This window comes from Sorex araneus, chromosome X (genome assembly GCF_027595985.1).
Source record: "Sorex araneus isolate mSorAra2 chromosome X, mSorAra2.pri, whole genome shotgun sequence".
Classification (NCBI taxonomy): Eukaryota; Metazoa; Chordata; class Mammalia; order Eulipotyphla; family Soricidae; genus Sorex; species Sorex araneus.
In genome coordinates this window covers 333172370-333315640 of record NC_073313.1, presented here as the reverse complement: position 1 = coordinate 333315640, position 143271 = coordinate 333172370, and the positions used below count along the sequence as shown (strand labels likewise).

Sequence of the window (143271 nt, the reverse complement as noted above, 5' to 3'; positions counted from 1 at the left end):
GACTCTCGCACCTTTATCTTGCAACTTTATTTCAAAACCAACTTTCCAAAAAGTTTCGTGTGCCTCCAGGTTTTCAGCGTAAATGTGCGTACTCAGGCGCACTCGCAAAAGCTAGCGGACCCGACCGGTTCCCCGGCTGGCGAATCCCAGACCCCGCCTTGAACGCTGTAACCGGCACGTGGGTGCTGGGGCCCGGGGCGTGGGGATGCTAACAGCGCCGCTCCCGGACGTGGCTCCCGGGGCGGCCGCAGAGGCCGAGCGCGGCCGAGGTCCCGCGCGAGCAGGAGCGCCCGCGCCCCGCCCCCGGCCCGTGCGCCGCAGGTGCGCGCCGTGAAAGGCCGCGCCGCCCGCGCCGCCCGCGTCGCCCGCGCCCCGCACCGCCATGGACGAGCCGGAGCCCGCCTTCCTGGGCGCCCCGAAGGCCGAGGTACTGGAGGACGTGCTGCGGGAGCAGTTCGGGCCGCTGCCGCAGCTGGCCGCCATCTGCCGCCTCAAGCGGCTGGCGTCGGGCGGCTACTCGTCCACCGAGGACCTCCAGTTGGTGCTGGAGCGGCGGCGCGTGGCCAACGCCAAGGAGCGCGAGCGGGTGAGCGCCTGCCCCGCGCCGGCCCAGGCGAGCTCGGCTCACACCCCCCAGGTTGGGCTCAGCCGCCGGGGACCCGGAGCCCTGGCCGCCCGACAGCCCCCCGACGGCCTCTCCCCGTCTGCCCCCCCACAGCCCCGACACCAGGCCTGGGGGCTCGGAGCGCGCAGTCATCGCCCACCCTGGGGGCCCCGGGACGCGCAGTCACCTGCCTCCCACCCTGGGGACCCGGGGCGCGCAGTCCTCGCCCACCTTAGGGGCCCCGGGACCCGCAGTTATCGCGCACCCTGGGGCCCCGGGGCGCGCAGTCACCTCCCACCCTGGGGGCCTGGGGCGCGCAGTTCTCGCCCATCCTGGGGCCCCCGGGCGCGCAGTCACCTCCCACCCTGGGGGCCTGGGGCGCGCAGTCCTCGCCCACCCTGGGGCCCCAGGGCGCCATTGTGTCCCAGGTTTGGAGAGTGGCCGCAGCATCGTGACTCTTCGACTGGGCTCTGCCACCGCCTGCGCCCCTGAATTCACGCCGGGGCGCCGTGGGTTGTCTTCAGGTCTCCCAGAGAATGACACCCAACAACCAACCCTTTTCCCTCCGCTCTCCGGCTGGGAGCGCTAGTGGGATGAGAGGATGGAGACGAAGGCAAGGGACTCTTTCCTATTAAAAAACCAAAAAAGCTTATTTTGGGGGCCACACCTGGCCGTGCTTTGGTTTTTCTCCTGGCTCAGCATGGTGGGTCGCTCCTGGTGGTGTCCCGGGACTAGAAGCTGTGCCAAGGCGGAACCAGGCCTTCTGCGTGCAAGGCACGCCGCGCTCTCCAGTCCGTTAGCGAACTCTACGGTCCCGCTTCTGTATGTTTTAGGGAAAGAAAAGCTCTTTGCCTTGCGGGGCCGCGGGGCCCGGGACTGCCCCTCATCCCGAAACCCGGCCGCAGTCGGGAGCCGGGACTGGTGAGCTGCTTGCCGCGCTGGAGTCTGAGCGGCACCTGCTGGTCGCTGCTGGTACTGCGGGCTAAACTGGGTTTCGGGACGGCTGCGGGCGGAGGAAGGTTTTGCCTGGACCTTCCGGACTTTTGGGGAAGGGGATGAAAAAGAAAGCGCGTTATACTAGAAGGCTTAAGGGAAAATGGGGTGTGTGGTCGCAGAAGAGAAGCCTGGTGTATGAAAGTTCTCTGTTGAGAAGATGCGGTCCTCAAACAAGGGTCTGGTTAGGTATTTTGCTTTTAATGTGGGAGGGGGAGTGGGGAAGGAAGCAGCGCTCAGGGGACCCGGGGTAACTAATGTTTTGACACAGGGCAGCTTGGCGGCCTTGAGAAGGGCTCCTGGGGGTTCAGGGATTCAAATTAGAATACTAGGGTATTTGATATTTTGTGACACCCTGGAGTGGTGTTCAGGGCTTACTCCTGGCTCTGAGCTCAAAGATCATTCTTGGGGAGTGAGGCGGTCCATCTGAGATGCTGGGGACAGGTGGGCACAGCAAAGCGGTGCAAGTTACCTGCTATACTATTTATTGCTCGGGCCCTATTTTTCTTTTTTAAGTGGACCTTCTCACCAGAAAGGAATTGGTTTTTACAGAAAATAGGTTCCACACTTATCCACTATTTAAAAACTAAAATTTATAAAATACTTTTATAAATAATTAGAAATTATTTCTAAATTATACATTTAGAAATAATTTATAGATCTCATGATACAATTTATATAGCTGGAAAATATAAAACACTTATAGCACAGAAACAACTAACATGAACTATCATTCTTGTAAAACTTTGCCCAGTGTTTTTTTCTCAGCTTGTATGTGTATGTAATTTGATAAAATGGCAGTTACTTAGTACATATCTTTTAAATTTTTTTAATGTAACTTCTAAATATATTCTTTTTTTGGGGGGGGGGGTCAGACCTAGTTTATGCACTCAGGAATTACTCCTGGCAGTGCTCAGGGAACCATGTGGAATGTTGGGACTCGAGCCTGGGTTGGCTGATGCAAGGCAAATGCCCTACCCGCTATGCTATTGCTTCAACCCTGCTAAAAATATTCTTATGCATTACCTAAAAATGGTTTTTGATACATACTTTGCCATGTAAATAACTTCTTCAGTCTCCTGTAGACTGGCTGGCATTACACTTATGTGCCAGCTAGTTGATGGTGTATAAATCTATATGCGTGTCTGGGGCCTGGAAATGTGGCTCAACAGTGGAAGGCATGTACCACATGGACGGGTTTGAGCCTAGCATCACCTAGTAATTTAGAGTGGAGGCTGTGGAGGCTGGAAATGGAATTATTGGGGTTTAAGACATAGTATAAATCCCCAAGTTGCTTTTCCTTTCCCTCACATTATTTTCAGTGTTGGGTGTGATTAACAAAGCAAAAATGTTACCAGTTTATACATTAAACAATGGTATCTAAATTTCTGGGCTGGATCGATAGCACAGTGGGTAGGGCGTATGCCTGCCTGCGGCTGCCCTGAGTTTGATTCCTCCATCCCTCTCAGAGAGCCCGCAAGCTCTGAAAATATCTCGCCTGCCCGTCAGAGCCTGGCAAGCTATCCATGGCATATTTGATATGCCAAAAACAATAACAAGTCTCACTTGGAGACATTACTGGTACCCACTCAAGCAAATCGATGAGCAATGTGATGACAGTGATACAGATCTAAATTTCCATTGTTTTGCATTCTGCTGTGATAGGACTATGTTTATCTACTGTGATGGGAGGGGTTCTCCTAAATCAAGTGGCTTTATGGTGTTGTAGAAGTCATTTTTGCAGGACCTGTGTTCCTGTGGGGTGATCATCCGGAGTTCCAAGTTTTAAAGCTGAGGGATTAGACCCCTGGTGAGTTAAAAAAAGAAAACCAACCAAACAAAACCCCCTCATTCTGCAATTCAAGTCTCGCCAACATGCTGACTCTCTGGACTCTCACACTTGATTCTGTGTCATCAACTCAGCTGGGATACAAGGTTGAAGAGTTACATACAGTGCTTTAATACAAGTGTTAGTACACTAATTCATTATCATTACCATTCTTCGAGGACTTCCTAGGTGCCAGGTCAGGAAGAGGTATTGTGTAATTATGGCCCTTAATCACCACAAGTTACAATGTGCACTTTCTCCACCTTGCAGATAAACAGGACTTCCTAAATGCTGGGGCTGGGATTTAAATCCTGATGTACTGACGCAGCTTTTGGTCATGACCCCTGCTGTGTCTGTGTTGCATTGTAGTGGGCATGCTCTCAGGGGAATGGAGGGGCCCATATGAATATGCACATCTCTTCTAGCCAGGAGTAGCACTGCGGGTGGGCCAAGACTCTTGTGTCTGCTTAGAATTGCCCTCCCAGGTCGAGAGCTGCGGAAATGAGCCTCCACCACCCCCATCTGTGGTTTGGGCGGGATATTTGTGCTAATTACATTCTCTTTGTGTCACTGTGCTTTTTTGTTTTCCAGATAAAAAATCTTAACAGAGGTTTTGCCAAACTGAAGGCACTTGTGCCTTTTCTTCCTCAAAGCAGGAAGCCTAGCAAAGTTGATATCCTTAAAGGTGCCACTGAGTACATTCAAGTTCTCAGTGAGGTTTTGGGAGGAGCCAAAGATTCTGAGGTAAAGATTTAAGAATTTAGAACAACTATATCCACCATTTGTTGAGTTGTTTCTATGTGCCAGATAATACACACACACATATATATTCTGATTTTATAGGAAAGAATACAAATATAGGATTCACAGATAAGAAAGGCCAGGGCAGTGACTAGAACCTGGATCTGCCTGACCTTTGAGTCAAATTCCTGATCACGAATATTCGGCAGGTTCTTGAGAAGCATGATTTAGTTCAGTGTCACTTTGTTTGTAGGAATGATCAGAAAAAAAACCCAAAAATATAAAATTCTAGCCGAGGCCACCTCCTGTGTGGTGTTTGCATACTGTTTGTGTCTGTGAGGAGTTTTATCATATACTCCAGCTTTCTCATATCCTAAACTTTTGCTTGTTATATCAATGGACATGTCTCAGTTGTTCCAGTTGGACTGGATGAAGATGTGATTGGCTTGTGAAGGAAGGACCTCTTGTCCATGATTTGTTTTCACCAACACGACCTTTCAACTGGAATAAGTGGGCTGGAAAATGAACGAACACAAGTATTGCTGAGTATTAGTGTTTTCATCCTTATCTCAAAGTCTGGCCATGGGAGCAGAAATAAGCTGTAGGAACTTCACCGTGGTATATATCAGTTGGCCTGTGGTAAAATTTTCTATAACATCACTTAAAGAGCCTATCATGATATTATGGTAAGAGAGGACTTACCTAGCTGTTGCTCTCCAGGAAGCCTGGCTCCTTTCTGCTGAATTCTGATTAGGAGCTTAGTAGCCAGTGCCTGCGAGGACACTTCATTAACCCAGTATGTGGTGGTGGTTTCCCAGGACACATATCAGATATTATTTCCCTGAGGGATAGCCCTGCTGGTATACTGTTCTTCTGGAATCTGGTGGCCACTCAGTGGGACCATGTTTGCCAGACGTCATTGGTATAATTAGGTGTCTAACTCAGAAGAGTCCACTAGACCGTGGAAGACACGGAAGCTGGTTTTATACCTTTACTTCCTGGAGAGGCAAACTAAAGGTCTAGTTGTCAGAGGAGGTGAGATATGAAGAGAAAAGAAGCCTTGGCTATGAACCCATAAGCTACACTCGTAGGAGGGAGGAGGCAGCAGGAGGAGAGTAGAAAAGTAAGATATGATCCTATACCAGGGAGGGAAGGATCTTGGAACCTGAGAGTGGGAAGCTGTGGGAGAAGCAGCAGAACTTTTCTGGTTGTGGGAAAGGCAATTGGGAGACGGGCTGAGAGGACTGGACATTGGAGAGTGACTGGGAAAGCGTTGTTAGAGCTGGAGTCCAAGGGGAGAGACATGGAAAGCGTCAACCTGGAACTCACATCGGAAAGAAAGACTCACTGTGGAACAAGAAAAGATGCTAGGTCCATCCTACTTTTCTAAGTAGCAACGTGATCATGTTTAGGGAAGAAGAAAAAGAAATTAGAGGTTGTTCTGGAAACATAGGGTGGAAATAATTATGTGTATCATGACATTAAAAGTGTTTCCCTTTGAGGGCTGGAGGGATATACAGGGATTAGATGCTTTCCTTGCACACAGCTGACACTAGTTGATCCCTGGCGCCACATGTGGTGCCCTGAGCACTGTCAGGAGCAAATCCTAAGAAACACCTGATGGGGCCAAAAAACAAACGAAGCAAAACAAGTTTTTTCCTCTTTGCTAGTTGAGTAAGTGATTACCGAGAGGACATGTTCTCTGGGGTCTGAATGGACTGTCCTGAGGGCCCCGTTGAGTGGTTGGTTGTGGCATGGTCAGAGTGTTTGCACATGTGCAGGAGGCTGCCCTAGCTGCCCTTGCATGTGCATGGTTTAACAGAAGTGAAGTGCTTTTTAAATACCACATTCATTCTAAATTATAGGGTCTACTCCATGCTATAATATTTTTAATATAGTTGCCAGTGTCACAAGATCTTAAGGCTATAAAAGAACAGAATACAGACTACTAATCCCTGGTTTTCTCTCCATAATAACTTGAGCATTGCCCTTTATCATTTAAATGAGAATGGTCAAAAAATTGAAATTTATTCATTTAAATTTTCAAAATCTGATGGTTATGTTATACTGTTTGACAACCATATGTGGTTTCTAGAAACAAGATCCAGATCTCCAGAGATACAGAAAAAACGCTTCTGAGTCACATACGTCCTTGACTGGAGAGCTCTCAAGAAACATCGACCAATCTGCCGGCAGTGTCATGGGCCTGAAGAATGAGGAAGGGCCCTGGGCCGACTGTGGCAGTGGTGAGTTGCTATGCACTTGTTGTCCGACTGTGATGTCTGTGGTTGAAGCGTGTCTCCTTCCACAAATTTGGTAAAATATGTCTCCATAAATAGTCAGATAAATGTCCAAGTCCACATAAGCCTGAGGCCTGTGTCATTTTCCACATGATTGAAAGAGGATTATTTGTGAAAGCACCTGGGAGGGAGATGGAGTTGCTGATGTCGGCATCTTCTGTTATGTTCCCATATGAACTGGCAAGCACCTCCAAAGGAGCAGCAAGTCCTCCAGAAGCACCCAGAAGAGACCTAAACTGACTTTTTTTTTTTTATGAGCCTAACTAATACATCAGAAGGCTTTCTGGGATTCTGAGCTCTCCAGAAAAAGAAAGTTTCTGGTTACACTAAAATTGCATTGTGGTACCATATAAAGACACATATGTTTGCTTGCTCACACTTAGATAGCATGTATACCTGTAGATAGTATCACCATACACACACACTTGTGCATGGCTTTTTGTGGTGGGTCTCAGTTAATACTCGTCAGTAATCACAGACGAGACTCCTTGCTCCATATATGGCATGGTTGAATTGGCTATTGCAACACAGGAAGGCTTATAGGAATTTGCAACCAAATGTACCTTATCAAGTTGCATAGTGTTTGTCAAGAACATTGTGGGACCCTGAAATCTGTCAAAAAGGGACAAACTGAGTAGAAAATAGAAACTTTGTTGGCAATGAAACAGATTGGAAAGGATGTTCACCAGCCTGGGCTGGAGAATAGCTTCAAAGAGGGACCATGGGGGGAGGTCTGGTTTTATGCCAGAGTAAAGTACAGCTCATACAGATTCTGGTAGTTTTTAAGGGAACCATTCATGTTTATGAGGGAGAACAATGTGCCCAAGCAATTGAGGAACATGCAGTCACATCTACAGGAAGGCAGAGACAGGCACCAGGGCTTCAGTTACATCTGTGATATGAGTGAGGGGTATAGCCATGTACCCAAAACACAGACTCAACAGGACTGAAAACATGAGATCTAGGTGGCAACCACCAAAATTCTGTAATGTGCCTGTAAAGTTGGGGGTGGTGGGGGCTGGATCGATAGTACAGTGGGTAGGGCGTTTGCCATGCACGCGGCTGACCCGGGTTTGATTCCCAGCATCCCATATGGTCTCCTGAGCACCGCCAGGAGTAATTCCTGTGCATCACTGGTGTGACCCAAAAAGTGAAAACAAACATAAAACAAGTTGGGGGGTGGTGGTTGGGGTGGAGGTAGAGTGGGGGTTGGGATGGGAGGGAATCTGGAAACACTAGTGGAGGGAAGTTGACAATGGTGGAGGGATTCATGTTAAATTATTGTATGCCTAAAATGAAACTATCAGTAACTTTGTAAATCATGGCTCTTTATAATAAAATATTTTATGTGTTAAAAAACAAAAGAAAAAAGAAAACAGTAGAGAGATGTCATCAGTTTTTTTTTTTTTTTTGTCCCCCAGTATGTTAGTGACGATCAAGGAGGCTAGGGGCAGTTCCCACTGTCTGGTACTGTTGGGCCTGGGGTTCTTATCAGTGCAAAAGTGCTCTTAAAGTTCCACTTTGACCAAACCAAAACCAGAGCTGATAGAATGAAATGAGGCAGCTTCTCCCAAAGAGATGTTGCCACACCTCCGATCTACAAACCTCAGGCCAAATTGTTTCAGCGTTTCCTAACCCAAGAGAGTCATAAATTTTTGAAGGGAAAGAAAGGGAGAAGCTGCAGAAAACTTAGACAAATCACAGTGATGGATAGTGGTGGAAGACACTTTTGAATAGCAATTGAGTGCAGACTCTGGAGACAGTGTGCTAAGGCTTAAACCTGGCTTTAATTTTTAAAAAATTTTAATTATTTTAATTAATTTTCATTCTTTGTTTTTGGGCCCCATCTGGTGATGTTCAGGGGTTACTCCTGGCTCTGTGTTCAGGAATTTCTCCTGGGGGTGGTCGGGGGACCAAATGGGATGTTGGAAGTCAACCTTGGTTCGGCTTTGTGCCTTATACACTGTACTATCTTTCTCCTGCACCTATTTAATTTTTAAGTACCATTTGCTAGCTGTGTGATCTTGATTGGCTACTGAATCTCTCACCCCTAGTTTCCCCATCTGTAGAATGGGAATAATTATACCTACCTGTATCTTGTATAGTTGAGGCTCAAATGATTTCATGTCACTGAAGTGTCTAGCACAGTACCCATCATGTCCGTGTTGAGTAACTGTCAGCACTGATTGGCTCACCACGTGCCGAGTGTTGATTGGTGAGCAGGCCACAATAAACCACAGGTGTCCTAGCTCTGTTTGTAGCACGTGTTTTAGGTTTCCTCATTTGACTCTCACCAATGTTCCTGTTTGTTTGAGCTCCTACATACTTCCTACTGACTAGCCTTGGCTTCTGTTTTTGACTTGATTACTATTTTCTGAAGAATCTGTTTTATCATAGTCAAGTTAGATTTTCATTGCCTGGTCCCCTGGAGATGCTTGGCTATCTTCCCTTGCCTGTCAACCTCTAGAAAACAGAATTCCTGTAGCTCCTCCTTGAGCTGATGACAGGGAATTACTCAGAATGAGAGAGCTGAACCCTGAGCCAGGGTACCCAAGCAAATGGCAATACTTCCACAAGTATAAATGCTTTGTTGTTGATTTTTGTTTTGAGATTTCCCCTTTCATTTTGAATTCTGTTTCCTAGAGGCTGGTGTTTCCTAGAGGCCAATGCTGGCGTTTTAGGTGATTAGTGAAATACCAAGACCAGAAAATTGATTTGGATACAATGATACAATGTATATAGTCCCATGTTGTTTGGTGAGTATAGATCCTGAAACTACCACTGCAATCAAAATACTGTTCAAGCACTGTGAAGCTCTTCTTTTCCTTGCCACCCCTATATACTGCGCCACTATTTGCTCTTCTTAACCCTGGAAACCTGTTCCTGTATCCAGCTTATCATTTTGAGAATGAATGTTAAGGAAACAGACTAGCTGATTTTACTCAATACAATGCCCTTGAGATGATCTGAGTTGTAGTAGGAATTCTTTCTTTTTATTGTTGGGTGTGAGTTTATGGTATGGATGCAATATGGTTCAGTCATTTGCTTGTTGTAGAAACTTTTGCTAATTTCTATGTTCACTTTTGTATTATAGACGCCTGGTTTTCTACTTAATTCCGTGAATTATTATATATCAGATTTTATGATTTGCCATTCAAATTGTTCTCACTAAGGCCAGCTAAAGCAACTAAGAATGAGCTCCTTTGCCACTGGCATGTGACCATTATTCTTTGACCACTTCCCTTTTGGAAAAAGATGCTCTGAGCTTGATCACCTTGTACTCCCCAATCCAGCCCTTTCCTCTGACTCCTGGTGTCCTGTTTCACGTCCCTGTGCCATCAACCGCCTACATTAGCTTTTCTCCTCATCTACTCAGGACTTTAATACTTACATTAGTTTGTTAAAACTGCTGTAATAAATATATAGCCCAAGTGCTCAAATATATATTTATGTCTCACATTTCCGAGGCTGAAGTCTAAGATCTCAGTGTTGGTAAGTTTGGTTTCCTCTGCGGCCTGTCTCCTTGGCTTACAGATGACCATGTCTCTGTGTGTACATTTCGCTGATGTCTGAGTGTATGTCCAAGCTTTCTCTTGTGTTAAAGGATACCAAGATTTGGGGTACCTATGCTTAATGGCCTCATTTTAATTCAGAATCTTTTAAGGGTATTATCTCTAAAAGCAGTTACTTTTGGAGGTACTCAGGATTAGATTTTCAACATATGTGTTTTTGAGTATGGAGGGATACCTAGTCGGCTCACAGTAACATCCATGATAAAAAAAAAAATGCCCTGCTAGGGGGATCTCTCCTTTGTTTTTGTTTTTGTTTTACTTTGCTTTTTGGGTCACACCTGGCAATGCACAGGGGTTATTCCTGGCTCTGCACTCAGGAATTACTCCTGGCAGAACTCAGGGGACTATATGGGATGCTGGGATTCGAACCCGGGTCGGCCGGGTCCAAGGCAAATGCCCTACCCGCTGTGCTATCACTCCAGCCCTCCTTTGGTTTTAAAAGCCCCTTAGCCTCCCACACCTCCATATCCCGTGTGTGGTCTCTAGGTCATCTCTCTTCCTCACATGGTCTGCCCCTCCACCTGCATCCCTCTTGCCTGATTTGGCTTTCAGCTACCCACTGCCCTTCTCACCCCGATTAAGCGTTTCCTCCTCTACCTGGGCCACTCTTTCCCAGGGACTCTCTTCTTATTTGCTGTGTCTCTGACGTTCTGTCCTGGGCTTCCTCAGGTATGCTCGTCCTGTCGGGGTCTACACTTCACTCGGGCAGGATCCCCAACCTCACTGCTCCCCAGCTAATACCATTAGGATGACATTGTTCAGGAGGGGGAAGGGGGACTTCATTTTATTTTTCAAAGTAGTAGAAGTGTGTACTACCTCACTATCTTTCAATCTAGTTTTCACTCTAATAGATCTGAAGCTGAGATTTTTATTTGCATGTGGCTCGAGCATTTATTTGTCATCAATTTTGTTAACTTATGAAAACTTCCATTTTATAATCAGGGATGGATCAATAACGGGGTCAGGGAAGCTAAGCTTAGTCTGGTCAAAAATAGAGAGAAAAAAGAGCCTCTGAGTATTTGGTGCACTTATCAAAGAGTAATGGCTTCGTCTAGGATGGCGATTCTGCATTATTTGAATGAAAATCGGAACCATGAATGATGTGAAACATCCACTTTCCACTGTGACAAAGAGAAGAAATGATGGATGGGCAGGCACCTGGCCACCCAGTCCCCAAATAGTAGATCCATGTCCCATGAAATTCAGATTCTCAAGGAGTCTTGCCTAGACCTTGGTGTCTGTCCCTTTCCACCCGAAGACAGATGCTGTGGCTTTCGCACGGCTTGTGACCTTTTCCATCTGCACACCCCCCTTTCATTCCATTTCTAAATGAACCTGCTGTAGCCTGAATAGCTCATCCCATTCATGTTATCAGCAGATTCCAATGTATTGGATTTTGCCTCTCAGGAATGTTGTTGATCTTACACAGCCTGCTCTGTGTCCTAAAAGTTTCCATCTCTGCCAGCACCAGGCTTTTACCCCTCTGACCTTTTCCGAGGGCAGGAAAAAGAATCTAGAGGGGCTGCCTCTTAAGCCTCTCTGTACATAAGCAGTTCAGGCTACGAAGCTGCCATCAGCTGCCCTGGTTGTCCAGTTCGGGGCTCAGGTTGAAGGGAGATGCCAGTTGTGCTGGGATCAGAGGGGCTCTGGAAAGGGACTGATAGACATGTGCAGGGGTTGACAGGGTCTGGAGCTGCTGCCATTATATACGCCTGAATTCTGGCACTTCATGGGACTGTTCCTCGGAAAGAAACTGTCCTTCTGAGAGAAGAAAGCCTCTGTGGATGGTGGGTTCCCACCACCCTCTGTCCACATGTGGTAATTTGTGAAATTAATCGTGGGGATATTTCTTCTAATTGCATTTTGAACTCTGAAATGAGGTAGTCTGGCTGGTAGGATGATTTACTGGCACTGGAAGAACCTGGAAACATTTTTCTTCTGCTTGCCATGCCATGTATTATTCCCCAGGTGGTGACTACATTTGACAGCAAAGCTTCTACCCCTGTAGTGTGGGTTTCTACGTTTTTTCTTTGAAGCAGGTTTGTCTGGCCCAGTGTAAATGGTCTGGGGGCATATTCTTTTTTTTTTTAATTTTTATTTTATCACCATGTGGAAAGTTACAAAGTTTTCAGGTTTATGTCCCAGTTATACAATATTCAAACACCATCCCTTCACCAGTGCCCATATTCCACCACCAAAATCCCCAATATACCCACCGCCCCCGCCCCGCACCCCAAAATGTATAACTGATGAATTTCACTTCATTTTCTCTTTACCTTGATTACGTTCCATATTGCAACACTAAACTCACTATTGTTGTTGGAGTTTTCCCCAAAGAAAGACAGCCCTAGTAAGGAAGCATTTGATAATTGGTTTTCCATTAAAAGATTGCATGTTTTCAGTTTTTAGAAAAGGTTGGCCGCGCGGCTTAGATGTGTCCCAGTCCCGCAAGCCGGAGCCGTGTTAGTTGCTGCTCAGTGTCGCCAGGGCTCCATCTGGAGAAGGTGTTGTGGCTGCACCTCCTCCGTCTGGATCCCCGGTGTTGCTGGTCCGGTTTTGGGTCCGGAGCATTTCTCCGGCCGCATTGCTCACCAGAATGCCTGGCCTCTTCTCTGTTGACTGTGGCAAGATGGCACCGAGGGTGGGTTGAGGGCGTGACTTCTGGCGGCCGGGACCACTTGGAGGTTGGGCTGGCGCCGCCCCACTCCAGTGCTGGGGGCATATTCTGATGAGTGTGGTCAGCAGAGTAGGTTTTTTTTTCTTTTTTGGGGTAACACCTGGCGATGCACAGGGGTTACTCCTGGCTCATGCACTCAGGAATTACTCCTGGCCATGCTGGGGGACCTTATGGGATGCTGGGAATTGAACCCAGGTTGGCTGCATGCAAGGCAAATGCCCTACCCGCTGTGCTATTGTTCCAGTCCCAGCAGAGTGTTTTAAACGCTTGGATTTCCTTTTTGGTGAGGTGGATGTTCTCTAGTTTGCCGAGGATAGCTGGGCTCCTCATGGAAGCACCAGGTTGGGGATTTAACTCTATAGACTTGGACTAAGGGCATTGGGGCTCAGAGGGAAGGCCTCTCCAATGGCTGCATTTGGTTCTGGAATTTTGTTTTCTAAGTGTTGGGGGCCTGGGGGCTGGGACTCTGATAACACAGATGTAGGGGGTTCTCTGGAATTTTGGGAAGGTGTGAGCCTGGAGTCTGCTGAACAGGGTCCTTCTGAACCAGGAGGGGTCCTGCCTTTGTAGTATATATACTCCAGCAGCGATGGAGGGAAGAGGGCCAGCCAACATTCATGGAAGAGTTTGGTCAAGCTGAGATGTTTGAAGAGACAAATAGTTCTGTGGAAATAAGAAAGGGAGATTACCGTTGGCATGATCCTCAGCTTTTCTACCAAGTGTGTGTGACCCCAGAACAACAACACACATCACAATGACAACAAAGGGGTAGAGGGAAAGGGAACATTCCTCTTGCTGGAACACCAGTTTCTATAGGGACAAGACACTGAACCCGTCAAGAAAGCAGTGTTACTCTATGTGTGTGCATGCATGTGTGTGTGTGAGCACTGTTTAGTGTTAGGACAAGATGTTTACCTGGTATATGCTCCTAATCCTGCTCGTGAGCTGAGCTCTGCAACTGAATTGAGTGAGGATTTCTGGTAGTATCTCTGTCCCTGTCTGTATAAGCTGCATAAGAGGGCTGACTTTTATCACATCCTTGCCACAAATGTGATCTAATAAAATGATATAACTATTCTGGGTAAACTATTGGGATCTTTAAAATTAATGTTCTTTATTACTAATGACATTAATTAAAAAAACATTTGTTTTATTCTAGCCATTTACAGTGATCTCTCTTCTCTATTTCAGCCTTTGAAAAGTGAAAAGACCAGCCAAAGGCTACATTCTAGAGGCAAATAAATACAGTCTTGAAAGTTTGGAGTCTCACAGAGGGCATGGGTCGAGGGGATTAAGGTACCTTGGTGGTGTTAAAGAAAGAGTTAAATATCCAAACCAGAGTCAACAACACTGAAATAGTGAGACCCAAACTTTAACAGCCAAACATAAAGTTCCTGTCCAGGAGGCAGGCTGGGGCGGGGGAGGGGGGGCGGGGGGGGTAGGAGAGGGCAACTGGGAATGCTGGTGGAGGGAAATTGACACTGGTGGTGGGATTGGTGATGCGATATTGTTTGTCCAAAATCCAGCTATGATTAATTTTGTAAATCATGGTGCTTTAATAAAATTCGAAAGAAATTAAAGTTAAATTTGAAAATAAAAAACCAAAGAAAAAAGAAAACTGTGATAACTCAAAGTCTAACAATTGACCTTTAACTAGTGTTGTCTGTCATTTCTTTGCCTGAATTCTTTATTCTTAATTTCATACTTTAAAGAAATAGCCTTCAGGACCTCCAGCCTTCACTTTTTTGGAAGATAAGAATGAAAAATAAAAACCTGTTTATTATAGCTCTCTGTGGTACTCTCCAAGTTCTCTCTTCTCTGCCTGAGTGGTGAACTGGAAGACCATGCTTTCTGCTGAACAGAACCATACAGATATAACCCATGATTAGAGATGTTAGCACCTATGACATCTTTGATTATCTCAGTCCTGAAGACTGAATCCATAGTAATGGTTGTCCAAGATACAATATATACACCATCAATCAGTTAATAGCAGTTCCTAATTTTGGATCCCCAGATGAAAAAGAAAACTATGCATAATTGCCTCAGTTATATAATTTTTCTATTTATTTAATAAATATTAAATACTATATGCTAGACACTGGTCTAAGGATTGAAAGTAAAAGTATAATAGTATATAAGTATAAAAGTATAAAAGTATAAGATATTTATACTTGCAATGAATGAAAGTATAAATATCTGAATTCAAGACTGGTATCTAGACAGTACATTTAAACTTATACATATATAGCACAGCAGATAGGGTGTTTGCCTTGCACGCATCTCTCCTCTCAGAGAGCGAGCCCAGTAATCTACCGAGAGTATCTTGCCCGCACGGCAGAGCCTGGCAAGCTCCCCATGGCGTATTTGATATGCCAAAAACAGTAACAAGTCTCACAATGGAGACATTACTGGTGCCTGCTCGAAAAAAATCGATGAGCAATGGGATGACAGTTTATTATGGATAACCATCACTGAATACCTATAAATTTAATAGGAGGTGTACAAGGATTTTAAAGATTTTTTATGATAAATACATGAATATAAAGACATTTATGGGTTTCAAGGTTCAGTGTTATAATAGCTGATTTATAGATTGACTGCATTATTAAAATATTAGCAAAACTTTTAGAAATTGACAAACTGATTCTAAAATTTTTACTGATGTGCAAAGGATTTAAAATAAGATAATCTTTAAAAGGTGCAAAATAGAGTAACACTACTACCAAGATTTGGAGACTCTCTAAAGCTATTACAATGAAGTCAAGCCAGAGAAATGTCTTAAGGGCTAAGCATATGCTTCAGTGTAAGAAGTTTGACCCATGACTATACCTGGTCCTTTCAACACTGCCAAGTGGGTCCCCACACACCACGCTATTGTAATGAAGTTAAACAAGAACAGAAAGGCAGATCAAAGAAATAGTTTTTTTTTTCTTTTTGGGTCAACCTGGCAATGCTCAGGGGTTACTCCTGGCTTTGCACTCAGGAATTACCCCTGGCGGTGCCCGGGGGACCATTTGGGATGCTGGGAATCGAACCTGGGTTGGCCACGTGCAAGGCAAACGCCCTACCCTCTCCAGCCCCTCAAAGAAATAGTTTTAAATAGACTCAGATAATTGGTCCCATGTTTTTTTATTTTTCAAATCTGTAAATGAAATAAAATCTGGAAAATGAAGTAATTTTTGTTTCTCCTTTTGGGGCCTCCCAAGTGCTACACGGGCTGGTGATTTCTGGTCATCTGGCTTGGATGGTTGAATACTAGGGCCTGAGTAACCTTCATTGTCCTAAGCCTGACATGAAGAGTTCCATCCTCTTCCTCTCAGTTCTCTGTCCCTGATATAGTGCCTAATATATCAGCAGTAGAAATTAATAATATATCTACATATATTTATAGCATCTGTTTTCACAGCTAGAAATTCTTTAATAGGAAGGCAATCTGAAGCTAGAAAAGTTGTAGATGTTGGTCAAGGGAATGATTGTCCAAAGCTACTTAAATGCCCATCTAAAGTCTTATGGCATCTTTGTACAACGGAGACACCAAAGGACCTTGAGCCTGAAGATAGTCTTCATCTTTTTTTTTTCTTTTTTCTTGGGCCATACCTGGCAATGATCAGAGGTTACTCCTGGCTCTGCACTCAGGAATTACACTCAGGGAATGATATGAGATACCGGGGATTGAACCCAGCTTGGCTGCGGGCAAGGGAAGCACCCTATTCACTATACTATCACTCCAGCCCCCAATCTTCATCTTTAATGGTTGTTTTCAAAGACCTAGCACTGACTGCTGGGTTCTCTTCTTTATCCACTGCATGTTAACTTGTTTTCACAACAATCCCGGGAGACAATCACAATGATCCCTTTATCTTTGTTTTCAGATGTGTAAACAGAGTCACAGAGCTTTATCACCCCAGGCTCCCAATAAGAAATACTAAAGACAGAATAGCTTTATTTTTATTTATTTATTGCTTTTTTGGGTCACACCTGGCAATGCACAAGGGTTACTGGCTCTGCACTCAGGAATCACTCCTGGCGGTGCTCAGGGGACCATATGGAATGCTGGAATTGAACCCGGGTCGGCCGCATGCAAGGCAAACACCCTACCCGCTGTGCTATCACTCCAGCCCCTCAGAATAGCTTTAATAATGAGAGACTAACAGAGACAGTGTTAAGGCGCTTGCCTTACACATGACTGACCCCAGTTTGACCCCCAGCACCATCAGGAATACATCCTAAGCATTGCCAGGTGTGTTCCAAAAGTTCCTCCCACAAAAAAAAAAAAAAAAGGAAAGAAAGAAATAGAAACAGCGCTTTATGTCTTGTAGTTCTAGAGACTAGAAAGCCCAGAATCAAGGTCTGGAGGGCTTGGTTTCTGGCTGGATGCTTATCCTGACTGGCCGATAGCTGCCCTTTCTCGTGGCCTCACAGGATGCACAGTGTGAGAGAGTGTCATGGAGTGATTGCTGGCTGCTCTTATAAGAGTTGGATATCCTATCAGATGAGAGCCTCAATCTTCATGACCCCCCCTAACTCTTAGCTACCTCCCCAAAGTCCTATCTTCAACACAGTCATATTTGGGCTTATGGCTTCAACATATGTTTGGGGGGTGGGGGCTTCTGGAGCCACAGTAGAGCAGGCAGGGCACTTTCCTTGCACACAGCCGACCCAGGTCTGATCCCCCGAACCACATACAGTCCCCCAAGCCCATCAGGAGTGATCCCTGATTGCAGAGGCAAGAATAAGCTCTGACCATCACTGGGTGTGATCCAAACCCCGACAATTTGGAGGGGGAGATGACATCGTTGTTAACATCTGTCCCCCAAGGGCTCCCCAATTCATATTCTTATCACATTCAACATACACTCATTCTGTCCCAATAGCCTCATAAAGTCTTATTTCAGCATTTCAGGATATATTTAAAGTCTGAAGTCCAAAGTCTCATCTAAATCTATATTACATATGGGTGAGACATGAGGTATGATTCATTCTGAGGCAAAATTCCTCTCCAGCTGTGAACTGGTGAACTTAGATGAGTGGTAAACTTTGCAAAGAAAATAATGAGCTATATATAGAGAGATGTCACTGTTTGAAAATAGAGCAAAGGAGACAAGTGGTGAGGGTCCTAAGCAAGCTCCAAACCTAGCAAGGTAAGTGCCATTTTGTTTTGTACTGGAGCCACACCTCGCAGTGCTCAGGGCTTACTCTGGCTCTCTGCTCAGGGATCACTCCTGGTGGGGCTCAAGGGACCATCTGGGGTGCTAGGAATCGAATCATGTCAGCCGTATGCAGACTTTCTACCTTCTGTACCATCACTCCAGCCACAGGTAAATTCCGTTGAATCTTAAGCATTCAAGCATTATTCTGCCTGGCTCAGTGTCTCATTTGCCATCTCATGGAGTGGCAGTATCACGTCAGTTTCTCCCTCTGAAACCAAGAGGACTCAGACTTGCCTCTGAGCCAGGCCCATGGCAGGAATGAAAACCTTGAGGATTTCTGAAAAGACTTTGAAATCATCCTTTCCCTAGAAGAATAGTGACTGCTTGAACCAAGTAGTTGTGGTCTGGTTCCATAGATTCAAGATGTCAGTCTTCATTCTGTTCGCTTTCTTTGTCTATTTCAAATCAGCAGTGTCTTTGCTGGTATAAGACCAGCTCTTTGCTCTATTTTCTATTCCTGTTGAGATGGCTAATTAAGCCTGTGAGTCATACCCCTGATCTATCAAACAGTTGCTTGACTGTGTCCTTCGTACTTTCTTCAGAACAAATGCCTTCTTAATTTTTGCATTATAAATAGGCAGAGAATTTTCTAGATCTCCAAGTTCTGGTTTCTTTCTATTTAACAATTCCTCAGCAATTTGCCTCTGTCAGATTTTTACTATAAGCAGTTAAGTCCCAAATTGCACCTTCAATACTTTGCTTAGAATTTTCTGCTAAATATCCAATTTTATCACTCTAAACTTCTATCTATGACAAAAAGGACTGGAACAGAAGCTGAGTTCTTTGCCATTTTAGAATGTCTATGTTTCCTGCAGTTTTCATTGATCTGTTTCTCATTTACATTTCAGACCTCACCACAAGGGCCTTACCATCCGTATTTTTGCCAACATCCTGGTATGATTTTATTTATGGATTTTATAAGATGGAAACATCCTCTTTATCCATATTCCTTCTGAATCCTCACTAAAATTGCCTTTAATGCCCATATTTCTAACAATCTCTTCATGATAATTCAGTTTTTCTAGCATTCATGTCAAAACTTTGAACTTCTGCCCATTTACTAAAAGCCACTTCTACATTTTTTTGGCATTTGTTACTAAATGCTCTTAGTACACAATCTGTATTAGCCAGAAACAGAACCAAGGTACTGTGTAAAGAGATTCATTTTAAGGAATTGGTATACATGATAACAGGGAATGCGAAGTCTCTCTATCCTCAGCAAGCTGAGTATCAGCAAAAGTGGTGAGTTTCCAGTCAAGTCTGAAGCCCGAGAATCGGGTCACTGATGGTGCAAATTCAATCCTAAAGTGGGCAGGCTTGAGACTCAGGAAGAGCTGCTGCTTTTAGCAGGTAGGTAGGTAGGGTCATTTTTGGAGGGTCGCTGTTTTCTATTCAGGTCTGCTGATGATTATATGAGAATAACTATCAGGGAAGGTAAACTTAGGCTACAAAATTAATCTTATCCAAAACTGTGGTAGTCACACCAAGAATAATATTTATCCAAATGTCTGGGAGTCCTGTGACCTTGTCAAGTTGACCCACAAAATTAATCTTCATAGAAAAAAGAATTGCATGAAGTCACAAAAATAACGGTAGATTGCTTGAACAAATATGAGATAGCTTCTGATGCTTGTAATTTTGCGTATGCTTCACCAACTGTGACTTATTTGCTGTCTCCTTCATGTATGTGTGCTAGGGACACCTACACACTTGAGAGGTCCAGTCTTTTTCCTCGCCCTATCTTTAAGGGGGATTGCTTGCTTGTCTACTGAATTTAAAAAAAAATTATTTATTTTTTAATTAGTGAGTCACAGTGAGGGTAGTTACAGATTCACACATTTTCATGCTTGTTTTTCCCTCATGCAATGTCCATCCCTCCACCAGTGTCCATTCTCCACCACCAATGAACCCAGTATACTTCCCACCCCCCAATCCCATCCCCCCACCCCACCCTGCCTCTGTGGCAGGGCATTCCAATTTGTTCTCTCTCTCTCTCCTTTTGGCTGTTGCGGTTTGCAGTAGGGGTATTGAGTGGCCATCATGTTCAGTCTCTAGTCTACTTTCAGCATGTATCTCCCTCCCCGCGCGGGATTTCCAATCACATTTTACTTGGTGTTCCCTTCTCTATCTGGGATGACTTTCCCCCAGCGTGTGAGGCCAGCCTCCAAGCTATGGAGCCAACCTCCTGGTATTATATACTACTATTCTTGGGTTAATACTATTCTTGGGTTAATAACAGAGTCTTCTACTCTGTTATTTTATATTCCACAGATGACTGCAATCTTTCTATGTCTGTCCCTCTCTTTCTGGCTCATTTTGCTTAGCATGATACTCTCCATGTTGATCCACTTATATGCAAAGTTCATGAGTTCATCTTTTCTAACAGCTGCATAGTATTTCATTGTTTAGATGTACCAAAGTTTCTTTAACCAGTCATCTGTTCTCGGGCACTTGGGTTTTTTCCAGATTCTGGCTATTGTAAACAGTGCCGCGATGAACATATAAGTGCAGATTGTCATTTCGACCATACTTTTTTGTTTCTCTGGGATACATTCCCAGAAGTGGTATTGCTAGATCAAATGGAAGCTCAATTTCTAATTTTTTGAGAAGTGTCCATATTGTTTTCCAAAGGGGCTGGACCATTCGGCATTCCCACCAGCAGTGTAGAAGGGTCCCTTTCTCCCCACATCCTCTCCAACAGCGGTTGATTTTGTTCTTTTGGATGTGTGCCATTCTCTGTGGTGTGAGGTGGTATCTCATGGTTGATTTGATCTGCATCTCCCTGATGATTAGTGATGCAGAGCATTTTTTCATGTGCCTTTTAGCCATTCATATCTCTTTCTTGGAAAAGTTTCTGTTCATTTCTTTGGCCCATTTTCTGATGGGATTGGATGTTTTCTTCTTGTACAGTTCAACCAGTCCTTTATATACCCTTGATATCAATCCTTTATCGGGTGGGTATTGGGTGAATATCCTTTCCCATTCTGTAGATTGCCTTTGTATTCTGGTTGCCTGTCTACTGAATTTTGGGCCCTCATCTTCATTAGTGACAATAGGTGGAAACAAGATAATTGAAGAATGGCTTACAATAAATAAACTTATTTATCAGCAAGAAAATGGAACTACTCACAGAGGAGCAGTTCTGTAAAATAGGAGGAGTAAGGAGTTTAGAGAGCAATTTTCATGGTCCTGGAATTAAGTTGAACTGAGAGGGTGGAAGTTCTCTCCACTTTCTCCTTTCTCCATCTCTTCAGTGACTTATAGGCTTTCCCAGTTATTGGCAGTGGTATTTGTTGGATTTGATTGAGGAATCGTATAGAGTGGGTCTCAGGGTAAGGACAAGAAAATTGTTACCGATATGAGTTGTCCACATACTATGTGGAATATACTAGAATCAGTGTGAGTTGCATTTGTAGGTTGTAGCTTTATTGGGTAGTGACTTATGGTCTTAGAAAAATAAAGTCTACATCTGTTTAAGGTAGCAACCCCAAGTCTCAGAATGGACTCTGAAAGCCTCTAAGAATAGCTCCAGAATAATAAATCCTGCTGGGCAAATAGTTGTCCCCAGTAAAAAGTCTTCATTCTGGAGCTTTCTTGTGGATTCAAAGCAGGAAGAGCTAATGTACTTAACATTTGGGTCCACTGGGGACCCCCTTGGAGGGAGTCCAAGTTCAGTATTTCTCAGTATTATTTGCAGCAGTTGAGGATGGAGGCTAATGTCAAGGTGAGAACTGGAGTCTGGGGTGTTTCCATAAACTTGTGTGGTTCTGCACTGGGCACTTTCTTTTCCCTTTAATTTTTATTTAATCACCTGTGGAAAGTTACAAAGTTTTCAGGTTTATGTCTCAGTTATACAATATTCAAACACTATCCTTCACCAGTGCCCATATTCCACCACCAAAAACCCCAGTATACCCCTCGCCCCCACCTCTACACCCCCGACTGTATAACTGATGAATTTCACTTCATTTTCTCTTTACCTTGATTATGTTCCATATTGCAACACAAAACTCACTATTGTTGTTGGAGTTTCCCCCAAAGAAAGACAGACCTACTAAGGAAGCATTTGATAATTGGTTTTCCATTAAAAGATTGCATGTTTTCAGTTTTTAGAAAAGGTTGGCCGCGCGGCTTAGATGTGTCCCAGTCCCGCAAGCCGGAGCCGTGTTAGTTGCTGCTCAGTGTTGCCAGGGCTCCATCTGGAGAAGGTGTTGATGGGCACTTGTTTTTGAGACCAAGAGTTCAAGGTGTCAGTAGAGCTGATTGCTCTGAGGCCTCTCTCCTATGCTGTAGATGGTTGTTTTATCTCTGTGTCTTCAGATGGAGTCTCTGTGCCAGTCTGGGTCCATGTTCTGACTGGAAGAATCCATCCTATCGAATAAGGTCCACCCTTATGAACAAATTTTTGAAATGTCTTAATTACTCTATTAATTTACTGCATTTATTTATCTGAAGAATTTCCCTCTAGGTAAAGCCTCATTCTAAGATACAGGGGCTTTGAAGTTCAATATGGGAATTTGAGGACTATACAATTCTGACCATTAAGGAGCACTGTTTCTTTGCAACTGGGAAATGTATCCCCAGGGTCAGAGTTGACTCCTGAGGTCATGTGATCCCTGGAATTAGACTATATCCTCAGGCCTGGACTCATGGTTCTGTCCTCTTTCCACCGCACACCTTAGACACAGGGATGACTGGAGTTTTACTCATTGGTAGAGTGATTCTTCTGGAGATCCAGACTTAGCACTTCTCACTGGTCTTGCTCTGAAATCATTGTCTTCCCTGCTTTCTTCTGTCCTCAGTTGGAATCCTCCAAAATAGAACAGGCTTCGTAGTTTATTTTGGAGGCAAGAGGAGGAAATGCCAGTCAGAGAGTGGGCAAGTGATGCAGGGGAGGAAAGCAAGCCTGCAAAAGATGCTCAGGTCGCTGTTGTGGGCAACTAGAGCTCAGTTCTACCGGGAAACTCCAGAACCTATCTTGAGTGTCCTCCCAATGCTTAGGAATGAGGACACTGGGCTGTTGGCTACTAATTCCTAGTAGTCACTGGTTGAGGGACAATCCCGTGGAGTGCCAATTCCTGTAGCACCTCTAGCATGCCTTGGGGTAGCCACCAGTGAGTATGCTTGACCTTTAAAGGTGCTAAGGCACTGTTATAGTGGCCAATTACTGGGTAACAAATTATTATAAACTTAGAAACCTGAAACAACACAGTTCCTCAAGGTTTGTATGAGACCGCAGTAGTGCCTGGGCATGATGTATTTGGGTCCTCTGCTTCAATGTGTCTTTCAGGGCCACAATCTCAGCTGGTGGTTCAATTGGAACAGGACCTACCTCCCAGTTTATGAGATGGTGCCAGAAATATGTGTCTCTAGTATGGCTATTTGTTTCATCAAAGTGTGTAAGCCAGGAAGTCTAAAGAGCAAAGCATGTAAGCTGGCTGTATGAAGACCTACATAGTGATAGTGATATTCTATATCCTTTGCTGTCTACTCTTAGTCAGAGGCAATTCCCAAGGTCTGCCAGCCCCCAAAAGGGGATTGCCCAGGATCAAGAATACCAGGCGATGGGGCTGGAGCAATAGCAGAGCGGGTAGGGTGTTTGCCTTGCAAGCGGCCGACCCGGGTTCAATTCCCAGCATCCCATATGGTCCCCTGAGCACTTCCAGGAGTAATTCCTGAGTGCAGAGCCAGGAGTAACCCCTGTGCATTGCCGGGTGTGACCCAAAAAGAAAAAAAAAAAGAATACCAGGAGGTGAGATACCATGGGGCCTGTTCTCTTCCTAAGTAATTGCTTACTAGAAACATTTTCTGTTGAGAGATTTGGCAATTAGAAATAATTTCATTGTGAATTTAGGGGCTAGCCAGATGAGTTTATCTGGCTCTGACACAGAGTCACCTATATTTTTCTAGTATGGCCTGGCACCGTGGGTTTTCTGCAGTGAGGGCACTGAGTTTCTTGTGACAACCTGTGGAGTCCACTAGTCCATTTCTGTTCTTGGATTTCAGTGTGAATTGAGAGTTGAGTGAAAACCTAACTAAAATTTAATCATCTTGGTGATTAAATTGGAAATTGAGATGTTTTATTTATTGTATGGTGCTTAAAAAACTCCTGCAGACATAGGATTGCACTATGCGATCTTGTACTCATCATGGTTAGGTGGTGTCTGAGAAAAAATGATGGATGTATCTTTCGATTCTGTGATGGCTAGAAGAGGAGAATCACTTTTATTTATTTTTGTAGAGAAAGAGTATTATCAGACTTATTAACGTTACCTGGGCTGGAGCTGGAGCAAAGTGGGTAGGGCATTTGCCTTGCACACTGGCTGATCTGGGTTCGATTCCTCTGCCCCTCTTGGAGAGCCTGGCAAGCTACTGATAGTATCCTGCCCACACAGCAGAGCCTGGCAAGCTACCCATAGCGTATTCGATATGCCAAAAACAGTAACAACAAGTTTCACAATGGAGATGTTACTGGTGCCTGCTCAAGCAAATCGATGAGCAATGGGATGACAGTGACAGTAACTAACCTTACCAGTATCTTGTACCTGTTCTGCTATCTAGTCAATTTTTTGTTCTGAGAAGCCATGTATTGGGAGGTGGTTAAGGTCCCCAAGCTCTGGAGTCATAGTGCTTGAATTTGAATTCCAGCTCTGCTCTAACCTTCTAACTCTGCAACCTGGGGAAAGTTACCTAACCTCTCTGTGCTTTTCCCTTCATCTGTAAAAAGGGACAATGATAGTACCATTCTCCTAGAGTTCTGGTGAGGATTGGAATGAATAAAAATGCATGGAAACCCCTCAGAACAGTGACAAGAGTTAATAATGTTTTGCTATTACTTGAGAAAGCTGAACAGCACACCAGGAAGAGAAACTTTTGAGTGATGGAGATGTCTTGTGGAATTTACAAAATTCCTCTATTTCTAGTCTAAACAAAAATTCTCTATTCCTATTTTGGGTTCTGTGTCGGAACAGGGCCTGCCTATCTGTGATTTCAGGGTCCTTTAGAAGTTTTCCTGACTTCCAGATCATATTAGGCACCTGAAGACCCAGCAAATTAACACATGGCCAACTAGTTCTGGCCAGGCCGGTCTGTGTCCTGGCCCTTCTTCTGTCAGGTTTAAAAGGGGAGAGACAAGAGGGCCATGGACTCATCCTAAAGTTAGAGGGGGCCTGCAGGAGAAGCTCCAAGTGGGGAGGAGGATTCTGGACGAGGGTGCTGGCAGGGTCAGGAACCGGGGTGGGTGTGGGCAGAGCAGAAAGGCAGCCTTTGCGCTGGCCCAGTGCCTGCCAGTGGCTCTCCGGGTGTTGGGGGGAAAATTTTCTCTCTTGACAGGAACAGTAGCTTTATATCGAGCGCCCTTTCTTAAATCTTAGGGAGCAGAGGAACCGTTGGGGGAGGTGCTTGTTAAAAATAGGGATTCTGGGGCTGCCTGCAGAGAGTCTGATTCACCAGCAGCACTGCAGTGTGAGCCTGTTGTTAGCACAAAAGTGCATTTTCCTGCGCTGGTGGGCTCTTGAGCATTGTATAAGAGAGTTGCATACAAAACTCGGTCGATTAAACGTTTGAGTTTATTAAAGTTGATAGGTCCGGGTCCCCGTCCCCCCCGCCCCCAGATGTCCAGGTCTCTCTTTTATCCGTGGACGATGACCAAGTCCTGTCTCTCACGTTGTCCGGTCCAGTGAACGATTTCCCGGGCCTGTCCGGTGCAGTTTCCTTGCCTCCCTGTCTTGTCCCTGCTCTGCTCTAACCCATTGAGCTTCCCCCAGTCTCCAGCCACCGCCAAGGAGGACGAGACCCCTGTGCCTTGTATTCTGCCCCTATCTGGGCCTATGTGGCCTCCCTGTACTGGGTCATGCTTGAGGGGGTACGGGGGGCGGGGTACGGGGGAAGGGGGCTCACGGCTCTATCTGAGAGAAGAGTGAGTCCAGAGAGGGCTGCTCAGGGGAAAGGGAGCAGGGTGGGAGGTGGGGCTAGGGGCTTCCTTTTATTTGCGGTCAAATCCCACCCCGTCCTCCCATTTTACATTCTGATTGGCTACTGTTCCATGGGCGGAGATTTAAAGTGACCGGGCGCTGCACACCTGAGCTCCAGCTGTATCACTGATTACTTTAATGGGATTTCTAGTGGCTATGGTGCTCCAGGCACTATTACGAACTAAGGGGTCCTGAACTGACTGGGGAGCGGTGACTAAGGGCTTTCCCGGAATTTGTAGTTTCCCTTGCAATCTTTCTCTTTGGTGTGTGGCGGGGTTAGACTGCGAGCAATGGTGCCCGGGAGCTCTAGCTCTGTGCTCAGGAGTGACCCCTGGCAGTGCTGGGGTGACCAGATGTGATGCTAGGGTTCGAACTGGGGGCTCGGGAGGGCAGGATGCGAAGTAAGCACTCCAACCCCTGGACTAGCTCGCTGGCTCCTGTAATCTCACTTTTAAGAGCATTGAGAATGGGTGTTGATTTAGGGGAGCTTTGGGGAACTGGTGGAATTATGGGTATCTAACATCCTAAACTACCACTTGGCATCCGTCCTCACGGGGGGCCTGGTGTTGACAAGCTCTGCCAAAAAAGTATCAGACACAGGTAGGGCAATGCTGTTTCATAGAGCAAGTGACCAGGTCAAGGTCATCCAGCCTGTCCACTCATTACCCACCCTTCCCTTTGAGGAGGGAGCCGGGTGAGAGGGAAACGGTGAGAGGTGGAAGTCATGAGAATAAGAAGGAGCTGGACCCAGAGCCCAGGAGAGGAACCAAAAGTTTTTCGCCTACTTGAAGCAACACCAACAATTTTTATCCTAGCTGAAGATGGAGTCAGAATTAGGATAAGGACGCCTGGGGCAGTTCGCCATTGACAGAGTCAGACCCTAGCTAACCAGACCTTAGCTTATCCAGACCTCTACTGGAGTACATCTTCTGAGACAGTTTCCAAACAAAAAAAAAATTCCAAAGGGGAAGATATAATAATAATAATGATAATAATAATAATAACAATAACAACAACAACAACAATTATTATTATTTTTAGCAGCGCCAGGGAGGTTGCGGGCTGTCAGGGAACACCCCCTTTCCTTTGCTCTTCCTCGTACCGAAATCTCCCCCAGGAGCTCGCGGCTGGCCAGGGCGGCCGTGGGCAGCTGGACTGCGGCAGCGCGGGGCGGCGGGCACTGCGGGCGGGCGGGGGCACTGCAGCACCGTGGCCCTCTGGCCGTGCGTCCGGGCAGCGGCCCCGCTCGAGGGGGCGCTGTGGGCCCCGCCGTGCGTCCTTTTGTCAACGCGCACGGCCACGAGAGCTCGCATTTCCTCGCAGTGTCGTGCGGGAAATGTATTTCCTCCTGGCGGCGGGGCGGTGAGGCGCGAGCGAGCGGGAAGGACGCCTTTTGTCGCCGCGGAGTCGCCTCCGTGGTCTCCGGCGCCGGGTGACGCAGAGACGTTGCCCGCACTGGTGGGAACTGCAGGCGGCTCTGCCCAGGGCGCCGGGGCTGCTCGGGGATGGGGAGCAAACAGCGCTCCGCAGACTAGCCGGGTGCGTGTAGGAGGCAGACCCCCAAGAGAAACAACAAGAGGACGCAACCACCCCCCCCCCAGCACCCCGCACCCCCGCAGTGGAAGAGCAGGGATGGATACGATGCCGCGCAGCAGGTACGCCTGGCGAGGGAATGGGCACCTTGGGGCGGCACGGGGTTCTGTTGATCTAGTTCATTTTCGTTGAATTGGAGCTTCTCTCCCCCGCCTCCGGCCCCGCAGCCTCCTTGCGCCTTGCGGGGAGGGGGGATTGTCTGGTCCGCAGCGGCGAGCATCTCCGAGGGAGCGCGTCTGTCTGCGAAGCAGCCCTTCCCGGGGGTGATTGATTGAAGGTTTCGGGGGGTGATGTAACATTGGCGGTGCTTGGGAAAGCGGGGCTGCCCAGCGCTGGCCTCCCCTCAGGGGGCCACCCAGGTGGGGCGTTCTCCTCAGGCCCCCCTCGCTCGCGGCCGCGGCCGCCCCTCCCCGCGCTGCGCCCCGCCGCCGCCCTCGGGGGAGCCGCCCAGGCGCACGGGCGCAGGCGGGGCTGGTGCGCTCCGGCCTCGCCGCTGCAGCTGCGCCCCTGCAGGTGCCGCGTCGCCAGCCGCCGGCTTTGGGAGCGGGAAGGGCGTGGAGCCGCGTGTGAGCTGGCCGGGTGGGTTTGGATTTTTTTTTTTAATTTTTTAAAAAAATTTTTGCACCGGCAGCGGGGCGGAGGATGGGGTGGGGAAGCCCGTGTCCCCGAGGAGGTCTTGCTGGTCTGTGCTTCTCTTTGCTTTCAGCTCCCCGCCCTTCTGCCCCCCTGCCTGGTTTCGCCTCCTGCGGGCAGGGGCCCCCATCTCGGACCAGGAGGTGTGGGTAGGCGCGGGGCTGGGTCCCGCTTGTTTGGGAATAGCTAGAAGAGCCGGATGCTTCCTCCCTACCTGGTGTGGGGGGAAGGGTGGGAGGGAGCGGGCTGCTTTAGGATTCTGGTCAGGCTCCAGCTCCAGCCTATTGTCTTGCGTTTCTCCCCTTCCTTTTCTTGAGCTACAGAGAGAACCCAGCCCACACCCTATCAAATTCTTTAAAAAATTGTGATTTATCCGTGACACATGATGATTACCCATCTGTTTCTTTACTCCCACTCTTCCCTCCTCTTGCAGTTTGTCAGCTAAGATGGACTCAAATGAGCCTTGTTAAAAAATCGGAGTCGAGTCTATTTTCTACATGGACGTTTTGTGCGTTTCTGACCCCAGAGGTTGTTCTGGCCTCCAGGTGGGACAGGTGGGAGACATTAGAGCGCAGACCCCTCTCCTCTTCTTTCACGTCTAGGTTGCCGGGGCCTAGGAGCTGTTTAACTTGGGTCGTTTAGGTTATGGGGTCTAGGAGCTGTTTTACTTGGGTCGCAGAGGTTTCCTCATTAATGGGACCTGAAATTGGTGTTTCACTTAAAGGGGAAAGGAGTTGACCTGCATGTGAAATGCAAGTTAAGTGAATGAGATCCAGAAAGACGTGAAGTTTCAGACTTGCAAGTCATGCTTCCCACTAGGGTATGCAGAGTATATGTTAGGAATTTTTTTTTTTTTTTTTTTTTTGTGGGGGAGCATATCCAAGCAGTGCTCTGCTGGGGACTACTCCCAGTTCTGTGCTGGGGGGTTGGGGGCATTGCTCCCAGCAGTGCTGGGGAATCAGGAGGTACCAGGGCATGAAACCTGAGCCTCCTGAATGTAAAACAGGCACACAGCCCCTTGAGCTTTTTCTCTGGCCCCCTATGTTAGATGTTCAAAAGGGATTTAGACCACTTACTATTTGTGCCTTATACTATAATTCCATTCACTAGAGTGATCAGACTTTTCTCACTCTGTAGTTCCTGAATATTAGAATCTTGCCCAGTGCCCCCTAATCCACCTCCCACTTCTTATTCCCCCCAGCCTCAATAAAATACAGTAAAAATGTACTTGGGGATGGGTTTTCAAGCAGAGAGCAAGTGGCCTGGGGGCTCCTCTTGGCAGTTCCCTGCCCACCAGGCTGGTGATTCAGTGTGAGGCCCGGGGATGTGGCGCTGCTCGGGCCCTGAGCTGCTGTAGACCACCGTGTTGGTGCTTAGGGGAGCTCCAGGGCCACTGCTGGCAGTGCTGGGGACACGTGATATGAGGTACCCTTGTCCTTGTACTATATTTCCCAACCCACAAACTTTATTATTAGTATGTCATTACATTTTGGGTAATCATTAAAAAGAAATAATTCTTTTACCCCAAACCAGTAACTTTTTTTTTTTTTGTGGCAAGCACCATGTTCTTTCACAGCCATCAAATTGCGGAGCCCTATTGGAAATGTGCTTGTCAGTGACAGTACATAGCACTGCCTGAGTGGCACACCGGGCTTGGTTCCTAGGTGTGGGCTGATTTGCTTTCATTATTATGTTAGTGCTGGAACTGCCAAATCTTGGCTGTTCTTCAGAATTTACTGAGGATCAGATGTGTTTGTTGCTGTTTAGAGTTCAAATATATAAAGGAAGACTTTAATAAATATATTTATCATGTTATGTAAGGAATTTAAGACAGCTTACAGGGGCACATAAAATCAAGCAAAGGAGGAGAACAGCAGACAGAAAAGGAAAAAGGACCTAATGGCAGAGGATTAAAAAGATATTAAGAATGAGACTAATACACAAACAGCAAGCACAAGACCCTCTACACTTGCTAAGAGGGGAAAACAAGTACAGCTCTAGATGTTTTGGCAGCTCAGACAGGAGGGGAGATTGAGCAGACCATGGCTCATATGCTGTATTCATTGACTCAGTCACTCAATGAATGTTCAGTAAGGGCAAGTCGGCTTCTATGCGCGCTTCTAGGAAACAAGCAGTTAAGTGAACTCGGGTTCTGCCCAGACAGCACTTACAGATAAATACAGGAAGCAGACACACGGTCAGAAGTCTTAGATAAATATACAGTTACAAGCTGCAATAAGAGCTGTGCAGGTAAAGCACAAAGTGGAACACAATAGTTCTTGATTCTAAGATTGGAAAGGAGCTTCTCTCAACCTTGGCACAAAGGTTGAGATGATGTCTTCCGTTATTTCATTGTGAGACACAAGCATGTGTTTCACATAACTTGTTTTGTTTTGCTTGGCCACACCAGGTAGTTGGGAGCTACTCCCAAATTGGTGTTCAGAGGGTTGCTCCAGCGGTGCCCAGGGAACCATGCAGAGTCAGTATGTCCTCTAGTCCTTTGGCACATCTCTCCTACCCCTAATAATTATTTTTTAAAGAGAAGTCACACTTGGGATTCTGGGGGTAGAGCCACTCACTACATAGTTGAGCCTGGTATTGGGGGCCTCAGGATGCTGACCCGGGCCTCTTATGGCCAAGACTCATCAGGACCTACCCCATGTGATGCTCAAGGTGCCATGCTGTGCTGAGAAATAGAACTTGAGAGCTATGCACCTGCTCTACTCCTTGAGCTATCTCTCTGGTTCTCACAGAACAGGTTTTCTGGTTGTGTTCCTCAGTGTGATTGGCCTCTCAGACCCCTGCGATTCTGTGGATAGTTCAAAGGATCATTGTATTGCCTTAGAGCTTTTATTTCAATGACAATGTGAAATAATAATAAAAATGTCTTCTGGAATCATCTTGATGGCAACCCCGAAGCCAGTGCTTGGCCTGTGTTTACTTCTGTAGCTTCCCGTCTGAGGCGGGCCAGCACAGATGGGGGCTAAGGGGGAGGGGAACTCAAATAGGAGCACATGGAGAGAGGAGAGTCCCCCAGGGCACAGGTTTGTCAAACGCAGAAAGAACAGCTCCTGGCAGCCACTGCTACGTTGGCAAGGAATGCAGCTCTCATGCCAACTCCACCTTTGTATGGACCAAGTCACAGCGATTTTCTGACAGCTGATGTTGTCGTGAAAATGCAGTGAGAAAGTGGCTGTTGTGGTTTCAGCAATAATGGGGTTAGATCTGCATTTAAAGCAGAGTTAGTAACCCCTAGCAAGTATTTATGTCCAAGCCAGTGAGACAGGTAATTTGGGGGGACATGGCTCACTGGACCCAGACCGTCTGGGTTCAAATCTGCTTGTGAGATTTGAGGGAAGTGACTCAACCTCTCTGTTCTGCAACTTTCTCAGCATAACGTGGGCATAAATATGTGGTATTGATTTCATAGAAATACTGCAAGACTTGGAGCAAATTGTAAAGTCAAGAAAAGTTAACTATTATTACTGTTTTGTTGTTGTTGGTGGTGGTGACATTTTTTGGCCTAAGGAGTGCTGACGGGTTTGGGGTAGGGAACCTGGGGGCGACTCCAGGCGCCCATCTCCAGTGGATCAGTGCAAGGGCCTGAGATATGGTGCTACTTGGGTCTTGTAGTACCTGGGACACCAGGCCACCCCAGTGGTGCTCAGGGCCCTCTGGTGCTGCATCTGATGGTCCCCGGGAGGCCGTGTTAAGATTAAGCTGTGGTCCGGTGTGTGCCCTGCACGATCCTGTGAGCCAGAAATTATGGCTGTTTTTTATTGGAGTGAAGATTTATTACTTATAAAGTTAGTCCAGGAGGGTTTGGTAGCTGAAGTTAATATGAAGTTTACCTATAAGTAGCAAACACTGTTTTTAAAAGTTATTGATATTATTAGGCCCTGTGAGTTATCTGCAATAGTATTGCTAAATTAAAAAATAAAAGCTAAACAGACAATGATAATACGTAGTAACTAGACTAGAGATTGTGTCTTTCTATTGTTCAATATAAAATACTTAATTTCAGCAAAACTGTATGATCTATAGCAGTCAATTGCTTTTCTTGTCATTTTAAAGTTTGATAGTTTTATTTATTTTACAGTTGTTTTGATGTTTTAGTTAAATAAAAACCATAATGTTCAGAGCTAGTTTTTAATGTATGTACATATTTGTTACATTTTGATAAAAGTGATTTAGGTCAGCCCTGAGTTTATGAGAATTTTTTTCCATCAAAGGAGCTTTCTAATACAATCTAAGCATTTTGAACTACGATAAGGCCACGCTCAAGATTCTTGGGTAGAATTTTGAACCTTCATGAAAAAGATCATTGCCTGGGGCCAGAGCGATAGCACAGCGGGTAGGGCGTTTGCCTTGCACACGGCCGACCCGGGTTCGATCCCCGGCATCCCATATGGTCCCCCAAGCACTGCCAGGAGTAATTCCTGAGTGCAAAGCCAGGAGTAACCCCTGAGCATCGCTGGGTGTGACCCAAAAAGAAAAAAAAAAAAAAAAAAAAAAAAAAAAGAAAAAGATCATTGCCACCACATTTGACTCTACATATACCTTAGATAACACAATTTGAATCTGAATCTCAAATCTTAAACTGCCTCTGTTTCCATCAAAAACACACCCAAAATCCACAAAACAACTAAATCAAACCCAAAACAACAACAACAACAACACAACAACAAAAACGAATAAAGTCACTCAGATTCAGAATACCTATGGAATAGTGAACTTCCACCAAATATTCATCTTGGTCTGTCTGCTAAGCAAAACTGTGAGTGCAAGGGTGGCTAGTGTTTGAAGGAAACGCGAAGAAAGGCTAATCTCTGTGGAAAGCAACATTTGATTACAGCCCATTATTGATCATATTATTCAAGTCTTTTTATATTTTCTTTGTGTCTAAGGATCTACCAAAGATGACAAGAAATATTTCCTACAAGAAATTGCATTTCTGTTAGCTTCCCTTGTGATATATGTATATGTATGCACAGATATATTTATGTATACATATTAAGTGCACATGGTTGTATTTGATGCTATGCATTCTTCAGTCCCTGGTTGCCTAGACTCGTGGGTTTCCTGGGATGGGAGACCTTCTGTGATAAAATCAGGATAGTTCCAGGCAACAGAAAACAGGTCTATTCTGTTTTTATTTAAATTTTATTTATTATTTTTGCTTATTGGGCCACATCTGGCAATGTTTAGGGGTTACTTTTAGCTCTGCATGCAGGAATCACTCTTAGCAGTGCTTGGGGAACAGTATGGGATGCTGGAGATCAAACTTGGGTTAGCCTTGTGCAAAGCAAATGCCCTACACGGATTCTCGAAGGTTTCTCTAGATGATAAGGAACAGATATTGCCGAACACCCATGGCAGCCCATGAGTCAACAAGGCGCTCTCCTGAGATGAAGCAGGCATGTTATCCCGGTGGAATTCTAGCATGATTTTCTGGCTTATTGCACCTGCTTGGATGATTTCTGGCATGAGTGAGTCTGTGGGTCAGTGGTGGTAGTAAGTGCATAGGTGCAATATAAATCATGGGGCTCTAGAGATGCTCCCACCTTGAGTGACTGGAACCCCCAATCTTTTTTTCTTTTTTTTTTTTTGCTTCTTGGGTCACACCCGGCAATGCACAGGGGTTACTCCTGGCTCTGCACTCAGAAATTGCCCCCTGGCTGTACTCAGGGGACCATATGGGATGCTGGGAATCGAACCTGGGTCAGCTGCATGCAAGGCAAACGCCCTACCCACTGTGCTATTTCTCCAGCCCCTGGGGCCCCCAATTTTTTTTAACAGCATTAAGTATATTTCTTTCTTTATTTAATTTTATTGAATCACTGTGAGGTAGTCACAAGCTTTCATGTTTGGGTTATAATCACACAGTGATCAGACACCCATCTCTCCACCAGTGTATATTCCCCACCACCAATATCCCAGGTATACCCCTCCTTTCCCACCCTTCCCCTGCCCCCATGACAGACATTATTCCCCATACTCTCTCTCTACTTTTAGGCATTATGGCTTGCTGCACAGTCACTGAGAGGTCCTCATGTTTGGTCCATTATCTACTTTCGGCACACATCTCCCATCCCGACTGATCCCTCCAGCCATCATTTTCTTAGTGAGCCCTTCTCTATTCCATCTGCCTTCTCCCCTCTGCTCACGAAGCAGGCTTCCAGATATGGGGAAATCCTCCTGGCCCTTGTATCTACTGCCCATGGGTGTCAGCCTCATGTGGTGTTATTCTATACTACACAAAAGAGTGCAGTCCCTCTATGTCTGTCCCTCTCTTTCTGACTCATTTCACTTGGCATGATAGTCTCCATGTCTATCCATTTATAAGCAAATTTCATGATTTCATCTCTCCTAACAGCTGCATAGTATTTCATTGTGTAGATGTACCAAAGTTTCTTTAACCAGTCATCTATTCAAGGGCATTTGGAGAACCCCCAATCTTGACAGTGCCAAGAGAGTTCCAAGTAAAGTGGAGCTTTAACATAACCAGCTTTAAGCCAGGCCATTTACAATCACCACAGTAGTTGTTACCAAAATTATACACAATTACATTAATAAGTGCCTCTTGTGTCAGCAATAAATGCCCTCAATATATTTGATCTGATATAGGACTTTAACTCATGGGTTTTCTGGGTAGGGCCTGGAGGCTAAAAATCAAATCTTGGTGCTCCATACAACATCTGGAAAGATCTTCCCTGGGCCCATCCCTGTTACCGCTGGAAAACATTTATCAAATCCTTCTAGTGGTAGCTTTTAAGCACTGTTTGAGACTCTCAACCCCATTGCCCCAGGTAGCTGATTGGGCCAGGCATGGATCTGTAAGGACTTGGAATCTCAGAGTTGATGGCTACACTGGACCATGTAAGTATAGCAATGGAGTCAGGGTGAAGAGCCAAAAAAGAACCAGATGTGAAAGAAATCATGGTGCTTCCTGCCCTTCTTTCCCTCACAGGCCATCTCACAAAAGAAGCCATTTGGCTCCTTTGAATGATTTCAGTTATAGTGGCTTCCATATGGCACAGATAGATTTTGTCCTTCTGTGGGTGATATTTCCCTTCATCCAGCCTAGTCTAGTTGGCTAGAGTTTCTGTTTGACAGAACCCTGGGTTTCGGGTCAGAACTCTGCATCATTCCATAGCTTCCTACTTCTCGTCCTTTCAAAGGAACCTGGCTTCCCTCCCTCTAGCCATTGTAATTTTGTCATTTCTTTACCTTCTGCTGAAAGCCAAGCTCCTTAACCTTCTTCAACAGCTTTACACATTCTTTCTTTACCCTCTACCCCTTAATTCAACCTCCATCTTTTGGGCAGGCCCCTTCCTCCCTGCCCCAGCTTCTAGGCCTTCATAGGCTTCTTCCTCTCCCTAATTGATATGCCCTTCTCCCAGTTTTTGTCTGGCTAAGTTGGTGTTTTTTTTTTTTTTGAAAGTCAGTAAAATAGACACATTTATAGCATGACAAATTAAGATTAAAAAAATAAACAAGATTGTAAATCATATATGGAACAAAAAGAAAAGAAAGATTTAAGGTTGTAACACTGCATCATATCCTGACATGTAAAAATCTTGATTCAACAGACAGTTTTCACAGAGAAACATGATTTTCTAATATTTACTCAAGAAATTGAATGTCACATTCCTGGACGGGAGGAAGCAGTGGTGTGGGGATGTGATTCTGCACAGATTCTGGTCTGTGAATGGCAGCTTGCCTGGGAAGCAGAAGTGAGGAGATTTGTGCCTATTTTTATATGTCTTTGCTGATTTTCTGTGGGATTTTGAAATGTATGTGCTCAGTTGCACCTCATTTATTGACAGGATCAGCAGTGCAGGGGCATTTGACTAGCATCCATACTTTCTCTTTTCTCAGAACCATTGATCAAAGTAACAAAACTTGGAAATTCCTGGGGACTCTGACTTTCATCATGTTTGCTTTCCTTACCCAGCACGGAGCCAAAGTGACAATCTCTTGGCTTTAACTTAAAAAATCTATTGTGAAAAGACATGGGAAAGTGAGGGCGGTTCAGTTCTCTCCTCCTTTTTCTTGTGTCAGATGGCAGAGCATCCATACTGATTATCTCAGCATTCCTTTATTTAGAATTTATTCCCCTTCCCTCCTAGCACCACATTTCTCTTAGATCCTTCCAACACCCTCATTTGTGTCCTAAATTAGCTACATCTGTTACCATAGTTATGCAGTATCCCACTTAACCCATTCTATGCCCATTCCTACCACACTGTGCGAAACTTCCTTTCTCCTGTTCATTCAAATGTATTTTCTTTCTTCTTTTCCTGTCCCCCATTTAAAAATTGTTTTTCTTAAAGGCAATATGCATGTCTAGTTAATCAAGTAGGACTGAAAGGCTTCAAACAGAAAGCAATGATCCTTGCCCACCCTTCACCCCTCATAGTCACAGATAAACCTCTTTTGAGCTGTTTTCTGTTCTGCGGTAGTTACCTCTGTGTCTCAGATAACGTGCGTGCACTGCTGCTGTTACAAACCTGTCATCCTGGATCGTTGTCTAGTGACTTTCGATGATAAAAGCCCAGGATATAGCTTATTTTTTCACACCCATATCTCCTTCGCCCCTTCAGATAATGCCTCTATTAGAAGCAGATTTCACTTTCCGTGGACTATCCACTGGGGCATTTGACTCTGTTCTCTATAAGAAGACTGTCACCATAAACTCCTTGCCCACTTCCTCCGTCCCTAGCTGTACCTTTCCTTTTGCACTGTCAAAGTTTATTATTCTTGCTGTTCCATAATCAGAGTTGGTTCCTGTGATTTGTCTCTAAGGTCATTCTAAAAGCTGAATGCCCTGAAAGTTGGTCATTATCTTACTGGATTGATATTGTTCATGGCACAGTAAATAACATGCAGATATCTCTTATTCTTTTGGGTGCCCTGATATCTCTGCCCTTGGACCACAAGTAGAAAGTGATCTGGGAGAAGTGCAAATGGATTTTGTTTCTCTGGGGGCACCTGCTCTATTTTGTCCCCTGTAATATATGCGTTTTCTTGAAGAACCATCAGCGATCAAAGCAGTTAATTCAGAAACAGCGGTGTAGGCATACTCTTTTGAGCTACGGCAGTAATTACAGCTAAGCCTGCCTGGGGACTACAGTGTGTGGAGGCAGGAGAGGTGGGCAGGATCTGTTGCTCCATATAAAGACCTACAATTTGTGCCCCCATGCTGAGTCTTTCCCTCCTCTCCTTCCTTTTCAGCATTATATCTGCCATCTCAGAAGCCATAACATCTTTAGGGGCCTTGCCAGGAAGGTCATCTGGCTCCTCAGCCTGAAGTCTAGGCTGGGGCTTCTTTTGCTTGCAAGCATTAGTCACTTGTACCCCATTTTTGTCATCCAAAACTTGTTGTAATCTCTTCCTCTAAATGACCAGCTTTTACTTTGACAAACTGCAGGCGTCCCTTGATATTCAAAAGCTTGTTGTAGGGCACTGGAGTGATAGTAGAGTGGGTAGGGCATTCGCCTTGCATGCGGTTGACCTGGGTTCGATCCCTGGCATCCCATATTCTCATATGGTCCCCAAGAGTGATTCTTGAGTGCTGAGCGAGGAGTAACCCCTGAGCATTACCAGATGTGGCCTAAAAATAAAAAAAGCTTGTATTATGCCTTTCACTTCACTTTTACAGAAGACCTACATTATTTTTAACTTTTTAAAAATTTTAATTTAATTTTTATAAATTTGTTCACAATAATTGATTACATTCAATATTCCAACACCAATCCCACCACTATTACACCTCCCCCCACCATATTTTGAATTATTACACCCTGATCCCCCAAGCCTGCCCCCAAAGCAGAACATAATAATTTATTTTGTATTGCTTGTTATGAATAATCCACTAAAGATGATCTAAAAAGTTTCCTAAGGTGTCTGCCACAGAGACAGGGGTGGGGTGGGGTGGGAGTGTTGGGAGGGACACTGGGAATATTGGTGGTGGAAAATGCACACTGGTGGAGGGATAGGTGTTAGATTATCATATAATTGAAATTCAATCATGAAGGTTTTTTAATTATATCTCATGGTGATTCAATACAAAAATAAAAATTTAAAAAATTCCTATGAATAAAGTGTGTGAAGATTGTTGTATCACCCTGGAACAATTAAGCCCTTGTATAGAATATGAGATGTTGTGCAGCCACATTTGCAGCGGTGCACTCCAAGAATTCTAAGCTTTTAAATAGGGTGATATAGCTAAAATTAAATTTTTAACTGGATGGTGACTTTGGGGGTCCAGAGGCATCTCTGTGGTGTGTTGCTCTCATCCTCTTTGGAGGTTTATTAGTGAGTCTCTAGATATTGGCCATTAATGAGCTTACATGACACCAGAGGCAGTTTGTGGGCATGACTGCCAGTCTACCAGAATGCTGGGAGATGGGGGAAGGTCTCCCATTCCCAACTCCATATGAGCCTGGAGATTTCAGTCATAAGTCCCGCATACCTAGGTTTTTCAGCAGATTTCCGGTGCAGAGGAACTATATTAGATCTTGATTTTGTTAACCAAAAACAATTTAAGGAGCATCTTCACTATTATGACAAAGATGAAAGTCAGGATTAGCATTGAGTATTAGTTTTGCAGCAGTACCTTATGCTCAGTCTAATGGAATCTCCTTAGAGAGAGAAATATGGAATCAGAGAGATAGTACAATGGGTAGGGCATTTGCCTTGGCTGCTGCTGATCCTGGTTCATTCAACGACACCACATATAACCTCTAAGTTTGGCCAGGATGACCTCTGAGCACAGAAGAGAGTATGGCCTGAATACTGCCTGGTGTGGCCCAAAAGCAGAGAGAGAAAGAGAGAGATAGGAGAGAGAAGAGAGAGGAGAGAGTAAGGGAGGGAGGGAGAGAGGAGAGAGGAGGGAGAGAGGAGAGAGGAGGGAGAGGTAGAAGCCAAGGATGTTAATTTTCAGTCAAGTTGTGCATAGTAGTAATAAACAATCGGCCTAGAGCCATAATTTAAATTCCAACTCTGGTAAGGTTTTTGTTGTGAAAATGCCTTCAGATCGCCACAGTACCTGACCAGCTCCATTTCCGTCTAGACTATTGGGGAAAATGGAAACATTTTTCTAAGAGGTTTGATTGTGACTTTACATGTGATTCTGACAAGCTCAGTAGTTTCTCTTCAAAGACTCCAGAAAAGTGGAATTGACAAGTTAGAAAGAAGAGTTCGGCTAATAGTCTGAAAGAGGTTAGGATAAAAATAATTAATAGACTATGAAAACCCCTAGGTTTCCATAGGAAGTGAATCAGAGTTACTGCCCAAGTTCCACGGGAGATCATTGTTCAGAGTTGCCAGTGCTTGATTTAGCCCTGAGTAAAGAGCAAACAGAGAAGAGAAGAACTCACCGTGAATCCTGGCGTGGGTTGGGGGTGGGAGCTGGGGATGAGCTGAATGTTTTTACCTACATGAGAAGGAGGCATTTGTGAGTGACCAAGCTCTTTGTTAAGATAGTAAATCTGAAGTTACAAAACACAATAAATTTTAGTTTCTTCTATATTGCTTTGGTTTAATCTTTTTTAATTTTTTTGCAGGGGGGTGCGTTGGGTGTCTTAGCAATGAACATTGACCCAGAAAACTGCTAGGGAAATCTTAACCCTCTCAAAGGTATAGAGTGTAAAACTATGGATAAAATGATAAAATGTTTAGAAATTGTCTCATTGTTTTGATGGGGTAAGACACACCAGAATTTGTTCATTATTGAAGTTAGGTGCTATTTATTTTCTAAATTGGTATTTTAGAGTGAAAGGAGGTGTTAATAATTACATTAGGCAAGAGGCATAAACTAGACTCCCAGGCAAATGGCAGTCTATTCTGAAGCTAGTTGGGTACTTGTGATTTATTAAGTATGCTCCCTAATTTTCTATATTTTCAAATATTTTCATGATTTAAAATGTCTGACTATTTTGTACTGTTTGATGTTTTACCAAAATGAGAGCTTTTCATCTTAACCATGATGTTAAACATTCAGTCAACTTCAAAAACAAAATGAAAATAGCTAGAGAATATTGTTAAAGGACAAAGCGATTATGCTGATTTATAATAATGGGACCAAAAAAGATCCATTGATTTGGCAACTGGGACGCTCAGAAAGCAATGCTTAATTAAATCCACAGTGCGTAATGCAGATCTATAGCTTTGTTTATGCAAGGGAGCCTTATTTTTATGGTTGGATGCAGCCCCAGAAAGAGCAGCCTGCTGGGAAGAGAGAAGCAGGATCCGAGAGTGGGTTTCTATTTGCAGTGCAAGTCTACATGCTGATCTGTAGCTATTTTAGTGTCGCTCTTGTTTGAGATTCTCATTACCTTTTACCTGTTAAAGTTAGTCAGATTCTGAACAAACGGTCTCTAGTCCCACCTGTAATTCCCTTTGCACTATTTGTGGTGTTTTTGCTGTGCACTTTAATGTAATGTAAGTGACACTCGTGGACAGCCATGGGTGGGTGGGCTCAGTCTTTTAAGGTGTTGGTCCTTTTGATTCTGCCAATCACGGGATGCAAAATGCATGTACATTTGGAGTGAGGTCCTTTATGCCCTGTTCTGGAAGAAGCTGATATGGATGACTTCTCAGGTTCCCATGGCACCTTGAAACGAGCCTGGAATGACCAGGTAAGGTGCTCATCTTTCTGTGCGTTCTCAAAAGGTTGCTTCGAGAGGAACAGAAACCAGTTTGTTAAAAATGACTTGTCCCTAACATTGCATATGGTCCTAAGTGCTGCCAGGAGTAATCCTTGAGTACCTCTGGGTGTGGCCTCAAGCCAAACCAAAACAACAATAAAAGTATTTGTTCTATCTTCACAACATCATACGAGTGGATAAAGGGATTGTGGTATATAGACATAATAGAATATGATTCAGTTATGAGAAAAGATGAAATTTTGTAATTTCCTGCAACTTAGATGCAATTGGAGGGTTTCATGCTAAGTGAAGTGAGCCAGAAAGTAAAAGCTAGGGCAGGAGAGATAATTCAGGGGTAAGGCACCTGCCTTGCACATGGCTGACCCTGCTTCTGTCACCCTGCTTCGATCCTCAGTGCCACACGAGATCCCCAGCACTGCTATGAGTGATCCCTGAGCACCCTGAATGTGATCCCAAAACAAAACAAAAAGAAAGAATAAAGAAAAAAGAAAAGATAAATACCAGGTGATCTCCTTCATGTGAAATATAAAGGAGCAAAGAAAGGATGAGCTAATCCCCAGTGCAAACAAGCCCTGAGACATGATCAGTAGAACTGGGAACAGAAGAGACTGAGGGAGGAGGAGGGAGGAGGAACCATGGGTTAATGGTGGAGAGATCCTGCTGACACATTGGTGGAGAGATGGTGCAGTAGCTCTGAAACTAAAACATCAGCCTCAATAATATTGTAAACTATGGTAGCACTGTAGCACTGTCGTCCTGTTGTTCATCAGTTTGCTCGAGTGGGCACCAGTAATGTCTCCATTGTAAGAGATTGTTGTCATTATGTTGTCTCAATGACAAAATCCATTGTTGTCACTGATTTTGGCATATTGAATTCGCCATAGGTAGCTTGCCAGGCTCTGCCGTGCAGGCGGGATACTCTCGGTAGCTTGCCAGACTCTCCGAGAGGGAATAGAGGAACCGAACCCGGGTCAGCTGCATGCAAGGCAAACGCCTTACCTGCTGTGCTATTACTCCAGTCCATAAACTATTGCACCTCAATTAAATTTTTTTAAAAAAGAAATTTAAAGGAAAAAATAAAGGTTTGTTCTGATAGTATTTGTGTGGCCAGTGTTATGTACTGTTCTGTCCCAGATGTCAAACAGAAGGTCGTTTTAAATTTCATTTGCTTGTTTCAAAAAACTTACTAACATAGTGCCTTTCATGCCGGCCCAGGTTTGATTCCAGGCACCATGTATACGGTCCCTCGAGTACCACCAGGAGTGACCCCTGAGCACAGAACCAGGAGTAAGCTCTGAGTACCATTGGGTGTGATTTAAAAACATAAGCCAAAAACCCACCCTGAAAGACCCCCACAAAATGAAAGCAAACAAAACAAAAAAGTCAAAAGCAAAACCCAATTTACTAATATAAATCATATGATAAAATTTGCTTTTCTTAGAGATATGATTTAACGGATTTTGACAAATCTGTACAGTCCTCACCACCATCATTAGGAGAGCAAAAAGTTATTTTATGCCCCTTTGTACTGAATCTCTTTCCTCCACTCAGTGTTCCAGGCAAGCACCCTTCTGTCTCTGGTTTTGTCTGTCCCAGAATGTCCTATAAATGGGGTCAATACAGGGAAGGCTTTGTGTCTGACTTCTTACAATTTGCTTAACATTCTTGAGGTTCATGTTGTGACAAACTCTAATACTTTATTTCTTTGATTGCTGAGTAATACTCTTTCAGATGACTGCACTGCGATTTGTTTAGCCATCCAGTCACTAAAGGACCTTTGGGTTGTTTCCAGTTTTTGACAATTATGAGTAAAGTCATTACATATACTAGCATACCAGCTTTTGTGTAAATAAAACATTTCAGTTGTCTTGGATAAATACCTAGGAGTAGAACTGCAGTGCGGTATGGCCTTTCCTTTATAAGAAACTGCCAAGCTTTCCAAAATGATGATGCCGTTTTGCATTCCCACCAGCAATATATGAGCGGTTTTGCTTGCTCTGTGCTTGACCCTGCTAATTTCTTCTGCTAATGTTAGCTACCATAATGGGTGTAGGATAGTCGCTCATTGTGGTTTTCATGCCCCCTAATCCTCTGTGGGTTGAGCCCCTGTTCATGTGCCTGGATGTTGGTGTCTTTTCTTTGGTTGTTTCTTGCCATTCTAAGGCCAATGGGGGAGGGATGATGTTTTCCTAGTTTCAAAGGGGGAGCAGACACATACCAGGGGCCACTAGTGTGGGGGTGGTGTGGGGAGGGAGTTACCTAAGTGGAAAGTGATGTTAGGGTGGTGAACCCAAAAGCTGGGGTATCAGAGACTTCTTTCCTGCATGGGCTGCTTCTGGAGTTTTTCTCTGGAGGGTCTTTTTGTTTGTATTTATGAGGAGCTTCTCCATGTCCTTGGGCAGAGAAAAGGGAGGAAATAAGAAGACAACTGTAACACTGATTCTATTTTCAAATTTTTCACACCCCAAGTTCTGGTCTTTATATCTTTAATTCAGTAAATATGATTTTAAATAGATTGATTAGGCCTAGAGATCCAACTCTCCTGTTAATTTTTTCTGGGTGGAGGTGGGGGAGGTGTTACAATCACATGTATGCTTAAATTCATTTGACATAGGGGAGTCCAGCGGGAGAGCACCTGCACCTAAAACTGTGACTTTCTTTGTTTCTTTTTTTTTGTTTTTTGCTTTTTGGGTCACACCTGGTGATGATCAGGGGTTACTCCTGGCTCTGCACTCAGGAATTACTCCTGGCGGTGCTCAGGGGACCATATGGGGTCCTGGGAATCGAACCTGGGTGGGCTGCATGCAAGCAAATACCCTATCCGCTGTGCTATCACTCCAGCACCAAACTGTGACTTTCTGAAGTGGAAACAGAGGTGGCTGTGGGGTCCGAGGGGCCAAATGACCCTGCATGGAGGCCTGAAGTGTGTGGGAGCGGGGAGAGATAGGAACTCGGGGGAGAGTCAGGCCTTAGATTTTCATATTTGGGAAATCACAGAAATGGGCTTTCTGTAGTTGAATTTGGGAATGTTACCAAGAATTTGTTCAATGAGATTGGTTTCTGAGCAGGAAGGAAGGAAACCAAGGCATTTTCCACTTTGGGCTTGTTCAGATTTCAATTTGAAGGCAATTAGTAGATATGGTGATGTTTACTAAAGTACTAGTCTTGAAAGAGATCGTCTAACAGTCTTCATCCCTGTAGAAAGAGGAAGGAAAAACATCTCCTGAGGTATACTGTGTTTTCGTGCCGTTAATTCATGCATCATCTCTCAGTAATACATCTAATGGAGGGGACAGAAGGCTGGGTCATTACGTTCAACAATCTTGCTGTGCTTGGCATGGCTCCCTCGTCTAACTGTATTCTGCTCAGAGTGACCTTTAGTATAATAAACTGCTTACAGGAATAATGAGAATTGATGGGGAAGATGGTCTTATAATTCATGGCTCATGCATTAGAACAAGACTTTATTTTTTTTTTGAGAAATGGAGCATCTTCTGGGAAATCATTGGGTTTCTTAAATGCAGGGTCAAAAAAACCCTACAAAAAAAAAATAACCAAATCTCAAAATGGCTATCTCACAGTAATTCCATAAAAAAAAAAAACACTTGGAAAAAAGAACTCCTCAAAATGGCACCTTGTCTACTTGGCAGTCCTGAGGTGTCTATTTTCCCTCTCCCTAAAATGATGGATACTCCTTTCCGTAGTTCTTTTTTCATCCCTACCCCCACCTGTATTGTTGATTGTCTCTGAACATGGAGCTGGGAGACTGCTTCTAGGTTCTGGGTCCCATTCCCTCTTCCTTTCTCACTCAAACACATCATTCCAGCAACCCATTTCTTTTTTTTTTAATAAGAATTTTTTTTTATTGAATCACCATGTGGAAAATTACAATGCTTTCAGACTTAAGTCTTAGTCATACAATGATGAAACAACCACCCCTTCACCAGTGCCCATATCCCACCACCAAAAAAAAAAAACACAGTACACCTCCCATCCCGCCCACCCCTGCACCCCCCACCCCGCCTTGTAACTGATAAATTTCACTTTACTTTCTATTTACTTTGGTTACATTCAATATTTCAACACAAACCTCACTATTATTGTGAGAAGCACCCCACTAGAGTCAGACCTGTTGTGAAGAGAAATGAGGTTTTGGATTTCTGTACTTTAACAACTAAGTCCAGGGAGATTTCTTCCGGATATTGGATCATTGCAAGCTTGTAAACCCCATCTGTGGTTGTCATAATATGGCGGTCCCCATGCCCATCATTCCCGGGAAGGGACAGGCGAGGGAGAGAAATACCTTTCCCCTCCTGGGCGGGCATGGGGTTGTGGCTTAGTTCTCAGGCTGGAGACATTCTGCAAGTAGCGGCCCATGTCGAAAGTGGTTTAACTGGGTCTGGATTCACGCTCGTGCAGCTGTGGAGGGGCCGCACATGCGTGCGGCCCCCAGGATCACATCTCGGCAGCAGCAGGAGTCCATTTTTTTTTTTTTTGCTTTTTGGGTCACACCCAGCGATGCTCAGGGGTTATTCCTGGCTTTGCACTCAGGAATTACTCCTGGCGGTGCTTGGGGGACCATATGGGATGCCGGGGATCGAACCCAGGTTGGCCGAGTGCAAGGCAAACGCCCTACCCGCTGTACTATCGCTCCGGCCCCAGCAGGAGTCCATTTCTTTCTTATACTATCATTCATTCATATCTCTTTCTTTCTCTGTCCTTCTCTCTCTCTCTCTCTCTCTCTCTCTCTCTCTCTCTCTCTCTCTCTCCACACACACACACACACACACACACACACACACACACAAATGCCCTTAGGTACTAATACCTACTATCTCAACATCTCAGCCACTCTGTCTTTTCAACAAAACCTCTTCCAGAACTTGCTTTGCTCATTGTCTCACTTTCTTTTCCCTCCATGGTCTACACTTGGGCTTCTGTTCTCTCTGCATCAATGACTACTCTTGCCAAAGTCATTAATGAACTTCTTATTGCCAAATCTAATGCCTTCTTCTCTGTCCTTATCTCACTGATCTGTAAGAAGCATTCAGTAGATCACTTTTTGAACATGTTATTGTTCTGGGGTCCCTTCACTCACCTGGTTTTTCTTCTATCTTCCTGGATGTTCTGCCTCTTCTGTGGGGTTCTCTTTAGCTCCTAGATCTCTAAGTATGGGGAAACCCCATGGCTCCACCTTGGGCTACCTAGTTTTCTCCACATAATTTCCCTGGGGAATTCACCCGTATCTTAGGATTCCATTTATGTTTCTGAGTCCAAAGTCTCTATCTCCCTAGAGCTCTAGCTTAGTGCTTCTCAAACTCTAGAGCACACAATTTATTTCCTGGGAATCTGGTCAAAATGCAGATTCTGGGGCCACTCTGCGGCAGGTAGAGTGATTACCTTACACATAGCCAACTGCTTTAATTCTGGCACCACATATGTCCCATAAATACTTCCAGGAGTCATCTCTGAGTAGAGCCAGAAATAAGCTATGAGCACCACTGGGTGTACCCCTTTCCCCCAAAATGATAATTCTGATTAATAGGCCAAAGATGCTGCATTTCTAACAAGCTCCCAGATGATGCTAATGCAGCTGGCCTTGAGATCTGGCCCTAGTGGTGCTGTGTGGTGATGCAACATACTTCCTCGACATTTTCACAGGGACGTCCCACAGGTGTCTCATACCACACTAACCCTGTTGGGTTCCTTTGTTTCTTTCCTCAAACTCATTTTTATTTTCTTTTTTTATGAATCACCATGTGGTACAGTTACAGATTTATAAACTTTTGTGATTACGTTTCAGTCATACAGTGATCAAGTACCCATGCCTCCACCAGTGCTCATTCTCCACCACCAATGATCCCAGTATTCCTCCCCCAACCCTCCAATCCCCAGCCTCTGTGGCAGACACATTCCCTTTCTCTCTCTCTCTCTCCCTCCCTCTCTCTCTCTCTCCTTTTGGGTGTTATGGTTTGCAATACAGGTATTAAGTGGCCATCATGTTTGCTCTATGTCTACTTTCAGCACACATCTCCCATCCTGAGCGAGCCCTCCAAGCATCCTTTACTTGGTGGTCCCTTCTCTATCTGAGCTGCCTTTTCCCCCAGCATGTGAGGCTGGCTTCCAAGCCATGGGGCAATCTTCCTGGTCCTTATCTCTACTATCCTTGAGTGTCAAACTCATTTTTCACTGTATTACACCTTCCTCTTAGTTGCTTAAGACAAAGATCTTTGAATTGTCCTTGGTTTATCTTTTTTCTTCCTTTCCCCCCAATTGATCAAGTTCTAGTGGTTCAGTCCTCCCAAACAAGTTGCAACTCTCCACTTAGCTCTATAATCATTGTAGTAGCTGACATTTACCAATGTAGTAGCTGACATTTAACACTGTCCTACATGTTAGGCAGTGTTAATTATTTATGTAAATGGGATGTTTGTGCTTTTCCCCGTCCCAAATCCATATGTTGAAACCAGATTTCCATTGTGATATTTTTAGGAGGAACTTTTGAGAGGGGATTAGACCTTGACTACCTTATGATTACCGTTATAAATGAGACCTCAGAAAACGCCCTTCTCTCCTTCATGTGAGGATACAAGGACCCAGGAAGCAGGTTCTCACCAGACATTGTTAGCATCATATTCTTGGACTTCTCAACCTCTAGGACTGTGAGAACTTGCCATTGCTATTGAGTCGCCTACTCTGTGACATTTTGTTCTATCAGTCTGAGCCAAGACAGTCCTATATATTTGTATCTGTATGTACTGAAAAATCTCATTACCATGACAGGTATTTAAGATAGATGGTATTAACAATTTAATTTTTTGGATGAGAGAAGTGAATGTACCAAATACAATAAATCTCTGTGGACTGAATAAATGAACAAACCTTATAACTAAGTAACTCTAGTTCAGGAAACATTACCTTATTTTTAGGTTTCCATGTCCTCGCTAAGCACAAATTACATTGCAGATGTCTAAAGTGTGTGCCTGTTAGAGGATTTGTATTCCCTTTGGTTTCCTCAAACCATTTGTGCCAAGGGCTATATGAATTTCAAACATTGCCAATGTACATGACTGATAATTGTTATATTAAGATACACTTTTGGGAAGACATTGTATTTTCTGTGACCTTGCAAAATAGCGAGGATTGTTTTAGTTCTCATGACATCACTGAGCTTTCTGTAGCCTATGGGATGTGTTGGGAAAGTAAAATTCAGATTTCAAGGTGTTTTTTTCGGAAGCCTTTTTGCATTGTTCAGTTTTGAGAGTAATGGGCTTTGTGTTGGCCGTCATGCTAACAAAGGAAGTATGATGAGAAGTAGTTGGAGTTCAAGAAGAAGCAAGCGCTTCAGTAGACTGAAAGTCACTCATTTGAAGAGAGTCACTTGAAGAAGGGACATGTGTTGTTTAGATTGGCATTGAGCTTTTATTTTGAAAGGAAATCTCTTGTAAACTTGTTCATAAGGCATCTTCTGTAATCTGAGTAATATACTTAATTTTGTAGGCAACTTGTGCTCTTAAGAGTAGGAAAGGGAGACACATGTTCATTATTGTTCTGGTCATTTCTGTTACAGCCTTCTTTAAAGAATTAGTCCTTCTTTGAGAACTTTTAAGATGCAAAGGCAAAAACTACAATAAACACGACATTATGCATTCCTTTTTCTAGTTCAGCTCAAAGAAATGCCTTAGGAAGTAAGACTCTTACATATAAATGAATTCAAAAGAGTTCAAAAGGAGCCTTTAAGAATTAGCAAGGGTCTGTCTGTCTTCATGTTTCTAAGTACCATGTGTCAGATGTCATGTTCATGGAACTCTACCTCTGGCTTTCAGAACAGGAGGGCCTTAGAGTTCACACAGACCACTTCCTGATGAGACCAGTGCATCCTGGAGGACTGAAAGTACTGACCCAGGAGAGACTCTGTGAGAGGCAAATCCAGGGTTCCTGAGATGTTGCTCTTCAGAGTATTTTTTTCTAAGCATTTTATTCCTTTTATTTTTCTCCCATTTTTTTTGTCGTACCCAGTGGTGCCCTGGAGCTATTTCTAGCTCTGGACTCAGTGGTTAGTCCTGGTGATACTTGGAAGGTCCATTGGTGGGGATTGATCCAGGGTCAGCCACGTGCAAAGCTTACTTCTTGCATTATCTCACTGGCCCTCTTCATCGTTTTTTAATGCCAGAGTTTTCACAATACTATTTGATTTAAAGGAAAAGAAACAAGAAAAATGCCAGTTTCATATAAGAGTTCAAAATATGGTGGAGGAGACAAGATGAGTATAAGGCAAATCCAGGCTCCATGTTGATTGATCCTTAATTTTCATTCCTGGACCCAGAAAAAAAATTAAAAATTTACACTTTGTCACAAGTATATTCATTTCCTAGAACTGCTGTAAGAAATTGACAGCATTTCACTGCAAATGGAAAAGCTTAAAAGAACAAAAATGCATTCTTTTATAATTCTAGGCTAATCATATGAAGCCAAGGTGCCACCAGCACCCTGCTCCCTCTAATGATTCAGTAAATACTGTTCCTTGCCTCTTCTTGCCTTCTGGTGTTGCCAGAAATCTTTGGCTTGAAGTTACATCACTACAATCTCTGCTTCCAACATCACACACCCTCTCCCTTGTGTCTTTCTGTCCTCCATCCAAATCTCCCTCTCCCAGCACGGCCTCCTGCTGTTGCCTTTAGTGCCCATCCAAGTCCATCCTAACTTCCTGCAAGTCCTTAAGGTCAGTGAACAGGTTTCAGTGGGACAGGACTTTTGAAACCTTCTTTGAACCCAGCCTGCAGAGTTAAAATGCTTTTATGTTTTATCTTTTGTTAAGAATTTTATACTTGTATTCCCTAAAAAAGTCATGCTTGTTTCCTTAGTCAGAGAGAGAGAGAGAGAGAGAGAGAGAGAGAGAGAGAGAGAGAGAGAGAGAGAGAGAGAGAGAGAATGAGAGAGGGAGAGAACGGGAAGAAGAGGGAAGAGAGAAAAGAGAGAATGGGGAGGGAGACAGAGGAGAAAAAGGAAGAGAAAAGAGGAAGGGACAGAGGGAGAATGAGAGAAAAAGAGAGAAGATGAGAGATGCAAAGGAAGAGAGAGGAAGAGGGAGGGAGAGAAAGAAAGAGAGAGGGAGAGAAGACAGAGACATGTTATCTGGTAGAGCACTTCTGAGGCTAGAAATGTATTCCTCAAAAAATGTAACATGAAATAAAAATTTCCTTGGCCAAGAAAAATTTGGGAGTTTTATTTTTTTAACCTTCCTCTTGAAGCATCATTTGACCTAAGATATGAAAGGTTGATAAAGGTCTGATAATGAGTGTTTATCCTACCAATAATAGAGCTTACTAGTTGGGGGATTTTAAAAAATATTTGCGTTAGCATGCAGTACTGATCATGGATTGCTTCCAATTTCATGCAACAGAACCCCAGCAATAGCTCAGTTCAGTAGGGGTTAAGTTTCCTCACCTAGAAAGCTCAGAGGCTGATGAGTGGGTCTGGCATGATGGGTCAGCCTGGCACAAAACATGCTAGACTCTTCTGTCTCTGCTCTGCCACACTTAGCATGTGGGGTTCTTTCTCTTGAGTGTTGTCAATGGAGGTACTCCAGTTTTTGTCTCACAACTACCTTTTGGACAGAGGGACACGTGAGTTGTGAGGGAAACAGAATGGCATTTCCATCAGGAGATGAGATGTTCCCAGGATTTCCTGTCAGATTCTGCTTGCCCATAATTGACCTGGACTGTATCAAATGGGGGAATCAAGCTTTGAGAAATGCAGTGGATTGTTTTGTTATTGGCCACCAAGTACCTTGGTTAGTGTTGAGGTTCTGTTAAGAAAAAAGGAATGGGGGTGACATTGCCTCCGTGTGCTGCAGTACCTCATCCTCATGCATATCATCAGCCGGGTTCTCTCTTTGACTGAAGGGGACTTTCTTGTCCCTCGTAGGAGAATATACCCTAGAGAATTCCACGATTTTAGCATCGGTGCCCAAGTTTAATTCTGCCAAACATTTTAGCTCAGTTCAACACAAGTGGTTTAAGAGTGTCCATACTTGCTATGGCTCCATGCTACACTAAGTGCTATTTAAATGATTTAATGACTTGATGTGTGCACTCCTAAGCTAATTTCATTTTCTTTAATGTGCTCTAATGGAATTTGGAGCGTCCCTTTCTACAATTGCAAATCCATTAAATATATAGCTGCCATGTTTCAAGTAGTGCACTTGGAATGTATTGTTGCTGCCTTTTCTGGGGCAATGAAAAGAAAGACGCTTCTACCTCTGAGACATTGGGTACTGCCTTGTGGCTCCAGAAGCCTTCCCACTGGTAGAGTCTTCAATGACCACTGAGGTGGCCACACAGTCTGATTACTGGGGGAAGCAAATTACAGCCTCTGTTCTCAGTCGGACCTGCAATGAGGAACCAATTGTAAGAAAAGGAGCTCTAAGACCTTTACCTCTCCTTTTGGTCATTTTTTTTCTATTTGGGTCACACCCAGTGATGCTCAGGGGTTACTCCTGGCTTTGCACTCAGGAATTACTCCTGGCAGTTCTTGGGGGACCATATGGGATGCCGGGGATTGAATCCAGGTCAGCCACATGCAAGGCAAATGCCCTATCGCTGTGCTATTGCTCCGCCCCCACCTTTTGGTCATTCTTCTTTTACTTTGTGTGGTCAGAGAGAACACCCGAGTTAGAGGAAAGACCAGTTAGTGTAACACAACCTCAGGTAGACTGACAGATGTCATGGGGATAGAGCTACAGAGACATAAATCAGCTTCTCCAGAAGTTTATCTCTGCTTCAATACGTTATGTTCCAAATATTACCTCTGGAGATGAGTGGGGAGGAGGAAAGGACCCATGTGATAAGGCAATCTGGTCATCAAACATGAAAACAGGCATGTTTTTCCCAAGGGAAGCCCTAGTGGCCCAGGGGAAAGCTGCTGTGGGAGTTGTGTCATTATCCATTCTCTGCTGTAAATACGAGCTGCTTCCTTTGTTCAGGGGGGCGATAATCAATCTGGCATGTCAAGAGAGTCCATTTTTCCCACCAGCAAAAACATGTCAAGTTTCTTTTTAATGATCACAATTTTGTGTCATTATATGCTTCTGAAAATGGAGAGGCCACACTAGCCTCAGAACCAAAGGCAGCAGCTTAAAGGAGCAAAGGCTCTTGTGCCATTTTGGTACTAACCTCCTGTAAAAAAGAAAAATTGAATTTCAAATTGTAACCTCCCGGAGTTTAAAGGAAAACATTTGTTTACCACTGAGTGATGTTTCAGAAAGGTCAGCCTGAAACTGTAAATTGGTTTTCTAGTCACTGACCCATAAAGTAACACTGCTTTGGGGACGCAAAAGGGTGCTGTAGCAGAAAACAAGATGAGTTTCTCAGGGCTCAGAGAAATTACCTGAAATGATGGGAAGCGAGTAGCATGATGGGAGAGCAGATGGCATGATGGGAGAGCACGTGGCGTGATGAGAGGACGCTGCCATAGAGCTTTGGCTTGCAACCTCGAAGCCCAGCTTCCTTGTTTGAATCTACTCCTGGATTCTTCATTCCTGAAGTATAGGAACCATTTGTAAATTTTTGCTGCCTTCCAGCATTTAGCCCAGTAACTCTTTCAGTCTTTAAACGCTGTGAGATTCTGGAAAAAAACCCTGAATGTTGAAAGTAGGTAAAGGGATATACATGATTACCTTTCAGTATCTATACTGCAAACCATAATAATGCCCAAAAGGGGGCGGAGGGAGGGAGGGAAGAAGGGATGGAGAGAGAGAGAGAGACAGAGACAGAGAGAAAAGAAGAGAGAGAGAGAAAGAGAAAGAGAGAGAAGTCCCTGCCACTGAAGTGGGCAGGGGGGCATGAGGGAAACTGGGGTGGGGACATTGGTGGTGGGAAATGTACACTGGTGAAGGGATGGGTGTTGGAACATTGTATAGCAGAAACCCAATCGTGAACAGCCTTGTAACTGTGTATCTCACTGTGATTCAAAAGCAGCTGTGAGAAAACTGAAGACAGCAGGAAAGCAATGATGCTCTAGTAAAAGCATTTTTCTCATAAAAACATTTGACTCAGAAGCTAGTCTGCAGGTTGTCCTTTGAAGGAAGTCCAGGCAGGAAATGGTTGTTTTCTTGCAGGTGAATACAGCTTAAACCTGGAAGGCTGTACCCAGAGGGAAATCCCTGAGACCAGCAAGACTTACCGAGTACCCTGCAACCATACGACTGGTACACGTAAAGAATTAACCCCAGGTGTTCTGATATTTAGGCTATTCGATTCCTTCCCATCTTACCTCACCGGAGGGAGTTGGCAGTCAGACTACCTGAGTTAGTTGACTGTATGTCCGTATTCCTAGCAATATGACTTTGAGCACATTTCTTCATTTCTTTGGCTCAGTTTTCTCATATTGGCAGTAACTACTTCACTAAGATAATTTTGGCCATTAAAGAAATAATTGATTGCATAGGATTGGTGTCTGAATCCATGAATTGTCCCCTAAGTCTTAGCAATTTTCAGCTTCGCTGATACCAATGCTTTTTCTATCTGCATCTCCCTTAAGGCCTCAGCACGAGAAGAAAGTAGGGTAGGGGCTGAAGTTGAAGACAACCTTCAGAAAGACTGAACCAGTACAAATGATTCCTTTACCTACTCTTAGCGCTGGAAGGGCCTGAAGAGAGGTCTATGAATACATTGGGGAGAGCAAAGTTCACAAAAGGTTTCCCATTGTGCTGAGCCTTTGGAACCCAGAACGCTCTCACTTGATTTCATCCCTTCTTGAAAGATTCCTTTGGTACAAAAGCTATTTTTAATTTATTGGGTGCTATTTTATAAGTGATAATCACAGCTGCAGTCTTACTTATTCATTATTACTATTAAGTTCTGCCAAGGAGATGTTTATTATTTACAACTCCGCTTCCCCCATTTATATAACCTGTGTGATTTAGAAATAAACTTATTTTATAGTGAATTTGGATTAAAGTAGCCCATGTTTTGGCAAAAATCTACTCGGAGAGGTCTTTATACAATGGACATGGTTAATTTGCTTCTCTGCTGACTACAGGGGCAGGACTCAATTTATCTCATCTCTGCAAGTCTTTTATTGTCCTTGGAAACTCACCTCACATATGTCCCTGAGTGCATGCAACTGATTAATCATAAAAATAATGGCATCCCTTGGAGTAATTGGACATTATATAAAAAGCATCTGCTGTGCGTTCTCCAGAGGGAGGGGCAGGCAGTTTCCAGTTAGCTCAGACAGCTGCTCTCCCTGGGGCGACACATTCTAAGGCTGGGGATGGGATTTGAGCCCCAGCCCATGGCCTTTTCTTGCTTTGTGCTGGGATGTTAGAAATTCTGTGCTGGCCGCAGGGATGTGGTCTGTGTCTCCTTTGTGTCTACGTGCCATTTTCCTACTCTTCAGGCCCCCTTCTCCACGTGTACAGTTTTCTGCCTTCTCTGCCTCTGTGCTTGGTAACGCTGTAAGGAAAAGAGACGGGGGAGTAAGAAACAAAAGAGGTGTGGGAATAAGGAGCAAAACCAAACTCACAAGCTTATAGCAAGGAGGAGGTGGGCACAAGTTCATGCTTTACCTGGGAATCTTAGGTTTAGTTCCATGAACTAATCCAAAGCTCTAAAGATGAGAACCAACCAGAGCCATCTCGTTTAATTTTTGTCTCCTATACATCCCACAAACCATGTGTTTTTATCTTTATACTCCCTGCACTGAGTTAAACCCTGTCCACAGCCCTCCAGGCTGGAAGCTTACAATGATTTCTAACTGGTCTCTGCACCCATTCACCCTACCCACTGTTCTTTTACTGACACTGCAGTCAGTGTCAATTTTTGATATGCAGATTGGATCTTGCTATCCTCCTGCTTACAACCCATTAATGCTTCCTATTCTTCTTCTTTTTTTTTTTTTTGCTTTTTGTGTCACACCTAAAAAGGAGTTCTATCTGGCTCTGCACTCAGGAATTACTCCTGGCGGTGCTTGGGGACCATATGAGATGCTGGGAATCGAACCCGGGTTGGCCTTGTGCAAGGCAAAAGTCCTCCCCGCTGTGCTATTGCTCTGATCCTTCCTATTATTTTTACAAAAAAGAAAAAACTCCTTTCTATCTGATGTCCCAGCACTCTCTCCCTTGCTCTCCTGATTCCTCAGCTTCAATCACCCTGAACTTCTTTCTGCTCCTTCGACCTCTCTGGTGCTTTTTTGGGTTCTGTTCCTTTGCCTGAACTTCCCTTTCACAGATCTTCCTTTTGGAGGGTGGGGGGGTCATACCCAGCTGTGCTCAGGGCTTATTCCTGGCTCTGCTCTCAGGGATCATTCCTGGTGGAATCATGGGATCATATAGGGTAGTAGGAATTGAATCCAGGTTGGCCACATGCAAGGCAAGTGCCCTACTCGCTGTACTATCTCTCCAGCCTCACTGATCATTCTTGTCTAGATCTTTCTTGTTATTTACAGCTCAACCTAAATATCACCTCTTCAGATTCATATGTGCGTGCACATGTGCACATACATGCACACACGAGATAAATTGAGTCCTCATGTATATGAGATAAATTGAGTCCTGCCCCTATAGTCAGTAGTTACAGAAGCAAATTAACCATGTACATTGTATAAATGTTTTCTGAAATGTTCTGAGATTCAAAAGCAGGTATAATTTTGCACAGCTATCCCTAAATAGTTCAGAGTATGTCTGAAAAACATTCTTCTCACATGTAACAAAAAAGCAGTAACCAAAAGCAACTCACATTAGCATAACTTTATTATTGAATCTACAGATTTTATTAAAGTTTAGCCAGTTCTGCAATTATCCCTTTTGACAAAATTAAACAATGTTCTCTAATCTAGTATTCTACTGGGATCCTTCAGTCTGAAACAGTTCCCTGATCTCCTTCCTCTCTCGACACCTTGATAGTTTTGAAGGATGCAGGCAGTTTCTTTGCTGCACATTGTGCAATTTGGACGTGTCTGCTGTGTTCTCCAGATTGGGCTCAGGTTGTGGATGGTGGGTGGGGGCACCAGAGGCCATGCTGCTGCCCCCAGTCTCCTATCTGTGATGCGCATTGCCTTGCCTTGACTTGGGTAGTATCTGACAGTCTTGTGGAAAAGGATTATTTAATCTCTTCTAATTGTGGAGCGATAGCACAGCGGGTAGGGTGTTTGCCTTGCACACGGCCGACCCGGGTTCGATTCCTCCGTCCCTCTCGAAGAGCCCAGCAAGCTACCGAGAGTATCCCACCCACACGGCAGAGCCTGGCAAGCTACCCATGCCTATTGGATATGCCAAAAACAGTAACAACAAGTCTCACAATGGAGACGTTACTGGTGCCCGCTTGAGCAAAGATGAACAACGGGAGGACAGTGCTACAATTGCTAAGTATCTTGAAGGGATGGGCTCTGAGACTTGTATAAATTCTCTTTGTCTTTTTAGTTTTGCCCAGGAATTTTGGCATTACAGTAATCCTTTTGAAATTTTTGCTTGAAATAAGTGTTATCATGGTGGTCACCAAACGGCAAATACATCCCTCTCTTTGTTTTTAGATTTTAGTAAAATTTACTGTTTTTCATCCAACCCCATCAAAAAATGGGGCGAAGAAATGAACAGAAACTTTACCAAGGAAGAAATACGAATGGCCAAAAGGCACATGAAAAAGTGCTCTGCATCACTAATCATCAGAGAGATGCAGATCAAAACAACCATGAGATACCACCTCACACCACAGAGACTAGCACACATCCAAAAGAACAAAAGCAACCGCTGTTGGAGAGGATGTGGGGAGAAAGGGACTCTTCTTCACTGCTGGTGGGAATGCCGACTGGTTCAGCCCTTCTGGAAAACAATTTGGACGATTCTCAAAAAATTAGATATTGAATTCCCATTTGACCCAGCAATACCACTGCTGGGAATATATCCCAGAGAGGCAAAAAAGTACAATAGAAACAACATCTGCACATGTATGTTCATCGCAGCACTGTTTACAATAGCCAGAATCTGGAAAAAACCCGAATGCCCCAGAACGGATGACTGGTTGAGGAAACTTTGGTACATCTATACAATGGAATACTATGCAGCTGTTAGAAAAAAGGAAGTCAAGAATTTTGTAGTTAAGTGGATGGGCATGAAAAGTTTCATGCTGAGTGTAATGAGTCAGAAAGAGAGAGACAGACATAGAAAGACTGCACTCATCTATGGTATATAGAATATCAGAGTGGGAGACTAATACCCAAGAACTGTAGAAATAAGTACCAGGAGGTTGACCCCATGGCTTCGAGGCTGGCCTCACGTTCCGGGGAAAGGGCAACTCAGAGAAGCGATCACCAACTACATTGTAGTCGAAGGCCATGTGGGGGAAGGGAGTTGCGGGCTGAATGAGGGCTAGAGACTGAGCACAGCGGCCACTCAACACCTTTATTGCAAACCACAACAGCTAATTAGAGAGAGAGAACAGAAGGGAATGCCCTGCCACAGTGGCAGGGTGGGGTGGGGGGGAGATGGGATTGGGGAGGGTGGGAGGGACGCTGGGTTTACGGGTGGTGGAGAATGGGCACTGGTGAAGGGATGGGTTCCCGAACTTTGTATGAGGGAAGTATAAGCACAAAAGTGTATAAATCTGTAACTGTACCCTCACGGTGATTCTCTAATTAAAAATAAATAAATTATAAAAAAAAATTTGCTGTTTTTATCACCTCCCCGATTAAGTGTCATCTTAAAATTTTTTAAGTTTTTATCATTTTATTACAGAAATTTAAATTATAATCATAGAAAATTATGACACATATTTTCATCATTATATTTTGAATGTATTAATAACTCACTATATATCTCAGGGTTATTGAACCTCATAATTTCTACTTATCTTTTTAATTTTTATTTCTTTCTTTCTTTTCTTTTTTTTTATTAGTGAATCACCGTGAGGTACAGTTACAAACTTATGAACTTTCATGTTTGCATTTTGTTTACATCCCTTCACCAGTGCCCATTCTCCTCCACCAATGTTCCCAGTATTCATCTTAAACATTTTTAAGTTTTGTGGTTGTCCTCTCTGAATTCTTTTCATGACTTATGAGTTTGTGGGTTTTTTTTCCTTCTTAATTATTATTATTTTTTTAGGCTTCAGATGTTTATTAAATGCTGTAAAGTAACTCAAGGCTGATTTCATTTTTCCCGAGTTTGAGAAATTATATTATTTGAGAGAAAAGTTTTCTATGGTCAGGAAAGGATACACATATGGTCAGGAAAAGATACATATACACATGTATATGTATATACATATATACATGTATATGTCTCTATACCAGAGATGAAAAGTCTATTACCAGTGATTAAAAGTATTCTCCTAAATATCATCAGGTTAGTGATATATTTTCTAGTTTTCCTGAGTGCGGGAAAAAGCTGATTTTGTGTCCTAAAAAGCATTAATACCTGTTCAGTAGGTAAGTCTGTGAGAAAAGGCTCCTTACCTTTTCACTGCTATATCTTTCCTGGTGCACTGGACACTGATGCATAGGAGGCGCTCAGCAATATTTGGCTAATGAGTGAATGACTGAAGGACCAAATGACTGAATCTGACCAACTCAGTACCATTTGGCTCCCATATGTCACCCTCACTGGCCTCTTTAGGCTCCTCAACTCCCCTGTGGCTGCTCTCATCTTCCTTCCATGCTTCATGCTCACCACTCTGGTCCCGCCCAGGGCCCTGCTACAGGCTCGTGCCTGGCCTGGAATAGCTTCTCCATGCTTGCTACATTCCTGACTCCTCTTCTTCCCTACAGTGCCAGCTCAAACATCACTTATTTGGGGAGGTTGTCTCTGATTTGCTTTCCGGGTAGCCAGCTTCTTCCACTGGAGGGATCCCTGGCTGTGTTTGTTCTTACCGGCAGCTGTCATGGGGGCAGGCACCACCATTTCTGGGCTTACTGGTCAGCTCCTGTCTCCCAAACCAACTGTAACTGCCTCGTGCCTGCCTCCTGCACCCACACTAACTTCCATGTTTGCTGGGATGCTGCCGGGTCTTGCTCATGTTCTACCTCCTACAGAGTGTTTGATGAATGCTTTTTTTCTGAGTTGAATCACTGGCACTGTCTAACAACAGTGTTGATTTATTTTTTGCAAGCGTTCACTTTGGATGGAGTTGATTGAGTAAGAAACTCAGCCAATTTAAATCTTCAGCGCTTGGTAGAACATTTTCAGTGTGCCTTTAATAGTATAGAAGGTTCAACAATGCCATCAGCATTTTCTTTAGTCTTTCTTCTGTCAGATATTTATCCATAGTTTAAAAATAGTCAACTGTGGGCTGGAGCGATAGCACAGCGGGTAGGGCGTTTGCCTTGCATGCGGCTGACCTGAGTTCAATCCTCAACATCCCATATGGCCCCCTGAGCTCTGCCAGGGGTAATTCCTGAGTGCAGAGCCAGAAATGACCCCTGTGTATCGCCGGGTGTGACCCAAAAAGAAAAAAAAAAAAAGATAGTCAGATGTGTTTCATTTGGATTGTTAAGTCCAAATGCTTGTAGTTTAATACTAAACTATTTATAAGCAGGTAATATTATGGTCTGAAGTTAATATTATGGAATAAACCCATATCAATATGATCCCAAATTAAGTACATTTGGTTTATTAAAAATAACAAGATATGCAAACTAAGATATTCTGGCTATATTTCATAGGCATTTTGTTAAATTTCTTACTAGACAAATAAACAGAATAATTTCTTGCTTCATTTGAAAGGGGCTGGAGCAATAGTACAGCGGGTAGGGCGTTTGCCTTGTACTCGGCCGACCCGGGTTCGATTCCCAGCATCCCTTATGGTCCTCTGAGCACTGCCAGGGGTGATTCTTGAGTGCAGAGCCAGGAGTAACCCCTGTGCATTGCCAGGTGTGACCCAAAAAGAAAAAAAAAGGAATATTTTTGCCACCACTTTGCCTTGAAATTGCCAATAAACTTAGTAACAAAAAGTGAATTTTGAGACTTTACTTGCCTGAAAATTACAAGTAATTCTGGAGAGGGAATATTTAAAGTTGGTGTCTTAACTGGCTTGGAAAATTAAAACCCTGACTTGAAAGACATTACCAGCTTTCTAACAGCATCAGTTCATCATTGTCATGCGTAGCGATGACTTTCTATTTGTTTGGTTTTGGTATTGGAGCCACACCTGACAGTGCTCAGGGCTTACTTCTGGCTCTGTGCTCAAGGTTCAGTCCTGGTGGGGCTTAGGGGTCCACAATGGGTGGGTCAGAAATCAGACCTGGGTAATCCATGTTCAAGGCAAGAGCACTACCTGCTGCTCTATCTTTCCATCTCCCATATTTTTATTTTTAAAACTATGAACTGACTCCATTTATTTACTTAGGGTCTTGGGGGCCACACCCAGGGATATTCAGGGGACCAAATGTGGTGCTGGGGGTTGAACCCAGATCAGCTACGTGCAAGGTCAATGCCTTACCCACTGTACCATCTCTCTGGCCCCATGACTTTAATAAACTATAACCTTCACCTCTGGGAGGCTTCTGCTCCTGCTTTCTTTCTTCTTCTTTTGTCTTTTTTGGGTTATTGTTGTAGGGGCACATTCAAGGCCTCTTGGGTGCTTATGTGGGAGCTACTCCCAGCGGTGCTGGTGCAGTGGGGACACATGGACTGGAGTGGGGGGGTCAAATCCAGGCTCTCACACATACAAGGCATATACTCTACTACTTGAGCCACTTGAGGCCCATCTCCTGTTTTTTAAAACCAGACTTTTAAAGAGTAGCACTGTCGCCCCCTTGTTCATCGATTTGCTCGAGCGGGCACCAGTAATGTCTCCATTGTGAGACTTGTTGTTACTGTTTTTGGCCTATCGAATACACCATGGGTAGCTTGCCAGGCTCTGTCGTGCGGGTGGGATACTCTCGGTAGCTTGCTGGACTCTCTGAGAGGGATGGAGGAATCGAACCTGGGTCGTCGGCCGCGTGCAAAGCAAATGTCCTACCTGCTGTGCTATTGCTCCAGTCCTTTAAAGAGTAAACCTGAAAAATGTTTCAGAATTCTTCAAACTTATTTGAGATTTTGCAAATTTATGAGAAGAAAGAATTTCTTATGAGAAAGTAAACTTATTGAAGAGAGCAAACTTAGAAGAAGAAAGCATTTTCTTTTCTTGAGAATGCAGATGTTCTCCCAAATAAATCACCTCAATGATGGGGCTGGAGAGATAGGACAGTGGATAGGGCACTTGCCTTGCATGTGGCTCACCTGGGTCCAGTCCCTGGCATGCCATATGGTTCCCTGAGCCAACCAGGAGTGATCCCTGACTGCAGAGCCAGGAGTACTCAGCATTGCCGGGTGTGGCCCAAAAAACAAACTAAATTACCTCGGTGGTTATATACAAAGAAGCAGCATCAAGAGAATCACAAAGTACTGTGTCTTAGTCAATGAAATGCTGAATATTTCCTGCAGAGCAAAAGTGGTTTATACTCACCTTTAACTCATGATAACAGTTCCATAGAAATGGAGTAAGAGTTGACAAACTCTGTATGAGCGTATATTTTTATGTACATTCAATGCATGTATTATACAATGCAGAGACACATTATAATAAAGGGCAATAATACAAAACATATTCTGTTCTTTGTGGGAATTAAGATATTCAAGGATAATTTTCACAGTTGTCACTTCTGGCCTGACGATCTTCTTTGGGACCCAACCCATACCACTTCACTGTGATGATTTTGACCCGCTTAGCTAGTTCATGAAAGACACAGCCCTCAGATCTCAGTGGACTGTGCTGTCTGACAGCAGAGCTGCTATTTTTGAAGCAGCTTCTCATCTAACACATACACAGCAAGCTCCATACCTAAGGTCGTTTCGTTTTGTTTTTGGACCACACCTGATGGTGCTTGGGGCTGATTCCTGTCTCTGCACTCATGGAATACTCCTGGCTGACTCAGGGGACCATGTGGAGGTAGTGGGGATTGAACTCAGGTTAGCCATATGCAAGGCAAACATCTACTATGCTGTTATTCTGGTCCTCATAGCACAAGATTTAAAAAGTTTTCCCAGAGTGTGCACATTGTTCCCCCATGGGCAGTGCTCAGTGTTCATTGCCAGGCTTAATATTGCCTAACTATGGAAAAGTAAGATGTTTGTCTATACTCAAGTGTAGACCAGAACCTCATTAAATTTAAAAAAAATGTCTAGTGTAGCCAAGGACCTAATTTAATTTTATAAAAATGTATTTGTATATTTGGACCACACCTGGCAGTACATACGGACTACTGCTATTCATGGGTTTATGCTCAAAATTGACCCCTGGAGGTACTTGGTGGACCACATTTGGTGCTGGGTATTCAAACCAAGGTTTCAGCTGACATGGCTGCATGCAAGGCAAGTTCCCTACCTCCTGTACTATCTCTCTGATCCTAAGAACTCATTAAGATTTTTTTCAGTTACTTTTAAATGTTGGGAGGTCTCCCAAGCAATCCTCAGGGCTCTAGGGGCACCCCCAGTGCTACTCACCCATCAGAGCAGGATGGTGGCCCTGCAGTGTAGCTCTGCTCTGGCCAGCAGTGGCGGGACCAGCAGGCCCACTTTTGTTGGTGCTTGGGGTAGAATCTCATTCTTAGACTCATTATTACTCTTCAAGCATTTTATGCCAAGGGGCCTAGAAATACTTTGTCAAGATTTCTCCACACCCACACAAAAAAGCAGACCAGAGACTTGAGTCATTTGGTTGAAAGGTGAGCTTCAAAGACAGATACGGGCTACTCTATTTTCTTGTCTTTGAGTGTTCATGGGCTTCTTTTGCTCACTGTTCTTTAGCCATCAGGAGTTGAAGGGTTAGTAGGTCTCATCAGCCAGTTCAGTCTGACTCAATTTTTATTTTCTCTTTAAGGGTAATCAGCTCACTCTGCTGGAAAGAAACAATGGGCATAAATACTAAGTGAGATGTTTAGGGAAGGACCCTCAAACGTGGTTTTCCCTGTCAAGATCTGGCTTTGAGCGGGTAAGCGGGAGCTGCTCCTGGGGTTTCTGTGGTCCCAGCGCCATGTTCCTGGGAGCAGATGATGACCCTCTGGTCATCAGCTCAGACACAGAACTTTCTTCCTCAAGGATATGTTTCTGGAGCTTTCTCAAATCTGCAGAAGCCAAAGAAGTCACATAAAACCATTCGATTAGGACTTGGTAGTATCAGATTAATTTAAACTAGAAGTGAAAAAGGCATGGCTTATTATTGTCCTTCAAATAGCTAAATGGATGTAATCAGATGCTTGTAAAACCCCTGATGCATTTATCTGGGACACCCAAATTTCTCAGAACACAGCCCAACATCTGCAGCATTTTATTTATTGCTGATTAGAGAGATGTCAAAATTGATCGATTGATTCACTGGCAAGTAAACATCTGGGTGAAGAGTGTGATGGAGGCCTGGGACTGGGATCCTGAGTCCAGAGTAGTTAGTCTGGCCTGAAATGTTGGGGGGTGAGCAGGGAGTGGGAGAGGGGAGGGAGGGAGAAGGGTGAGAGAATGAGAATGCCAAAGGGGGTAATAAACATTGATTTCCTAATTAGGGCTGTACATGATGGTTACTAATCGGTTTAAAGTCAAGCTATTTATGGTTTGGGGAGCACACTTGATGCTGCTCAGGGCTTACTCCTGGATCTGCGCTCAGGGATCATAGGGTGCTGGGGATCAATTCAGGTCAGCTGGATGAAGGTAAGCATCTTACCCATTGTATTATCTTCCTGGCCCCTAGAAAGATATTTCAAAAAGCAATTTTAGGGTAAGAGAAATAGTCCAGGGATTACTTGTCTTGCATATAGCTTTCCTAGGTGTGATCCCCAGCTGTGTATAGGGTCTCCCAAGCAGCCACAGAACTGACCCCTGAGTATAGTGTCAGGAGTCAGTCCTGGCACCATGGGGTGTGCCCACCCCACCCCCAAGGCTTTTACATAGCATTTTTAGGTTTATAGCAAAACTTGGAGGAAGGTAGAGATTTCCCACTTAACCTCTGCCCCTCACATACCCAGTCAACCTCTTACCTCTATTGTTAACATCTTTCCTCAGTACTGGAGATTGGCTGCAGTTGATGAACCTGCAGCGACATAATTATCCCCTAGAGTTGCTTGTACACATTAGGGTTCACATTTTCTAGTTTAGGTTTTAAGCAAGTGGGGGAGGGCCTTGAGCTGAAGCAGAGTGGGATTGAGATTGCCACCCCCCACAAGGGGTGCAACATACCATTGTCCCACATCTTTGGGCCACAGTGTGAGGTCCCTGCCACTTCTCTGATGGTGGTGGTGCCTGTGAGCTTCTCCTAGTGTGACGCAGTCATTCAAATCCCAGGCTGCTCCTTTGCTCCCAGTTGTAGGATAACATTGGTATGTCCTTTCTCCCTTGCTGTAGGGAGCTTAGGTTCATTGGGTTATACCATTCACAGTGCTCCAGAGGCACTCCCATTCCTTTGTGTTTATCTTTAATATCTTCTCTGTGCTCTGCTTTCCCTAAAATCACCCAAATCAGACCCTGTAACTTATAAAGTCAAATTCTTCAGAGATCTCTGGTTTTGTATTTGTAAACGAAATAGTGCTTTTCTCTTTTCCTTATGTCCTTTGCATAATTTACCTTAGAGCAATGTCCTTTTTGTATAGACACAGGAAGACAGTTCATGCTATGCTTTTGTAACTTGGAGTTAATTGACTCTGAATAATATTTACTCCTGGGTATCTATTATATTTACTTGACTTAAGCTTCAGTTGCCTTCCTTTAGTTCCTAGCACTCCAAAAGCAGGGTCCCAACAAAGGGACTGGATCGACCCAGGGCAAGCAGTAAGCTACCCTGGCATTGAAATGGACAGACCAAGTGCCATAAAACGTAAAACTTATAATAAGTTAAGAGCATGGTCTTGGACAAATTTTGTCATAACCCAAGGAGAAGTGACTGAACAAGGACCCTGCAGGGATTAGGAAGGACTAATCTGGCTGGCTGGAGGACTGTGGTCTGGGATCTATAGGAGAGCTACCCTATAAGCTTAATGTATCTCTTACTGTGTCTGTACAAAATGACTAATATTATTAAGAAGTAAATTAACCTAAAATGGTTTGTTTATGGACCAACAAAGGAGAAGCATGTCCTTAGATAAAAAACATTGAGCAGATCTCCTGGTGAGAGCTTTGTTTTAGAAGCTTTCCTTTCCTTCCTTGGAAGGAAGGGCTTTACATATGTTGATTGTGCTATCTGACCTAGGGGTCGTTACAACCCCCAATGCTTGGGGGTTGGGGTCTAGACTAAGGTGGGCAAGACAGAGGCGAGGCGGGGAGAGGAGAGACTAGCATAGGAGACAGGAGGAATAGGGAGTGGGTGAGACTGGAAGGAGGCAGAGGGAGACAAGATTGGAATGAACTGTGACTGATCACCAACAAGCCTGGTGGCCCTGTTCCCTCCTTCATGCATTTGTTGCAGCGGAGGCAGGCCTGGATGGGGAAGCAGCTCATGGCCAACCAAACACACGTGTCAGGAGAGAGCGTGCCATGGTGTGTGATTACACACCCAGTGATTGCAAAGCCAGGATGGAATTGGTCTCTGGGTTTAGAATTGTACTCCTTGTAAGGCTCCTATTCAAGGGACTTGACACTATGGCTCTCCCTAGAATTTCCCACATTCAGTGCTCGCATCCACTAAAGTAAGCAGCCATTTCCCAAAAGGAGGCTTTTGCAGAATGACATGATTTTTCTCTCTCCCACTTGCAAGTTCCCTCAGTGCCATGAAATGGATTGATTTTGCTGTGGGTGGTCTCCATGCCTCCCCTCACTCCTCAGTTCGTTTTCTTTTTTTTTTTTTTTGTCTATTTCCTTCAGTTTTTATCGATGCTTATTTTCTGGTATACATCTGTGTATTCCTATTCCCATTTGCAATTCTGTGTATGTGTGACTTTTTCATTGAGTTGCTAAGAATGTGTCTATATTTAGCCAGTTTGGGGATTAATTTAATCAGTCATGTCTCTAAGTTTTTATCTTATTCCCTTTTCTTTTTTTTTTTTTAACTTTTAAAATGAAATGCTTAGACATTTTCATTCTTTTTGTTTGTTTGTTTGTTTGTTTGTTTTTGAGTCACACCGGGCAATGCACAGGGGTTACTTCTGGCTCATGCACTCAGGAATTCCTCCTCGCCATGCTCAGGAAACCATATGGGATGCTGGGAATCGAACCCATGTTGGCCGTGTGCAAGGCAAACATCCTACCTGCTGTGCTATTGCTCCAGCCCTAACATTTTTATTCTTGTCCATAAAAGTACTAAAGGCTGCATTTCTTTGAAGAATGTTATGGGAAACTGGCCTCACATCTAGGGGGGAAAGGCAGCTCAGATAGAGAAGGGAACACTAAGTAGAGGATGTCGGGAGGACCCATTCGGGTTGGAAGATGCGAACTGAAAGTAGACTATAGACCGAACATGATGGCCATTCAATACCTCTATTGCAAACTACAACACCCAAAAGGAGAGAGAACAAAGGGGAATGCCCTGCCACAGAGGCAGGGTGGGGTGGTGGGGGATGGGGTGGGGGTGGTGAGAGGGATACTGGGATCATTGGTGGAGGTGAATGGGCACTGGTGGAGGGATGGATTAACGATCACTGTATGAGTAAAATGCAAACACAAAAGTTCATAAGTTTGTAACTGTACATCACAGTGATTCTCTAATAAAAAAATTTAAAAAAATAAATAAAAAGCAAAAAAAAGTACTAAAGGCTGTTACACAGTTGTTTCTAAATGTGGCTCTTTCAATAGTTTCTGTTGCTGATATATAGTATTATTTTTTATTTTCTAAATAATACACAATTGTTATTTAGATTTTTCTGAATAAATGCCATTTCGATTGGAGTTTTAAGATTTCTAGGTGGTAGATTTCTGTTATTAAAATCTACTACTTATCTCTGGGCTGGAGAGATGTACAGAACGAAAGGTTCTTGTCTTGCACATGTGTGATCTGGGTTTAGTTCCTGGCATCACGTGTGATCCTCCAGGTACCACTAGGAGTGCTCTCTGAATACAGAACCAGTAGTAAACGCTGAACATAGCCAGGTGTGACCCCCAAACAACAAAATTTGCTACCTAGTTTAATGATAAGAGAATATCACTGTATCACTGTCGTCCTGTTGCTCATAGATTTGCTCGAGCAGGTGCCAGTAACATCTCCATTTGTCCCTGTCACGTTTAGGGTCAGGGGAACGAAGCCCATTATTGTTACTGTTTTGGGCATATTGAATATGCCACGGGTAGCTTGCCAGGCTCTGCCGTGTAAGATTCTGCATCGCTCTCTTCCGGGGAGCCCTGTTTTATAGTCTCTGGATCTTGGCCGTTGATGGGATTACATGGCAGTTTGTGGGTGTGACAGCCAAGCTACTGGAAAACTGGGGATCTGGGTGGAGAAGGCCCAGTCCTGATCCGAGCAGGTTTGGAGATCTCAGCCACGGGTCCCACATACCTGGGTTCCTCTGCCGGTTCCTTCATGCATGAGGCTTGTCCAGGTGTGTGGAGAGTGACCTTGAGCATGGCTGTAACTGGGTTTTGGAGGATTTTGGCTGCCGGGGTTCTACTTGGGGCGGGGAGGGAGACTCAACCGGCACCCCCTCCAAGGAGCCCCGGTGAAGACCAGCCTGGAGCGGGGGCAGGAGATTTTGTGTTGCTCTTTTCTGGGAGCTTTATTTTATAGTCTCTGGATCTTGGCTGTTGATGAGATTACATGGCGCTGGGGGTGGTTTGTGGGTGTGGCTGCCAAGCTACTGGAAAATGGGGGACTTGGGTGGAAGAGGCCCAGTCCTGATCTGAGCAGGCTTGGAGATCTCAGCCACTGGTCTTGCATACCTGGGTTCCTCTGCCTGTTCCTTCATGCGTGAGGCTTGTCCGAGTGTGTGGAGAATGGCCTTGAGTATGGCTGTGGCTGGGTTCTGGAGGTTTCTGGCTGCCAGGGCTCTGCTTGGGTCGGGGAGGGAAACTCAAACCCCCCCGCCCAAGGTTCCCTGGTGAAGACAGCCTGGCGTGGGGGCAGAAGTTTCTGCCAAGAGAACATATCTTTTTCAAATCATAGGGTTCACTGGGAGATTTCTTTGTGAAATAATTTGTAATCAGTTTTTATTCTGTCACTGTCACTGTCATCCCGTTGCTCATCGATTTGCTCGAACAGGCACCAGTAACGTCTCCATTTTGAGATTTGTTACTGTTTTTGGCATATCCAATATGCCATGGGTAGCTTGCCAGGCTCTGCCGTGCAGGCAAGATACTCTCGGTAGCTTGCCGGGCTCTCTGAGAGGGGTGGAGGAATCGAGCCGGTTGGCCACATGCAAGGCAAACACCCTGCCACTGTGCTATCGCTCCAGCCCCAGTTTTTATTAATGTCCATTAATGTATAATCAAAATATCTCCAAGATCTTCAGCCTGTTTTAAATATGCTGTTTATAGAGGTGAGGGGTAGGTCTGTGGTGGAGAACCCAGCTTGCAGGTGGGAGAGTGAGAATTTGACCATCTGGTAAGCACAGCAATTAAGTGTGAGTGACCCAGGTCATCACAAAAATAGAGGGAAGGTAAAGAATGGGTGAGAGAGAGTCAATTTACCCTTTCTTTCAATCAGCTCTTAAAGTTGCCAAATCCCTGTTCTGTAAAGAAGGTTCCAAGGCTTTTGCGGTGTAAGGACGTGTACTTCTCGGTCCATTTTTTTTATACAGACGAGTTACATGCAATATCAAGTCACCCCATGATCTCAACAGTCCAGCAAGTTCTCTCTCATTGCATGTCTGTTGAGTTTGGGGGAACACCTGTCCTATGTCTTTCTTATTTGGGGCATTGGTGTGTAACCACCAGGAGACTAGGAAAGCCCCACGGCTCTCTCTTGCCACCTGGGTTTGGTGGTCTCGTGCTGCTCCCCCACCTGTGATAGCCAATGCCATGGGTGAACAAAGGAGGAGACGAGGGCCACCAGGCCGATTGATGATCAGTTGCCATTTATTCCATTCTCCCCATGCGCCTGTTCCAGTCTCACTGAGCTCCCCATTCGAGTTTCACACTGCCCGTCATTCCCCCTTGCTCACCTCTCAGCGCTCTGACTGACTCCCCTGCCCTGGTCTCTCCTCTAGTCTCTCATCAATTCCCCTGCATTGGGGGTAGCACAATCAACATATCAAAGCCCTTCCTGATCACGGATCAGGCTCAAGGGCAAAATGCTACTTAGGGGTTTTTCTCCTTTCCTTAATCCAATAACTTAATTAAATCTTAATTAACATCTTAATTCTACTTCTTAAAATTCATTATTTTGTATGGACATATCCTACATTAAGCTTGTAGGGTGGCTCTCCTGGGGATCTCTCACTGTAGATCTCAGACTACAGTGGTCAGGCCAGATCAATCTTTCCTAACCGTAGCAGGGTTCTAATCTAGTTGTTACCTTTTGGATCATGAGAGAATTTGTCCATGACCATGCTGTTAACTATATATAGTTAAGTATTATTGCGCTTTGGCCTGGACCATTTCGATGCCAGGGCAGCTCACAGCTTGCCCTGGGTATATCCAGTCCATCGTTGACCCTGATTTTGGGGTGCTAGGAAGTAAGGGCAACTGAGGCTTACATCAAGAGAACAGATACCCCGAAGTGAATATAATTCAGAGTCAGTTAATTCCCAAGTTACAAAAGCATAGTATTAACTGTCTTCTTGTGTCTATACTAAAAGAACATTACTCTGAATTAACTATGCAAAGGACATAAGGAGAAGAGAAAGCAATATTTACAAGTTATCAGAATCTGATTAGGAGATAAAGGTGATTAACTGGTTGAGGAAGCAGAGCACAAAGAAAGAGGTTACAAATAAACACAGAGGAATGGGAACACTGTGATGGGAGTAACCCAATAAACTTAAGCTTTCTGTGGCAAGGCAGAAAGGACAAACCAGTGTTGTCCTACAACTGGGCTAATGCATTTGTCCTCACCTGGAAATTGCTAGTGACCGCAGCAAGATTTCTCCATTTTAGCAAAATGAAAAGGCTTTTTCCGGGATGAGCTTCTGCTTTATTTCATTGGCTACAGGGCAGTGCTGAACCCGAAGAGGGTGAGGCCACACCCTCTCTTGAGCTGCAAGAGTAGAGACGATACATACTGGCGGACGGGAGAGAGAGCTTGCCTCCCAGGGGAACTGCCCTCTTGGTTAATGCATTTGCCCTCACTAAACACTGTCCACTCTCATTTATCCTTCCAAACACCATGAACACAAGGCTCTTCGGCATGTCAGACCTCTAATCCAAGGATTAAGTGAACAGAAAGCATTTCTAGTAAACGGCAGGAAACTGCTTTCAAGTTCAATGTCAGACATCAGGGAATGTTTCCATGTTTCTTTCTAGAGGCTTCTATTGTTTTCCTTGTGCCCCCGTCTGTTCTTTTCATTTCCATATTCCCCCATTTGCTGTTGAGGTACCGCTTCTGATTTATTGGTTATTGCCGCTGTAATCACAGGGCAATTTACTCCTTTGTTTTATGCTCTTCCTCATGACCACTGAGGGTTGACACATAGGAGGAAAACACTTGTTACCTGTTTTCCCAGCACTTCTGACCGAACATATGTCCCCCTGCACATAATCACCAATTTTCCAAGACCAGTCAGGTGTTTTATAATTTAAATCTGACCCTGAGTTAGGGTCAGGTTTTCAGTCCCAGCCACCAGTTGCAAGTCTGGGCTTCTGCATACAGCTGGTGACTGACTGGTTTTTACCTTAGGGGTTCCTACAACCCCCTCCTTCGGTTCAGTGTTTTCCTAGAACACCTCGCAGAATTAACTCGGAGAATCACTTGCTTGTTCCATTGGTGTATTGTGTGAGATATGAGATGCGAAGGATACAGATGAGCGGCCAGGTGAAGATGTCCGTGGGATGCGGGCCAGAGGGTCTCCAGTGCAGTAGCTTCTGTCCCTGTGAAGTTTGAGTGTGCCACTTCCTGCCTGGTGGACATTTTTGCTAACCTGGGAACTTGCTAAATACCATCCCTTAGGGGTGTTAATGGAGGCCTCATCACGTAGGTTTAATCAATGATTAACTCAGTCTCCAGCTTCTCTCCTCTCCCAGGAAGTTGAAGGTTGAGGCTGAAAATTCCAAACTTTTCATCATACCTTGGTCTTTCTGGTGGTGAGCTCCCACCCAGGAGATTCCCCAAAGAGTCACTCCATTAGAACACAACATACTCCTGTAATCCAGAAAATTCCAAAGAATATAGAACTTTTAAAAACACGCTGGTCACCTCCACCAGATGGAGACTTTAGGAGCTCAGGATTTAGGGACGGGGAGCAGTATATATGTCATTAGTTCACAGAGAGGCAGGGACTCAGTTTTCCTATTTTAAGAAGTCTATAAAAACTTGCTTAGATAACCCCTCCCCACCAAACTGAACAATTCCTCCACCTACAATCCCCTTATTAGTTCCCTCAGATAAATGCTACTTCCCCTGGAATGAGGAAATGGTTCCTGAAGTGTTTTAGCTGGTGATTTTCCCTGCTTTTGTTGCTTCAGTGAAATTGCTTTTTATAATGTAAATGTTCAATGTATGTCGTCCCACCAAATACATTAGGTTTCTAACTTTGTATTCCGAGAATGTGTATATTGAGGGATACCATTATAATGAATAATTAATTCATTCAGGTGTTTTATATTCTCCTCATCCCCTTTTCTAATCTCTGAAATTTGCTATGGGCTGAAAAGATGATTAATGTCATCTGCTATTATTGGAATGCTATAGAATATTTAACAATTCTGAATAGGTTTTGTTTTATAGATAGTCTATTTGATGCATACTTTATTTTTATTATTATTTTGTTTGGGGGCCATACCTAGCAATGCTCAGGGGTTAGCTTGGCTCTGTACCCAGGAATTACTCCTGGAGGTGCTTAGGGGACCATATAGGATGCTGGGGATCAAACCCTGGTTGGTTGCATGCAAGGCAAATGCCTTACTCGTTATACTATCATTCCTCCAGTCTGCCTGCCTGCCCGCCCGCCTGTCTTCCTTCCTGTCTTCCTTCCTTCCTTCCTTCCTTCCTTCCTTCCTTCCTTCCTTCCTTCCTTCCTTCCTTCCTTCCTTCCTTCCTTCCTTCCTTCCTTCCTTCCTTCCTTCCTTCCTTCCTTCCTTCCCTCCTCCCTCCTTCCTTCCTTCCCCCTCCCTCCCTCCCTCCCTCACTCCTCCCTCCCTCCTTCCTCCCTCCCTCCCTCCCTCCCTCCCTTCCTTCCTTCCTTCCTTCCTTCCTTCCTTCCTTCCTTCCTTCCTTCCTTCCTTCCTTCCTTCCTTCCTTCCTTCCTTCCTTTCCTCCCTTCATTCCTTCTTTTGTTCATTCGTTCCTTCCTCTCTGGCCCTTCTCCCTTCTTTATGCTTTTTTTAAAGCATAAATTTTATAATATTTGTAATAATTTATAATAAAATTTGTAATAATTTTATTATAATAATATAAAATTATTATAATAAAAATATAATAATTTTATAATATTTGTAATGATTTTAAAAGCATGGTTGTCCCATACTGTAATGTTGTTTCCATTTGTGATACAGTCTCCCATGTATCTTTTTTTTTGGGGGGGGACAATAATTTAATAATTTATTTTTAAATAAACAAGCTAAAGAAGCAGTAGGAGTCCTCCTAGGGCACTGGGATCCTATGAAGGCAGATGCAGGGTACACTCTCTCACTATTAGCTGTGTGTTCCTGAGCTAGTTGCTCGAGTTCTCCGGGCCCTGGTTTCCTTGGCTGTGAAATAAGGATAATAGTTTTCATTCTAAAGAGCAGTGGTGAGGATCAGGGGTGACCTGCAGCATGTTAGCTGGGACCTGCTCGCCTTTCACCCACCTCACTAAATCCCAATCTGAACAGCCCTGGGTTTGGGTGTCATGAGAACAAAGAAATTGGATGCATTTAACATTTCAAACCCATGTGAAGCCTGAAGAATCCTGATTACAGGGATATTCTCTTTCTTGAATTGTGTTCTAAAGAGCATCTGCTCAGATAGTGATTCTGCTTGTCTCCAAGCACTTAGTATTTAAGTGTTTTCCTCCCTCCCTCCGTCCCTCCTTTTCTCCTTCCTTCTTTCCTTCCCTCCCTCCTGCCGTGCCCTCCCTCCCTCCTTGTCTCCCTCCTTCCTTCCTTTCTTCCTTCCTTTCCTCCCTTTCCTTTCTTTCTTCCTTTCTTCTCTCCCTTCCTCCCTCCCTCCCTCTTTCCTTCCTTCCTTCCTTCTTTCCTTCCTTCCTTCCTTCCTTCCTTCCTTCCTTCCTTCCTTCCTTCCTTCCTTCCTTCCTTCCTTCCTTCCTTCCTTCCTTCCTTCCTTCCTTCCTTCCTTCCTTCCTTCCTTCCTTCCTTCCTTCCTTCTTTTCTCACGGCCTCACATATTCAAGGCTCTACCACTGAACTGTGTCCCCGGCCCCATTCAACTTATTCTTTTTTTAAAGCATAAATGGGAACAGATAGATTCTCTTCATATCCAAAATTAGATGATAATAAGATTTTTCTGAATTAGACAGTGTCTTGAAAGGCATGTCAAAAGTTCTAGCAGATTATTAATGAACTAAGTAATGTATCTTAGTCCATAGCACTGTGTGCACCTTGTCTTGATTTGGAAAATGCATGCAAGCTGCTCAAATCAGCTTAATCAGTGGCTGAGTAAATAGCATTACTCCTACCTTAAAAAAAAATGCATGGAAGGTGGTGGAAGATTTCAGAGCACATCATGCTTAAGCCATGAAATCTGAAAGGACATTTTGCAAAAGCACTTACGGCTTGTAGGTCAACACAGCCAAGGAAGTGTCATGGGGCTTCTGTTTACTCAGTGGAAGCAGAACAGACTCACATTTTACCTTATTGGACTGGAATGTTGCTCAGGGGTAGGGTGCTTGCCTTGCATGTGTGTGGCCCTAGGTTTAAACTCTGACACAAAAGACAGGAGAGGAGAGAAGGGGAAAGGGGAGGGGAGGGGAAGGGAAGAGGAAAGGGAGAGGAAGAGGGAGAGGAAAGGGGAAGAGAGGAAAGGGGAAAGAGAAGAGAGAAGCCGAAGTGGAGAAAACGAAAGGTGAGGAAGAGGGGGGAGGGGAAGAGGGAAGAAAAAGGAAAAGAACCTCTGAACTGCACCAGTCTGTGAGAAGCTGTGTTTGGAAACCGGAATGAACTGGCACTGTTAGGTATTTCTACAAAACTTGGGTTACCTTATGCCAGTAATATTTGGACAGGGTTTGATGACAGTTGACAATACTCGAGCATTCTCCCACCCTGGAGCCCAGCTCTTCCAGCCTGAGTGTTTCTCCTCCCTTCAGGTTGTGTGCAGTGCTCCTCCCCCTGCCACTCCGAAGCCTTCTGAGGGGGCAGCTTGTGCAGGGTAAACGGGGGACATTCAGCTAGGGCTTGGGGAGCAAGATGGGTAGCCTAGCACAAAGGAAGTTGGCACGGCATGGGCTTTGCAGCATGCTGGGTGAAAGGTGGAGGCGGACAGGACAAGACGCAGAGGGAGGAAGGTGGGGCTGTCGGGGGCTCCTGAGGAGCGCTTTGGGGAGGAGAGGTTGAGTCTTGAGGGGAAAGGCATGTGGGCTGCTGTGGAGGTGAGTGCCAGGAACCAGAGAGGAAAGGGGGTTAAGCAAGCACCGCAGGGGGCTCTATTCTTTGTGGTGTTTGAGAAAGAGGAGGGAAGGATTTGAGCTGCTTCTGTACTGTTCACGGATCTGTGGGAGCAGGCAGGAGCAGGCATGCAGGGGTGGGGGGGGGGAGTGCGTGCAGAGGGACCTGCTCCTCCAGCCAAGCGGCCTTTTCACCATCCCCCAATCAATCATGATGGGGATCTGCCCCGCGCACTCTGGCCTGGTGCTGAGGGCACTCAGAGTGCGGTCGTTCAGGGCATCACTGCTGGCAGTAGCCATCACTATCACCGTCGTAATAATATGTTCTAAATCAAGACAAGTCGCAGTCTTTGGGGTCGTCAGATAAAGGCCCACTCGGAAGGAAAACCGAATGGATACTGTTCAGGGAAATCCTAAGACGCATTCTCATCAACACTTGTGTTCTGTGGTGCTGGTGGCTTCTGAAGACAGACCCGTCTGAGAATGCAGTGTGTGCCCCCCTCCCCGCCACCCCACACCAGGGCCTCCGAGGCTGGAGCTCGAGCCTGGAATGAATCCCTTTGGGGCTCCCACATTGAGAGGGTCCCGTAAAACCCCTATCCACATGGACTTGATGCAGGAACACACAGCTCAGGGCGTCCCCAGGGCCAAGCACCCGGGTGGTCTTTGGGATGAGACTCCCCTGATGGGTGTCACCTGGGAGTCATTCTCCACCTCGATTCCCATTCTCCATCTCGATAGGGGAACCCTATCCCCTCTCCTGCCAGTAGCCAGTCACCCCATTGTCCGTCCGGCCTTCTCTGCCCCATTTCTCTTCTTTGGTTCTTGTCTCCCTTTGCTGGGCTCTGTCCTGCCCAATTGTCAGAGTGTCCCCACTTCCTGGAGGCTTTTCATCCAGATTCCCCACCCAATGCCGCCAATGCTTCTGCAGGCTTTTCTCCCTGTGTACAGACACCCAGGCAAGAATCTTTGGCAGCTGGCAGGGGGGCTGACCCTCCGGGGTGGAGAAATGTGGGGGTGATACCTTGGGGGTGATGGGCACTGGAGGGGTGTCTATCCTGCTCCCTCATCCCATTCTGGTGACACTTCATATAACAGTCGTTGCCAATCATCTTCTCCCTTTGCCAGTGACTAAACTCATTTTTCTCTATCGATTTGTTCCTGTGCCCCCACCTGCAAGTTGGTTCGCTATCGATGGGGCCCCCTACTGCTCTGATCAGTGCTCTCTGTTTGGTGGAAGGGCCTCCTTCTTTGTTCCCAGTGGGCAGACCCTGTCAGGATAAGTGGGCAGAAGGCAGGCTAGGCCAGGCCCAGGCTTTCTAAATCTAGAGCTAAGAACAGACTGGTTTCCTTGACAACAGAGATGAAGTCTGCTCCGGGGGGTGAGCTGTGTGTGTCTCTGGAAAGCACTGGGACCTGGGGACCAGGAAGGCGATCTCTCTTTATGAGCACGGCAGCCAACCCGGACTGTATGATTCACAATATTAAAAACTTCCCAGGTGACACAGAGTGGCATCAGTTATGTAAGTGGCAATTGTTAGCCCCAACATAGCATCTCCCCTTGCCTTTTCCGCATTGTCTCTGCTCCTTGATGTCTGTTACCAGACTGACAGGACTTCTCTGGTATAATGCATTTGACGATGTCAATCCGATATGCCCCCGACCCGACAGCCCTGGGAGGCTCAGTCAGCAGCATCTCTTCTACCTTTGCCTCGCAGTGATTTGTGTGTCTGGGTTCCTGAGAGGAAGTGAAAATCGGAGCTTGACTAGTCGATGCTGGCTTGAGCCTGCTCTTGTCAGATGGCTTCCCCAGAAAAAATGCTTTGGAATCCAACCTACGAGCAGCCTCAAAGCTGGCCCGCTGGCTTTGCCCACCCGGCCTGGCTTCCAGGCAGCTTGTCTTGGTGTTTAATTCATGCACCGCCCTGTCTTTTCCATGCATTATTAAAGCCTCCTTCAAAAGCAGCCGAAGAATCGCAGGGGAGAAGAGCTGCCAGCAGTGATTTCATGTCTCCAAAGAAGCAGTATCTGCTGCAATCCCGTGGCCTGTGGCAGCGCTAATAAAGACGGCCCTGGGGTCCCCGAGCGTCGGAAGGCGGCCGGTTTGTTCAAACGTGTCTTATTTTTGCGACTGTGTCAGTACCTGGGACTCGGAGTTGTTGTTAGTGGAGAAGGGAAACTGAGCAGGACTCATGTGCCAGGGGTGCCTGCGATGAGCTGGGAATTGATTAGCAGGGATGGCGGATTCAGACAGATGCAGCAACCGACAGATGGAGGCCAGAAACCCAGGACCTTTGCTGTGAGTTGCCGTGTCCCCGCTCCTGTGGCTGTCCACCATCAGGCTCTCTCTCAGCTCCGCAGTAACCAGGGCAGAGCAGCTGGGGTCCCTAATGGCCTCTCCGCGTCCCTTTGTTTCCTTCAGCTCCTAGAAGGAAAGACACTGGCTCCCTGAGTCGGCAGTGCTCTCAGCTGCCCGCCTTTGTCTGAGGCCACCTCTCTGTCCCGGGAACCGCCCCTCTGGCTCAGGTCGGCACAGAATCCTCTTCTCTGCCCTGATATCTATGCCTGGCGAAGGAGCAGAGGATGGTTCAGGGGGAAGTGAGCCCAGGAGCTGCCTTCCTACTGCAGCCCTTCCCTCCACTGGACCAACAAGGAGCCCTGGGTCCCACCTGATTCCAGACTCCCCTGACAAAAGCCCCTGGGCGCTGAACACAGCTACCCTGGTTGCTCTTGCTTTACAGACGGGGAAGCAGAGGCCCAGAGGGCTAGCGGCTTGTCATGGATCACAGTGTTAGTTGGAGACTCAGAGCCAGACTTCCTCTCTCTGAGCCTGTCTAGTGCCCCGTCCCCAGGACCCAGAGTGCCCCGGCCTCTCCGGATGTGTCTGGTTCAAGGGTGTATCCAGGGGCCTTGGAGAAACCTTTCAGTTTTGTGCATATATAATCTTGATTGGCTCACACACACACATCACACTAGCACACTACAATGTTGCTCCATGGGACAGATGGAGGGTTTATTATGAACCTAGCATTGAGCTTGGTGCTTCTGTGTGGGTCTTGGTTTCTGTGGATGGGCTTTATTTGGAAGTGTCAGTGACTAAATCCAGGGCTGTTTTTTTTTTTTTTTTTTTTTGGGTTACATCTTGCGATGCACAGGGGTTACTCCTGGCTCTGCACTCAGAAATTACCCCCTGGCAGTACTCAGGGGACCATATGGGATGCTGGGAATCGAACCTGGGTCAGCCGTGTGCAAAGCAAATGCCCTACCTGCTGTGCTAATTCTCCAGCCCCTGGAACTCCCAATCTTTTTTTTTTTTTAACAGCATTAAGTATATTTATTTATTTTATTTATTTTATTATTTAAAAAAATTATTGAATCTTTTGGGGCTGGAGTGATAGCACAGCGGGTAGGGCGTTTGCCTTGCACGCGGCCGACCCGGGTTCGAATCCCAGCATCCCATATGGTCCCCTGAGCACTGCCAGGGGTGATTCCTGAGTGCATGAGCCAGGAGTGACCCCTGTGCATCGCCAGGTGTGACCCAAAAAGCAAAAAAAAAAAAAAAAAAAAACAAAACAAAAAAAAATTATTGAATCTTTTAGCTGCTGTGATCTTTAAACAGCCCCTATGATCTTTCCAGCGTCCTTCTAGGTGCTGGGGATAGTGATGAGGAAAATCAGGCCTTTTCTGCTTGCAACTTCCAATCTAGTGGCAGGTGAGACCCCACACTAGTTCTCTGTTACTCTTAGAACTTGATAAAGACGTTTCCACACCATGAGTTCCCGAGTTCCCCCAGTCCCCCAGACCCAACTCAAGCCAGCCATTGGCTCACATCACCTCAGAGAAACAGTTCAGAGGCCGTGGGGGGTGTGGAGTATGGAAAGCTGGTCCTGGCAGGGGGGTCCAGGTAGAGCTGGGGTGGAGGGGAACTCACATTCTTCCCCCCACCTTCCTCTTTGTAGTTTCTCTGGGACTCTCCCAAGTGTCCCCTGTGGTAAGAAAGCAAGACAGCCTGCAGCCTGCCCATGTGCCCCCCAAGGCAGCTTGCATCCGTGTTCCCTCCATGTTCTCCCACCTTTCAGCCCCTGACTTTGGGGAGAGAGTGTCCCTGTTTGGGGGGAATCTTCCTAGCTGTGCCGCAGGGCCTAGGGACTACTGGTGGATTTTGCCCTGACTTGGGCTGTGAGGTCATGCTTTCATGGGGGCCCCTGGGCCATTCTCAGCAGTGTTTGGAGAGGCTGTATGGTACCAAGGATCAAACTTGGGGTCTCCAGCATGAAGAGCATGTGCCCCAGTGTTCTGATCTATCTTGCAGGCCCCCCAGTTTGAACCTGTGCGTTAATTTGCCTTGCTGCCTGGCTCTCACAGACAGGGCCCTCTTACCCGGTGATTGGTTTTGTTTGTTTGTTTGTTTTTGTTTTTTAGCAAGCTCCCTGTACACCCATATTCCCTCTCCTTGTGAGGGCGCTATTCAACCAGTATGTGTCTCTGGAGCTGAGCTCTGCTCTCAGAGCCTTTTGTTATATTTCCCTGTATCACTGTATCACTGTCATCCTGTTGTTCATCGATTTGCTTGAACGGGTGCCAGTAACGTCTCCATTTTGTCCTAGCCCTGATATTTTAGCAGCCTCTCTTTACTTGTCCTTCCCAGCGGTGCCACATTGGAGGCTCTTTCAGGGTCATGGAAATGAGACCCATCATTGTTACTGTATTTGGCTTATCAAATACACCACAAGGAGCTTGCCAGGTTGTGCCATGAGGGCAGGATACTCTCGGTAGCTTGCTGGGTTCTCCAAGAGGGAGAACTAGACAATAAGAGGTCCAGGAGCATTGTTTTATAGTCTCTGGATCTACACGGCGGCTGGGAGGTAGTTTCTGGGTGTGACTGCCTAGCTACTGGAAAAAGGGGGATCTGGGTGGAGGAGGCTCAGTCCCGATCTGAGCAGGCTTGGAGATCTCAGCCCTGGGTCCTGCACAACTGGGTTCCTCTGCCTGTTCCTTCATGCATGAAGCTTGTCCGAGCATGTGGAGAGTGGTCTTGAGCATGGCTGTGGCTGGGTTCTGGAGGTCTTCGGCTGCCAGGGCTCTGCTCCAGGCAGGGAGGGAAACTCAACCCACCCCCTTCGAGGGGCCCTGGTGAAGACAGCCAGGCATGGGGGGCAGGAGACTCTGTTATATTTAGTAAATTAAAATGGCTTTGTTTGGGAGCCACACCCCAGGAGTGTTCATGGGTTACCTGTGGCTCTAACTCAGTGTGTGGGGTCCCACCTGACCAGCTCAGGGGACCAGGCAGTGCCAAGGATCAAACCCAGGGCTCCCCCCAGGCAAAGTTTGTGCTCCAGTCCTTTGCACCTTCTTCCCTGACCCTAATAAGTCCTCTAAGAATAAAAACATTCGAAGTGCCCTGGAGCATGCTCTGCTCACATATCCTGGTTGTTCAACTCTGATGGTGGGGCACACACATCCTCACCCCTACATTCACCTGGGGCCACAGAGATGAGAGCTCAGATATCCTATCCTGGGGCTGCATTTAAAAGAGCAAGAGGAATTTTTGTGACACTCTCTTTCCCAGTTACAACTGGTAACAACTGCCTGTGGGACTCCGGAGAAATGATGAAGTGTTAATTAGCAGAGGCACTGTGTATTTAAAATATACGGCATATTTAAATAGCTATTAAATTAAGCCTACTTCGCAGAGTGAGCAGACCATCTGGTCCAAAAATCGGAGGAGTTGAATTTTGCCGCATATGTTAGAGAGATGCTTGAAGTGCTTCTGGAAATGGTCATTTTAATTTCCCTTTTGTTTCCTGGCTGGAGGAAACTGAGGCACGGAGGCAGGTGTGACCTGAGGGCCATCCCATCTTCTCCCAAGTGCCTTGAGCCCAGAGGGTACTTTGCAAGGCTGTGGTTGTGGCCTCTCGTGTGAAGGCTGAAATGGGTTGATCTCGGGGATTCTTGGGTTAAAAAAATAAAAAGGAAGATGTCCTGCCATTTTCTGCAGCAATGAGAACAAGCCAGGAAACCTAGTCACTGACCACTGAGAGTCAGTGTGTTTTATCTGTGACAAATTCCACTCTCCTGGCCTTGGTTTTCTGGTTGAATGAAGAGGGAAAGGGCTGTCTGGGTCTGTATCTCACCAGGAAAACAGGCACTTCTGTACATGTCTCAGTGAAGGGCACACAAAGCAACCCATTAATACAGGGCATGAGGGAGCGGATGTGGTCTGGGCTGAGGGACACTGCTCAGAGACAGCCCTCACTTCAGGTCACTTGGACCTTGCGCTGGCAGGAGCAGGGGCTGGTGGCATCCTAGCAGCTGGGGGCCAGGCCCATTCATACTGGGAGCTGGGAGCTGGGAGCCAGGGCCACCGAGTAGATGCCTCTCAAGGCAGAGAGAGCGGGAGGAGGAAGGACCCTGTTATCTGGGCTCTGAGCTGCCCATGGCCCCTGGCCCTGCAGGAAGCCAGCGGGGAGGGAGGACAGGCTGCAGAACATGAGGTCAGAGTGGCCCAGGGCAGATGGTCTTTGAGGTCCCTGCAGCTCTGACATTCCTCGAGAACTAGGCTGTCCTTGTGTCCCAGAGGCCGTGCCAGTGGGAAAATCCAGCCAAGAAGGCCAGAGTGGGGCTGGAGTGATAGCACAGCGGGTAGAGCGTTTGCCTTGCATGCAGTCGATCCGGGTTCGATTCCCAGCATCCCAAATGGTCCCCTGAGCGCCGCCAGGAGTAACCCTTGTGCATTGCCGGGTGTCACCCAAAATGCCAAAAAAAAAAAAAAGAAAAGAAGAAGGCCAGAGTGGTCTTTCCTTGACTCTCCTCTGCCCACTCTCAGGAACCAACATTCTGAGAACGCTCTGGCCTCTTTCTGCATAAAACTCTCCTCCATGGGGGAAGGACAAGGCAGACCTTCAGGAATGTGTGTGTGGCTGAGAGGAGGCCTGAGAGGAGAGGAAGAGGAGACATGAGTGTAGTTGTAACTGTTGTGTGTGTGTGGGGGGGGGGGGTGCGGGGCGGGGTCACGCCCAAAGACCGCAGCACCCCCTGAGCAGGGACGGTTTACTGTCTATGCAAAAGGCCGCCTCCCAGGAGAGAACCATTCACCTCAGGCCTGTGTCCACAGTGGGCTTTTCTAGACTGAAAACACATCCACACACCTTCCCAGCCAGTGCCTGCCCTACCTGAGCATCTGTGCCCTCCCTACTAATCTCCCCCTGAAGGACAAGAAATAGTGTTTGGGGTCACACTCAGCTCAGGCTGAGCTCTCCTGCAGAGGAATTTGAGGGGCTAACAGACCCCCCACCTTCTTGGGCTTCAGACCTTTTTCTGTAAAGCGAGGGGTGTGTACGTATGCTTTTAGGGTCTGATGGTCTGGGTAGGGCCCCAGACCCTGGCGCTTGGTCCAAGAAGAGAGCATGGGAGGTGGAAACAGGACAGAGACACAGATTCATCCCTCGGGGTCCCATCTGTGCAAGGCCGTGGCCTCAGGGTAGACCTGACCAGGCAAAGCCGCTCTTTGTAAGAACTCAGGGCCTTGCGTGTGTGAGCCAGGAGGTGGGAAGGCCATGGGTCAGAACTGTGTTTCCTGTAGATCCGCTGTTCTCTGCTTCCCACACCCCTCTCAAAGGCCACCAACAGGGCCAGGGAATTCACTCATTGGTAGTGCACATGCGTGGTAAGCACGAGGGCTTGGGTTTGATCCCTGATGCGTATGGTACCATGCACACACAAGAAAATTTTTTTAAAAGATTAGTTTTCTAAACACTGAAAAGTAAGTTTTGTTGTTGTTGTTGATGATGCTGTTTTGTTTTTTCAAACTTTTAGGTTATACTAGGAGATATCACGAGTTACTTGTAGCTTAGTGTTCAAAAGACCACACTGAGCATACATTCCAGGCCATGTAGCTATCCATCCAGTGTCTCCTGCCCCTTCCCTTTTTTTCCTTTTTGAGTCACACCCAGTGATGCTCAGGGGTTACTCCTGTCTCTGCACTCAGGAATTACTCCTGGCGGTGCCTGGGGGACCATATGGGATGCCGGTGACTGAACCCGGGTCAGCTGTGTGCAAGGCAAATGCCCTACCCATTGTACTGTCACTCAGGTCCCCCCACTCCCCCCTTTAAAATTTTTTTTATTGGTGAATTACCATGAGGGTACAGTTACAGATTTACATATTTTCATTCTTGTGTTTCAGTCATACAATGCTCGAGAACTCATCCCTCCACCAGTGCCCATTCTCCACCACCGATGATGATCCCAGTATCCCTCCCACCCTCCATTCCCATCACCCCCACCCTGCCTCTGTGGCAGGGCATTCCCTTTTGTTCTCTCTCTCCTTTTGGGCCCACCCACTTTTTTTAAACCAACACAACCCACTAACTTCTTGGAGGTCTCCGCCACTTATCCTGTACCATCTCCCTTTCTTGGATCTCTGCAGTCTGAAGGTCAGAGTGAGGGGACTCTGTTCGGAGTTCGGGAAAGGGAGGGAAATCTGGGAGCACCCAGACATTAGTCATCTAGGCCCTCGCGCATATATACAGAGATGAGTAATAGCAGACGATGCCAGATTGGTGGCAGATGAGAGGTCCCAGAGCTGAGACACAGAGATTGGATAGAACTTGACCAAGAAGGTCTGGGCAGTGTTGGGGTGGGGGTGGAGAAGCTGGTCCTATCTGTCTGGGGTGGGCACTTTAAGGAGTGAAGGGTGGGGTCTACACCTCAGAGCTAACTGGAGGAACATGAAAAGTCAAACTTTGTAGTGATACCCAGAAAGAAGTGGTACTCTCAAGCCCAGGCCAGTAGCAGATCCTGGAAATTATTCCCGTGTTCTTTCTGTCTGAAAGAGGAGGGGACCCAACTCTCCTCTCTGACATGTAAGGATGGGTGCATCCTGGGGAGCCCTTGACTGTCTTGGCTACAGATAGGGAGGAGGCATGGGTGATGTGAAAAACATTTTAGAAATACGTCTGGGTTGGAGTAGGCAGTGCTTGGAGAAAGAGATCGGTGGGAAATGAATGTAGTGAAAATTCAGTTCAGCTGACATCGGCATCTTCTGCTGCCATTCCAACTCTGGACATGATGCAGGGCTTATTTTAAAACCTTGGTTCTGGAGCTGGAGTGATAGCACAGTGGGTAGGGCGTTTGCCTTACATGTGGCCGACCCGGGTTCAAATCCCAGCATCTCATATGGTCCCCTGAGCACCGCCAGGAGTAATTCCTGAGTGCATAAACCAGGAGTAATCCCTGTGCATCGCTGGGTGTGACCCAAAAAGTAAAAAAAAAAAAAAAAGCCTTGGTTCTGTAAGTGGATACGGCTAACCACTGTTACCTTCATCCTGGGGCATGCATGGCAGTGACATCACCTCTCCTATCAAAGACCCTGAACCTCTACCCAGTTATGTAAAAGCTCAGGTTTTAGTGAAAGAAAATTCTTTTGGACCAAATTTTTTAACTCCATAAAAGTGTTAGGAGATGGAGAGATAGTACAACTGTAAATGTTGAGGTGTCTGGCTTGTACGTGGAAGACCCCATTTCAATCCCTGACACTACGTGGTCTTCTAAGCACTGGCTGGTGCATCCCTGAAGGATCCCATGCACCTCTGGGTATGGCCCTGGAGGCCCCTGAGCTCTGTCAGGTGACTCAGCTCATCCCTGCCAACACATAATCTGAGCAGTACCTATGTCCTCCGACCCTAACATTGAGCCCCTGGCTTTGTTGGCACCACCCTGTCCCTCATCCCAGGCCTCTTGAGCACTTCTTTGGGAGTACAAAACCAAACCAAAAATTCATGACAAAAGCACAGATTTATAAGGCTTTATAGAATTACTTGAAATTAAGAAACTGGGGTTCTGTTACCAATGTGCCTCTGGGAATTCCTCCAGTCCCTCCCCCCAACTCCACACCCCCTGTAGCCAGGGCTGAGGGCTCTGGCAAAGTTTATCCACTGAAAGGATGTGCCCACTTCTTGGTTGGTGCACTCTCCACTAGTGAACCGGCACTGTCAGGACATATCAGCTTTGCCCCAGGGAGCTGTTGTTCAGGTCAGGAGCATCGACTGGGCTAGGGGGGCTCCCGGGGGCAGTGACTGTCATCCCCTCAGTTGAAAGTGGCCTGGCATGTGACTGATTGTGTCTATAACCGCCGTCCCTTTGTTCCTATGTCCCTTTGTCATCCTGGTGCTGCAGGTGGGTGCGTGCTCTTAAACTCTTGCTACTCAGAGTCTTCTGAGCACTGCTTGGTGCATCCCTGAAGGTCCTTAAGAACCTCAGGGTGTGGCCCTGAGTACTGTCAGCTGGCCCAGCTCATCCCTGCCTGAGGACCAGCAACCGCAGACTCTCCTGGGAGCTTTGAGAAACGTGGCCCCACTAGCCCTCAGCTGAGCCAGAGCCTGCAGGTTAGTCAGAGTCCCGGCAAGTCTGTCTGCACCAGAAAGCGTGGACAGGACAGGGCGGTCAGAGATGACTGTGGTGACCTGGCAGTGTGAAGCCAGAGGGCGGGCAGGGCTGCATTTCCCCGCATGGCTCCAGGGAGAATTCTGCCTGCTTTTTTTGGCTGTGTGGCTGCTGTGCCCCATGGCATGTGACCTTCTTGTCTGTGTCTGTGTTTCATGAAGCAGCAAGGATGCGATTCAGGGCCCCTGTGGATGCTCTATTGAGCATCTTCATAGTCATATTCTTAACTGATTTAGATTGGTAAAGATACATTTGCCAAATAAGTTCACATTCTCTGGTTCGGGGAGCTAGAATGTGGATATATATATATATATATATATATATATATATATATATATACACACACACACACATATATACTTATATAAATTTATATACATATACTTACATACATTTATATACATATACTTACATACATTTATATACATATACTTACATACATCTTTTATGAAAAGTTTTTGGCTCTGTACTAGGGCTGGACAGTTAGTACAGTGGGTAGCTCTCTTGCCTGTTTTTTAGTATATGTGCTGCTGAAGCGAGCACAGTAGCTCTCTTGCCTGACATGTGACTGACCTGGGTTTCATCCCTGGCACCCCACATAGCCCCCAAGCCCACCAGAAGTGATCTCTGAGCAGAGAGCCAGAAATAAGCCCTGAGCATTGCCTAAAAAATATTTTTCAGGCATTCTGATTTATAAGACTGTCAATTAGGGCTTTATGCATACAATGTTCCAGCACCACCCCTCTCCCCAGAACGCCCCTCCTCTACTCACCCAACGGTCAGCTCAGTTCTGTAGACAAGTTCTCAGGTCCTGCTGCCTTTGGCCATTTGTTATTCCCTTCCTGTTTCTTTATATCTTGCAGATGAGCTATCTGTACCTGCTGTCTCCTTTTGACTGACTTTGTTGAGCATGATTTTTCCATGATCCATCCACATAGATGGGCCTATGTTTTTGAGGACCCACTGTTCTACACACCAGATCCCCCTGGAACATTCCAGACCACCTGTGTCCCAGCTCCCTGGCAGGACTTAGCCTCCTCGACTGGTTCAGTGAGCTTTCCAATTTCCCCCTGCTGCTGAAAACTGTCAAATATTGCCCGTTCTAGGGATGCCTCTTCAGTGACAGACCTTGTTCTATGTGGATGAATCTGTTTGATTGTGACAACTCCAATAATCCCCAATCATGAAATCCTTGGTGTAGGATAACATTGGGTTTGTCCTTTCAGTCTTGCCGCAGGGAACTTAGTTTGCCCTAAAGCAATGTCCTTTTTGTATGGACATAGGAAGATAGTTAATATTATGCTTTGTAACTTGGGAGTTGATTGATTTCAGTAATATTTACTCCTGGGCATCTGCTTTCTCAACTCAGTTGCCCTTAGTTCCTAGCACCCAAAAGCAGGGTTCTGACAAGGGACTGAATGGACCTAGGGCAAGGTGTGAGCTACCCTGCCATCGAAACGGGCCAGGCCAAAGCAACCACAATACTCAACTATAAGTTGAGGGCATGGTCATAGACAAATGCTGTTATGATCCAAAAGTAACAACGAGAGTAGGACCCTGCTGGGGTTAGGAAGACTAACCTGGCCTGATGAGGACTGTGGTCTGGAATATATAGTGAAAGTCCTCAGGAAGAACCAAACTTTAAGTTTGATATATCTCTTACTGTGTTCATACAGAATGACGTTGCTAGAAATATTAGAAGTAGATTTACTACAGCTAATTAAGTGGATTACTAGCTGAGGAAAGAAGGAAGCAACACACCCTGGATGGGATCCCACCCTTAAGCGGATCTCCTAGTAATCTGGAGTAATCTCCTTAGATGAGATTTTTTCCTTGACTTAATCTCCTGGAGGAGTGGTATTACCCCTCTTTGTTGATTTGTTAATGTTCAACCCACCTTTGTATCACCACCCTATGTGATTGCTATATAAACTAAGACTGTAAGAACGGAGGGGGACAGAGTCAGAAGTCAGAGTGAGAATTGGGTCAGAGTCAGAAGTAGGGGTCAGAGTCAGAAGTGAGAGCGAGTGGGGCTCCAGAGAGAGAAGCAGAAGGGCTCCGGAGAGAGAGATCGGAAGAGACCAGAGGAGAGACGACAGAGACAGAGTCAGAGATAGACAGACAGACAGAAGAGAGCACAGTGGCACACACAGAAGCAGAGCACAATGGAGGAGCCATCCCGATCTGGTCCATACACAGCAGCTCAAGAGCACTGAATGCAAGCAGTGTGCGCGCGCGTACGAGAGAGAGAAAGAGAGATAGAGATAGAGAGAGAGATAGAGAGAGCCGTCCCAAGAGCCCACAAACACACATCACCCATCTGCGTGCACACACTTGTATTTCTTATACTTAGTACCTGAAGGCCAGGAAGTCCATCTCACTTACCAGTGGGGCCAGCGGCTGACACCAGGCACAGTCTTAAAGGGGCCCATGAATTGCCGTGGAGAGGGACACTGCTCTGGGCAGGGAATGGCAGGGGACTCTACTTACTTAGTATTTTTGAGAGCATAGAGCTGAGCTGCTAGCCTTGAGACGGGTCCAAGTCCAGGAGACTCCCAAAGCATAACCCAAGGAGGGGGGCTGGACACTGCAGGGGAGATGCGAGCAAGACTTTCCATGGTACTTAGGTCAAGTGAGCCACACAGACTGGCTCGAGCTTTAGAGGGTTCTGTGCATGGTGAATGTTGGCAGGGGTAGGGGAGGGGACAGGGGCACAGAGCATGGGACAGATGTGTGGCTTCTTCTGAAGCTGGCATCCGAACCACATTCAGAATCCCCTATGACGTGGCCACACAGAAATACAAGGGGCTATCCACAGAGGTACTCCTATGGCTGCCACTTAGAAATGAGGCACACGATAGGAAAGGACATGCCCAAGGTCACACACTGCCCCATAGCACCTGTGGCTCCAAGGTGGTGAGGTCATGAAGGAACAGTGCCTAGTCAGAACAGGCACCAGAAAGATACCTGTCTCTTGCTGGGTGTACCTGCCTCTAAGCAGAAGCTACAGATATTAGTTATAGAGTGATTCTTCCATCCAACCCCTTCTCCTTTAGCACAGTAGAGGTGTGGATCTGTGTGAAGCAGCATATCATCATTATTGCCTTGTGGGTGTTTATTATCACAGGACGTCTTCAGATGAATGCCTAGTGTGAATTTTTTCACTTGGCACTGTTGGCCCATATCATGCCTTGAGATAACACATTCTTTTGTTTTCTAACCAGCATGTGGAATCTTATATAATTAGATTTGCAAATCCTTCTTTTGAGCCATGAGAAGTGGAGTCATCCTCTTTGGATCCTTCTCAACTTTCTGCCTTGGGTTCTAGTCCTTTTCCACACGTTTGTCCTAGTTTGAAGACCTCACCCTTTTCCATTTTAGTTTCAAGTTTGACTATTAAGACTTGCCCCCGAGGTCCTTCCCAATGATATGTCTTATAAGAAGATGGTTGTGCACAACCTTTGTGCTTAAAATAAATGAGGGAAGTCAAGGAATTAGTCAAAAATCCAGGTATCAAAACAGTGATGCAAGCTGCCTTGTAACCAGCTCTGGAAACATCTGTGAAGTTACCTCTGAAGATGGAACATTGGAGCCCGCCATTGAAGACTGCACAGCAGCCACACATTTCCCTGTATCTTTAGCACAGAAACTCCACATCAGACATAGCCTGCCTAAGCCTAATTTGATTAAGCTCAGTTTCACAGATTCATTGGCATTCCCTGGAGAACATTTGATGGGGCATTTAGCCCAGACGTATGCTTGCTGGCAGGATGGAACCTAGACTGTGACTTTAAAAATGCAATAGTTGGGACCAGAAAGATAGTACAGAGGGTAGGGTGCTTGCCTTGCACTCAGATGACCCAGCTTCAATCCCTGACATCACATTTGCTTCCCTGAGCACTCCCAGAAGTGATCCCTGAACACAGAGCCAGGAATTAACCCTGAGCACTGCCAGAAAAAATGACCCCCCCAAAAGTATTTAAAAAATGCAATTGTTATGATGTTAGTAGACCATGGGAAGAATGATTTAATAGTAGCATCTTGCATTTATTGGGTCCCTATTATTTATCAGGCTCTATACAGAGCTGTGCCATCACATACTATCTCATATGATACGCTAAGGAAATTTGCTTCCTTCTCTTTTTTGTATGGATGAAAAAACTTGGGTTTGGATAAATTAAGTAACTCACCAAGGTCTCACAGCTAGACAAGAGTTAGAGATGGAATTTGATTCTGGAACCTAATGCTATTCCAGAATCTTAATGCTATCTTGAGGAGCCAACTATTTTTTGGACCCCTGAGGCAATGAGATGCTTTGTGGATCCTACTAAGTTATATCCCACCCTACCTCAACCTCCCTCCATGCCACACTGCCTCTCCCAGTATTTAAATATCAATATCCTTTGAGTATATCTATCTCTTTCTTATCTCTGGTCTCTCTGTTACCTTTTGAGGAAATACAGTACAGTTATGCATGACTGATCAGGGAGGGATCTTAGAGGGAGGATGTGGAGAGTGGGAAATAGTAGTAGTTGATCATCTACTATGTACTAGATGCCCTGGATAACACATCCATCTCTGGTTATCACAAGCTCAGGGAATCTGAAATCTAGTTGGTGGAGCCATCTTTGTTTTGGTTTCATCTAATTGACTTGGAAACTTTGCCCTCCTCATGTAGTCTGATCTTCTAACACAATGGACCTGTGTGACAGAGACGGGTAAAAAGATAGCACCTGGGCAGAGCATGGATGAGAGAGCTGTTGGGAAGCTGGAGATTTAAGTCTGCTTTGGGGTTATAGTTCTTGGGGCACTTTTTTTGGAGTAGAAACACAGCGGGTAAGGTGTTTGCCTTGCACTCAGCCGACCGTGGTTCAATTCTTTTGTCCCTCTCGGAGAGCCCGGCAAGCTACCAAGAGTATCCCGCTCGCACAGCAGAGCCTGGCAAGCTACCCGTGGTGTATTCGATATACCCAAAACAACAAGCCTCACACTGGAGACGTTACTGGTGCCTGCTCAAGCAAATCGATGAACAACGGGATGATAGTGCTACAGTGCAGAAACTGTACTGTAGAATAGAACCAGCTAATAGAACTGTAGAATAGAACTAGCTAATCTCATTTATTGATAAGCCCTGAGTTGGAGCATTGAGGGGGCTCTCCCAAAGCCTATGTTGTATTTCTCTCATGCCTCAGTTTCCTGGCCCATAAATGACTGCTTCTCTCCCACCAGTGAGGGACAATCCCAAAGCTGATGACACTGGTTTCTGAACTGGATTCCAATATATCACTTCTAAGGCTCACATTTCCCTGCCCACATATCAACATACCTGAAATTATTCAGACGTGTCTCTACTTACTGATGAGTTTATTTATTGGTTTGTTTATTTGAGTTTTGGGGCCATACGTGGCTGTGCTCAGGGGTTACTATCTCCTGGCTTTGTGCTCAGGGATCACACCTCACAGCAGTGCTTGGGTGGTAAAAGGGAGACCGGATGGGAATATGCAATGCTGAGGATTAAATCAGGATCAGCTGCATGCCAGGCAAGCACTTTTACCCCTGTCCTCTCTCTTGGGTCTCTTAATGATAACTTTTAACTGTTAGAAGTTTACCTTCATTAGTAATATTTAAAATAATGTCATTTCAACCAATCATAGAGGTCTTATATTTGAAGAAATACATTGATACCCTAATTTTATTTTATCCCTCACTGTCAAATTGATGCCATACTGAGTATCTCTCTGCCTTTAAAAGAGTTTGTATCAAATATTTTCCTTGTGACTAGTCCCTTGTGTCATTTCTTCAAGTAAAAATAATAACCTGGAAGTAAGGCTGATGGATTCCTCAGTATCTGCAAGATCTAAAATTGCTACCATGATGCTCATCTTTCATTTTCATTCCCTACATCTTAGCAATGGTTTTTATGAAACCACAGGAAACAATAAAGAAAGGATTAGAATGGAAAAATTTAGAGTCCAAATAAGTATTTCTTTCTGGAAGTCTGGTGTTAACAGACCAATCATCTACCATCTAGAAAAGAGCTTGACTGAATTTTATTAAGTTTTCTATCACAGGAGCATCTATTTTATAGCCCAGATATGAGGTTTGGCTGGTTTTCTGGGTAGTTGTTCTTTTTATTGCTCTACTTTTTAATCTCTCTGCTATTAAGAGGACCAATGATTAAGGTAATAGCAATGGTCAGTTTAGTGCAAAAATTGCCTGAACGTATTAAAAGTCTCCATCAATCATGTGTGTACCACATCTTTCCAGAAAGCACATGGCTGGCTTCCTGCTCAATTTCTGCTGGAAGCTGTTTTCCCTGCAGCTTGTATCTTAGGGGACTTGCTTTCATCTAATTTGAAAATAGAGAACAAGAAAAACAATTAGAAATGTCTTGAGAAAAACACTTCAGAGGAAAATAAATGCTTTCTTATGATAATTCACTATAGGACGTAGTAGATCAGTGTGAGAGAACTGGTTAGTGTTCTTCACAGAGTTCCAAAAGGTGTGACATTTAAGAAACAGAAGAGGGTGGTCATAGGAGAGAAGAAACTACAATGAGATGGTCAGAGGTTAAGAGAGATGAAATAAGAAAATTATGCAAAAGATAAAATATTCCATTTTTGAATTAAAATCCATTCCAGGGGCAGAATGATAGTACAGTGGGTGGGGCACTTGCCTTTTACCTGACCAACCTGGATTCGATCCCTGGCACCCCATTTGGTCCTCTGAGTCCACCAGGAGTGATCTCTAAGTGCCAAACCAGGAGTAAGCCCTGAGCACGGCCAGGTGTGGCCCCCCAAACACAAAAGCAACAAACAAACTAAAATCCATTTGAATCTTGCTGAATTAAAGTTGTGACATCGGAAAGAATGATGACAAACTGTCAGAATAAAAGAAAAGTGTCAGTAAATAGGTGAGAGGAAAAACAAAACATTTAGAGAAATAGATTTGGCAGCTGGCAATCCTGAAGGAGCCACTGAAATAAGTGGGATGGAAATAATGACTATAGAGTTAATAGAAGAGGATTATTGAGCAAAGGAAAAGCATAGTTATGTAACCACAGCCCCAGAAGCTCCATCAATGTTCAGTGGTTCCTTTCATTGGGTGGCAGCTTCATTCTGAGGCTTCCAGTATTTCCCTCTGCATCCTGTGCATCCAGAAGGGCAGCAAGGATGAAGAATAGAGCAGTGTCTCTGCTCTTAATCGTCTCTGCTCTAGAAAATCTATGTCATTTCTTATCTTTGGGAGGGGAGGGAGGCACTGGGAACCATGGGTGCCCAGGAAGAAGTGAAAGTGATTTTTGGTGAGTACATGGCATCGTCTCAGACATACACACACACACACACACACACACACACACACACACACACACAAACGAGAAGTTTCAGTAGCTTTTTCCTCATATCTTCAAGGCAGAATCCAAACTATACAGAATCATAGTGAGGAGTGGAAAGCCAAGCAATACATCCTGTCTTTTTTGCCATCTTGTTTACTGAATCTCCTGTCTTGGGACTTTGGGAGGCCCCCACATGGGTGTTCTGGAGACCAGCAGTTCCCTTTGTGAGCCTTTAGTCTCCTTCACCCTTGAATATATTTTCTCCAGTTTCCATCAGCCTCTGTTCCTCAGGAGTTTGGGACTTTCTGTCTCACCTTCTCCCAAGTCCCTATGGATGTATGAATTCTCAGAGCTTGCTCCATTTGAAGAAAGGAAAGTTGAAGGATCTCCCTACCCTCACTCCTAGTCCTGAGTGCAAATATCCTCATCCTTTTCTCTGATCCCCAGTTAATTAAAAAATCCCCAATATAATCAATAAAATAAAAGCAACAAAACAAATTTGACTTTAATGGACTAAGACCATTTCTCATTTATCTCCATTTCTAATGACCAAGGATTTCACTCATCACTAGACTGAGAAGGTTGCATCATCTAGTTGACATGGGGGCCAAGGGGAGTCTGGGCATAAAATTTAGTGGGTTATACTTTTCTTTCCTGGTGAAGGCCAAATGCTTTAAATTTTGTCTAACAGAAAAAGCAGAATCAAATGTTTCATATTAGAGCTTGACCAAGGTGAAACTGTACAAAGTAAGTGCCATTGGTTTTAGGTACATTCTTGTCTGAAGGCAAAAGGTAGATGTCAAGGCCCCTTAAAAGTATCTGACCAAGGGCTGGAGCGATAGTACAGTGGGTATGGCATTTGCCTTGCACGTGGCCGACCCAGGTTCGATTCCCAGCATCCCATATGGCCCCGCAAGCACCACCAGGAGTAATTCCTGAGTGCATGAGCCAGGAGTAACCCCTGTGCATCGCTGGGTGTGACCCCCCAAAAAAAAGTATCTGGCCAGATTCTGAGATAGCCTGGGACATAAAAGAAGGAATGAGATGATGTGTCAAGTCAATTAGACCAAGCTTTTAAGGAGTTTTTATCCATGTTGCATGCAAGTTTGGTTGACCTTTTCACTTCTGAAGGAAGGGAAGATTTGAAAGCTCCCCTTAGCTATTCATTCTGCTAGCTCAGCCTTGCTGTGTCAGTAGACCTATCTGAATATCCCTTTGTCTCTCCCTCATTGCAGCCATGTGGTTTACATGCTTTTGTGATTTTTGACAAAAGTATCTGACATGTGGGGTAAAGCACAAGGCCATGATCACCTCAGAAACCCAGGATTCACAAACCTCTATGAACAGTGTCGTCCTTATAAACCCAGCCCCCAAGCCCTTTGTTGGTCTTTTGAGAGCAGGAATTCTGAACTATGTCCCTTGCTGTCCCCAGAAACAAGACCCTGAATTATCCTTTCAGTTGAGGGCTATATCCCAAGGAATACCGAGCCTGGAATTGAGCTTTGGCCACTGCTCCTTTCCAGTTCTCCATATTCTTACCGTCTCCTTGCTCACCTTCATTTGGAGACAGGAAGTGACCAAGGTAGAGTGAAAGAACAGGTTTTGCCTGGTCAGCTGTGGCATGACCAGGTCACTCCGTTTGCTCACCTGAAGCCAGGAAGGTGGGACCTTCACCACAGTGCTGAGGAGGAAAAAAGGCCTGGCAACATTAATACTTATTAACACCCTATTGTTGTAATTGAATGATGCCTAACTTAGGACCATGGTCTTCAAAATGTGGACCCGGGGTTTCTAGTGTCCTGTTCCAGTACGCTCAAACACTTTCATCTCTGGCTGTCTGACGTTTATTTTAAGATTCTGTGGAGTTAAACACAGCTGATGACCTGTCCCCCCACTCATGTTTGTATTCAGAGTTTTCTTTTGAGGAAGAAATTGGACAACACCTCAGGGACTATTCCTGACTCTGCTCAGATGTGACCCATGAGTGTGCTTGGGGAAACATATGTGGTGTCAGCCACATGCAAGGCAAGCTCCCTCCCCTGTGAGGACTATCTCTCCAGCCCCTGTATTCATATTGCGGGTCTTCACATGATTTGTGGGTCTCTAGCAGACTGAGGCCAAATCTCCTTTAAGGGAAATTTCCCTCTTGTGCCCAAGTCTGGTTCTTGTTCACTCTTGGGCACCAGTGTGTTATAGTGTTACTATACGGAATATAGTAACATTAAGTAAGTTATAGTGCTTGTAAGTAAGTGGACATGGAACTGAGACATGAAACTGAGAAAGAGCGGTGGCCCTTTTGTTCTGCATCAGCTTAATGCCTGGACAATGGAAGAAGGCGGAAATGACTATTAGTTGGGGACCCCCTGAGGGAAGACTTTTAAAATTTACTGGACTTCACTAAAAAGAGTATGTATCATGGAAGGTCAGAAATGAGCTCTTGGGGCTGGAGAGATAGCACAGCGGGTAGGGCATTTGCCTTGCACGCGGCCAACCCGGGTTTGATCCCTGGCATCCCATATGGTCCCCTGAACACCACCAGGAGTGATTCTTTTTTGTTTGTTTTTGGGTCACACCTGGCGATGCACAGGGGTTACTCCTGGCTCTGCACTCAGGAATTACTCCTGGCAGTGCTCAGGGGACCATATGGGATGCTGGGATTCGAACCCGGATCGGCCACGTGCAAGGCAAACGCCCTACCCGCTATGCTATCACTCCAGCCCACCAGGAGTGATTCTTGAGTGCAGAGCCAGGAGTAATCCTGGAGCATCGCCAGGTGTGACCCAAAAAGTTAAAAAAAAAAAAAGAAATGAGCTCTTCATAAGCAGTCAGGGGGTTAAAGAATTCTTTCAGCCAAGAGGGTTTCTGGAGACAGACGGCTCTTCTCTCTCTCTCTCTCTCTCTCTCTCTCTCTCTCTCTCTCTCTCTCTCTCTCTTCCTCCCTCTCCCTTTCTCTCCCTCTCTCTCTCTCTTGCTCGCTAGCTCTCTCACTCTTTCACTTGCTCTCTTGCTCTCTGTCTCTCTTTCTCTCTCTGTATGTCACTCCTCTCGTTCATCCTTCCCCCTTTCTTCATTTAAACTATTTTCTGACTTTACTGGTCAGGACAGTTAGTACCTAATGTGGAACTTCGGAAGATTCAGAGGTTCGTGAAGGAAAGGATAAGCCCAGCCAGAGCCCACCCCCAGCGCGAGCTTTCCCTTTATCTGAGGAGCCAGGCAGGGTGTGGCCAGGGCCCGGCTCTCTATTCACTGGCAGAGGGGCCGTGGAGGAGGCCAGGCGGGCTCCTCCATCACTGTCACCGGCACTGGGAAGTCTCCTTCAGGGATCGGTGAGTTGAGCTCTGGCTTCAGACCCAAGGCTTGGAGCAGTGGCTGAACTGTCCTTGGGGAGAGGGTCGGACAGCAGAAGTGGCCCTGCCCGGGCAGCCGCATGCTTGGGGAGCAGCTGGCAAATGGTAGTTTGCAGCATCTTTCCACGTGCTGGATTCTACAGCTGCTCTGTTCCCATCTGGCTGCCCCCTGACTGAAAGGGCAGGAGCGGGGCACCTGCCTCTCCTTTCCTCAGTGCCACCGGTGCTGAAGCAGAGCTGCCAAAGGGTCCGTCAGCTCAGCAGGTTGGAGTCCACTCTGAGACCTGATCCCCTCCCGCTGCAAAGGAGAGCCAGAGAGATGAGCTTTCCTCCTGCGGTGGCCCCTAGCAGGGCTGGCGCTGCCGCCATGAGCTGCAGCCCCCACTGCTTCCCCGGGAGGCTGAAGCCAAGTGGACTCAGCTGAACGGGGGCTTGGTTGGCAGGAAATGCAAGCTAGACATGTGGAAGGAACTTCTGGACTCCCCTGAGCACAGAGCGGAGGGGCTTGGGGTGGGGGTGAGGGTAGGGGCTTGGGAGGGCTTGCTGCAGGGACGAGGTGAGAGAGACCCAGAAAGAGCGGGGCCGAACCTGCTTCCCAGACTGCGTACTTCACTACGGAGTCAGGTTTATGAGTATGTGAACTGTAGTAGATACTTAAAATTCTGCTTGGAAGCAGGCTAGAAGGATGGCTGCCGGAAGAAGCCCAGCCATTTGAGTTCTTTAAGAACATTTTGTTCTTTTCTTCCTGTAGAATGGTTTGTTCTGCAGGAGGTGGGTTAGGCCCTAGTGTATCCCCATGCAGGGGCGATTGACACTCAGCATCTGACTTCAAAAGGGCCTCTTTAGGGGTCTTCCCGCCCCCACCTCCCACTCCCTTAGTACCCTGAGCTCCCGTGGGTCCTCTGTCACCTCTGGCCTAACTCCTCCCAGTTCATTGTCCATTAACTTTTGGTTTAATTAGCACTTATGCAGCATTTGCCTGGCACCATGCCGTCTGGCAACACACAGAATAGAGGAATGCCCAAGACACATGCCCTGTGGGGCTGTGAGGGGCTCAGAGTACCCTTAGGGGCTCAGAGTAACAGATGCTGCTCTCCAACCTGAAGTAGAGAGAAAAGGGCTTGTCCCTGAAACCTGACGGACAAGTTAGGGTGGGGGTAGGGTAGGGATTCCCGAAAGAGAAGATGGACAAAGGTGCAGGGAGAAGGTGAGAGGGAGGTGGTTCCAGGCAGAGAGGATTGGGACAGAGGCCTGGGCGTGGGCGGCACTGATGGGCAGGGAGGGCAGGATTGGCACAGGGGCTCTGCATTCCGCTGAGTGGCACCACGTTCTAGCAGGTAGAGATCCTGGAGAACAAGGAGATGGGTTCAGGGGAGAGACCCAGGGTCCCCAGCTGGATAGATCAGGCAGGAGATCCCTGCATTCATGGTGTCCTTACCTGGGGGAGAGTCTGTCTTCCTTCATGAGTGACCCGAGTCCCTTCTGGGGACAAAGGACGCGTCCTTTTGCTACGTACAAGTCACAGCTTAGGCACTAGCAAGTCAAGCTGGGGAGAGTGATGCCCAGCATCTACTTTACAACTGTCTGTAGGCAGTGGCAGCAGCTGTCAGGGGAGGGAGGAGATGAGTGTGCCAGGTAAGGGCACAATGGACCTGCCTTCGAGGTTGCTTCCCTGTTTGAGCTAATATCCTGATGAGTGGTAGGAGGCCCCTCTGGTAGCTGGGCAGGCAGAGCAGAGAGAACGGTTTCTGGAAGCTCCCTGAAGTACGGGGTCAGGGTTGGCGGAGGTGGGGTGTGGTGTGGTGTGGTGGGGGGGGGCTCATGAGCACTGAAATGCCAAGTCCTGAGCTCAGTGGGAAGGAAGGGCCTCCGGAGGGGCTCAGGCACTGCGCCCTGTGAATTCTCCCCTACTGGGGGGGATGTCTTCCTGCATACTCTGTCCCAGAGCCGGGGTGAGGCTGGAGCAGGGGAGTCAGGGGTGCTCAGGCTCTGGGTAGACAAGAACCCTAGCTCTGAGCAAGTACAGAGGGGTACCTGTCACTTGCCATTTCCCCACTCACCTTTCAGCGACGGACCCGTTGAGGAGCTCGAGCCCCAGATTCCTTGAACGGTGACTTGTCCTTGTTGGTAAAATACATAGATTGCTTCTTCAGTGGTCCGTGATAATTTGCTCTTCCTTTCTCTTGGAAATGAAGGGTCAGGAAACTCTCCAACCCTCCTCTCACTCTCTGGGGTGTCATTGTTCAGGGTGCTCCTGTACCTTGGGCTGCAACTGAGCACTGAGCAGCACCTGAGTCTTGTGTTTATCAGTGAAGGATGGGGGAGGGGCCTGCCAGCCCAGCCGCTCAGGAGCCTTCAGCCCAGGGCTTCTTGCAAGAATGAGCTCTGCATTCCATTCCCACCTTGCAAAGCCAAGCTGCCCTCCTCTGGGCCTCGGGTCAACACCCAGCCAAGGGAATTTTCTAGTCCCTCTTTTTGAGGGGAATTTCTGTTCCAGTTATAATTATAATTTAATTATAATTTTCTTGTAATTTTTACATTTATTTTGAATTTTTATTATTTTTAGTCAAGTCTTAACAATTTTATAGTGCTGTCAACAGTAGGGTTTCATGCATACAACATCCCAGTAGCACACTCTGCACCGTGGTGTCTATCCCCCACATATTGTCTCTAGATCACCCCCTTAGTGACCCCATGCCTCAACACTCTCTCCCCTAACCCCCATCCCCTCCCATATCTTACTACAGTGGTGAGTTTTGTTCTGTAGACAAGTTCTTAGTGTCTATTACTTTTGGTCGTTTGCTATTCCCCTATATGTTTCTTTATATCACACATATGGGAGGATCATTCCGTGTCTGTCCTTCTTCTGGATGACGTCACTCAGTGTGATACTCTCCAGTTCCCTCCACATAGTGGCCACTTGCTTGATTTCATCTTTTCTTACAGCTGCCCAGTATTCTATTGTGTATATGTAGCATAGTTTCTATATTCAGTTATCTGTTCTTGGACACTTGGGGCGTTCCTAGGTTTTGGTTGTTATGAATGGTGTGGCAATGAACATAGGATCACATATCTCTTTTCTGAATAAAGGTATCTTTTTGTTTGTTTTTTTTGAACCATACCTGATGATCCTAAGGAGTTACTCCTGGCTCTGCACTCAGAAATTACTCTTGGTGGTGCTTGGGGGACTATATGGGATACTGGGGACCAAACCTGGGTAGGCCACGTGCAAGGCAAGCATCCTTCCTGTTACACTTACTCTCCAGTGTAACTCTTGAATAGAGTTTTTGGGACTTTGAGGTAGAAGTCCAGAAGTAGAATTGCTGGATCATATGTAAGTTAAATTCTTAGTTGTTTTTTTTTCTTTTTGGGTCATACCCAGAGATGCACAGGAGTTACTCCTGGCTTGTGCACTCAGGAATTATTCCTGGTGGTGTTCGGGGGACCATATGGGATGCTGGGAATCAAACCTAGGTCGGCTGCATGCAAGGAAAATGCCCTACCTGCTATGCTATCGCTCCAGCCAAAATTCTTAGTTTTTTGACAAGTATCCTTACTTGTTTTCCATGATGGTTGGATCAGTTGACATTCCCACCAGCAGTGGATGAGGGTTCTTTTTTCCTGACATCCATGCCAACACTGGTGATTTTGTTCTTTTTGATATGTGCGAGTTTCATTGGTATGAGATGTTGCTTTGATTTGCATTTCCCTCATGATAAGTGAAGCAGAACTTATTTTTATATACCTACTTGTCATCTATATGTTTTCCTTGAGGAAGTTTCTGATCATCTATTTTTCCAAGTTTTAGTGGAGAATATTTGTTGTTGTCATTGTTAAGTTTTACCAGTGCTCTATATATCTTAGACATTAACCTTTTGTCAGATGGGTAGTGGGCAGATGACTTCTCCCAGTCTGTAGGGTGTCTTTTTATTCTGGTCACTGTTTCTTTTGTGGTACAAAATCTTCTTAATTTGATGCAATCCCATTGGTTTATCTCACTTCCACTTTCTTGACCATGTAACTTTGTTTAAACATGGCTTTTAAAATAAAACTTTGTTTAAACATGGCTTTTAAAATAAAAATTCCTTTCAGGTTCATTTTTAAGAATGCCTCAGTTGTCCTATAAATTAATCAGCACCTAAAGATGCTGCAGAATGGGGTGAAGAGTCATGTGATATGGACAAGACCCTGATTTTGGTCCTACTTGTGTTTTCCAGTTTCCGCCTGGATGCTGAGTGCCTGTAGTGTGGTCTGTGTTCCCGAGCGTGGAGCTAGGCGTGCAGGCCGAACGCCAAGAAGAGGGAGGCAAGGACAAGGCTGGCCCAGCCTCCTGGTAAGGAGCCGTTCATGTGGGTGGTGACAAGTAAGGGAGGGGATGAAGCAGGCTAGATCCAACTCACATGAACTCCCCCAATTCTGCTGATTCAAGAGCTACCTTGGAATTTAAAGGAACTTAAAAGGGACTAGGCCAACCCTCTCTTCTCCCGAAAGAAGCCAAAGTCCCTCTCCAGTGCTCTGATTTGGAGGAGAAAGAAAGCTCAGTGGCAGCCTCCTCCATCTTCCCTGGTTGAGCAACTCCTACTGGCGGAAAGTTCCTTAGACCAGCCCTCTGCAAATACTTCCTCCTCTGGCCTTTTGGATCCTAAGCAAACAGTCTAATCCCTTCACCTACATGGCAGCTCAGTAACTGTTTGGAGAAAGTTGTATTGGGGAAGCACAGGACCCGGACCAGAGGCAGTCCTGGTTGGGATCCTGACTTCATTTGCATCTGTATGCGCTCACGCAGTTTCTTGGTGTGATTCATGTCGCTGAGAAACAGGAACAGTCCTGTCTGTCTTGTAGAGTGGTCCCAGGAATGGAAAGAAGCCACAAATAGAAGCTGCCGGGTGCTGTTCTGTCCTCAGCTCTTCTGATGCCATCTGGGTGTTCTAGAATTCAATCCTGACACTTAACTGCTCTGCATTAAAGAACATTCAGTGAACGCCCACAAGTAAAGGGGCCAGGTCCTCCCTCACAAGATGGCCTCATTTCAGACACCAGCTACAACTGGGATCTCAGGCCACTCATATTTCTGACCAACATGACTATTTACCTGGGGGTTCCCATGCCCCCAGTCAGTCTCCCTGATTCCTGAGAAACTCAACGGATTTCACTGAAAGTGATCATGACCTTATTATACAGGATACCACTCAGGCACGGCCAAAGCAATGCATAGGGCAGACTTTGGGGGTTTGGGGCAGAGTGCAGAGCTTTGAGTCATCTCCAGTGGATTCAGGGTATCACAACCCCCAGCATAGCAATGTGCTTGCCTGCCTGGGTGCTCCCCAAGCTTCAGCGTCCACAGATTTTCAGTGGGAGGGTACATGGTTGAGAGGGACGATTAGTTCGTAGGCGTGATTGATTCATCATCTGCCACTGGAATGAATTCTGTCTCTAGCTCCTCTCCCGTCTCACCTGCCCTCCTTCCTCCCCTCCCCCCCAGCCCTCCCCACCTCTTACCACCCCCATCCTCCACAAAGACTGACTGCTACAGGGCTGAGTTACAACTCTTTAAGGGAGTCCGAGTCCTCCCTGCTCACTCAGGTGTGGTGAAAGGGGCTCGTTCTGAAAGACAGGAGACCCTCCTGATATCTTTGACACATGGTAGAAATCCCTCACAGGGGTTTCTAGTATTTTTGTGAGTGTCACGGGCAAGATGCCTGCCAGAAGATCCTGCCCAGCAGAGACATCGCTGGCACCTCTGGTCTCAGCAGCCAGCTCCCACTCAGAGTGCAGGGTGACATGGTCCCAGCATCTGGCCAAGGCGGGGAGGTTGTGGACCGGGGCGCCTGCTCCTCCCCTGCCCATGGGCCCTGGTGATGCCTCAGCGGGCAACCAGCCCTGTCTGCATCGTGCCACGTTCCCCGGGCCTATCCTGGGAGTGACAGCATCACTTTCGGGAAGCAGCCAACACCAACGCCTCTGCCTGGGGAAGCGTGTTCCCCGACTGAGAGGCCCCCGCTGCCCGCCCACCGTCCTGGTGTCTTTCTCTGCAGGCGTTCAGGAGTGCCCTGGAAAAGCCTCCAGGAAAATGAGTGAAGAGTCGGCCCCCGAGGCCGCCTCCCCGCCGCCAGCCCAGAGCCAGCAGTACTTCGACCGCTTCTCCGAGGAGGACCCCGAGTACCTGCGCCTTCGCCACCGCGCGGCTGACCTGCGGCAGGATTTTAACCTGATGGAGCAGAAGAAGCGCGTCACCATGATACTGCAGAGCCCGGTGAGCGCGGTTGCCCCTGCCCTGGCTGCCTGGCGACTTGAACCGAGTCTGACAACTGGGGCTGTCTGGCTCGCTCCCCAATCCCTGGAGCGTGGCACAACCTGGTGTGGCTTGCGGGGTGGTGTGGGAGCCGGGAGGTCTGAGAGATGGGTGTGGAGGAGCAAGGGAGAGACTGGAAAGGGGATCCTCAAGAAATGGTGTGTGAGCCCAGCGGGGAGCTGGTGCTCCCAGATGCTGGCCCGAATGGGCCCTGGACAAGGTTCCAGCTCTGTCTCAGCCCTGTCCTCCCTTGTGCCCCATCCCCGTGCCACTGGGCTTGGGGAATCCAGGGCATGTGTTGAGGCTGTGGCCGGCCTTGGTGTGAGTGCTCTGGCATCCTCACAGAGGAACTGGGGCTTGAAGTGGAGGGGACAGGTGACCCCGTGGGGAAGTCTGGCAGATGACGGATGCTTAGCAGAGGGGGATGAGGTGACTGACTGCCCACTCTCCACCCCCCCAGTGTGTGGTTGGAGAAGTGGCAGCATTAACACCCCCTACACTGGGGGACCTGAGTGAAAGGGATTACTCTCAGGCAGGAGATAGGGGCAGGAGGAGGTTCCATATCTGCCCTATGATAGGTTGCTACCAATGAAAGCGGGTTCCTGGTTTCCCTAGTTGGGACCCTGGTTCCCCTGGGCATTCCTGCTTCCCCTAGCGGGCAGGCATGCCTGATTGATGACTGGGGTCTGAAAAGCGGAACCTGAAGTAAGAGGACCCCAGAAATGGATGCCTTGTCAGAAGCAGCCAGATCTGTCCACAGGCTGGAAAACCTGGATCTGTCCACGGGCCTAGACGGCCATAGGCATGCTGGTGGGTAGGCATGTGGCACACATCCGTGCATTGGGGCCCTCGCCCTCACTTAGACCCGAAAGACCTGGAGTGTTGGGCCTAGAGTGATAGCACAGGGGGTAGGGCATTTGCCTTGCATGCAGGCAACCCAGGTCCGATTCCCAGCATTCCATATTGTCCCCCCAGCACCACCAGGAATGATTCCTGAGTGAAGAGCCAGGAATAAACCCTGTGCTTCACCTGAGTATGAAGAGCAAAAAAAAAAAAACCAACAAAAACAAAACAAAACAAAACAACGAAAGACCTGGAGTGTAGACTAATCCCTAGGGGGCAACGGAACAGGATTCTGTGGTTTCCCACAGGGCTATTTGGGGGCTCCCATGGACTTGCTCAGTGTCCCCTGGGTCCTGTAGATTCTGAGATTCTGACTGCTGTCCTGTTCTTGCTGCTCAGGGGTCTAGGGTGGGGTGCTTGGAAGGGCTCCTCAGTTGACTGAAGGGGACCTTGGTCTCCCACATGAGATGGGGGGGTCAGCACCCTGTCGGGGTTCTGCTTCAGTCTTTCAGGGAGGAGCTGGAAGGCCTCATCCAGGAGCAGATGAAGAAAGGGAACAATTCCTCCAACATCTGGGCCCTGCGGCAGATTGCGGACTTCATGGCCAGCACCTCCCACGCGGTCTTCCCGACACCTTCCATGAGTACGTGGGGCACTGGGAAGCTGCGGGAGCAGAGGTAGCAGGGTGGGGGGTGGAGGGTGCAGCGAGGAAGGAGCCACTTGGTTGCCAGGTTACCAGTGAGCACTACGATTGCATTAGCAGACCTAGGGGAGCTGAGCAGATGTCAGAGGCGTCTAACTGCTTCAGATACTGCTCGGAGAGTTAAAGACCCCACAACCCCCACTGCCCCCACCAGGAGAACGATCCTCCCTGGAGTGGGTGGGGGTGGATGGAGACTGGGGGAAGAACCAGGTTCCGGGGCTGCTGGGGTAACATGTGACACTGGCAGGCTTCTCTGGGGACGCAGCCTCCCTCACCCATCCTGTAAGTGGATTTGCACAAAGGGAAGAACTGCAAGTGGGTCCCCGAGGAAGCCTTTGCTCAGTGAGGGAGAATTCTGCCCCCTGTTACTGGGCACAGAACCTCAGGTCCTAGCACCATCCTGATTCAGGCAGCTCTGTCCCTGAGCCCCCAAAGCTATGCCTTCCGAGCAGGGCGATGGGCTTGTAGAAGGCAGGGAGAGGGGGAAGACTGACGCCCCCTTCTAGGCTCTGAAACCTGCCCCAAACCTTTCAGAAACAAACATTGAAAAATAGATCCCGTAACAAGATGATACAGGATTGGGATTGAAAACTAGGTATTTAAAAATATTCCAGAAAGGAAATAAAAATCACCCTTACCAGTATTTGGGTATCTATCTTCTAGCCTTTCCCCTTTCTTTTAATAATTTTTTTAGATTTTTGGATTTGGGGCCTCATTCAGCTGTACTCTGTACGTCCTCCTGGCTTTGTTCTCAGATGTCACTCCTGGGGGAGACAGGGGACTCTCAAGGCCTGACCAAGGCAGGCAAGGCAAGCCCCTTACTCACAGTGTGATTTGTCTTCCCCAGCCTTTTTCTCTTAACATATATATCACATGCAAATAAACAACTGACATACACAATGAATAGCTTTGCCATATCTTGACTATTATTTCATATAATGAGATGTGACTACATAATAAAATTTTGGGCAGATATATACTATTCTGTGACATGGCTGAATTATATTATTATTTAATCCAGTCCCACTTTGGGGACTTAATTTTCTTTCTTTCTTTCTTTCTTTCTTTTTGCTGCCATGAACAATTTCAATAAACTCTTAAAAAATATTTTTTCCTATGGCATGCTAATTTATTGGTTATAACTTTTATAAATTAGAAGGATAATATAAATTTTTCATCTCAGCAAAATGCAGCAAACGTGAAACTGTGAATGATGCTCTCACCTAGGGACAAATGCATCTACCATTTAGGTGCTCATTCATTTTTCCGTTATTTCTCATCTCTCTTATGTATGTGTATGGACATGTGAGCAATTTTTTTCTTTCTTTTTTTTCTGATGTGACAGGCATTAATTTTTTTTTAATTTTCTCTTTACAGCTTATATAAACACTGTGGTTTGCAAGTTGTTTGTGATGATTTGTTACAGACATTCAATATAGCAACACCAATCCCACCTCCATTGCACCTTCCCACCACCATTATCTCTTAATTTTCCAACCACCCCTTAAGCCTGCCCCCATAGCAGGCCCTCAGTACTTTATTTTATATTGCTTTATATTTATAATTTGCTAAAATAATGATCAAAATAATGTTTCCTCAGAAGAAAGTAAGTGGAGGTTGTGTATCTCACCATCGAGCTATTAAGCCCTCGCATAAGAGATGACTAAGACATTGTTACAGGTTAAGGCTTCTGTGTTGATGTTTTGTTAATCAAGAGTGGATGCCTTCTACATTAGATCCCACCCAATCCAGTGTGCTGCTCGGGTTTATCAGTGCTGTAGAGTTTGAGATGTTATGCAGTCATGAATGCATCTGTGCTCCAGGAAGAAAGTCCAAAATTTTTAATGAGGTGATAAAGCTGGAGTTAAATTCTTAACTGAGTAGCATTTGGGGGCACGTGCATGACTGCCAGGACTTCTGGAAGTACAGGGAGATGGGGGAAGGTAGCCCATCCCCGAGTCTGTGAAAGCCTGGAGATTTTAGTCACAGAACCCACATACCTGAGTGTTTCAACAGATTAATTCCTGGATGAGGCTCATCCCCAGCAGGGGAGTCCAGCCGTGAGCATGGAAGTGACTATGGAGTGCGGAGATTTTCATCTGCCAGGTGCAGGTGCTGGGCTCACCCACATCCCTCCAGGGTATCCTGGATGACTCAGCCTTGCGTGGGGTTCAGAAGGATATCTGCATCTTGTTTATCTCTCTTGAGATTTATTTATGAGTCTCTGGAAAGTGCTGGAGGTGGTTCATGGCTCAATAAACATTTTTGTAGTCAGATACTCTACAGCTGAGCTATGTCCCAACAATAAGAATTCTTATAAATAACTTTGTGATTATATGATTATATCAGTATCTATTTTTAATAAAATTTTAATTTAATTTTTTCTGGTTTAATTAACACTGGTTATAACAGTGTTAACATTTATGCTTGTATGAATTTACTGCTGGGGTTGGAGCGATAGTACAGCAGATAGGGTTTTTGCCTTGCACATGGCCGACCCGGGTTGGATTCCTCCATCCCTCTTGAAGAGTCCGGCAAGCTACCGAGAGTATCCCACCCGCACAGCAGAGCCTGGCAAGCTACCAGGTTTTGGCATATTCGATATGCCAAAAACAGTAACATGTCTCACAATGGAGATGTTACTGGTGCCCGCTCAAGCAAATCGAGCTTGAAGGACAGTGCTACAGTGGATGAATTTATTGCATCTTCATTTACAACAACCAGAATACCAAAGACCCTCCACTGTTGTCAATGGTTGTTTTCTTTTTCCTTTTTTCCTTTTGTTTTGGGGCCATACCTGTGGTGCAAGTTCTGGTTCTGTGCTCAAGGTTCACTCCTAGGTACTCTGGGAATCAAATGTGATACTGGGAAGGAAACTGAGGTGGGTTCCATGCAAGGCAAGCACCTTTAAATCTCAATTCTATCTCTCTGACACATTTCATGCTTATTTTCCTAAGATAAATACCAGTTGTAGGATTGCTAGGTTGAAATATACTTATGTTTTAAATATTTTAGTGCATAATACCATGTTTCCCCAGAGAAAGTTAGACCCAGTTTACATTTGCACTTACATTACAATAGAGTACTCCTTTCTCTCATCTAATTATCATCTGTTTTATCTTAATGATTTGATAAGTAAAAACTTATTTGTGCTTTAATATGCATCTATCTGATTACTAATGAAACCAGAGAAAGATATACACATATGGCTGTGATTTTTCTCTATAAAAAATTGCCTATTAACATCCTTTACCAATTTTCTTATGCTGGGAAGAACAAGAGAGGCTGCTAAAATCTCAGGACTAGGATGAATGGAGACATTACTGGTGCCTTCTTGAGCTAGTTGATAATCAATGGGATGACAGTGACAGTGACAGTGACCAATTTTCTTACTTGTACCATTTTTTTCTTACATGTTTTAAAATCTTTATAAAGTTAGGCAATTTCCCTGCTGTCAAGTTCATTATGCTTTTCCCAGTTTTTCCTTTGATTGTTAATTTGGTTCATTATATTTTTGCCTCATAAGTTTTTCATTTCCCTGTAGTTGGATTTATTGCTCTTTCCATGTGTTCTGTTTTTTATTAGTTGCTTAAAAACACCTTACTCAAGTTTTTATCATTCTTTGGGACAAATGTTCTTAATTATTCAGTTGTCTAACTTTCTCAACTATTTGAAAAAGTTTATTCGCTTGGTTTTATTTATTTTTTTATGGTGCCTAGATTGAACCCAGTGCCTCAGACATGCAAGGCCTAAAGGTTCATTCTTTAAAATAACTTTAGTTTTGTAATTCTCCCATCTAATTAAAAAAATAAACGAACAACTCCTTTTGGGATTTTGGTTAGGATTTCATTAAAAGAATAGGTCAATTTCAAGGAGATTTATATATATATATGTATACATATATATATATAGCTCGAATATTTAATTACTATTAGAATGTAAGTTCCATAGAAGAAAGGGTATTTGTTTCCTTTATGCACTGCTATATGCCAGTATAGTGTCATTGACGTACAAAAGTGTCGCATATTGGTGCTTTAAAAATACTTGCATAAGTGGATTAAAATCTGTTCAGAAGTGAGGTTGGTCTTCTATTTAATAATTATTTAATATTCATTAGAAAAGTTTAGTGAATATTTTTATATAGACCCTATTAATTTCTTGTTTATCCTCGAAATTATATGCATATTTGTTACTTGAATTGATTCTCCATTCAGTTTTTCTTCTTGGTTCTATTTGTAATCTAGGGAAAGTAGCTCTTTATTGAATTCCTATATTCTAATATCTGTTCAGTTAATTATTTTGTTTCATATACAGAAAGATCATTTTACCTGCAGATATGGTCATTTTGCTTCCTTTATTCCAACATTTGCCCTATGATATATTTTTCCAGTTTCCTCATTACATCTATTAGAACTCTGAGGACAGAGAGTTTAATAGCGCTCATCATTCTGTCTTGTTCTGAACTTAATGTAAATTCTATTTACCACAAGAGTTTGAGATAGTTATTCTTTATCATATTGAGGAAAGATATTTTTATTCTAGTTCAATATAAACTTTTCCAGAAAAGTATATTGAATTTTATAAAAATGCATTTTAGTCATTAATTGATTTTTCTTCTCTGGAACTACTGGTGTGATAAATTACGTTAATAGAATTTTGAATATAGAACTCTTTTTTTCATTCCTGAAATACATTATCCCTGGTCTTGATGGATTATTTTAAAAATACACTTCTGGGGACTGGGGCAATAGTAAAGCATGTAGGAGGGGCTGGCATGATAGCATAGCGGGTAGGGCGTTTGCCTTGCACGCGGCCGACCCGGGTTCAAATCCCAGCATCCCATATGGTCCCCTGAGCACCACCAGGGGTGGTTCCTGAGTGCACAGCCAGGAGTAATCCGTGTGCATCGCCAGGTGTGACCCAAAAAGCAAAAAAAAAAAAGCATGTAGGAGGCTTGCCTTGCACATGGCCAACCCAACTTTGATCCCTAGCATCTCATATGGTCCCTGAACACCACCAGGAGTAACTCCTGAACATCGCTAGTTAGGCCTCAAACCAAAACAAAACAAAATTAAAAAGATTAAAATGCATTTCTGGATTTGATTAAGGACTAGATTTTAGAATTTTAGTAAGGGGTTTCATATCCATATTACAGTAAGATTGGACAGAAATTCACTTTTGGGATAGCATTTAGTATTGAAGTGATACAAGTGATGGAGTTTAAATAAGATAGGAAATCACTATTTCCTTGACAATTTTTTGGGAGTTATATTTATCATTATCCAGCGCCCAGAGCTTGCATGATTTTTATAGTATTTTCTTGTGTGGTTTCATTAGGGTCGTAAACTATTTTGCTATTTTATGAGTAGATTTTGGGTATATATTTTGCATAAAACAATTCACTTCAAAATTGTTAGGAAAGTTTAGAGTATTTCTTTATCATTTCAATTCTTCCTTGGATGAACTAACGCCCAGTTCTCATTCCTGTTCGTGTATGTCCACGTTCCCTTTGTTGGTAGTCTAGATGTTGACCCTGCGTTTTGTTTTGAGTCTTGCCATGGTATTTCACCCGCAGCACACCATTCACCCTTCTTGGAATTAGCAGAGGACCATATCGGGCACAACTCTCCATCCTGTGGATTTTTCTCCCCAGGGATGAGTCAAAGAATGTTTAGTTCCATTCCAGGAAGGAAGGGGACATGTCTCTTGTGCCGTGACAGTGATAGTGAGAACTGGGCGAGAACTAAATCCAGAGAGGGATGGGGGAGTAGACGAGCTTGACCCCAACCACTGCCCCACCCCACCCTTCCCTGTCGCCCTCCAGACTTCTCCATGATGACACCCATCAATGACCTCCACACGGCCGACTCCTTGAACCTGGCCAAAGGGGAGCGGCTCATGCGGTGCAAGATCAGCAGCGTCTACCGCCTGCTGGACCTCTATGGCTGGGCCCAGCTCAGCGACACCTACGTCACGGTGAGGAGAACAGCTGCACACAATGCCCACAAAACCCAGAGACATCCTGATTCTTGGCTAAGGCGTGGGTGGTGGTCTTTGCCTGAAATGCACAGAGTTCTTCCTAGGTTCCTAACCTCCATGATCCCCAGAAAGAGACAACCTGGGCCAGTGGGCACACCTCCAGATAAGGCCCTCCTGGAGTCAGCTTCTAGTCTTGTTCGTGTGTGTGTGTGTGTGTGTGTGTGTGTGTGTGTGTGTTTCTTTTTGGGTCACACCTGGCAATGCACAGGGGTTACTCCTGACTCATGCACTAAGGAATCACTCCTGGCGGTGCTCAGGGGACCATATGGGCTGCTGGGAATCGAACCCATGTCGGCGGCATGCAAGGCAAATGCCCTACCCGTTGTGCTGTCACTCCAGCCCCTCTAGTCTTGTCCTTGACTGGAAGATTCCTCTGACAGCACTGTTACCCTCATTTTCTATAAAGTCCAAGTCCTCTGGGCCTCTTATGAGTTGGCGGAGGGGGGAGACAAGGGCTTCTGGGGTCTGGGAGGGGGGCAAAGATTTGCGTGCCATAGATTTAGGCCAAGAGAGGCTGCAAGAAGACATGTCCCGGGGACTGAGCCCTCTCCTGACTGCTGAATATGTGTGTCTTTCTCCTAGCTGAGAGTCAGCAAGGAGCAGGACCACTTCCTGATTAGCCCCAAGGGAGTGTCCTGCAGTGAAGTGACTGCGTCCAGCCTGGTAAGTGATGCCCACGCCTTCCCGAAATGACCGCATCCCTCTCCGCTCCACCACTGCCACCTGTCCTGTCTCTCGTGGATCTCAAAATCAGGTGGGGCAGGGCAGACACCGGGGCTCCGAGACACCATGCCCAGTGTGGGATGTGCCTGAGGGGCTCCCTGTTAGGCACGGGCAGCAGGTGCCTAGGAGGAGGACCAGGAGATGGGCCTGCAGGGCTGGGAGAGGGAGACCTTCCTGGAGGAGGCTGACAGTGGAACAGCAGCACGTGCTTGGTTCCAGCTTCTAAATAAAGACTCACATATGTCTGACACTAAATGGTCATTTGTATCCACTCATTCACTTTCTGACTCCCTTAATCTGGTTGAGTCCTGTGGCTGTAGCCAGCAACTCAGGAACCGGGGGAGCCACCGGGAGAGGAACGGATGGCCCCACACGACCGTAGTTCGTGGCGTGGAGGGCGGGGAGGGAGAGCCCCAGCCTCCCTGAGTTCTGCATCTCTCCCCAGATCAAGGTGAACATCTTGGGGGAGGTGGTGGAGAAGGGCAGCAGCTGCTTCCCAGTGGACACCACGGGCTTCTGCCTACACTCGGCCATCTACGCAGCCCGGCCCGACGTGCGCTGCGTCATCCACCTGCACACGCCGGCCACGGCTGCGGTGAGTGTCCCCTGTGCCCACATGCACCTCCACACCTCCACTTTTGGGTCATTCTCGGTGGTGCTCGGGGATCAGCCCTGGCAGGGCTCAGGGGACCCGGTGGGATGCTGGGGATTAGTACTGGGTCTGCTGTGTGCCAGGCAAGCACCCTACCCGCTATACTATCTCTCCGGCCCCCACCTGCCCTGCTTCCAACAGTTCTCAGAGCACCTCCTGGAACCCAGGCCACAGGGAAGGGAGGGAGCACCCAAACCCAGGGGTCTCTGTCCTCTCTGTTTTCCAAACAGTGAGATTGTTGGTTGGGGAGAAAAGGCAGAGAACAGGCTGAATCCCATCAGCTCCGTCACGTGCAGCCTTGTCCCTGGCACGAGGCTTTCTCAGCAAGGCACATCGGTCTCAAGCTCTCGGAACTTCCAAACTGAGACCCCGACTGATGTTGCATGCTGAGCATGCGTGTCTGCAGAGCCCAGCCTTTCTGGTGGGGCCGTACAAGGGCAGGAGGATGCGGGGCTCTCCTACCCCTCTCCACACTCTGTGCTGTCACGGAAAGATGCCCGATGTGGCTGGGGTGTGGGGCTCATGCCCTGGGCTTTGCTCACTGGCTGTCATATTCCCCGACGCTAACGGGTTGGGGCGTCCCAGTGAATCTCTTTGCTCGCGAGGAGTTGTGGTTGTTTCCATGCTGACTTCAGGGCTCGGGTCTTCGCTAGCCCAGCCCAGGGGACCCCAAGCGCCTGTTGTACTTCAGCCTGGTCCCAACTTCCCCAGCCCCTGAATCTTCCCGGAGTCCCAGGACCGGAGCCCCGTGGGAGGGGTGGCGGGCTTGGCTCATGGGTACAGTCTCTGCAGTAGTTCTGGAAGAGGGGTCTCACACTGCCGCGGGGAGCAGCGTGGTGGGGGACAGGGAGCTGTGAGACCATGGGGAGGTGCATGTCTTTCTCTGCTGGATCCTCTCCCCCACTGAATCCAGGCTAGGGGCTGAGGGGTGCTCAGAGCCAAGGGGTGCAGAGGGCTGGTGGGGAGCTGTGGGTGTGACCATTGTCCTCTCCCTGTAGGTGTCGGCCATGAAGTGGGGCCTCCTGCCTGTCTCCCACAATGCCCTGCTGGTGGGGGACATGGCCTACTATGACTTCAACGGGGAAATGGAGCAGGAAGCAGATCGGATCAACCTGCAGAAGTGCCTTGGACCCACCTGCAAGGTGGGGCTCTGCTGCTAGGGGAGATGCTGGGAAGGCAGTGGTGGGCAGTGTCGGAACTGACACCACAGAAGGGACAGTGTCCTTGGACAGCCACAGAATCACAAAACAGAACCCCAGATGTGTTGCATGCCCCCTGGGATGTTGGTGCACCACCAAATACACTTGCATTTATTTGCAAGGCGAGGCTCCCGAGATATATCCTTATTATTTCCCTCAGTGCTACACAGTAAACAGCTTTGTCTGTTATCGAACCTAGCAGCGTCATCAGTTTCAAACTATTAAATTATCCCTCCGTGCGTGAGTGGCTGCGCCACCATGTCCCTGAACGCTCGTCTGTGGTCGGACACGGGAAGTTTGATTGTGATGATTTTTTTCTTGCTATGAATGCTGCCGTCATGAACATCCTTTCTCTAAAGCTGTGTTGGCTGGAAGAGTTCCCTTAAAATGCTTATTGTTCTCTCCTTCCCCACTCCTGTACGTGGTATTGGTGAAGGGCCCTGGGATCCCACCCAGAAATGGATGTCTGTGAAGAATCTCTCCCTCTTCAGAGAGGGAAGCTCGAGGCTGTAACAGGCTCTTTTCTCCCCCCACAGATCCTGGTGCTAAGAAACCACGGCATGGTTGCTCTGGGCGACACTGTGGAGGAGGCGTTTTATAAAGCCTTCCACCTGCAGGCAGCCTGTGAGGTGCAGGTGAGCGAGACCCTCTGGGGAGTGCCCAGGTGCGGGCCTGGACAGCAGGCACCCCCCTGGTCTGTGAGCAGGGAAGTCCTTGGAGCCCAGCCAGCTGAAGACCTGGCCTGACTTTTCTACCTTGTCACCACCTTACTCTGCTGAAGTTCTCTGCAGAGTCTTTCCTGCAGCTTGTGAACCTCTGTCATCACTCTGACAGCCAGCACCCAGCTCCTGGGGTTCAGGGCCCGGGGTAGGCTGCTTCCAGGGCTCAGTAGTGGGACGGCAGGAGAAATCAGAATGGGACAGGTTCTTCCTGTGGTGCTCGGCTGTAACCTGCACTTCCCTATTCAACTTGTTCCATCAGCTATACCCATGCAGGATGCAGATAGGTGTTCTCTCTCTCTCTCCTCTCGCTCTCTTTCTCTCTCTCCCTCTCTCTCTCTCCTCTCTCCCTCTCTCCCTCTCTCTCTCCTATCTCACCTCTCTCTCCTCTCTCTCTTTCTCTCTCTCCCCCTCTCTCTCCCTCCCTTCTTCTCTCTCCTCTCTCTCCCCCTCTCTCTCTCCTCTCTCTCTCTCTTTCCCTCTCTCTCCAACTGTTGTCTTTTCCTCTTTCTCTCCCTTCTTCCTTTTCATCCTTCACTCCCTCTCTCCTTTCTTCCTTTGGTGGGGGCACATGCACAGACATGCTCAAGTCCTGAAAGATAAGTAGAGGCATACTGACACGGTGCTCAAGTCCTGAAAGATAAGTAGAGGCATGCTGATATGGTGACCTGCATGACCAGGAACACCCCCAGCCCCCGGCTGATATCTGGGAGCCCATGACAAGTCATCCTCATCAGGGGAGCATGGGAGTGCCAGTGATCACGTGGCCCCTTCGGGAAGCATTAGTAGCACCCGGATTGGTTGCTTCTCCATAACAAGGTGGTGTGGGGGGAGCTGAGTGCTCCTGGCCACTGTGACTAGCCTCTGGGTGGGTCGGGCCCTGCCCCACTGACTGGGCACCATTGCATCCACTCTAGCTGCGTGCCCCTGGGTGGGCACCCACTGCCCCAAACCCTCCTTTCCCTGAGTGCACACGTGGAGCCTAGAGCCCCTGTGGGCACGAGCACTTTCAGACAAGGAGAGGGGTTGCTGGTGGTATTCGGGTGTCGGAGACAGGCGGGGAAGGCTTGCTGCTGCTACGCAGGAACTGTAGGTGTCCTGCCTGCCCCCTGCTGGCAGCAGTGGGCACAGCAGCCTCTGAGCAAGGATGTCTTTCTCCAAGCATTTTCCCTTGACTTGAGGGGAATCCCAGAGGCCAGCTGAGTCAGGAGCAAGAGAGAGCAGGGAGGGACTGGCCACATCCTACAGCAGTGTCTGCACGGGAGAACAGGGAGGAGGTGGACAGGAGCGAGGTGCCCAGCGATGCCGCCGGCCCTAAACTCTGCCCCCATCCCTGCTTCGTGTTAGTAGAACTGGTCAACACCTCAGTGTCCAGCTCCTTCTGTGCCAACTCCCCCTTCTCCACATTGGCACTCTGGTAGCCCAGGAGAAAGGAAAAAGAGCCTAATCTCTGCAGACAGACAGACCTACAGATGGATGGGAGAGAGGACACCTGTCTCTTGCTCACACCCCTCCCGGTGCCAGCCCCCTAGAAACAGTCATGGTGGGACAGCCAGTGCGTGGGGGAGGGAGAAGATGGGGGGACTGGTTGGACATCCAGGGGCCTGGGGGAGAGGACAGGGGACTGGTCAGATGGCCAGGGGCATGGGGGAAAGGACAGGGGTAGCAGGTTTGATGGGGAGAGAGTAGGGGAACTGGTCGGATGGCCAAGGGGTTGGGGCAGAGGATGGGGGACTGGTCAGATGGCCAGGGCCATGAGGGAGAGGATGGAGAAGCAGGCTTGATGGCCAGGGGGTTGAGGTAGAGGATGGGGGACTGGTCAGATGGCCAGGGGCATGGGGCAGAGGGTAGGGAGCTAGGGCTGCTGCCGCCGCTCCCATCTGCACTGTTCTGATGGGACTTTATTGCAGTGCACAGAGATGCACCCCCTACTCCCCGCCCCCGATCCCCCAAGAAAGCTGTGGGGAGTGAGGCACCCAGACATGGAGCAGGAGGTTCTAGAGGAAGGAAAGCCATGAGAGGTTGGGGCGGGGAAGCAGGGGGGCAGGACGGCTGTGGGTGCCTTAGGCAGACCTCAGCAGGTGCTGTTGGGACTCAGTCCCGACTGGTCCTTGCCGGTTTGATGGCAGCTCCAAAGTCCCGTTTCCAGCCAGGAGCCTAAGTTTCCTCCTTGCAAGCCTGACCAGTCGTGGCTGTGGTGGCTTCCAGTGGCTTGAGACTGACCTGATGCTGTGTGTCTAGGCACAGTGTTCTCTGCACTCACCATTAGCCGGGGATGTTAGCCGGGGATCCAGGAAACTAGGCCAGCCAGGGGCTGGGGGTGGGGAGAGAGACAGACAGAGAGACAGAGGCAGAGAGGAGACAGAGGCAGAGAGAGAGAGAGGCAGAGACTAAGAAACCCATGTGCTTCTCCTCTATCTGCTTTCCATCACCATGGAAACTGAGGGATTGGGGAGCGGGATGTGGGTAGTTCTCTCCTTATCCACAGGGCACGGGTCCCCAGAGAATCATCTATTTTAGCCTGTCATGGTAGAGTCTCCAAGTGTGTTGGTTAATAAACTATTTTCTGACATCTTTCTGCACCTATTCTTTTTTCTTATTTTTATTTTTTAATGAAACACCATGAGATGCAATTATAGACTTACACACTTTCGTGATTACATTTCAGTCATACAATGATTGAGTACCCATCCCTCCACCAGTGCCCGTTCTCCACCACCAATGTTTCCAGTGTCCCTTCTGCCATCCCCACCCCCATTCTCCCTGCTCCCCGCCTCTGACAGGCACATTCCCACATTCCCTTTTACTCTCTCTCTCCTTTTGGGTATTATGGTCTGCACTTATTCTTTTCTATTTTATATTTTTATTGATTCACTGTGAGGTACAGTAACAAAGCTTTCATGTTTGAGCTTCGATTATACAGTCATCAAACACCCATCCCTTCACCAGTGCACGTTTTCCACCACCAAAATCCCCAGTATCCCCTCCCCCCATTCCACACCTCCCCCTGCCTGTGTCACAGACAATTTGAACAATATTCTCTTTCTCTACTTTAGCTATTTAAAACTAAAGCAATAACACAGTGAGTAGGGCGTTTGCCTAGCACATGGTCGACCCGGGTTTGATTCCTTTGTCCCTCTCAGAGAGCCCAGAAAGCTACCAAGAGTGCCCCGCCCACACGGCAGAACCTGACAAGCTACCTATGGCGTATTCAGTATGCCAAAATCAGTAACAACAACTCTCACAATGGAGACGTTACTGGTGCCTGCTTGAGCAAATCGATGGACAACAGTGGGAAGACAGTGTTATAGTGCTACTTTAGTTACCTTCGATATTTTAAGACCAGTCCCACCACCACTCATACCTGCCAAAAAGGCAGTGCTAGACAAAGTGTTTTATATTGCTTGTTATGGATACAGTATAGTGTCGTGTGGTGGCAAGAGCAGCCGCATGCTTTAGGAATTCTAAAATTTTAATACTTAGGGTCTGAAGAGATTGCTGCAGCAAGTTGTTTGGGTCCTTGGGTCCGAGATTTGTTTGTGTGTCTCTGGATTGTGGGCATATGGGAGCTTAAGTAGACAGCAGCAGGGTGTGGTGTCATCTTGGAGTCCCATCGGGGCGGGGGGAAGGAGGAGGGCCCACTCCTCACCACAGGACACAGGCCTGGGAGGGGAGGCGTGGGAGAGACATTTTGGCTTTCTTCTCCTCAAAGGGTGATGAGTCCTGGGAGTGTGGCCTGGCTGACCCAAGACATGTCCACAGGGCTGTGTGTCTCAGTAGGGTCAGTCCTTGGCTATCAGGGGCTCGTAGACCTGAGTTTGTCAGTGAGCTGAACTGGATCTGTTCGGAAAGAGCAAAACAACAACAAGGGGTCTCAAGAACCGCAGCGCTCAAAGTTTCCACAATGCCAATCCCCACCCCAAATGCTAGTTTGTCTAGGTACCCAGGAGGCTGGAGACAGGCCTGTCCCCATTGTCGAGCTGCCCCAGGATGCCTCATCCTGACTTTGAGGGACTAAGGGGAGAATATTGACATACAGTCAGATGAACTTTAAAGTGGAAAATGAGAGGTTTAGTTTGATCCAAAAAAATTAAAAGGGCATCTTGTAAACCAACATTGTCTCAATTAAAAATGGAAATTAAAAAAAGAACTTTCAACCTCACAGAAAAAGTGTGGAGAATAATAACATAATATGGCTTCTTTCTACCACTCAAATTGAACACATATTAGAAGACTTTCTGCTTCAAGATCTTTTCCTCTGAAAGAATATTACAGATAAAAATAAAAGTTCACCTTTTCTCGACTTACATTCCCTCCCCAGAAATAATCACACTCAAAGCTGGTCTGTATCCCATGTCACCCTAGAGTCCTCTGTATTCATTCATTTTCATTTTTGCCGTGCGGGGGGTTGAACCCAGGGCCTCTCAGATTCAAGGCGAGTGCTCTGCTTCTGAGATGCATCCTCAGCCCTGTACTGCTTTGGTGTGAAGGTTTAATGTTTGCATTTACTCCTTTATAATCTCTGAAAGCTGGTGAAAATTTATGGAAGAAACTATGGTCGCCTCTCTCTTTACCTGGGGATGGTGGATGTCTGACATGTTTGATGCAGCTTTTCCTCTGGTGGGAAAAAGCAAAATATAGCTGTTTTCCAGACTCCTCTGTTTCCAATCTTCCCCAACCCCTTGTCTCAGTACACACTTAAGTGTAGGTAAGTGTGGGGCTGGAGTGATAGCACAGCAGGTAGGGTGTTTGCCTTGCATGCGGCCAACCCAGGTTCGATTCCCAGCATCCCATATGGTCCCCCGAGCACAGCCAGGAGTAATTCCTGAGTGCAGAGCCAGGAGTAACCCCTGAGCATCACTGGATGTGACCCAAAAAGAAAAAAAAATGTAGGTAAGTGTGTGGTTGCACTTGCAAGCACACATGCACACACACATGCATGCACACACATGTACATACACACATATGTGTGTACACAGCTGAGGCCTTTCTGCTCTTTACCGCAGGTGTCTGCTTTATCCAGCGCTGGGGGAGTGGAAAACCTCATCCTCCTGGAGCAGGAGAAACACCGCCCGCATGAAGTGGGTTCTGTCCAGTGGGCAGGGAGCACCTTTGGACCCATGCAGAAGAGCCGGCTGGGGGAGCATGAGTTTGAGGCCCTCATGAGGATGCTGGACAACCTGGTGAGTGTCCTGCGGTGACCTGCTAGCCCTTTCCTCTGAGGCTTAGTCCCCCAACCCAGTCAGCATCAAGCATTGGGTAGCTGTGAGAATCGCAACAACACAGTTATTAAAAACTTCATTGATTAGATCTGTAACTGTACCTCACAGTGATTCATGTAAAAATTTTAAAAATATACATTTTAAATTTATTGATTAGAGCTGGAGAGAGATGCTACCGAGCACATGTTTTGCATGCAGAACACCCAGGTTCCATCTCTGACACAGCTTAGTTGTCTGAGCACTAAGTCAGGAGCACCTGAGCACCACTGGCTGTGATCCTAAAACAAAACAAAACAAAACACCAAACCCAATTCATAGGTTGACATCTTGATTTAGAATTTGTGGTTGTTCTAATAGAAGTTGAGTTCTCTTAAATATTGGCCTTTGGTATGATGACATCCACTTGTAAGAGCTGTGGATACTGTCCCTATGGGGAGCTCTTTGGAGAAGGGGTCAGAAGGCACTGGTTGGGATGAGAAGTGGCAGTCCAATAGAAATAACCACAGTGATTCTTTTACAGTGTGTCTTATGTACTTTTTTAGTTAGTTCCACCTTTCTTATGATTTTAAGGCAGAAAACACATAATATCACTAAGTGCCCTAATCCCGTTGAGCAGTCTTATAACAAGATCCTGTTGTCCCGACTGCACAAATAAGTCATGTTAAGAGCTAGCTAGGGTGTGGCTCAGAGAGGCTGTAATGGGTGTAAAAGACTTTAAAGACATTCTTCTTTCTGTCTCTGGCACTGCGGTTGATGATGTTACAAATAAGACACAATCCAAGAGCAAAAGGAGAGCATGTGCAATAAGGAAATAACTAATGGCAGGAAGAGAATGCTGCTTCTAAGATGGCACAGAGAACGGAAGATGGAATCCATCTTTACAACGTTTCTACATCTGACCCATTTCCCTTTTCACTGCTGCAACCTTGGATCCTCTTTGTTTCTGCAATAATGAATCCTATTCTCTAGTTCCTCCAAATAGTCTTTGCCTCATTACCAGGCTGCTTATGAGGATCATTTTACTGATGAGCGGTACATCCCACAGTGTAAATACAACACATCATTAGGGGAAATGCACACAGTTATAGCAAGTATAGCACATGCCAGGCCATTTCTATCTTGAATAGATGAAAAATGTTGCAAATAACCTAACAGATAGGTTATTTGCTCGAAGGGTAAACTTCATGCCTTGCTTGTGAGATGCCTCCAGTTTGATCCCTGACACTGCATATTGTCCACCCCAAACATTGCTGGGTGTAACCCTGGAGATTCCCCAATACCTCTGGTCAAACAGCATGGAATTCCGGGCCTGACCATCAGCCCATGGCTTTGGACCTCTGAGCATGGTGAGGAGCTGCTCCCCAGCCCCCCAACACACACCAAGGAAGAAATAGGGAACTCCAGATCAACTGTCCAGGATAAAAACGTTAACTGTAGCACTGTAGCACTGTCATCCCGTCCTGTTGTTCATCAATTTGCTTGAGCAGGCACCAGTAATGTCTCCATTGAGAAAAATACATATGTTAAATATATAAAAAACATATGCTCTCTTTGTCCCAATAATTTTCATTCTAGGTATTTATGTCAATTGGGGAATCATTTAATTGTCTAAAAAGTATGTGTAGAGATATTAATTTCAGAGCTGTTTATAATATTTTGAAAATAGCAATGTGTCCACTAATGTTAGCTAAATACATTTTAAAGTGTTCATGCATTGGCATACCAGAAAGGTTCTTAAGAGTTTTATAAGTTCAATAATATGAAATTTCCAAGACACATTGATGAGCTAAGAAAATAATTCACAAAGAAACTTCTTTAGTATGGTCTCATGTATATGCTACTTTATAATATGTAATAATTATACATATTATATATTTTCACATGTATATATACACTAAAATGTTATATTTGCACATGTATATATACACTAAAATGTATAAATACCTATAATTACATGCAATTATAGTAATATTTTGTTATTTATATATTGTCTCATTTGTGTTTTATAGATACAAATATACTCTGCAATTACATAGTGTGTCACCAATGAATAGATTTATAAATATATACCATCTCATGCTCAGGGGAAATGTTTATTTTTGTTTTGATTTGGATGCTCAGGGCTTGCTCCTGACTCTACACTTAGGGACCACTCTTGGCATGCTCAGGGGACCACATGGAGTGTGGGGGATTGAACCCAGGTCTGCTGCATGCAAGGCAAACCCTTTACTAACACTCCGGCCCCAGGAGGGATGGTTTTATATCAGGTTCCCGGTCCCAAGTGGGAGTAGAGAAGCCGCTCCTGAGTCAGGAAGGAAGGGCTGAAGGTAAGAGCCAGCTGGGAAACGTTTTAGAAAATCTCCAGACCCCAAACATTTCTAAACATTTAAAAATTAACCTCTAAACGCTCAAGAACTCTAAATGTTTAAGACTAGCTCAGCCCCAGCTCCCTCTGAGGTCACTCTGAGGTGACCTCAGGCACCTGCATACTCAGAGCATCCTGGTTGGTGGCCTCACCTTGCCAGCCGATGAAATGTGGGTAAGCAGTTGTGGAACAAAGGCTCCGGCATAGATCTGGGGTCTTTGGGGAGGAGGAAGAGCTGGGGGGAGGAGGGGGAGAGTTTGGGGGTGAGGAGACAGGCAAGGGAGCAGATCCCTGATAGAGGAGAGGAGTGTCGCTAATCAAAGCGGAGTCTGGGGTGGTGGTGGCGGTTCTTGTGCCTGGGCCGCTGCAGGTGGCGCTCAGGGCCCCCGGAGCCTGCGTGCTGCCACGGAGGGCAGGGGGCAGAGCGGGGGTGTCTGGTGAGTGGCCAGGTGCCTCGTCACCGCGCCCCTCTTCCAGCCCCTGAACCTTCTGCTTTTGTCCTTGTACAGGGCTACAGAACGGGCTACACGTACCGCTACCCCTTCGTTCAAGAGAAAGCCAAACACAAGAGTGAGGTGGAGATCCCCGCCACGGTCACGGCCTTCGTGTTCGAGGAGGACGGCGCGCCCGTGCCCATGCTGCGGCAGCACGCGCAGAAGCAGCAGAAGGAGAAGACCCGCTGGCTCAACACGCCCAACACCTACCTGCGGGTCAACGTGGCAGACGAGGTGCAGAGGAGCATGGGCAGCCCGCGGCCCAAGACCACGGTGAGCGCGCACGCGCGGCCCCCAGGGCGAGCAGGGGACTGGCGGGGCGGGCAGCACGTGTATGGGGGAGGCAGCTGGGAAAGGGGAACAGAACCAGTCTTCCCCAGAGCCCGCAGCTTTCCTTAGGAGTCTGACAGACCACCCTCCCCTCCCCTCCCCTCCCCTCCCCTCCCCTCCCCTCCCCTCCCCTCCCCTCCCCCTCTCTCCTCTCCCCTCCCCTCTTTTCCAGGGGCACCCCCAACAATGCACTGGGGTGACTCCTGGCTCTGCTCTTAGGTCTTACTCTTGTTGGTGCTCCAGGGACCACATGGGATACCAGGGGTCAAGCCCAGGCTGGGGCATGCAAGGCAAGGGCCCTACAGCCTGTGCTCTCGCTCTAGCGCCTTCACCTGTTTCACCCTGTTTCTGGAGCCTCTGCTCTGAGTCTGGGGCCAGAGGACCATGGACCAGGTCACTCTCAGCAGCACAGAGCCCAGGAGCTCTTGATCTTCCTTCTGGCTCCCCATCAGCAGGGGCTCGTGGGAAGTTTGGGAGAGGCCATGGCGCTTTCACACTGCAGGCTAAGGCCAGCTTGGGAGCTGGTGGCTTCTCATGTATGTTCGGTTGCCTTCCTGACACTCCCCAAACACCCATGCACAGGCTCTTGTTTGATTGCGGCCACAACCAGCCAGGTTCAGGGCTGATTCCGGCCTCTGCGCTTGGGGACTGGCTCTTGGAGATGCTTGGGGTTGAACCCTGGCCTCTGACATGTTCCCGGCCCCCACACACCGACTCTGAATTGTCATAAAGACAGAAGGAGCAGAGGGGGAAGCGAAGAGAATAGCTCTTCTTCTGCATAAAGAAAACGAAGCCCTGCAGATTAACGACACAGACTCCCGGAACACGGAGGCCCGTGGCCCGTGTCAGCCATGTGGCCTGCCATGGTCCTGAGGCTGCTCTCCAGGCCTCTCTGGACTGACCGTTGGGGCGGGAGGGCACGAGTCAGCGTGTGTTTCTGCGTTGGCAGCGGGGTCCTTTGTTGCTCATCTCTGCTCTGGGACCCTGGCGTCACAGAGGACCCAAATATGGGCCTTTGTGTGTGCAGGGGTGTGGAACTGACCCAGCCAGCACTGCTCGGTGCAGGAGGCCTGGGCCCGTCCCTCTGCCTCACCACCCGCCCTTCTGTTTGCTCAGTGGATGAAGGCGGACGAGGTGGAGAAATCCAGCAGTGGCATGCCCATACGGATCGAAAACCCAAACCAATTTGTGCCTCTCTATACTGACCCCCAGGAAGTCCTGGACATGCGGAACAAGGTAAGGGCGCCCGGCTTGACGGCATCGTCTCTTTTCCTTCGGCGCTGGCAGGGTGGGGGCAGAGGAAGGTCCTGCTTATAACGAGCGGAGTTTCTGGTGGGGGCCTAATCTGTCGACCTCCTAGAGGCCTCCCTGGGGGAGAAACTCTCTGTACCCGCCACACTGCAGGCTCTGCGAGCACTTCCCAATGTTGTCCCCAGAACCCTCAGGCCTGGAGAGCTGCCCGGTCCCAAATGGATATAACTACAGTACCTGCCCCCAGATTGAGTTCGGACCATCTATTTCCCTTTTGCGCTCATTTCAAGATTTCATGAGCATTTATATTTATTCTTCTACCACTGCTTCATAGACTCTCTCGGATATTCCTAAGCATTCAGATGTGCTGTCAGAACAGCAATTCTGTATATGGTCCCAAGACCCTCTGCTACACTTGTGGAAATTAAGATTGCTGGGTCTCCCCTCCCATCCTTCCCCCGAGAGATTCTGATTCAGTAAGGTGTGGGGGTGCCTGGGAGTCTCTATTTTTTTTAATTTATTTTTGGTACTTGGAGGCTACTCCCAGCTCATTGCTCAGGGGAGCTCCTTGTAGTGTTCGGGGCTCCATGTGGTCCAGGGAGTGAGTCTAGGTCTCCTGCTTGCAAAGTATGTGCTCAGCCCATTGAACTCTCTCCAGCCCCGGCATCTGAGCAAGTATTTTGAACAAATATCTCGGGAATTTCTGAGGAACATTAACTTCCGAGGACCCTTCTCAGGGCTCTGTGATGCCCCCTCCCTCTTCCTGTCTGCCTTCCCAGAGTGCAGCAGAAGATGATGTTTTACACAAACTACAAATTCTCTCTGAAGGAGAGACTGTTGGGGCCGAAGTTCCAAGTTGGCTGTGGATCAGACGAGTCCCCACGGGGCTCGAGGATAGACCCCCGGGAATGGCCCATCCTTGTGTGGGTCCCCCTCCTGGACCGCTCCCTCATGCTCCCCTCTCTCCCCCATGCAGATCCGAGAACAGAACCGCCAGGACGTGAAGTCAGCGGGGCCTCAGTCCCAGCTCCTGGCGAGCGTCATTGCCGAGAAGAGCCCGGTACAGCCGCAGCCGCCCCCGCCTGGAGGGGAAACACGTTTGCCTGCTGGGTCTTCACAGCCCGGGGCTGGGCAGCAGGACCTCTGAGTCCTGGTGCCCACCTTTCCCTGGGGGCGCTGGTGTTCTTGCTGTAAAACGGATGCTGTGAGGACCAGGACAGTGTCGCTTCCTGTGGGCGCTGGGCGGGGTCACCTCAAGCAGCTACTGGAGTGAGGCCAGCTCCCCTCCAGCCCCCCTCCCTACCACAGAGGAGCTCACTCCTCTCTCTACCCCTCTACCTTCCTCCCTCCCTCTTCTCCCCACCCTTCTTTTGTTTGGGGGCCACACCTGGTGATGCTTGGGGACTACTCCCAGGCCAGTGCTCAGGAGTTCCTAGCAGTGCTCTGAGGATGGTGCAGTGGGGGGTGGAAGCCTGCGCTCCAGCCCTGTGAGCTGTCTCCCTGGCCTCCCTTTGTATCCAGTAAGTCACAGGAGTGCTTGGCAGCTCCCAGTGGCTCCTGAGGCTGTGTGTGAACACAGGCCCATCAGGCCTTAGGCTGTGTCCCCGTGCCCCTAAAGACCCCATGCTCCTGCGTGATGGAGACCCGCATAGCGTTAGGAAGTAGAGAGTCAGTGTTCCATGTTTGAGATAGAGTAGTGTTCGTCTAGTGCTCGGCCATAGGGGTGAAGGGGAGTTTCCCGTGGACAATGATTTCCATTCTCCTGAGGCAGAAGTGGGCACGGCCTTCACCTTAGCGGTGACAAGGGTCGGGATGCTGGGGGATGACTCCTCTCTGCAGAGCAAATTGAGATGGAGGGGTGATTCGAGCTCTGGCCACAGCTCAAAAATAGGTGCCCATTGGCAGGGGAGCACACAGGGTGGTGTCATTACACCCCCCTGCCCCCTCTCCCACTTCCTCTCAGCTGAAATGAGCAGCATCCAATGTGCCACCAGGGCAAGGACACACAAACATCCCACAATTCTCACCGCAGTGAGTGAGCCCCAAACGCTGCCCTTCTCTCAGGCTTTGCTCTCCCTGGAGTCCTTCTTTGGGGAATCCTGGCTTTAGAGTCTCTGAGACCCCATGATTCCTGGATGCAATCCCAGTGCTGGGTCGGAGAGAGTCCACACCACATATGGCCCCCTAGGCCCCACCAGGAGGAAGCCCTGAGCACTGCTGGGTGTGGCTCAAATGTCCCCTCTCCCCCCTTCCTCCGTCAACAGATAGTCCCAGTGCTGCGCCTCTTCTGGAAGCAGTCCAGGACCCCCCCCCCCCTCAGAGGAGCTGGTGGGTGGGGAAGGTAGTGTGGACCCAGTGCCCACTCCCCTGGTTGTCGGCTCTGTCTGGTCACTCTCAACTTCCAGCACTGCATTCTCAAAGGCGGCACAAGCTTAGGAACAGGGGCTCTGGGGCTTGAACATTTGTCCCTGCCTCGGACTCGAGGGGCCAAAGCATTCCCAAAACTTGCTCAAGGTCCAGCTGGCGAGCTTCCCAGAGCTCCACAGAGGCGTAAGGCCCCGCAGCGGGCGTGCAGGGACCAGCAGTGTGGGTGGGCTGAAGAGTTGAGACTCGGGAGTGTGGCCCCTTGGGATCTAGGACTGTGTGCCCAGAAGGGCTAACAGTGTGGACTGAGAATGCTGAACCACTGTGTGTTTTGTGTATGACTTACTGCTGTGTGTGCTGTGGCTTGTGCTGCTGTTGGGGATGGCGTGGGGTGGGGTGGGGGTGGGGGGCGGTGCTGGCATGAAGCTGGCTGGAGCCACTGCTTTGCTTTGCGGACTGGCGCCGGGGTCTGTATTTGCCTATTGCTGACTTGGAAGCGTTGCAGGCGGGATTGCAATAAAGGTGTGTCTTCCTCCGGCTGGGGAGCATCCTTGAATTTCCTTTCCAGAGAAGAGGGTGTCCCCCAGCCCTGCATTCATCCAGTCAGTGGGCCAAGAATCCCGGCCTGAGGGTGAGGTAGCCATGGGGAGGAGTGGACGAGCCCTACCTGGGCCCTGAGCTGTTTCCAAGGAGCTGCATGCCTGCCGCGCTGGCCCTAGCAAGACCTCTGGCAGCCGCACGAGCGTGAAAGGCAGCAGAGGCCCGGCCTGGCCTGGGCACGGCGTTCAGAGAGCAACACACACTCTGGTTAACTTTCAGTCTACAGAGAGCCAGCTGGTGGCCAAGGGTGACGCAGATACCAAAGACGATTCCGAGGAGGCGGTTCCCAACCCCTTCAGCCAACTCACTGACCAGGAGCTGGAGGAGTACAAGAAAGAGGTGGAGAGAAAGAAACTGGAACTGGAAGGTAAATGGCCCAGTCCTCTGGGACCTCACAGGGGTCAGGGGACAGCTCAGGGGAGGGGACATCCAGCCATCATGACAGAACAACTAATAGAGATGACTCCTGGCCAGAGGCCGGAACCCCTGACTCCTCGCCCTGCTCATCTCACTCATCTTGTGCTCATTTTCACTCATTCATGTATTTTTATCACTTGTTCATATACACACTTTACATGCATGAACCCAGGGCTCATGCATGCATTGTATTTAGCTCACCCTGAGCCACCTCCCCGCCCCACCCTGGACTGGAGCTATAGCACAGCGGGTAGGGCGTTTGCCTTGCACGCGCAGACCTGGTTCGATTCCTCCATTCCTCTTGGAGAGCCCGGAAAGCTACCGAGAGCATCCTGCCCGCATGGCAGAGCCTGGCAAGCTCCCTGTGGTGTATTCAATATTCCAAAAACAGTAACAATAAGTCTCACAATGGAGACGTTACTGGTGCCCGCTTGAGTAAATCGATGAACAATGGAACTACAGTGCTACAGAGCCACACCCCCAGCCCTTGCTTTCATTTATCATCTTCGCTTGCTTTTCTCTCCCTTTTCTGTTATCACCTCCCTTTGAGTGTCCTGCCCTATCACCAAATGGTTGTATTGTCGTAGTGCTTTCCATCACAATCGTGCCCCCTCCTTGCTCAGGGCCGGGCATAAAGGGGTTAATGCTTACTGAGCACTTACTCTGGTGCCTGTAACTACGGCTTAGGGTGGTAAGCGCCATACAAGTGATAGCCGTGACAAGAAAGTCACAACCGGACTGGAACGATAGTACAGGGGGTACGGCGTTTGCCTTGCATGCGGCCGACCCGGGTTCGAATCCCAGCCTCCCATATGGTCCCCTGAGCACCGCCAGGGGTAATTCCTGAGTCCCGAGCCAGGAGTAACCCTTGTGCATCGCTGGGTGTGACCCAAAAAGCAAAAAAAAAAAAGAAAGTCACAACCGTGATGATTATACTTAGGGATCGCCTATCAGATCACCTAGGAACCCTTCTGGCCTGGCCCTCAGAACTCTCCACCAGCTAAATCCTTCATGCCTCTTCCCCTGCCTCTGTTTGGGACTCCTCATCTCGCTACGTGGCCTCCCAAACAGTCATGCTCTTGATGGCTTGTACGCCCTCAATTTGCTTTTGCCCCTTCTGGCCTAGTTTGCCCTTCAACTAACTCAGCCCACAATGTTCTCCCCTTTAGATCCCGTCTCAGACCCCCTCTGCTGAGGAAGGTCCCCTCCGCCCCCTACCCCCACATGAGCTGACCCTGCCTTTGCTTCCAGACCATTTGGGGTCTCATCTATGGATTCAGCTCAACGTTCATACCCAGAGGGTCTTCCTTCTTCGTTGACCCCACCCCCTCCCGAGCAGGCTGTCTCCCTGGCCACCAAGCCAAGCCCGGAAGCACCCTTGCTGCTTTGTTGACATGCTCCTGGGCGCGTTGCAGAAACAGAGGGAAAACGAGGGTGCTTTGTCCCTCAGACTTAGGGCCTGAATAGGGGAAATTGGCTAAACTGCCTAAAATACGGCTGTCCGTTCCAGATGGGAAGCCCACTGACGTCCGGCCTTCTTCCCTTGGTGACAAATCCCCTTCGTGACTGTGGCCCAAGGGAGGAAACAGCACATGCGTTGACCTTTTTCATGTGCCTGCCCCAGAGGGGAGCAGAAAGAGTTAGGGCAAGCAGCTCCCTTAGGCCAGGAGAAAGGAGGACCGAGTAGGAGAAAAGGACATTTCACATACTCTGTCTGTCTGTTCCATCTCTCCTCCGCTTGACTTCTGTCCTGGGGCGGTTTTCTGCCTTTTCAGGAGAGAAAGAAACCGCCCCGGCAGAGCCTGGCTCCCCTGTAAAATCCGCGCCTGCTTCTCCAGCCCAGAGCCCAGTGAAGCCGGACACAGAGAGCCCCGTGGTGTCTCCGGCCAAGTCTGTAGAGGGTGAGTGGCGCAGAGCAGGCTGGGGGCATGGCCGCAGCCACGGTCTGCATGGAGGGGGCAGGTGTGCAGACGGCAGGGCCCCTGTCTCCGAAGGGTGCTGTTCCCCGGCTCGCAAAGAGTCTGGGGGAACCTGGAACTTAAGCTTGTTTTATGCACAAGCTGTGACCAAACAACTGAAGTTTAGCCCTGGTCTAAAGCCATGATGGGAAGTTCAAGAGCAACTCTTGAATCAGGCTGGCCTGTAGCTCAGCCTCCACGGGCTGGTGGGTCCTTCTAGTTGTAGCAGCCCATTTCTCAGACCTCAGGATGCAGGAGCAGCGTGTCGGGGTCTTGTTGAAATGAAGACTCCAGTGGAGCAGGTCTGGCCTGGGACCTGAGTCTCTAGATCAGTTAACTCCCAGCGAGGCGGTCATTCCGCACTTGGACTGCACAGGGGACTCACTTGGGGGGATTTTCACTGTCCTGATACCCACCTGGGCATTCACCCCGCCCCGCCAGCCCCAGGTCCTGAGATAAACAGGGAGGAGTTGCAGACTGGAGCTGTACGATCTCTCCAGGAGAGCCTGAGAGACCAGGCCAAGCACCACTTCATTAGCTACCAGTGGGGGTTCTAGGCAGATTCAATTGCTAACTACTAATAGCTACTAATTTTAGAAAGCCACGCCATCTCTCTGCCTGCATCCCCTTATCTGCCAAGCCTACTACTAATATTCCTAATATGCTTTTGAAAGAGTAAAAGAAAGAAAGCTGGAGTAATAGTACAGGGGGCAGGGCAAGCTGGCTTGCACATGGTCAACCTGAATTCCATCCCCGGCACCCCCTTATGGTCCCCTGAGTCCTGCCAGGAGTGATCCCTGAGCATAGAGCCAGGAGTAAACCCTGAGCACCTCAGGTCGTGGCCCAAAACTTAAAAAAAAAAAAAAAAAGTAAGATGTCATTTCAGTTGAGATGAACACTACACATATGGTGATACTGATACTGTTCAGTCCACACTACCTCAGCCATGAAAGCCTGAAATCGCCCCCGGGCACACCCACTCCTCCCCTGGGGCCCCCATTGCCCTCACCAGAGAGCTGGTGCTGGGGCCTGTTGGAATCTTCTCCCTCCTGGGTGGAATGGCCACACTCGTGGACGCTGCAGGCACCCTCCCCCGCCTCGCCCCACCCCCAGTGGCCTCCTGAAGTGAATTGCCAGAAGAAACCCATCTGCTTGAGGCCATAGCCTAAGCAGATGTCCCTGACTGTTCATTGTGTCTCATCGTGGTGTTGTCTGCCTGTCTCCCTTTCTCTCCCCACGTGTGCCTTCATCAAAGGAATTTCCTCCGATTCTGAGTACTTGTCCGTGTAGTAAGTATAGAGAGGCGCGTGACTAACTCACTCCAGCACCCGCAGTGGGGGAGGGAGAGTTTGTTCACAAGAAAGACATTTCCTCCCGTGTTTGTGTTTTGCAACTCACAACCCCAACCTTCTGGAGGTTTCCTGGCTATAAAATTCATGACCAGTTCCACATGTGCTGTGCATGGACAAGGCTTCCCTCTATGATACACGCACACAAGACCCACACGTGCACAAACCCATAACGACCCCCCCCTCGTGCCCCCTCAGAAGCAACTAGCCCCACCGTGAGTAGGCAGTGGGCCGGCTGCTGGGCACTTGCTGTGATGGGGTGCTGTGATCCCCGGGAATGCACCTGTTTCCCTGTTACTAATGCATGGACCCCGATGAAGCCCCCGTCCTCTCCCAGGGCTGTGGGCCGGAGTGACTGGCCTTGGGGTCATGCCTGTGAGGGATGCATGTGCACCTACTGCAGACGGGAAATCTGGTTTGGAGAGGAGGCTTGTGGCAGGCGTGGGACAAGGGAGATTTCGTGTCAGCTCCTGGGATCCTTTTGGAGAGGAGTTTGCAGCTCAGCTGACGGGGCGGAAGAAGGGGTAGAAACAGGTGGAGGACCCCTGGCCTGACCTGTTCTCACCACACACAGGACTCCTGCTTCTCTCTGGCCACACTGGGCTGGAGTTGTTAGAAAAGTGAGTCTTCCTGCCTAGCCAACAGAGCTCCAAGAGAGGCCTCCTTAGAGCAGACCCAAAGGCTGAGGCGTGAGTGACCAGTGGGGACGGTCCTGCTACCCAGGGCTTGCTAGAGTCTCCAAGAAGCACAGGCTGACCACTGGCGCAATATCTTTGCTTTCACTTAGCTCACACTTTGGTCTGGGCATTGCTTTCTCATCGTCTGTCATTTTGCTTGAAACTCATTGTGCTGAGTCACCTCAGTGTCCTTCCTCGTCTGTTTCCCTGCCTCATTCCCCGCAAGGCTCTGAAGGAGAGTCAGATCCTCTTTCTTCATGGCTGGTCATCTCTCTCACCATCATCTCCCGCTCACCTTGACTCCATCTCTTAATTGCCCCACTGGGGGATGTGGACTAAGCCTGTGCGCGTACACACACACACATACACACACATGCACACACACACACATACACACACACAATGCACACACACACAGTTAGAAATATAGCCCTGCACTTGACATCAAATCAGCTCTGCCACTTACTTGTGTAGCTATCTCAAAAATGTCACGTTAGAACACAGCATATTCTAGAATATTGCCAATCTTTGCCCTTCTGAATACACAACATTATCAGGATAGAACCGGCTAATGAATATAAAAGGACCTAGTCATGTGCTGCTAGGTCCTAGTCATGTGCTGCTGATAATTCATTCTTATCGTTTACTTTGCTCTCAGGGTTATGCAGTAGTAGATAATTATTAAATCACGGTGTCTAGTGAGAACCTACTTGATGGAAATCAGTCCTTCTGTAGGTTGACTGGACTCAGCAAGATGGCTTTGCACTTCACTGATGCCTGCTGGGAGCACAACTAACCTGACTCATGTGTCAGGTGTCTTGACAGGGGCAGCCTGAAGGCTGGGGTCTTGGGGTGACAAGGTTTCTTCTCTGTCTCTCACTTGGTTTCCTTCCCTCCATCCTCCATGTGAATTGTAGGGCCTTTTCATGTGTATTTTCACCAGGGATCCCCCAAACTACAAAGGGCAGAAACCACAAGGTTTTCTTAAGTCTTCGGTCTGGACCAGCTCAGTGGCACTTACACTGCTTTCCCTTGGTATCCTCTGGGATGCAGGGCTGGCCCAGATTCAGTGTGGGAAGGGATCACACATCTTCACGTGTTAGCTGTTACATGGAAAAGTTTGTCTGGATTCTTAGTGGAACTTCCGTGTCTCAACCGTGGGGACTGGAGGGAAGTTATAGAGAGTCATCTGGACGTCCCTTCCAGAAGTCACACTTTGTTGGCTGTGAGTCACGCTGTCTTAGTTCCAGGAGGAGGTAAATATGGGGTAGACATTCTCCGCCCATGATTCCCAGCATATCTTAGTGTTGCCAAGAAAACACACACACACACACACACACACACACACACACACACACACAACTTCTGTCTCAAAATTTGTCACTGGGACAGGACTGGTAAGCGTCGTTCACTCGCCTTTCAGACACTGAATCTTTCTGACATTGGTGTTGGGGAATTTATACCCAGACAGACACACCCCAGCATCCGTCTCTGCATCAGCAGTTCACTGACTGGCCATATGGCAGTTCTGTTGGCCGGGTTTCTGCGCCCCTGCTCTGTTCTTTCAGTGCCCTCTGGGCTTTGGGTTTGTGCTGCTGCCTGGATGCAGTCAGAGATCTTTTATTCTAAAAATCACAAGACTGTTAAGGAGCCTTTCTTTGGCTTGTCCACATGGTGGCACAGGCCTTGTGGAAGTGGCTTCAGTGTTAGGCAGTCACCAAGGCTCCATGCATTTGGGGTCTAGGTTAATGATCAGTCCTTTGGGCTTGATTTCAGCAGCAAGTCAGAGAAGCCTATTTCTGGGCCTTGCACTGGCATCCCTGCTCCCTACCCCGTAGGGGAGATCCAGCACCCATGAGTTCATCTCTGAGCTCTTCATTGGCTAGGCTCACTGGCAGGGGTGAAAGGTCAGCCATACTCTCTGTGACATGCTCCTTTCCTTGGTTACTAAGTACCATCTCCTTTAAGCGACCCTCTTCCTGATAAGATTCCACTTATCCTCCCCCCACACCGCCCCATTTTTCCAGATTTTGCTGCTCTCCAGCCATCTAGTCCCTTATTCCCTGCGCCCCAGACAGGGCAGAAAGTGGGAGTGGAAGTCGGTGAGGTGAGAGTGGGAAGCAGGAGAAAGGGCAACTGTATGTGGGGTCCAGGCAGTCCTGGCCTTGAACATGGAGGGGGCATCTCATTAGGTTCCCTCCCACAGGGTTCAAGACCTGAAGGGCCCGGCGGCCCCCAGAATAGGCCCCTAGAATGGTGGATCCACACATCTCAGAAACATGTGGTCCTAGTCACTTGGGAAATACAGCCTTCCCCTGTCCTCCACTTTTCTCACAGTCTTCTGTGCAGATACTGTCCACATTTTCAAAAGTCCTTACTTGTATAGAAAATTGAGTGGGTACGAAGACATGTCATTCCTCTGTTCTTCTCACAGGCGAAGCTGAACCAGACTGCAGGCCCCTCTGACTAGGACACGGTCCCACTCTCCCGCCCCTGTCGGCTTCTCACCTTGCTGGTGTCTGTCCCCCTCTTCTGTGCTGGAAATGTTCTGGGCTGGGACCCTGACTGAACCTCTGCCTGACTTAGACATTATGGCCTATTTCCATTTGTAGACAAACAATCTTACTGGCCTGCCAAGGGCTTGTTCCCCAGGACAGTCATGTAGAAGAGGGTTCGAGTTTGGGTGAGCACCGGCCCCGTGCCTTAGAATGCCAATCCTGCCCTCCCATTACTTTGGACATAGGCTAAAGAATTGCCTAGAAATGGTTCTGCCAGCCTCAGGTAGATGCTCCCACCAGGATGAAATCTGATGGGCCACACCTTTTGGTCTTTCTTTTCTAGAAGGTGCTAAGAAGACAGAAACAAGCAAAGACACCACAGAGCCCCCAACAACGCAGCCCAAAGGGGTGGTGGTCAATGGGAGAGAGGAGGAGCAGACCGCAGAGGAAATTCTCAGCAAAGGCTTGAGCCAGATGACCACCAATGCCGACACGGATGTTGATGCTTCCAAGGACAAAACCGAGTCGGTCACCAGCGGCCCCCTGTCTCCAGAGGGCTCACCTTCCAAGTCTCCCTCAAAGAAGAAAAAGAAATTCCGAACCCCATCCTTCCTGAAAAAGAGCAAAAAGAAGGAGAAAGTGGAGTCCTGATTCGTAGCACTGTGGGGCTCCCGTTTATAAGCACCCTCCTCCCCACCATCCCTCCCTTCTCTCATCTGTTCCTGGAAGCACAGGGCCAAGGAGGGGTAGAACAGGACCCTGAATCACAACCTCGGGGGGGAAACGTAGGGATCACTCATCCAACCCCTCATTTTACAATCATCCCAGAGAGATCAGGTGACTTCCCAAGGTTATACTGCTGGTTGGTGGTAGAGCCTGTGCTGGAATCTGGGCCTCCCGGCTCCCGGTCCAGCACTTTCCACTACACAACACTGCCGAGTGGGGATGCTGCCTGCTATTTCTGAGCCCGGCAGGCAGGCCAGAGGGGGGGCCAGCTCTCAGAGGTTAGAGAGGCCAGACGGATGGGGGCTTCCCTCTGAGCACCGGCCTTTTCCCCACGGGAATCCAATCTCCTGCCGATGGAGCCATTACAACATTTCCAGGTCTCTTCTATTTTCCAGAGTCCCAACCCTGCTGCTCATAGGAACCAGACAAATCGACCCTTTCCCTGCCAATTGAAGTTACTCTTTACGCCCGAGGGCTGATGGCTTAGCTTGTGCTTCCTCAACCACTAACCCTGAGCTTTCTTCATGGAACCCCGTGAATGACAGATGAAGGAGTTGGCAGACAGAGGGCAAGCCCGGCCAGTCATAGGGTTGGGGATTGCTTACTCCATAGAAGGAGCCAGAAACTCACCCCAGTGGAAGTGTGCATCTCAGTTTCCTTCAAAGAACAGCTCAGAAAGAAAGTGAGCTTAGAAAGAAGGGGTCTCGTGCTTTGGGGGAAGTTTCGATCCTTCCCTGACCCTTCCTGACAAGGAGGATCTAAGTAGCACAGGAAGTTCTTTCTAGGCCTTTTAGCTTTGCGTGACACACGGGGCAGTGTGACTCCTCCTGTCCCACCCGCCTGGCAGTCAGGTGTGCCCTGCTCATCCCTCAGCCCTGGCAGCCATAGCTCACAGACAGAACCTGACAGCTTCCCCTCGCACCTTCACTCTCAGGTTCTGACTCAATCATTTGGGATCCCTCGGAGAGCAGTGAAAAGAATCTGTTAGGATTAATCCCCATGGACCAGCTGGCAGAGAAATGTTCAGGGGTCCCTGGCCCTGTCACTGTTCATCATGAATGTGGTCATAGCCACAGTTACTGTTTCAGATGCCAACACCAGCCTTTCCTATTATTACATGGGACATTGATTAATGAGCGTTGTTGGCACCCCCCAAAATAGACAATCCATCCTCCTTAAAGCACAGTGTCTACAAAGAATATTTTCCCTTTTTGTCTTGATTCGTGTAAAACTATTTTTGCAAGTTCTTAATCAGAGCTTCCCTGTTAGAGCATTTACTGTATATAGCTAGACGCTGTGCAGTCCTGTATCCTTTCCCCCTCACAGGGTAAGATGAGTCTCACGTTATGGGCAAGGAAACAGAGCCTTCGAAGAGTAGATTGGCTTCAGGTGACTTGTTTTGGGGTGGCCTGTTTCAGGTGACTTGCCTGCAAAGATCCAGAGCTTGAACTTGAATCCAGGTCACTCAAGTCTAGAATTTTTGCTTTGAATGGCTCTGTTGAGTCCAGGACCTATTTCTGTGACTGGTGTCCACTGCGTTGTGGAGGGGAAAGTGAACCCCCCCCACCCTTTGCCCTCCCTCATGGTGCATGCTGAGTCCCCATCCACTGACACTGTGGCAAGGCCAGGGTGATCTCTGACAAAGGAGAGGCAAGAGTTTTGAGAACGAGATGGTAAACGGCATCATCTTTGGCCTATGTTTTGAGAAGGGAGAAACTGACATAAGCATGAGGAATTGCTGAGCCTATACCCCTGTCATGCAGATTCCTTAGCCACATCCCCAGGTCCCCTCTCTCTGTTCTGCTCTCTGATTGGGTCTCGTCTAGCGATGGACAGCCCAAGCGGTCAGGGCCAGTCATGCCTCAGAGAAATCTATGACAGGAGAAATGCCTTTGCTGCCTTCTTTATAAAAAACTAGCTTCCCACTCATCCACCATCCCATCATAGTAATTGTTCAGCATCCATTAAGCCCCAGGCATGTCCTGACTCTGGAAGGAAGTGAACTCTCAGACGGGGATAACCAGCGGAAGCCGTGGGCACCGAGGGGGGGGGGCGTGGCTCTTGCTGCCGATGCAGCTTTCTCTGTGTGAGAGGCTGCCGCTCGGACGGTGTCCCACAGACTGGCTTTAATTCCCTTCACCACAGGGAGGCTCCGCCTAGGCGATGAGGTTCCATTGAGGTGTAAGTGCCCAGCCCTTATTGGAGTGTTGTCCATGGGGTTCATGCCATGGGCGTGCTGCGTAGCAATCCATTTGTTCATTTGAAAATCATCAGTGAGTTGGGTCTGGGGCTAGACATAAACCCTGGCTTCAGGAAGTTTGTAAATATGGGAGACTTGGACACACGCTACGAAACAGGTAAGGGCATGGCGCGGCGCAAGAGAGCAAAGATTTATTAGTCCAGAGAAGCCTTCCTGAAAGGAGTAATGGATGCGTTAAGAGTCTCAGAACAATGAGGAATTTTCCAGAAGGATGAAGGGTTGGCAGGATATTCCACGATGAGGGAAGAACACGTGTAAAGACCTGGAAGCAGAAAACGCCACGACGAACCCGCTGAACCTTTCTGTACAGTTCAACCATCAAGTGTGAGGTGGGGGGTGGGGGGTGCACAGGCTTCTGTCTCCTGGGTGAAGGTGACTTGGAAACTGGCACTGCATGCAGGAGCGAGACTGATGGCATAAGGGGTCTCAAGGCGCTGAGGGTCTTGGATTGGGGTCAAGTCATGATCCAACTTGCCTCAGAGGACAACCCTTTTGGCGACTGAGTGGAGAATGGTTGGGAAACAGGAGATGCCCTCTGGAACAGGCCTTCCTGAACTGTCAGTCCCGAAACGTGTTTGGTAGCCGGCCTGCCACCACATCTTCCTTTCCAGCACAGAATTAAGCATCAAGGTCTTTGGATATAGCTTCTTAAGGATTTCCAAGGACAAAGCAATGTTCTAAGAGTGGACAGACGCTAGCAGGTTCCAGCTCTGTGTCTTGGTGTAGGTGTGCTGTTGGTCATTTGATGATTCCCTCTTCCCAGGTGGACGAGGGGCATGCTCAGCCCGAGGCTTGAGGGCCAGGCACTGATTGCTGAGGACACCGAAGTGTGGCCCAGCCAGATCACAGGCGTGCAGGGGGCGGGGGGCGGTCCAAGGGCACCTTCTGGGACTCTGGGTACAAGCGGGCCAGAAACCTTGCCTCGTACCTGGAATAGGTGTGTAAATGGGTATCTCAGAAGCAGCAGGCAATAGGTTCACATCTAGTAAACCCGCTGCTTGAATTAGCCACCTGATAATATAGGATTGAAAAACCTGCCCCAAGTTACTGTTCTGGCCACCTCATGGGGAGTAGAGAGGTGTCTTGGCTGTTTCCATGGGAAGAAGAGCAGGATGAGGAGGGACCAGGGCAGAGAAGCTGCAGAGAGGTGAGCCTGGCTGCCTCTCCCCACCACGTGACCCTCCTCTAACTGAAAAAGGTGCCCCAAGGGATACCTCCAGCCCAAAGTGGGGCTCCCTGTGCGCCCCCTGACTTACATGCACCCAAGAAGCTGTGATTTCCTCCAGGTTCCATATGAGAATGGGATTTCTTAACTCCCCGACTCCTCTCTCATGAAAAGGAGGATTTTCCTCTGCGGACAGACAAGTTCTTTTTTAAAAAGGAGTTGGGAAGATTTGGCTCAGGACGCAGGTCCAGTAAACTGTCCCTCTGGTACTCACAGGGGCAGCTGGACACAGGGGCCACCATTGGCCTGTGAGCCAGACCTCTTACAGAGCTCAGATGGCGTGGCCAGAGCAGGGGCTGTCAGCCTGTGACGTGGCTGCCTGAGAAAACCTGGGGACGCTGACCCATGGGACTCATGCGGGTCAGCAAAAGCCCTGGGGTGGGTGGGCTCCAGGGCTGATGACTTGGAAGAAACCCCCCTTGCTCACCCCTTCCTTGAGCCCCAGAAAACCCTCTGAGACAGTGACACCCAAAGAGTCTGAGAAGTGAGAATGGAGACTTCTCTACACATTGTCCCACGGGCCCCCCCCAGTCCAAAACCTGATGCCCCTCACCCATATGCCAACCGTTCCACGTTGGTTCCCAAAAGGGGTGATTTTAACCGAGGCCTCCGAGGTCTGAACCGACTCGAACACCAGACACGTGTGGGTTATTAGCACACAGTATCACCCGTGACACCCTGGGAGAAGCACGTGCCCGGAGAGAAGGTTCCAAAGGCCTGTGTCACGGCCACGTCTTCTTGCATGTGGAAGGTGCTTTTTTTTTTCTTCCAGAAATGAGAGCACACATGAAAGGTGAGGTCTCCTCCCCAAGACCCCCGGGGAACTCTTCTCAGTACAGAAAGTTCCTTGCATTTTAAAGAAAAAATAAAGATAGACTTCCCTTTATAAGAAGGAGTAAAAAAAAAAAAGATAAAAATCCCAAGATAAAAAAATAGCAGGTGCTCTTGGAAGCACAGAGGCAGGGTTTGCTGCGGCTCATGCTTTGGGTGGCATTAGGTTTTGCCAAATTCATGTCCGACGCCTCTTGCCTTCACGGTATGCCCTGGAGCTAGGTTACTGCCGTGAGAAGCAGGGTCTGCAGGGCGGGAGAGGCAGGGAGGCTCTCGGGGAGGCTGGGCCCCAGCCTGGGTAGGGCAGACCTTACGGTTGTTCTGGAGTAGCTGTGTCCGGGCTCCAGTCCCTGCCACAGGGTGGCAGGGTTGGGGCACTCGGGCTGGGATGTGGATGTGGTAACTCTGTGACAGGGAAAAAGGGAGGAATTTTGGGGGTGGGGGAGGCTTGGGGGGAGGGCAACATGGGAGGGGGTGGAGAACGGCCGGAGAAGAGTCAAATGTCTTTTCCTTGCTAAGGAACCCTGAGAGGCTCCAAGGTCAGATCTTCACTTTGAACGTGGACGGGAGGGAGAGAGAGAGGGGCAGGAGGGACAGAAGGCGGCAGTTCTATGTACTGAAGCCCTTACTGCATGCCAGGGGCCTCACCCCGGCCCCCGCCTCACGCCCACCGGGCCTGCTCTGTGGGAGATTGACGCGGGGAGCTGCCCCACCTGTAGACCCCTGTGATCTGCAGTGTTTGTCCTCGGCGGGGGGTGTGGTGCCTGGACCCCCCCCCGCCCCCGGCTAGGTAGGAGTGGGGACTAGAGAGACGTGTGGGTCCTCGGAGCTGTAGATGGTCTCAGTGACTGTGTCTGTGTCTGACAATCGTCTTCCCTCTACATATTCTGTCTGCGTGCTGGTTTTCCCTAGTGACGGTGAGGTTTCAAACAGGGGTTCCATGTAAATACTTTCTGCTATTGAGATGATGCCAGCCCCCACCACCCCATCATGCACCCCCCCGCCCCCCCACACAGACGGTTTTGCCTTTCTCTCTGCTAACACTTTTTTGAGCCACTGATGTGCAGATGGATGATTAGTTTCTTGGGCTTTTATTTTGCAATTTTATATATATATATACACATATATAATATATAATATATATTTATGGGTTGGTTTTGTATAGTTTTCTGTTTGAATCTCTGAGCACCAAAGCTGCCCTCTGATTTCCAAGAGAACTTTCCAAAGCCACACCCCGAGCCCTTGCTACTTTGGTGTCTGGTGCCGGGGGGGTCGCTGCCTGGAGCTCTGTATACGTGTGCTGTGCTCACCTGCAGGTTTCACCCCAGTAAATCTACCGTGCTTGGCTTCCCCGTGTGTGACCCATCTCTGTCGGCTCCCCTGGAGCAGAAGCCAGAGAACAGGGGTGGGGCGGGGGTCCCGAGTGGGGAATACCCAACCGCAGGAGACTCCTTCACCCTTCAACTCCCCACACGTGGGGGACTGGGTTATGACTGCAGTGGGAGGGAGCCCCCAGGGGGGCCCGGGGGAGGGACAGGCCCCCACATTGCCCACGGTGCTGTGGAGGGAGGGAGAGCTGGGTTTGGGGCCTGGAGGGATGTGACCATCCATCCCCCCCTCAGGCCCCCATTCCCAGGCAGGTGTGGGGAGCCAGGCTCCAGAGTTGGGGTGCAAGATGGTGTGAGAATGAGAGGATTGGGGAGAGCTCAGGGGGAAAGGAGAGAGGAAAGACCCCACCACACACACACACACACACACACACACACACACGCACGCACTTTTCACTCAGTGTGGAGCCCGGGGTGGACTTGCAACCACACTCCCAGCCCAAGGGCTGGTCTCCAGGGTCTTCATTCCCATACAGAGGGCAGACCCCGAGTTCCTATCCGCTTTACAGATGAAATGGACTTATTATCTTAAAAACATTGTTTTATTTGAATTGACTGGAGCGATAGCACAGCGGGTAGGGTGTTTGCCTTGCACGCGGCCAGCTCGGGTTCAATTCCTCCATCCCTCTCAAAGAGCCCGGCAAGCTACTGAGAGCATCCCACCCGCACAGCAGAGCCTGGCAAGCTACCCGTGGCATATTCGGTATGCCAAAAACAGTAACAATAAGTCTCACAATGGAGACGTTACTGGTGCCCGCTTGAGCAAATGATGAATAACCAAACTACAGTGCTACAGTGCTACAGTGCATTGAATCACTGTGAGATACACAGTTACAAAGTTGTTCATGATTGGGTTTCAGTCCTACAATGTTCCAACACCGGTCCCTTCACAGTGTACATTTCCCAGCCCCAATGTGTCAGGAAACAGACTTTTATGGGCCACGAGTGACTACGTGGCTAATGCCCAAGTGACACCAGCTCTCTCGGTGACCACGCCCCGGCTCACCCACGGGCAAGAGCAAAGCCCCAGTAAAGCAATCTGGGGTGGGGCTGGAGCAATAGCACAGCAGGTAGGGCGTTTGCCTTGCACACAGCCGACCCGGTTCAATTCCCAGCATCCCATATGGTCCCCTGAGCACCACTAGGAGTAATTCCTGAGTGCATGAGCCAGGAGTAACCCCTGTACATCGCCGGTTGTGACCCAAAAAGCAAAAATTAAAAAAAAAAAAAAGCAATCTGGGGCATCCATCCAGGACCTGGTGGCCCCGCTTCCCCACTGCACCCCACTTTCTCCTCTATGGGAGACACTCCCGCGCCTCTTCCAGGAGCAGAAGGCCTCTTCCGTCTTCAAGGGCACCCCTTGCACCCCCCCCCCCGTCCCTTTCTGAGGTCACCCCGCACACAGCCCAGGATGACACCCAGGACTCCCTCGTTGGATCAGACGCGGCGTCGCGGAATTCGCCTGCTGCCCGCAAGGTGGCGCTGTCGCCCCGCCCTCCTCCAGGACCGCGAAAGTGGCTCAAGCCTGGGATGGGGCGGGCGGCTTCCACCTGCAGAAGCGCTGGGGACTCATTCTGCGAGGCGCGTGCAGGTGAGGGGGCCCCTAGGGCCGACCAGCCGCCCAAGGATGGTAAGAGGCGGCGCTGCGGGAGCTGAGGCGAATGGGGTGAGTGCCTATCCAGACCTCGGGAACAGTGGGCCAGGCGCCAGGTGAGCATCCTGCAGGCGAGGTCTAAGCGAAGGCCACGAGAGGGGAAGGGAGGCGCCGGGTTCCACTGCAGCCACGCGGCTGACCACAGCGCTGCCCTGGAGAAACGCAAAGGCCAGAACTAGAAGTCCACCCCTTCTCTTCGTTTTGCACTTTTTGGTAGGAGAACCCCGCATCTTTGACAGGAGCCAGGCTTATCCTGGACACAGATGCCGCATTGTCAAGAATCATTGTGGAGAAAATTGGGCGCTAACCCTTTTACGGTTCCAAAGGAGATCACGGGGAGAGATGGGTTGTGCTGTCAGTGAAACTGAGCTATATCAAGAAGCAGGGGGAGGGGCGGGGGGAATCAAGAGTCCTGTGAATATTCGCTTCTCACAAAAACCCAACCAGTCATGAAAAAGGAGCACTTTAAATCAAGAAACAAGGGGAATGTATGAACCAACAAGACCATAGTTTAGAATGAGGCCTAGGCAGTCAACAGCAGGTTGAGTATTGTTGGTGATGAGTGAGGAGAACATATATATTTGGGTAAGGGTCCCAAGTCCTCCAATAGCCAATCATGTATCCAGAGTTACTGTATGAGTTACTATATGTTACTACATGAGTTACTAGATGAGTTACAGAGTTACTATGTGAGTAACTCAATAATAGGAAGAAGAGAGGGTGAAAAATGTTAGTAATTAAATTGCATAAATCTATAGGCAAGCTTCATGTTAATAAAACAACTGTTTAAAAGGTAGTTACTGATACATACACACATTTGGAGCAGCATGGAGGTAAATATACTAAGTGTATTGTTAATGAGAAGGCTGTAACGGATTTACTTCATTCTAACATTTTCAGATCAATATGGTTCAGTGATCTCTAAAGCTGTGAATTTAGAGATGATTCATGAAAAGTAAAGGTAACTTTATTCAAAGTTAACCTAGAGGGGCTGGGGATATAATAGAATGGTAAGGTGGCACTAGGCTTGCACACGCCCAACCTGGATTTGATCCCGGACATCACCCATGTCAGGTCCCCTAAGCACAGCCAGGATCATCCCTGATTACAGAGCCAGTGGTTTGTAAGCCCTGAGCCTAGCCTGGTGTTCCCCCTGCCCAAAACCAAACTAATAGAGCTGCCAAACCATTAAAGAAAAGCACCAATAAAAAATAACCTAGGGGCTGGAGAGATAGCTTGGTGGACTCAAACACATGTTTTGCATGAAGATGGCTTGGGTTCAATTTCTAACATTACAGGGTCCCGAGCACCACTGGGAGCGACCCAAAACACTGAGCCAGAAATAGCCTATGAGCACTGCTGGATGTGATCCCCAAATCCAGGGACAAAAATTAAAAAAAAAAAAAGAATTTATGTTTGAAGAGCTAGTTCAAGCTCAGGCTGACACCTGCAGCTTGGTCCCAGCACTGCCTGGTCCCCGAGGCACTTTCCTGTAGGAACACCTGAGCTCAGAGTAGCCCGAGAAGATCCTTTAAATCCTGCCAGGTTTGCAGCTCCACAGTAGAAGAATCCACAGGAATCCAGGTGAGATAGAGTCACAACTATTTTCCATTCTGACCAAAATAATTCCCTAAAATGGAAATACTCTTTGAAACAAAGTATTATATCCAACTTGAAATTAACCTCTCGATGAAGGACAATTCCAGAGAGGTGAAAAATACATGTAGTGAACCCTATGATCGTCCCAGCCTATTGCTTTAAAGGAATTAGTAGGCCATAGTGTATAAAGGATGAACCCAGAGAGAGCCTAGAAATTTCCTTTAGTTAAGGAGATGGAGCCAAGAGTTCTGAGAAAAATCCGTGAGGCTGGAGTTTCAAGGCAGAGAACTGGAAAAGAGAGACTACACATGGGGAAAGTTCTGGAGATACAGGGCTGGAGCAATAGCACAGCAGGTAGGGTGTTTGCTTTGCACGCGGCTGACCCAGGCTCGATTCCCAGCATTCCATATGGTCCTCTGAGCACCGCCAGGAGTAATTCCTGAGTGCAGAGCCAGGAGTAACCCCTGTGCATCGCTGGGTGTGACCCAAAAAGCAAAAAAAGAAAAGTTCTGGAGATACACAGAGGGCTTGCTTGGGGTGTTCAGACAAATAGCAATCATGTGTATTTGAGTAAACTATCCAAGACCAAGGAAATTTCTATTGCAAGGATTCAATAGATGCTGAGCACCGACGCAGCATCAGGAATAACGTCTGTTTCTTCTAGGATGACTGAGAAAGCTCTCGATCCAGGAGCTCTGACCGGCCAGCACAGAAGACAGGCTTTCACATCTCAGATATTTATTTGAAGACATAGTAGGCAACACTTCTCCACACTAATTAAAAACTGTAATTCCACAGATAGAGATCAATGAGTCTCAAGTATAAGAAACATGAACAAAACTACATGGAGTGTAGTTATTAACATAATAATTGAGAAATTATTAACAAATTTCTCAAAAATAGTCTTCATGAGAAAGTATTAAAATCAAGTAGAAAGAAATGGGGCAGTTTGGTCCCAGCACTGCATGGTCCTGGGCACTTCCAGTAGCAACCCCTGAGAGAGACAGTACAGGAGTTAAGGCACTTGCCTTGCATGCAGCTGACCCAGGTTCAATCCCTTCCATTGCATAGTCTCCCAAGTCCTCCAGGGTGACTCCTGAGTTCAGATCCAGGAGTAAACTCTGCATCGCCAGGGGTGACCCCCAAACAAAAAAGAAAAAACCACTTGTCACTTGTTATCCCGTCAATCTTCAATTTGCTCGAGCGGGCGCCAGTAACATCTCCATTTGTCCCTGTCGCGTGCTAGTGTAGCCCAGTGGTATTTGCTCGCTCCAGGAACACGAAGAGTCTCAAACCGTTTATTCAGGGTTTGACGAAGAAGTCTGACCATCTTGTAAGTGGGCGGCCACACACACACACACACACACAAAACCCCATTTTGTGTTAATTAGCAT

General features: G+C 47.3%; 2 protein-coding genes across 3 annotated transcripts; both read left to right on the top strand.

Annotated features, from left to right (window-relative positions):
- The first annotated feature begins 382 nt into the window (after window positions 1-382).
- Window positions 383-10619, top strand: FIGLA (folliculogenesis specific bHLH transcription factor). Its single transcript, XM_055121336.1, has 4 exons — window positions 383-586; window positions 4017-4169; window positions 6262-6412; window positions 10591-10619. The coding sequence occupies exons 1-4, from the start codon at window positions 383-385 to the stop codon at window positions 10617-10619; spliced, it is 537 nt and encodes a 178-aa protein (XP_054977311.1).
- Window positions 10620-27070: 16451 nt separating this feature from the next.
- On the top strand, window positions 27071-137998 carry ADD2 (adducin 2). 2 transcript variants are annotated; one of them, XM_004609137.3, is made up of 16 exons: window positions 27074-27556; window positions 99717-99832; window positions 101535-101752; window positions 103139-103277; window positions 109162-109313; window positions 109959-110039; window positions 110545-110694; window positions 111750-111893; window positions 112487-112585; window positions 117676-117852; window positions 120766-121023; window positions 122197-122316; window positions 123308-123391; window positions 125515-125662; window positions 127488-127613; window positions 132538-137998. In XM_004609137.3, the coding sequence occupies exons 3-16, from the start codon at window positions 101570-101572 to the stop codon at window positions 132843-132845; spliced, it is 2169 nt and encodes a 722-aa protein (XP_004609194.1). In that variant the 5' UTR covers window positions 27074-27556; window positions 99717-99832; window positions 101535-101569; the 3' UTR covers window positions 132846-137998. The 2 variants fall into 2 exon arrangements, with proteins under 2 accessions (XP_054979435.1, XP_004609194.1); XM_055123460.1 differs by lacking the exon at window positions 127488-127613 and having other exon boundaries at window positions 27071-27556.
- Window positions 137999-143271: the final 5273 nt, after the last annotated feature.

Bases quoted from the DNA above. Each gene is read 5' to 3' on its own strand.
- FIGLA (XM_055121336.1), top strand. From the start codon at position 383: ATGGACGAGCCGGAGCCCGCCTTCCTGGGCGCCCCGAAGGCCGAGGTA. The intron at 587-4,016 runs GTGAGCGCCTGC...TTTGTTTTCCAG, and splicing joins ACGCCAAGGAGCGCGAGCGG to ATAAAAAATCTTAACAGAGG. The intron at 4,170-6,261 runs GTAAAGATTTAA...TGTGGTTTCTAG, and splicing joins GAGGAGCCAAAGATTCTGAG to AAACAAGATCCAGATCTCCA.
- ADD2 (XM_004609137.3), top strand. From the start codon at position 101,570: ATGAGTGAAGAGTCGGCCCCCGAGGCCGCCTCCCCGCCGCCAGCCCAG. The intron at 110,040-110,544 runs GTAAGTGATGCC...ATCTCTCCCCAG, and splicing joins AAGTGACTGCGTCCAGCCTG to ATCAAGGTGAACATCTTGGG. The intron at 123,392-125,514 runs GTACAGCCGCAG...GTTAACTTTCAG, and splicing joins TCATTGCCGAGAAGAGCCCG to TCTACAGAGAGCCAGCTGGT.